The sequence below is a fragment of the Pangasianodon hypophthalmus genome, chromosome 5 (genome assembly GCF_027358585.1).
Source record: "Pangasianodon hypophthalmus isolate fPanHyp1 chromosome 5, fPanHyp1.pri, whole genome shotgun sequence".
In the NCBI taxonomy this organism is placed as follows: domain Eukaryota; kingdom Metazoa; phylum Chordata; class Actinopteri; order Siluriformes; family Pangasiidae; genus Pangasianodon; species Pangasianodon hypophthalmus.
This window is the reverse complement of record NC_069714.1, coordinates 4,888,132-5,014,611: the sequence shown is the minus strand read 5'-3', so window position 1 is coordinate 5,014,611 and position 126,480 is coordinate 4,888,132. Positions and strand designations below refer to the sequence as shown.

The 126,480-nt window shown below is 38.1% G+C and overlaps 4 protein-coding genes across 5 annotated transcripts; 1 reads left to right on the top strand and 3 right to left on the bottom strand.

Annotated features, from left to right (window-relative positions):
• Positions 1 to 7,101: 7,101 nt before the first annotated feature.
• acmsd (aminocarboxymuconate semialdehyde decarboxylase) lies at positions 7,102 to 18,226 on the bottom strand. Of its 2 annotated transcripts, XR_008301763.1 has the most exons (11): positions 18,087 to 18,226; positions 14,343 to 14,387; positions 13,079 to 13,175; positions 12,916 to 12,965; positions 11,695 to 11,931; positions 9,506 to 9,599; positions 9,149 to 9,244; positions 8,896 to 9,068; positions 8,201 to 8,299; positions 7,906 to 8,034; positions 7,102 to 7,269 (listed from the first exon to the last, which is right to left on the bottom strand). XR_008301763.1 is itself a non-coding variant. In XM_026927981.3 (10 exons), the coding sequence occupies exons 1-10, from the start codon at positions 18,141 to 18,143 to the stop codon at positions 7,972 to 7,974; spliced, it is 1,011 nt and encodes a 336-aa protein (XP_026783782.3). In that variant the 5' UTR covers positions 18,144 to 18,226; the 3' UTR covers positions 7,836 to 7,971. The 2 variants fall into 2 exon arrangements, 1 of the variants encoding a protein (XP_026783782.3); XM_026927981.3 differs by lacking the exon at positions 7,102 to 7,269 and having other exon boundaries at positions 7,836 to 8,034.
• Positions 18,227 to 20,733: 2,507 nt separating this feature from the next.
• On the top strand, positions 20,734 to 75,209 carry tmem163a (transmembrane protein 163a). Its single transcript, XM_026927891.3, has 8 exons — positions 20,734 to 21,547; positions 26,446 to 26,565; positions 50,985 to 51,028; positions 51,488 to 51,579; positions 52,315 to 52,411; positions 61,664 to 61,775; positions 68,760 to 68,901; positions 69,065 to 75,209. Exons 1-8 carry the CDS (start codon positions 21,424 to 21,426, stop codon positions 69,123 to 69,125), a joined length of 792 nt encoding a protein of 263 aa, XP_026783692.1. The 5' UTR covers positions 20,734 to 21,423; the 3' UTR covers positions 69,126 to 75,209.
• A 24,352-nt stretch (positions 75,210 to 99,561) lies between these two features.
• On the bottom strand, positions 99,562 to 101,515 carry LOC113535141 (piggyBac transposable element-derived protein 3-like). The gene is made up of 3 exons (XM_026928320.3): positions 100,965 to 101,515; positions 100,516 to 100,650; positions 99,562 to 100,386 (listed from the first exon to the last, which is right to left on the bottom strand). The coding sequence occupies exons 1-3, from the start codon at positions 101,123 to 101,125 to the stop codon at positions 99,882 to 99,884; spliced, it is 801 nt and encodes a 266-aa protein (XP_026784121.3). The 5' UTR covers positions 101,126 to 101,515; the 3' UTR covers positions 99,562 to 99,881.
• A 15,248-nt stretch (positions 101,516 to 116,763) lies between these two features.
• On the bottom strand, positions 116,764 to 118,603 carry arl4cb (ADP-ribosylation factor-like 4Cb). The gene has a single exon (XM_026928590.3). The coding sequence runs from the start codon at positions 118,108 to 118,110 to the stop codon at positions 117,532 to 117,534; it is 579 nt and encodes a 192-aa protein (XP_026784391.1). The 5' UTR covers positions 118,111 to 118,603; the 3' UTR covers positions 116,764 to 117,531.
• Positions 118,604 to 126,480: the final 7,877 nt, after the last annotated feature.

Here is a 126,480-nt window from a genome sequence, read left to right as displayed (position 1 = left end):
CGATACCACTTGAAGGCAGCATTAGGAGTCCCGTCAAGTCACGTGACACACACAATCCCTGTGAAATAATTGCAAGAAAGATACCTGGTATCTTTTAATAACTATTAAACAGTTATCATTTAGAGTTTCCACAGATTATGAATGACTGCCTATACAGAGTATAGAGTGTACTAGAGAATACAATAGATAGTACATAATAGTTTCTAGTTTTTTTTTTCAGCCATGGGCTCCTAGCATATGATTGATCCCCTATATAATGTGTACATATTAATATATAATTATAATGCATAATAACATGTATCAGTAATCCACACTACATGTTTTCATAATCCAACAAGTCTCAAATGTAATCAATTTTCAGTTCAGTATTAGATTTGATACAGTATTAGACACTGCCTGCTATTCACGCTGCTTTAACATTAACAGTGACATTCTTGTGCACTGACATTAACATTTCACATTACACACTGACAGACACATTTCATTTCACCTCATCAATGTTAAACCTGAAACTGAAGGTTCTGTAGCCGGGGGGAGCTACAATGTTCACACGTTTTTATTGATAACATTACACTGAATGATTTGATTATCATTTGATTATCACTCTGAATGATCATTTGTTTATTTAACCCATCAGTGTTGGACACAATGCAAATAAAGGGATAACAACGACACGGTGATCATCGATCACCCCAGAATGAGCAAGCATGACTGATATATAAAATATATTTTGAACATTTTAACAGAAATACCACTCATACATATTTTAAATAGTTTTAGAAACAATCCCACAGACCCCCTGTAATCATGTCACGGACCACTGACCCCTGGTTGAGAAGCGCTGTACTAAAGTGTATAGATTATAGCGTACATGTATACTAGACCAGTGGTTCTCTAAGTGGTCCACTGGGTCCATCAGGCATAGCCAGGGGGTCAGTGATTTTTATCTTTTGGTACATTTTGTTCTATTTAGAAATCACAACCAACATTATCAAAGTTATGATGTTAAGGGGGCCAAGCACCAAAGTCTACTCAGACCTAAGGTGCTCTATCAGTGGAAAGTTCAGGAATAGAAAGCACTATCGCTCCAAAACCTATTATTTGAAAAAATTTAATAATGTTCATGAAGTAAATTCATACTGATCAGGTCTGTGGAATTTTTGTAATTTTTTTTTTTTACTGTTAAAGTGGTCCATGCATGGCTACAAAAAGATTGAAAAGCACTGTACTAGACTGCTACTAGAGTATCATACTCCAGATATCTTTAAACATTAGCCTTTAACGTCTTTCATATTTTTTATAAAGTCTTGTAGAGTGCCTTTCTCTGCCTTTCCGACTCACAGCCAGTTTTTGCTTTCATCCCCCACTTGTCATTAACATTCATATAGCAGACGTGCAATGTTTATTCATTTTCATTAGCTTGCCTTCTCAGCAAAGTTATTGGTAAATTGTTGCTGTTACAAACTTGAGCAGAAATATATACTAATTTCTTGTTTTATTGTTTGAAAGCATGAGATAAATGAGCTGCATGTTCCCGTCCTGACTTGTGGGCTTTCATGCCACGATCCATTATACTCAAACAGTGTTTTTTTTTTTTTTATTTACTTTAGTACTTATTTACTTATTTATACAGAACCACAGAGAATGATGTTGTCCATACATTTCATATACATTTCTCCACATGGAATCCATGTAATAACATCAACTTAATGCATTTCTTTTAATGCAAATTTACCAAAACCACTCCTTTAACACTTTGCATTCAGGCACAGTACTGGAAAAAATCTTCCCAGATAAAACATTAAATAAAAATAAATACAACATTTTACATAATGTGTATTCTTTCCATCCTTTCTCTCAGTGCTATGAAGACTGTAAACAGAAGTAAAAACAGTGGTAAGCAGGACATTTCCTGAGACAGTGGCAGCATTACTTCATTAGGGTGACCCACAGTGGCCTGACGTTCTCAGCAGATTTGTCTCTCTCTGTTTTACTGGCAGTTGACAGACAATGTTTCTCCATTAGCCAGGACTGAATATAGAGATAAGGGTCAAACATCTTGAAGAGATCATTAATGTCAATGAAAAGTGCTGGAGAGGCTTCTGGCTCGAAAGCAATTCCTTGCATCTGTGGCAGTGGCATTGAGGGCAGAGAAGCCTCTTTCACACTCAGAAGAACTTGCCAGGTATGTCTTGCTGGCAATCAACAGCATTTTGAGGATCTTCCCATTCTGGTCATTGCTGAGCTTTCAATATCTGAAGTCCTCATCTGCCTCCCTAGTTGCTACTCCAAGCTTCTTTGCCAGGTAATGGATCTCTTTCTCTCCAAAGAGAACAAGAGACTCTGTGGATTTTGGCCAGTTGAGGGGGTTCAGTGGTGTTAGAATCTTCATGAGCTCAGTGTCAGGCATTCGTGAAGAGAGACTGTCAATGATAACTTGGAGGATCTGTAATCTATTTATATTTTCCTTGCTGAAATGCAAGGGCACTCGTTTGAATTCTGCTACTTTAAGACCTTCCTCTGCTTTCTCCATTATCTTCCCTGGGGTGATCTTAATAGCCTTCAACACCTCAATTTTCATATTTATTTCTCTTGTGGAATCCATAAGAAAAGTGTTTCTGTTCTGAAAAATAAGAAAACAACTCTGGAATATAATCATGTAATGAGCACCAGTTTCACAAATTCTTCCTCAATGTCATTTTCTTGTGCAGATTAAACTAGAAGAAAAACGTTGAACCTACCTGAAGTTTTAGAGACAGACTCTTAAGTTCATTTACCACATCTTTTATGGTTGCCAGGTCCTTAACAAAGCCAGTGCATGTGAAGCGCTTCAGCAGGCCATTGAATTTTTCTGCATCAGAATGTGATCCATTTTCAGCTGCTTTTTTCATTTGCTCAGGCAAAGCAGGGAAATCTCTCCAAACAGCTTGCTACTCGACGGATGGTAAAAACTTGACTGACGTTAACTTGAGAGGCCGCCTCTGTAAGTTGTCTGGGATTCTTTGATGACTGATGGTACAGTGTGTGTGTGCAGCTTTGAAATAAAAATCTCAAAGCAGTTGCAACCTGTGACTGACTTTTGTGCATCATATACTGACAACTCAAGCCTGTGAGCAAGGCAGTGGATACTCTCCAGTAAAAGTCTATTTTCAGCCTTGTGATAAGACCACTCTCTCTTCCAGTCTTCACAGATGCTCCATCTGTTGTTATGCAAATCAGCTGAGACTTGAGATATTCATCATCTAGGTCAGCTTCCAGGAGACTCTTTTTAAGAGTGTCATGCAGTTGTTCCTTCCTCCAGCTCAATCAAATCCAAAAATATGTTTACTATTTCAGGTTAACCTGTCACATCTCCTCTGAGGTACAGGAAGAAGTAGCTTCTCCCAAACACAGTGCTTTCATCCACTGTTAGACCAATCCAAGAACCAACATTTTTAATTGTTGAGACAATTTTTCTTCTCATTTTATTTTATGTGTTATTATATTATTATATTAAAGCAGGAGTGATCAGATCTGTGACAGGAGCCAGTTTTTACTCCATTCATTTTTGAGAACACTAACTTCTCCTTTGCAACAAAATATGCTGTTCTAAATGAATGCACTGTCTGTCTTTGACAGGACTTTAGCATTTAACATTTCTGTCAAAGTGGACAACACCTCTTTCTCTCTCTGCTGTTTAATTTCTGATGCCTTCTTGTGAAGCTGTTTCTATGTTTGTAGATTTTCTTTCTCATAGCCCTGATATCCTTTGCTAAGACCTCTCCAGAAGCCCACTCCTCTGCCACCTGTACTCCCTTCTAAGTTCCAAAAAAGGGGCTTGGCATCTTTGCAGAATGTGCATCTTAACTTATTTCCATTTAATTATAACCAAAGGGAGTAGTGCTGCGTCCATGCCTCGAGCTGTTGCTTGAGGAAGTGTCTTATCTGATCTGTACTAGTGATGTACATGGACTGCGCTGGATGTGCAGCCTCCCTACTTCCTGCGAAGGCTGAGGAAAGCACATCTCCTACTCCCCATCCTCACCATGTTCTACAGAGGGACTATCGAGAGCATCCTGAGCAGCTGCATCACTGCCTGGTTTGGGAATTTCACCGTCTCAGATTGCAAGACCCTCCAGCGGATAGTGAGGACAGCTGAGAAGATCATCTTGGTCTCTCTTTCCTCCATCACAGACATTTACACCTCACGCCGCATCCACAAAGCCACCAGCATTGTGGACGACCCCACACACCCCTCTCACACACTCTTCACCCTCCTGCCGCCTGGCAAACGGTACCGAAGCATTCGGGCCTCACGACCAGACTGTGCAACAGTTTCTTCCCCCAAGCCATCAGACTCCTCAGCACTCAGGGACTGGACTGAAAACACACACACACTCAACTGAGCATCACCCCATCCTCTTTGCAATATTTGCACACAACTGCATTCAATTTCTGCTGCTATAAATATTTATTATATACCATATATTTATACTCTCTACCTGGCTGCTATGTTTACATCAACACCTTATTTTGTCAATCTTTTGCACTACTGTTATAAGAGTCACTTTTTTTATTAGTACTGCGTGCTAGTCGGCGCTGCACTGTAACTTACTGTGCCCATTGTCTTGTTTTGATAGTTTTTGTACTGTCTTGTGCCGTCTGCACATGTTTGCATATGTAAATATATGTAATGTCTACTGTAGTTCTGTGTTTGCACCTTGCATGTAGCACCTTGGTCCTGGAGGAACGTTGTTTCGTTTCACTGGGTACTAACTAGCTGTATACGGTTGAAATGACAGTAAAGCCACTTGACTTGACTTGACTTGACGTGCACAGTGTGTTGTGGATGTGCTTGTGCTGATTAGTGTTGTCCTAGGCTGGTCTGTGTGTATTTTTTGTTACCTTAGGTCTACATGTAAGTGCTGTACTGTTTGAGTGTCCTGTTTTTGCGTTTTACTGATTCCTCTTAGGCTGGATGCTACCAGAAATAAACATTAGATACTAATCTACTGTTCCAAAGTGTTTTCCTTGTATACTTTTGCTTAAGAGTCTTAAACAGTCACTCTAAAGTGACTCAAAATAAAAATATATATATATGTTTAGGCTTACACTTCAAAAATATCAGTGATGGCTCTTCTCTTCTTTCCCTTTCTCTTGTCTATATCTGAGAAAATAATTCTATTTCAGTGAATCTGACAAGACCTGCACTACATAAGCTAAGTTTATGTACTAAATAAACATTTCTGTTTTTCAAAATCCTAAAGTCTATGTTCACTGTAACATGTTCTCCAAAAACAGTTAAAGTGGTTGTTGAATATTTAAAAATCTTGGTTAAAATCTCCCATTTTATTTTTTATTTTTCTCAGATTTATGTTAGATGGTTGGTTACAACTGTCTGAGCTAAAATAGTGTTAGAAGAAGAAAGACTACTTATATATTAAAATTATAACCTATCAATGATAAATGCTTATTCAATGTCAGTAAATTAGACAATCATAAAACAGAGAAGAATTGTATTTTAAATCACATCGTGAGGTGAAAATGAGGATCCACACTGCAAGTGCCACTCAGTCGCTGTCTGTAAATTCCTTCAGAAAACAGCGTGTGGCACACTTGAGCGTGTTTAGAGTTTTCAGATGAAAATAATCTAATTTGGATTACTTATGAAACTGGGACAAATAACAGACAATGCCACGTTGTGTCAGTGCAATAATTTGACCAAAAATCTAATTTTATGTTTCTAGTATTTGACAATTCAAACACTGTACTCGAAATTCGGAAAAGCCTGACCTCTGACATGGAAAAGTGTTCGAATTCCCAGTGGGCAACTCGGGCAATATTAACTTTCCTGAATTGTGACATTAACAAACCTGACGTCACATCAATATAGCATCTCACAGCAGTAAACAGGACTCCCTTTGCATTATTTTCTACTTGATAAAACTTAATTATACTTGATATGTAGCTTTTTTGTTGTGAAATCATTTTAACTGTTTTGTACATTTAGATAGTAATGTAGTTCCACTGATTTCAGACAAAATATACTAAATAAACACCGCCGTAAAAGATCAAGGCGAACAGGACAGTTAACCTACGTTATCTTATTTATATGTTTATCATATTCAGAGATGAGGCATACAAATATGACCTTGGTCTGGGCATTTATGTTTTTCCAAGGCGAAGCAGTGGAACGCTTTTTGATCAGAACTCAGGAAAACTGACTTGGAAGTTTCTGAGTTCTGAGTACAGTGGATTGCAGTATCAGTTCCACCCTTAATGCTGAATGCTGCATTCAACTTAACTTGGAAGTGTGAAGCTGGAACTCATGATGGAGCTCTGCACCTCTGTGCATTCGAGCTACAAAGTGGGGGAAACACACTGATGCCTCAATGGTCTTCTTTTGTAAGCAGTGATCTTGCTAGTGATGTATATTTTCTGTATAGTCAGTGTTATAGATTTAACAATCTAATATGTCCGTACGTTGATTGATCTAACACAAATACTAGCATGTCCTGTACATTATAACTCATTTAAAAGTAAAGAAGTGCTATGGTGTTTACTGTGGATGCTGTGAGCAGCCATGTTGATTTGATGTCACTTGCTGAACTCGGGGTTGAGGAGACTTTTTCGACTTTCCGAGGAATTCCGTATTGAGGGGGCGTTTTCTTTGGTTTTTCCTAGTCAGAGATCAAGTAACAAATTATAGTCGAATGCAGCGTAAGTTGTTGGAGGAGATGGGGAATCCCCAAAGACAAACCTTACCCAGAGATTACGAAGATATTTCAGATATCACTGAGATATCATTGTTCATTTTGAGTTCTTGTTATCACTCATGCTAGCTATGTACAGTTTTTCACGCTAAATCACACTAAATAGTATATAAAAACAGTTGGAGCAGCTTTCTACTTCGAATGATAGTATGTGGATTGGGATATAGCCTGTGTGGTGTGCTGTATGTTGAATGACCACCACTAGCCAATCAAATGAATCTCTCATGCAATGTAGGTTTATGATTTAAACAGGCATTTAGAAAGTTTTGTCACTGCTGAAGAAATTAGAGTAATGTTTTCCTATTGTTTCTTATAGACTAAAAATAACCAGACGGAACATGTCAGTTGTCACTGTTTAGGCCCATGGTGGCTCAGTGGTAAAGGCTCTGGGTTACTGATCAGAAGGTCAGGAGTTCAAGCCACCACCATTGGGCCCCTGAGCAAGGCCCTTAACCCTCTCTGCTCCAGGGCTGCTGTATCATGGCTGACCCTGCGCTCTGACCCCAGCTTCTGGGATCTGTGAAGAAAAGAGTTTCACTGTGCTGTAATGTATATGTGACAAATAAAGGCTACTGCTGCTTTAAATCAGGCATGTGAATGTACAAAGCATTAGAGCTAAATCTGTTCCAGCTCAAACACTTGTTTTATCTGAAAGCAGAAAGTATCCATATTTAGCCATCCACGAACCTAAAGCTGGGTCTCCAAGAATGATTATTACACTAAATTATACCTCAGCACTGTTGAATTCTTGATTTTGATTTGTCAAAATGGATTTATTTTATTACAGCACGGATTGGACAGTAGTTCCAGCTGCAAGGCAAATCACAGGTTTGTATTTTAACGTACTTGTTTTTAACATAGGGACTTGTATGGCAGATGTTCACATAAATAGATTTAAAAATGTGTGTAATTGCTGATGATGGTTGGTGTTGATAACTGATGGTAAGTTTTCTGAGAGGAAATGTTTCTTAAACATTTTTGGAAGGTCTCTTCAGTGACACTGAAAGCTGTAACTTTAGGTTTTTCGACATGGGAAAATTTTGCAGATGAGAAATTAATGAGTGACTGACCAAATCACACCACTGAAACTGCAAAAATATATTTTATTTGAAGGAGAAGGTCTCTCCAGAAATCTTTAAATGATCTGCTGCACCTTCACTTTGATATTCTGGCACCAGTCCTTTCCCCCCATGAGGCAGACAACTGAACTCTTAGCACGTCACTCAAACTGTTTCCTCTCAAGACCCAAAAATTCGAGAGCATTTCCTGCCAGGAGTTTATCCTGCAAATAAGTGAAAAAAAAAAAAAATACAACTCCAGCTGAGTTTTGACAAAGCATGATCAAATATCAAAATTTGAAATTCAAGTAGATCTGCACAAATGTTCTTATCAGCCAACTATCTAAGCATCATGGGAAGATTTAAATATCAGCATTAGGGACCTGGTACCTTTAGTGTGCCGTCAAATTCACGCATCGATTCTATCAATGTTCCCGGCTCCAGTTCTCCAAGAGGAAATGGGTAATCTGTTCCTAACATCACCTTATCCTGGAACAGAAGAGTGCACAGTGCTTATAAAGACAGACTCATTCAGACATGTTATGTCTGTAACACAAAAATATCACCTTGACACTGCAAGAAGGTCTTCAGGCATGTATACAAAAAACAGCGTGTTGATGTGGATCTCTGTTATATTATATACAGTATAGCCTATGAAATATTTAATGTAAAAGTCTTTTTTTCTTTCACAATCTTGTATGCTACGTGTCTTTAACCTGTACATGAATATCTTACTTTTGAATATGTGCCTGCGTTCCTTCTGAATGGTCACATGACCAGATATCCAGTGCCTCACACTGATGCTAAATGAGGCAATGAGTTCTTTGAAATTTAATATGAAATGAGTTCAAAGGTCACATCCGTAATGTGGAAATTATACAGAGAACTTGAGCTTATATTTTCTATCATGATGTGCATCTAATTGTGCAAAGTTTCGAAGTTGTAGGCTGTGACTTGGCATTTCTAAACACACTTGGATGCTGTATTAAGTAATCCAAAAGATTACTTAAAATAAGTTTATAGTACTGTATGTAGTACTAGATTCCAGATATGCAGTATTTCCTGAGATGAAAAAGAAATCTTACCTTCCCGATGACATCAATGAGTAACTGAAGAGCAAGCGGGTCATGGACCAGAGAGTCAGTATAAAACGATCCTAAGTATTTACGTGGATTGATCTTATTGTCTGTAGCACACAGGTCTGGCCGGACGTTGAATCCATGCTCGATTCGTCCAATTGTATAAGGAAAAGCGCCACCTTGAAGAGATGATGCGGCATTGATCATACAAAACGTTATCACCATCACATCTGAAAGTTTGAGGTGTTTCATAACCAACCTCCATGAGCAAAGCAGACCTTTAGCTTTGGGAATCTCTCAAAAATACCCCCAAAGATCATGGAGCAAATAGCCATTGTAGTTTCTGAAGGCATACCTGTAGGGAAGTGACCACATTCTGATGAACTTGAACTATTATCATGTTAATAATACTTCAAAATTTACGGTTTAAAATCATTTCTAAGCCTGAATAAACAATTGTCTTACTGAGGAAATTATTTGTGAAATGGTCACTAGCCATTTGATTCTACCATCAAGGTGCCCTGCGTACTGTACGCAAATAAGAACTGAATCTAATTCAAATAATCCAATAGAATTTGGTTTGAAATATTGTGTGACATCATTAATTCATACTCACCAACTAGCCATGGCAGCCAGTACTTGGCCATTCTCCCATCTGTCTGCATATCCCATGGATGCACAAATAATGCACAGTTTAGCTCCTCAGCAGCCTGAGAGATTCAGAAACACTATACATTAATTCATATTCATGTCTTTCTATCAACAGCCACTACAAGAGCCTTATTTTAATTGCAATATCCGATATACTGTACCATCACTGGACTTCCTGTAGACTTACAGCCATTCACATTCACATCACTGCAGTATATACATTATAATCCTAGTGCCAACTCATCAGCTAATTACCATTTACTCATTCTTTTGTATTAAACATTTGCAAAATACAGAAATATACAGGTAGTGAGCATTTCCTGCTTCACAGCTCCATGGTCTGGGACTCAAGTCTACAATCTGTCTTAGTGGAGTTTTGCATGTGTGTGTCTTTCTTCTAGGTATTGCATTTCTCTACAACATACCAAAAACATGCTGGCAGATGGAGTGTATGTTCTAGATCCACTGCATCCAGGTTAAAGTAGTTAATGAAGATAACTAATACTGAATATAAGCCCGAGTGGGGGCCCAGGTGTTCCAATAACGTGTATACTATAGGTGTATAATACTAAAATATATTGGTAATAAATAAATAAATGAATTAAAATGTTATACCATTAAAATGCTACCGATATAAAAATATTTATCTTTGGCTAGATTATCAGTGTAATTTTTATTTAACTTCTAAACTAGATCATCTCGATCTCCTCAGTTTACACACTGCCCACACACACACACTGCCCACACACACACACACACACACACACACCTGTCTGCACTGCTGGTAAGAAGCTTTTATTAATATTTTAATCAAATATATGGCACTGAGGCACTGCAGCAATAAACTGAACACACACAGAGTAAGATCAATGCTAAAGTCATTAAAGACTGGGATTGATTCTGAAGACTAGATTCACAAGAAACACAGAGTGCACAAGTATAGCATCTAACAAAAAATATATCAGAACCTTGTTTTGTAAAACATTACCAACTGTTTGTAGAAATAAATTATTTTTTAAAGCTAAATTAGCAAAGATGTTCTTAAATAATTAAAGTGCCAGCACCCTCACTTCTTGTTCCTGGATCTCTTTATTATCTTGGTCAGTGGTAACATAGGAACTTCAAAGTCTGCTCATCTGATCTCTTTCATTTTGCTTTTTGTATTTCCCTAAGCACACAGTCATACTTTTTCCTAAATAATAAATGGCCAAAGAGAGTTGAGTATAATGTTCTGCTAAACACTTTTAAACAAACTTCTTATAAGAAATTATAAGGGTTATTGCTTCAGAGTTTATGAAATAAACTGCTGAGCTTGCAGAGTGATTTTTTTTTTTTTTTAATATGGCACATGTTTAGAGTTCTATGAGACTGGTTCATACAGTACACTCTTATACATAAAGCCTCTGAGTCACCTTTTAGTGCAAAGCTTCATATAACAGATCGAGAGATTTAAATAAATTGTTGCACATATTAATGATTAGCGAATGCTGAGAGGGAGAATACCTTTCCAACATTTTAAGCAAAATTCATTGTTTGGAATCAATATGTTATAAATTCATAAGTTCATTCATCTTCAATCAGGGTCATCTTGGTCAAGGTCACACACACACTCACACTTAGGGCAATTTAGTGTAGCCAATCCACCTAAGTGGAATCCACTTAAACTAGAAAAGCTGGAGGAAAAGTGGACAAATGGAAAATATTCACAGAAACTTTGCACAGGCAGCAACCCAAGCTTTGGAACGAACCAGGGGGCATGGAGGAGAAGCGGCAATGCTACCTGCTGCGCCACAGTACCATCCATGCACACACACACACACTTAACCTTCACTTGTGTCTATTTATTTCAGATCCTGAGGATGTATCACATTAGTGAATAATTAGTGTAGCCTGATCTTCAGAAAGAGCTTCTTTATTTATTCACTGAAGTGGTTTGAAATCCACTATCCTCTTCTAAGGCTCGTTCTCAACCTCAGCTTTTAACATTTTCCTGGTTGGTTCTAGGTTCTATAGCTCCATCACACTCAATCACAGCTTATTATTTGAACAAGATATGGCAGTACCATCACTAAAAAGGACAAAAAACTAATCAAAGCCTCAGGTTGTGAAATGTTAATGATCGAATATTTTGTAGCTAAGGGTCACCTGACTTACAGCGTAAACAGGGTAAAGCTCAGGAGCATTGAGGTCCCAAGTGTTGATGTGTGAACCGATTTGCACTCCTGGGAAACCCAGCTCCTGCACACAGCGCCGCATTTCCTGTACAGCCAGCTCAGGGGCCTGCATGGGAAGGGTGCCGAGGCCTACAAAGCGTTTCGGGTATCGCCTCACAGTGGCTGCCAGGTCGTCATTAAGGATCCCACAAAGGTCCAGTGTGTCCTGAGGTTTTGCCTTTTTGGATGGACAAGTGGATATATAGATAAGATTTTGATCGACATGCAGTAATATATGATGGACACAATATTTGTTCTAAATTCAGCTTAGATCAAGTTAGTGGACAGGGAAATTCAAGGGTAGAGGGAGATACAGATAGCAGATCATGTGTTCCAATAGCTTATATTAAGTCACCACTTTAGAAAAAGAGAATAATGTAGTGGTTAGCTGATGAGATATAATGTTCTTGGCACACAGGAATAATATAGAAGTGCATTCTAGTGTTGTTTTTATAGCCATGCGGATGTTTTATGATACTAGCTAATGTGCTAACAACCCAGATGGCTGGCAGGATAAAGTAACTGAATGGAAACACAGCTAATCTAGTGTTTGATTATGTTTTTGAAAGATTTTATCCATGTGTATTATTAGCAGCTTGATTCTTTTCTGTTGGAACTGAAACTGCATCACATAGTAATACCTTACGATCAGATTCTCCAGTTGCTACGCTGAGGGGAAGTTAACAAGCGTGTGCTAAATTCTGAACAGGGACAAGGAAAGACTTTAGATATTTGTTTATTCATCTCCCTTAGTTTTGAGCAGTGGGTTATTCATTGTAATACAATGTCATTCTGACTTGTTTCTCATCTTCTTGTTCTCAATAATGTAAGATTAACTACTCTAATGTCATGGGGTCCCTGAAGGACTAATGGTTGAAGGACTAATGGCCTGGGTATGATTCCTGGCCTGGGTACGATTCCTGGCCAGGGAACACACAGGACTGCACACCCAGTGCCCGTCTCAAGCTCGGATAAAATTGGCATCCGGCCAAATCAAATATGAGGACCAATGATCCACTTTGGCAGCCGAAAGAACAACAGCAGCAACTTCTTTAATGCCATACAGAAAGAAAGGTATACTACCTGTATACTTCATACCTGTATGAGTTGTGTTTGACTTGATGCTAAATGCATGTAAGGTAGAATTTCAGGTGTTATTTACCCAGTAGCTGAACATTACAGGTACAGTAGACAAGGCCTGCACTGTGACACCTAAAAGAAATACAGTTAGATGATGTTAACTGATATCTTATTCAGATGGTACATTATTAATCAGCACTGATTTTGGAGGAAAATGTAATAAAGATTTAGTAAAACAGCTTTACCGTGCTTATCCATGTCCCGTATCCGAGCCTCAGCATCCCAGCAGTTCTCCTGAACTACACGGAACACTTTCCCATCCTTTATCATTTTGGCTTCTCCCTGGGAATACATGGATTCATGGACTTAAGTCCACAACCACAAGGCACGGAAAGAAAACAGCACATATCCCATTTGAATATAAACCACATGATTAATAGCTCAGAGAATAAAAAACCCCACAGTTGTGCTGAATTGTAATACTCAGGCTGCTTTTTGTACTTCCAACCACCAGAGAGCAGCTATAACCTTAAAGTGCCTCAACCTCTTTTCAATATATAAGTGAGTGAAAGGAGGACTGAGAGAATATACAGTATGAGACTATGTTTATAGTAATATAGTCTTTTAATTAAACTATCTGTGGCATAGATTTTGACATCTATCTTTCTTAAATGATGAAGTACCACTAGTGTTTGATAATGTGCCCTTTATACTATACCTCAAACAACCAGAATACACCAAAATCTAGTGTTCTGCCTCATTTTATACACATTAATCAATTAGATCAAACCCACAATGGGTTAAAGTCAGACTGGAAAGAGCAGGATAAATCTATAATCAAATGATGTGACCCTGAAGGACCCGAGTTCCTGAGGACTGTGGTTATCATGCTGTCTCATTAATATATCTTCTGCCTTCATCTGGCCCCATGTCCTAAATGGTAGCCTGTTCTTCCTGTGCTGCCCACTCATTCTTCATAGGGGTCTTAGTTAGCACAAGCCAACATACACACACAGTCCAGCTCCATAGCGAGCCAACCCTACTTTCATCCTGATCATTAGACTATTATACTGCAATGTGGTGCAGAGGAAGCAGAGTTGCTGATTTGTCTATATATATATACATATATATATATATACCACAAGACTGCAGTGTATGCTCATTTGCATACATTAAAACACATAGTCCTGGTAATAAAAAGTGCAATACTAGAAAACTTTTCCATCATAAAACTTTCTGTGCCTGGCTCATAAAAATGGCAAATTTATATTCAAGAAATCATCATTAGGTAGGACAAGATTGTTAAAAATTTGATTCTCTTGTAAAACTGAAACAATAACATCAATCTCGGTCCTTTTTCCTCCATCTATTATTTACGCTCTGACCTGTACACACACTTAAATCTCCAAACATATGTACAGTGAATATGTATTGGGTATTTTAAAATCAATCTTAAAGTTCTGCTGCTATAAAACCAATAAAATGTAGCCTGGGTGTCTTAGATCTTACCTTACAGTGGTGGCGGAGCTGGACAAATCCATCATATCCATATCTCTGGCAAATATAAGAAATTTATTTATTGTATGAAAAATGATTCTATTATAAAGACACAAACTAGTTATAGACAGTGTATACTCTATACACCTGTACTTTAGTTTCTAGTATTTCTTTTACTTGTATTTGTAATCTTATATTTTATTTATTACACGGTCATGTACATTGTTTAGCAGTATCCAAGTTTTCATAACATTCTTCCTAACTGTATATATTTTTAGCTTTGACCTCTGCCTGTCTCTCTTTTGGACTCTGAGTGTCATTTACTGTGCTGTGGTCTGCTGGGGGTGGCAGCATCAGTGCCAGGGATACCAGCAGGATTAACAAGCTTATTCGCAAGGCTGGATCTATCATTGGACACAAACTGGAGACGTTTGAGTCAGTGAGGAACAGGAGGTCACTGAACAAACTGCTCTCCATCATGGACAATCCGTCTCACCCACTCTACAACACACTACCGAGTCAGCGGAGCTCATTCTCAAATTCTCAAAGACTCATTCAAATTCGTTGTCACAGAGCACGTTACAGGAGTTCATTCTTACCATTCGCAATAACATTGTACAATAACAGCTCACCTGTGTGTGACAGATGATAACACTTTCACATTACACTACTACAAGAAAGCTATCATTTAGAAAGCTGTCATTATATTCTACATTCTCAAGGTTCTTCATATTCATTATTCACTGCCAGTTTTTCACAAGTGTACTGATGTAAATCTGGATGTAAATCTGGTTAAATCTACAACTGTGTTCCATATCTGCACTACTACATTTAATTTAACTTATTGTATTTTATATTTTATATTGTGTGTGTGTACGTGTTGTATCTTGCTACTGACCATGCTGCTGTAACACAAGAATTTCCCTCATGGGATCAATAAAGTATATCTATCTATCTATCTATCTATCTATCTCAGAATCAGAATCAGAATTAGCTTTATAAGCCAAGTATGCGCGCAGACACACAAGGAATTTGTTGTGGTTTTCTTTAAGGTGCTCTTGGTACATACATACATACATATCTTACATGAGAACAAAAAACATTTAAATAGTAAGACTTAACAATAAAAAAATAAAAATAAAAATAAAATAATAATAATAATGTTTATGAATCTGGAACAGAAGATTTATGTACAGATTTGTGCATTATTTACTCTATATACAGCTGTATAAATAAAGAGATATGCATATGTATTTACATAATACTTGAGAAAGAGGTAGTAATTAGTAATTATCTGATTATGGATTTATCCACCTGACCCCTGTGATTTACTCCTACAATAATTCTTAGGTAAATTTTATCTGGTGGACTCTGACTTCGCTTGTATATGATATACATAAATGATTTAGATTTGCTCAGTCATGGTTTACAGGAATTTCAGGAACACAGCATGAAAAAAACATAAATATCCAAAGCATAACCATGGGTTATCCTACTCATGATATTCACTCTTCTGATACTCATCTTGGTGGCAGAGACAGTTGCAGGTGAGGTTTATTAAAGTTTTGGATTGTTTTCAGAATTTTAAGCAAGAACGGGGTCAGAAACAGGCAGAGATCCAGGCGATCAGCAAACAACATTAACTGAGCAAATCCAAACTCATGAAAACAGGAATAAACAAAGTCATAAACCAGAACAGAGTCAACAATAAACAAAGGCTTGGTAAGTCAGGGAATGAAACAATGAGCATTACTAAGTGGTTGGAGTTGTCTGTGTGCTTATATAGTGTGTGGTGGTGATTGTGTCCAGGTGTTTGCAATCAGTAATTGCGCGACCATGAACGTGAGCGTGCTGGTGAGTGCTGGGAATCGTAGGCCATGTTTGTAGGCCACAAGGCATTCTGGGAACTGGAGTCTGGTGCCGAATCAGGTGCTGACATGACAATCATATGCTGGAACGCTATTGTTTTTTTTTTTTTTTTAGATTTTAATCCTTCTCTCCATTATTATTATTTTTTTTTTTTTAGATTTTAATCCTTCTCTCCATTATTATTTATTCATTTGCCATATGCCATATGCGAAACACACAATTGAGACAAGATACAATCCAAGCATACAGCTAAGTAGACGAGGGATAAAGGCTCTCCTCAGCACTCTATCACTGTCTCAGAACTTAAACAACTGAGACATCACTGACTTATTTACAGTCCATCCCTGCCTACAAATACTGGATAAAATAAAATAGAAGAGAATCTAACCAAAGACACACTTCTACACAGTGGAAATACTGATGAAGTTTTTAAATTTAGCTTCAAAGGTCAAAATGGGATCATGGTCTAGGGCATATGGAAGGTGTGATATATGCAGTTTCTCCTTGTAAGCTTTCAGACTAGAAATGAAGCTACAAATTAGCAACATAACTAGTCAGCTGTCTAGTATTGGGGTTTATGTACATATCTTTACATTGAATGAATTACGATAAATTTTACAATGTAGCAGAGACAGGGACCAGAAGTCTATTCTACTACTTGTGAAAAAATATTAATGTATATATTATATATATAAAATGAGTAGGGAAAAATAAATGATGTTCTGAGAAATTTAAGTTAAATACAGTGTGGATCTCACTGACTGAATACTAATGATAACATATAACGCATAGAGGATTATACTGAGTCAGTATAAAGTAGTGATTAAGGAAAATTAACCACCTTCTGACCAATCAGATTAGAGAATTCAACACGTCACACCACCTGCTGATTTTTTATCATTTTTCTGTAACAGCACAGCCTGTGTTTCATTCCTTACTTACTTACTTACTTACACACACACACACACTATGTATGTGTATATATATATATATATATATATATATATATATATATATATATATATATATATATATTGTGAACCCTTTGAGACAACGAAATGCAGTTAGCATCAAACCAGTACTGCAAATAACAAATAAATTAAAATGAGGTAACAAGGTTATGGTGCAAGAAGTTAACAGTGTACAGTGGGAAACAGTATGATACATACCAGTAATGCAAGTGGCAATTAAGTTAAATGGAATAAACAAGAATTATGGTGCAGTTAGTTGAGATAAACAGTATACAGGTAGAGGTAAGAAGCATGATGCATGCAGTACGATGCAGCGGATAAAAAAATGTAGATGTGCAAATAGCAATAATGTGCAAACAATAGTCACAGATAGTGCAGTGCAAGTACTTGCAAATAATATATATATACACACATACACACCAGTATATAGTTTTGAAAAATAACTAGAAATTTTATTATACTGGACTAAGAAATTTTGTATACCATCAAAACCATTCTGAAGCCTGACATGAAGATAGCGTTAGCATGTGAACATGAGAAATGATTACCTTTACTATGCTCTGTTGACACAAATTAGTGGGAAAGGCCAAGGTCCTGACTGATTAATATTTCACTAGAGCAGATTTCAAAAGCAAGTTTCAGATTATGTTTCTGCAGAGCTCACCATTAAGACAGACTATTTCATAAAATGTAAATCCTGAGAATGTAAATAAAGGCACAAAATAATGAGAATGCATAGGCTTACAGACAGAAAACCTGCTATTGCTGTTGATTTGTCCAAGCAAGCTGGTGTGTACAGACGGATCTTGCACAAAAAGTGATTTTTATGCAGTAATTACACTCACACTGCATATGTAGCTGCCATTATACAATTGCTCACTTTATAATCTATTTCTTGAGCTCTGAGCTTCCCTACCTCTCTTAGATCAGGCCATTCCTTGGGCAAAATATGGTTATGGATATCAATCTTCATCTTCTACGCAGTTAGAAGTCCTGAACACACAGAGTTTCAGAGTGGGAAAAGGGTCACAGCCAGCCCATGCACCTGAAGCTCAGCTCAACTCAAAGTCAACATATATCCCCTTCCCTGATCATACTGACCAATCAAAATCATTCACTCCATGCTCCCATTGGTGTCTAGCCATACTGACCAAACAAAGAGAAGAAGAATTACACCACTATATTATTTAAAAATATGTATTTTTGATTATACCACAGTTTACACAGGGTTGTGTTTTGTATACAACTGGCACAAGAACATTCATAACTGTACTGAAAAGACTAGCAATAACAAATAGAGCATGAAATCCTGCACCAATTCTGCCCCCTATTGGCTACTTTATGTAATGAGGGTATTAGTTTAAAAATATTACTGACTTACTCTTCATGAAAAAATATTAAACAAACAAACAAACAACAACAGAACAATCCTATCTATCATCCAATATATATATATATATATATATGTTTGCTTTGGGTTTGTCCCTCTACGTAAAACTGTACATGAGTGGGTTTCCCATCTATAATGAGTTCAGGTAGAGCTCCCCTTTACAGAGCTAGACAGGGTAACTATTGAAAGAACCCCTGGTCCCCCTTTTCATAAAGTATGGATGTAAAGTAATTGTTTTGAAGAATGTTGTAGATTCATTTGAATTAGCAGGACAAGGCACAATGTCCTTTTTGACAGCATAACAGCACTTCTACTCAGAGCCAGCCTGGACGTTGACTTGGGAGATCTGGAGAACGTGGAGAAAGGGGCAACATCACCATCATGGCAGCAGCTAGAAACAGAGATCACACGCATGCCCTGCTAGAGTGGCAACTGGGTATATACTCAGCACCTGGGAATTCTACAAGGCTCAATTGAACACAGTGGTGAGATTCGACAGATGGTCGGCAGAGGTGATGGGAACGCAGCTGAGCCTAGCTGCCGCAGGTACCGCTTGACGCCGCCCAGACAGGAGCAGCTGACCACACTCAAGACAGCTCTACGGTTCCAGCTCCTGGACACCAGCACTAGGCTACTGCTGAGGTGGTGGAGCGAGAGATGTTTGAGTTGAGTCTGTCCGGCAGCCCACAAGGTTGTTCGTATGTTGGAATTGCCACAAGAGAACTCATCACTGCCATGAGCCTGTGCCTGCACCAATGAGGAAACGAAAAGTGGCCCTCCCTGAAAGCAATGCGTGGCCTCCAGATCACCATCCATTCCACAAGAACTATAGTTGGCCGGTTAGGGTCCCAGCATGTTCATTGGATGCCATGCACATGCACATGCACATGACAGGGTCAGCTGCTATCCCGATAGACACTGGGTCCAGTGCTGGCGCAGTCCTTTCATGGGCCCGGGTGCAAGTGAAGACATAAGGGCCCCCCAAACCCCCAGATACCACTGCCAGCACACATACATTAACTAATAGCAGAATTAAATATTCTAACATATTAATATAGTATTATACTATATATTACATATTTCTTTAATAAAGACTATTCATTCTTTAAAGACAAAAAACATAGACTCACTTGGATTTTTTCTTGGCATATATTGTAATTATATAATCGAAATCCATCTGTCTTTGGTGATTGCATTGCCTTGAAACACATCGCAGATGTCCTGGTATCCTGATGAGCGTTGAGTTCAGTATGGGCAGGATCTGTAGAGCTGCAGGGGTCAGTGTTGTGGCCATGATGCGCCCCATTGGTGGATGTAATATTAGGTCTAATCGCTTTCTTGTGCTGATTTCCGGATAATTGATGTTGGCTCTTGGCAGTGCAGGGAGCTCGGTTCTGTACAATCATCTAACTGTTTCTGCACCATTTAGTATTTTCTAGTTTTCTATTTCTGTTTCTTCTATTTTCACTACACAATTTATTTTATTTGTCCATCATTTTAGCATTTAAGCACAATTTTCTGAACGAATGCATTTAGATTTAGAGGGTGCAATTGCGCCCCGGTGCACAGGGCCTGACCGGGTCGACCATCTCCATCCTCCAACCTGGAGCACTACCAGGCACCAACAGGAGACCAGCTTCAGCGGTTAGTTTTATGTTCACCATTGTTGTGTAGCCTGTTTTTGTTCTTCACCCCTGCCTGTTTTCCCCATGTTTGCAGTTCGGTGGCTAACCGCCAGGGCAGTCACACTGTTGTGCTGTAAGTGCGAGTTGCCAGTAAAAGTAGCAGACAAAGTCAAAGTCAAAGTTTGGTCAGACTAGGTGGTATGGATTTTGAGAAACTAAACAAAACTAGAAACCTACAATCACCCCAGGTGTCCCCCAAAGCACACAGCAACATTAGCCATGCTGCACAAACAACAAAACCAGTGAATACATTGAGTCTGGTTATGCTGCACAGTCATTATCTGCCTTTCAGCTGCCTAATGACTGACATTTCTGTCAGTGAGCAGTCAGAAACATGGTATTCTGCACCAAGAATGACTAATTCAGAAGCTACAGAGAAGACTGGTAAAAAATTACACTAATCAGACACTAATCAGATGTACATGGTGCGCGCGCGCGCTCACACACACACACACACACACACACGCGCGGTTCAAAACTGTTTACAATGTCCTCATGCGTTTCACGTTCTTTCAAACGCTCTAATGGAAATTTCAGTCATTTGACAACAACTTGGTCTGAAAGAAGGAGAAAAGAAACACGCCCTCGACTGTCAGAGTGACTGAACTCGGGGCAGATCGGAGAGATCCTGGACCACATCAGTGTGTCAGGGGGCAGATCGGTCAGATACCGGGGCAGATAAGGGGAGATTGGACTGATACCGGGGCAGATAAGGGCAGATTGGAGTGATACCGGGGCAGATAGGGGCAGATTGGACTGATACCGGGGCAGATAGGGGCAGATTGGAGTGATACCGGGGCAGATAGGGACAGATTGGACTGATACCGGGGCAGATAGGGACAGATTGGACTGATACCGGGGCAGATAGGGGCAGATAGGGGCAGATTGGACTGATATCGGGGCAGATAGGGGCAGATCGGACGGATACCGGGGCAGATAGGGGCAGATTGGACTGATACCGGGGCAGATAGGGGCAGATTGGACTGATACCGGGGCAGATAGGGGCAGATTGGACTGATACCGGCAGGAGTGTTGCGCTGCGGCTTGGACAGACAGACTCAGATCAGTGCGACAGATTGGACTGATAGCGGCTCGGGGTGTTGTGGTGCAGATTGGCATCGGATGTGCCTGGATGGTGTGAGACTGACTTCTCTAAGGGTCTTATTTCACACTGAATCATGGCCGATGTCTCGGCTCCGTGTCCCGTACCGGAATCGCTGGTGGTGGTGGTGGACCCGGCGGCGGGGAGCGGGACCGACACAGACCGGGAGATGAACATCACCGACAGCGTGGAGGGAGAAGGTAAATCCGTCTCTCTAACACTGCAGCTGTGTGTACTTTCAGGAATAATTAGGGTAAAGTCGGACCTCCAGATGCGTGAAGCATCACGCACACCCAAGCTGCCTTTACTAGCCTGTATAACGCACACTGTCTGGAGGTAAAGCCTCATGTAACCTTCATTACAGTGAACCTTTATTTAAATGACATAACAGCTCAATTAAGAACACACAGAACAGTGAGATTCACTGAAGTAGCTTATGAAGTGTGTGTGTGTGTGTGTTGAGAGAGAAAGAGATTTGCTCTTTAACTCTGCACCTAAAATGTCATCCAACATTAATCCCAAAAATTTTAGGAAACCTAGTATTTTAGTCCCCACTGAGGATGCCAGTCTTTACATGCCATTGATAAAAAAAAAAAAGGTAGTAGGTGCTATATTGAGCCAGAATATCTGTCTAAAAATAAACTCTCTCTCTCTCTCTTTTTATAAGGATCATTCCTTGTATGTGATGCCTTTTTGACACTGAAGGAGTAAAAAAAAACTTGTTATAAATACCTTTATGTTTCAGGCACTGAAACATACACACTGTAGGTATATACTGCATGCTCTATTCCCTAAAATAAATGACTGATTTACATGTTGCATGGTTACTCCACTCTGTTAGGAAGCACAAGCCGACATAACAGGGTGGAAATACCAAGGTAGCTATGGTATCAGCAAGTCACTGTCGCAGAGCAAGGGTCGATTCCTGTTTAATTTTCCCTAATGGTGGAATGTGTGAGAGTGAAACGTGCAGACTGGCATTAGAAAACATAAAAAAGGATAAAAAGGTTAAGGTATTAAGGCGTTATTAAGATATAATACGCACCAAATCTGATGTCTGTTCATTACAGTGCTGTGATTGGAGCCTGGATTAATTTTATAAAGTAAAAGTACTATATACTCACAGGTTAAAGAGGAATATTGGAGAAAGACCCAAAACCAATCATTCAACTGAATGGGGGAAAAAAAATTATTGAAGAGGCTAAAATTGTGAGATTGGGCTAATTCATATATTTATGTTTTTAAATATTGCACATTATAACAACATTCATTCATCTTAAGTAACTGCTTCAAGTTTCAATAAAGAAAGCATCATCGGGAGCACTGACAAACATATGCACTAAACACATTTAAAAAATGACAACAGTGCATAAAATACATTTTACATTATTTATATTGTAAACAACTAAATATATAGTAGAAATTAAATATTTTAAAGCAGTCTAAACCACATACAAAGAATGAACCATATCCAAAAATCTCTGGTACCTAACTGTCAGGAGTTCTTACATTTCAGGCAATGATAATCCAAGTTTAAACCCTTCAAGTTTCTAATCTTTGGTGTGAGCATATTTAAATCACTTTTGAATTCCCAGTAAGGTGTTATTTTTAAATTAATATACACATATGGCCAGAAGGCTGTGGACACCTGACCATCACACCCATATGTGGTTCTTCCCCAAACTGTAGCCACAAAGTCTGAAGCACACAATTGTATAAAATGTCTTTGTATGCTGTAGCTTTACAATTTCCCTTCACTGGAACTAAGAGGCTGAAACCTGTTCCAGCATGACAATGCCCCTGTGCACAAAGCGAGCTCCATGAAGACATGGTGTGTGAAGGTTGGAGTGGAAGAACTCGAGTGTCCTGCACAGAGCCCTGACCTCAACCCCACTGAACACCTTTGGGATGAACTGGAACACCGACTGAACCCCAGACCTCCTCACCAACATCAGTGCCTGATCTCACTAATGCTCTTGTAGCTGAATGATCACAAATCCCACAGCCACGCTCCAACATCTAGTGGAAAGCCTTCCCAGAAGAGTGGAGCTTATTATAACAGCATAAAGGGGAATAAATCTAGAATGGGATGTTCAACAAGCACATAAAGGAGTGATGATCAGGTGTCCACAAACTTTTGGCATTAAATTACTCACATGTAATCATAATTCACAGTTACCAGAGCAGATTCATACAGTATTCTTTTTGTCTAAACTGAGTCACAATCCATGACGTTCAGTTCTCCCATTCATACTCAAGGCCATGTTCTGAGTATGTCTGGCAACATTCCTACCTTGAGTTACTTGATTTGTCCCGGCTAATGTAATTTAGAGAGTCTTTGAATGTAGCATCAAAGGTACTGTATGACAGAGTCTGCTCTCCATAGCCTTATATTCTTAATGGCATTGCTGTCTCATTAGCATGGCTCTGTAGGCACTCGAGTCAGTCCGAGCCAGCCAAGAGGAAGACAAGAGGAAGATGAGAGTAGGACACAGCAGGAGTTCTGGCGTAAGAGACTGTAAGCCATTTAAATAGAATACTGCAGTGTACTCAGAAATAAGGTAAAGGCCAAGAGTGACATGTCCAAGACATCATTTACTGAGAACAGTGGATTCATTTCCTTTTTTATGACCAAAACTCATCAGAATGACTGGACTGATCTTTAAGCATCTCCGTTTTCTTAATGTGCAGCATATGCAGATAGAGTCACTTACTTATGCAGGGGGAGATCGTGATTCGTGAACACCACCCTAAGTGACCATCTCATCATCCTGCACAGCCTGCATTAGTATTCCTTAACCATGAACGCTGTGCCACAGTGTTGCTCTGTGGCACATGAAATCACCCCAAGCAATCAATTTGTGCCGCTGAATAATTTATAAGGGTTTTTCATTTGCTGCTGATGTCTGGGCTACATGCTTAGAGGCGTCAGAATGGTAACATGACTACCAGCCCTGTTGTTTGTTTATTTCAGGAGGGTGGCTGGTACAGGCAGGGGTGACTTGCTTGAGAAACAATGTTAAGTAGAAGTAATTGCAAATAAGACTTATAACAAAACTGGACTGTTCTGGAGATATACTTGTTTGTTCAACAGAGGAAAATGAATGCATCAGCAATCTGGAATCTGTTTTGTTTAGTTTTCTTTTCTTCAATGTCAAACCATATCAAGCTTAGGATAATTTAGAGGTGAATTAAATCATGTGAATGCCTTGAGCTTCTACCTGACTAACAAGCAGATCTGGCATAACAGGGTATAACTCTCAGGGTGTTTTCACACTGGGTCCAAATACGCAAGTCTGCTCCCAGGACCAATTCTGGGCTCATTCATTATCTCAGGTTTGCATTCACATTGAAGAATTCCTTCCTAACCGTAGATTCACTGTGCAATTCATCATATTCGTGCACACAGGTTTGTAAAATGGCACGAGATTCATCTGTATATTGTTTTATTCTTTTCATTTGGTCCTTTAGCGATGTTTTCAGACCACGAAAGTAGTTATCAATTGCTCAATCCTATGAGCGTGTGGTTTTATTGCTGATACTATTATTGATACATACTTGAGATACATCATTTCTAATGTTGAGTTTCCTGTCTTTCTCAACGAATCACATACTTTCTAATACTGTTGAGTTTTTCTTTTTTTAGCTCGACACTGGTCAACCTCTGAGGCCTTTGAGTTGAAGCTACTGTCATATATATATATATATATATATATATATAAAATTCAGAGTATTTATGAGTTGTGGCCCTTGTGGGGGCCAGGAATTGGTTCTTTGGACAGCTCCTAGGTTCAAAAACAGCTTTCACACTCCTCCATGGTCCCAGGTTCGAAAAAACCACACATGAGAAAATGACCTCAGATTTATACGCTGTCTATAAGAGTTTGCTAGTTAGTATTTTGTATAGGAGTGTTTCCATTTCCTTTGTCATCACTTGACTTGTTAGGGAAGAATAAGCATGTGCCTAGGGTCCAGACGAGTTAGATCATGTGAGATGGGGAAGGAAGAAGAGGGTAGCAAGAGAAGAGGAAAGATCACATTCCTGAGTTTTCTTTTTCCATTTCATTCATTTCAAAGTGCCAGCACTTTAGTGTCATACTAATCCCAAGCTCGCTTAAGCATGTGACCACTACGTGATGTATTTAGTGCAGCTATGGAGCAGAAATGTACAGCTACACAAATATTCATTAACAAAACTTCTCCTTGGACAAAGAAGAGGCTTTGCATAGATAGTGCGCAGTGTGTAGGTTGTTTTCTGTGGTATCATTGCTCCATAGCTTATTGGATCACGTCCCTTCGTTAATGTCTGTCTGGAGAAACAGAGTGGATTGTCCGGCATTTTGGGCATCATTTGTAAACCTGCATGTTGCCTCACAAAAGTTCCATTAGTTCATTTTGCGTGGAATTTTAAAATGTAATAAATTGACTTAATTCGTAGACTTGGAATTCGCATCTCTAGACATATTTTCCTATGATGGAATGACTTAGACTATGCTAAACAGATGGCAGGTTCTTCAATATGCCTGGGTTGTTGCTGTAAGTCAAATGTAAAGTCAAAAATGTTTCTTAACCTTTCTGTTCTGGTCTGGTAAAATTACCCAGTTTGAAGTTTTACTAAAAGTGGAGCTGTATTAGATGTATTACATTACTGCTAAACAACATTTCCATTGTTAAACTTTATGTGACTTTTGCATTTACACCAAATAGAGTCCATCTCATTTTATCTTAAGGGTAAGGAGGTAAAATTAAAATGAAAAATGTGTAAGAAATATAGAAAAAAAAGATGCTACCAAGGGGGATCCCCAAATATGTGCTACCTGGTTTCCCTTGCAGTATTTGCTTTGCAACAGAACAAATTTCTCTTTTAGGCACAAACACAAATCAACAAGCCTTAAATCTTGTAGCAGACCACACCATTCAACCGATTTAACAGATCCATTTTGCTCTTCCCCTCTGGATTCTTCACACTCCACTTTGCAGTAGTTTAGGCATACTTGGCTCAATCATGCACCAATGGATTGAGAATAAGCCCTAGTAATTTACTTCTGTTGAGAACAAAAAAGTTATTTTCAATGGATTTTTTCACCTCTTCTGACAGGTCTATTGGAGAGCAGCATGCGTCTAAAGCCCCACGAAGCTCAGAGTTACAGGAAGAAAGCATTATGGGTATCATGGCTCTCCATCGTGGTGACGCTCATCCTGGCAGTGGCAGCCTTCAGTAAGTTGTCACGTTTTGTTTCGTAATGGATATGCAAAGTTGCTTGGGCACTGAAGTCTGGTTTTAATGTTCCCCAGACCACGAATGGTAGTTTATTTGACAGTACCTGCTTGAGGAGGTATGAAATCATTGGACTTCATTTATCATGCTGGACGCAAATGAATTTATTAATAAATCATCATGTACATAAGAAATTCATATCCCACAAGACCTCCTGAGTAAAGTTATGCATAAAGAGGCTCACTCAGCTTCAAATCATATAATTGGTGTGAGGTGCTGCAATTTTATATACAGATTATATAAGTGTTGTAATAACTTGAAAGTAAGCAATCTGAAACAAATCCATAAATAAAGATGAATAAAGATGAGCTATTTAATTATGACAAAAATGATAGTGCTCTACAAAAGAAGGAAGAGATAATGTGTGTCTATGATAGACGATGTGCTGCAGTGGGTCGGCTGCATTATTGGAAGATTTATCATATTTTTTTTTTTCACCATTTAGTCATCATTTTGTCATTTTCAGCTCACTGTGAGCATTGCCTTTTATGGAGTTTTGTGGGTGTTTCTAAATGTAAATCAGTACCTTGAACACTCCTATAACTTTACGGATGATTGGCATTTACCAACATACGCATGTGAATATGACGAATATCTTCATATTCGAGTTAATTTGTAAATCTGGTGGGAATTTTTAGTTCAGTGTGGCCTTTGAAAACATTTACACACAACTTTACTGAAAGATTCATAAATGAGGCCCATTCATTGTGCCTTCTCTCAAGCATACATTTCATTTTAGAGAACTAGGGCAGATCATCTGTGCTGTCTTGAAAACAATCTGTGTTTCCTCAAGATTACATTTACATAATAGTTTAATAAATATGTTTTTGGAGATATATTGTTGTTCAGAAAGATAGAGATTATCTGAAGGAAGAAAAAAAAAAAAAAGAGACAGGATAGTAGTTGGGAAAGATGAAACTGGCTGTCCCATGAGACATAGGAAATCTTGTGGGTTTGGGACAATGTTCTTTATCTTGTTAGTCAAGGACACGCAAAATATTGAATGGAGGCTTCTCAGCTGCTGGAAATGAAGGGTCACACTGGTGCATTACCTCTCTCTTACTACAGGGCACATTGTTCCTTCCTAGACTGGCATAATCTTGAACTTTTCACCATAATATTGTTATTTAACCAGGGATGGCTCAAGGTTTGCAAAGCTGTAATCTGATGGACACACTGTTCTCATGTAGGAATTTCCTTATGTATTTGTTCAATACGTACATTTTACTTAAAACAAATAGTTAAAAAATAAATTGCTTCCCCAAACAAGTAGATTTCTGGTATGAAATGGAGGCGAAGACAGATGCAATTGCAGGTAAACAGCTTTTAATTGCACACAGGTCAACAAATCCAAACCGCGAGGCAGGTTCAATGTCAAAACAACGCAAAGGTCAAGCGATGAGCAAACAGGCTAAATCAGGCAAGGTAAAAACGTAAACAGTAATCTTAAAAGGGTCAGAATCACAAAGACAATCAATATAGAAAAGCTTGGTATCATCAGGTGCACAAAGGCAAAACTGAGCATATACTTTGCAATGTTTGTCACTGAAAGTCTCTTTTAAAGAGTCCTTATGTGTGTGTGAGTCCTTGTGTGTGTGTGTGTGTGTGTGAGGCTGATTGATCACAGGTGTGCTATGAATCAGAAGATCGGTGACTGTGAGAGGGGCAACATGTGTGTGTGTGTGATCTGGGGAATGTAGTCCCCAGATCACACACACACGCTGCCCCGCTCACAGGAATGGGGAATGTAGTCCCAAGCGGTTATGTTTGTAGGCCACAGTGTCTGCTGGGAACTGGAGTTTGTGGATTGATGTGGCCTGACAATTTCATTTAAAACCAAGGAGAAGCAGTGAGGTACTCAGCCTATTTGAGAACTTCTAGGTGAAGCTCCTCATGAATCTGGTAAACAAAATGAGAGTGTGAACTAAGAGGGAGCAAAGCTTCATCCATAATATTGTTAATACTGCTTAATATAAGATAGTTTTGATTTGTTCAATGCTTCTTTGTCACTATATAATTCCATATGTGTTACTGTCTTCATAATGATTATAAAATAGAAGAAAATAGTGCAAATGAAGAAAGCCCTTTATGTGCAGGTAATAATGATGACACTTATGAATGGCTGTGTACATAGATTTGATCATGAAGTTCATAGACAGAATTGTTTCTAAAAAGTTAAGATCTGGCCAGTCAATTGTAGTTAGCTAAATTAAGCCATTAAAGGGATTCCCCATAGCTTCCTATAGTGTTTGCATGCCAGAATTTCTTCTGTTCCCCACTCACAACTTTATTTTCTACCTTCAATTAGTTCCTATTTTCTGTTTTACCCACAAACTTGGAAGAAAAATGTATAATTGTGGTCTCATCTTATCCTAATGTACAAGCCTTATCTTTAACCCAACAGGACACAGTTGGGTTTCTGTGTGTAGAGTATTGTGACTCTGTGTTTAGCTGCTGGTGAGCAGGACGATGGGAAAGGGGAGGGGTGCGATCCCCCTGCTGCACAAACAATTCCCACCTCTCCACAATAACCTCAGTACAGAGATAAAATGGACAGCACAACTAAACCTAGTAGGCTAGGTAAAAAAGAAATACTTATGAAACATTGCAAATTCTTAAAGCCCTGAGTGTCTACTTTCATACCATGAACCATTAAGCACTACTGTGGAGTGTGACATCAAAAATAAATTCAATGCTGAACACGGGCATCTCCAAAACAGGTGGAAATTCCATTTTTTGGCCTAGATGCTAAGATCTGGTAAAAAGAGATAAATGTGTATAAAAGAAATCTTGGAAGGAAGTAGCAGAGATCATTGGTGGCTCTGGTGACTGTATACAGTGTACTTAACACATTCCTAAAGGTTTGTAGTTTTATAACCAATCGTAGATTTAAATTACATGAATTCTTATGAATTTACAGTCATAACTTGTTGACCTCAGAATTCTTCTGGATCGAATAAAATGTGCTGTAGGCATCTAGGGCACGACTTTAAAGTGATTTGCCTCCTACCTTAAAAACAGGACTTTCTCAGTTAATCCAGTTTTACACTGTGCGATTCCAGCGGTCTTTTACAAGTATTACTTGTCACACTGTAAGAGATGATCGTAATAAGAATTCTGTAACATACTGTGCAATAACTTATGTTCTTCATATCAAATTAAATGATGAAGATAGCCATACTGTTCTGCAGCGACTCAGCACAGGTTTCAAGCTCTTCACCTGGAAAGCATAAAAATAGTTTTACATTGTCGTCATAGTATATAAACTCAATGAACTTCAGCTTGTGCATGCTATTTAGCTAGCTACACACCCGAAAGCTGTAACTCATCCTCTGTTTCTTTACATTTCGCATCCTTTTTCATCCTATCGCGATATAACACTGATGAGACATTACAGAGACGTTGCTACCACAATTCCACATCTGCTACCACAATTCAACAAACTGCCCTTTTTTTAAATCCAATATGTTTTGTTTACATTTAGTCGTTGTCACTGCAGTGTTTGTAACTGTGAGTTTTGTGTAATCATATGCCGTCCTCCTATTGGTAGATTTTAGACGAGTGTCGTAGCAGCGTTCACACACTGAGATTTTAAGCAAAATTTGCTGACACTGCCAGAACTTTGCAATCGAATGACTTTGATTGCAGCTGCACCAAATCTGCCACTGGTGAGCATCACATTATTCGTTCTAAGACCACCAATCTCAACTCACAACCAAAGATTATCTTTTGCAATGTACGACTGTGTCTGCGACAGCAAACTCAGGCAGAGTATCGTACAGTGTAAACCCGGCTTTAGGATTGGTAACTTCTCCTCGTCTTTGGCTACTATTACCTCTGGGGCACCCCAGGGCTCTATCCTGTGCCCTATTTTGTTTTCTTCTATTTTGTATATGCTTCTGCTCTGGCCTGTGGTTCAGAAATATAACATCTCTTATCACTGCTATGCAGACAATCCATAGCAGTATCTTCAACTGAAACCAGGTGTCTCAGGGACATTACATGTTATATATCAAACAACTTTCTGCAATGTTCTTCAACTTTCTAACGTTATTATATTTGGTCATCCTGCTTCCACCACAGCTATAGCAAATAATCTGGGTCCATTATCAAGTAATATACACAGCTGTGTAAAAAATCTAGGCATCGTCTTTGATTCTGCCCTAAAATTTGACGAGAACATAAACTCACTTGTGAGAGGTAGCTTTTTTCCAACTTTTCTCCACTTGTTATTGATGATGGCCTTCACGGTGTTCAATGATACATTTAATGTTTTGGAGATTTTTTTTGTACCCCTCATCTGATTGATTCCTTTTGACAGAGAGACCCTGTAGAAGCTTTTTCAGCTCTTTGTGGACCATGGGTTCAGTAGTCAGTAGTCAGATGAAACCAAGAAGATGTGAAGAAAATCCTACATAAACAGCTGGTCCTTATTATTACTTTTGACCATGAGATTGAATGTGATTGGTTCATTCTGAACACAGCCACATCCCCAATTATAAAAGGGTGTGCACACTTGTGCAACAAGATTATTATAACTCTTTTATTTTTCCTATTTTTTCTGAAAATGTTTCTGATTGGTTTTCACTTCATTTTTATATGTTGTAATTTCACAGTGAGAGTGGAAAAAGTTCTGACATGATTTATCTTGGTTTCAATTTTTTCCATCACATAAACCTGCCATTTTAACAGGGGGGTGTAGACTTTTTATATCCACTGTATGAAGTGCTGTCTGTCTGTCTGTTCCTTATCTAACAATTGCTGATACAGCCAAGAGCTGCAAAAGATAAGACCTGACTCGAGAACATTCTCAAGTGACAAGTGAAGATTGAAGAAGAAAGCTGATCCAAACTGTGGTTCCCAAGATCTAAAATCTAAGATCCAATATCAGACAGTGCTTCTCACCAGTTTGTTTATTTATAGAAGTACATTTTTACATTAAAATCGAACACACCCATTCGCTGAGAAATCTAGGGAAGCTCAGTTGTCACATCCGTGTGAAATCTACATCAGTCAAACACCATCATGGCACAATGCCCAGGCATTTTACTGTGTTTTAGTGCTTAGTCATTCCTCAGCCGTAACGTCACATGAGCAGATGGTGGGGGCTTGTGACTCCTCACCCTTCCCTCCAGTCTCGAGACGATGAACACCCCGCTTTGTTCTCTCCTTGTCCGTGTTTCTACGCAAAGACTTTCATGAAGTTGTGAGTTTTGAGGAAGTCATGTGATAGGAACTGCATTATGGGCAGACGTGATGGGATTCAGACTCAAGTCTTGGGAAATCTGTTCTTTGTTGGTAACCCATGTGGAGGAGAAAACAACGAAGATGAAGTCAAAGAAAAACATTTTCGCAATCTTTCAATACTTTTATAGAAGCAGACAAGTGAGACACACAGGCCAAACTGCCATATGTCAACTGGATTTGTCAATGTAATGATTTCTGGATATTATATATATGACTTAGACATGAAAAACATAACATTGTAGTTATGTGTAAGTCCTAAAAAAATCATAGAATAGTTATTAGTTTAATCGTCATCATCATCATAATCTTCTTCTTCTTCTTCTACCATTTTCCCCTTCTGATTCCTGATCCTTAAGTGTTTGCCAATACCAAGTACTAATCTTTTTCTCACATTCGATATATGCCAAATCCTGGTAGTTATACCAATTAAGCTTTTATTTATTTATTTATTTGTTCATTTTTATTTACGTTTACATTTGAATTTGAATTTCTGAGCCATGGAAAATAATGACAAATAAAAATAGCTACAGTGTGCAAAGTAAATGATTGTACAGCATATTAACATTCGTGTGTTAAGTCCAAATTTAACTTCATGTAAAACACTCACACACACACATGCAGGACCAACAATACGTTTCTATACAGTCTTTACAAAGGTTTAGTGATTGTTTTTAAGAAGTTGCTTTCAGTATTAATGCATGGGCCACAGAGGAAGCAGGATTCCAGAGGAACAGATTACGTGATTGAACACACAGCACTCATACTTGTGTATCTGGATTCAGATTCAAATTCCCCCAAGATAGCTTATCTCTGTTTTTTCTGAATCATCACAGATTTATTTTAACCAGCTCAAATTGGACGATGGCAGGATATTAATCCTCTACCTTTTCAACCATTAGTGTCAGGATAATATATGCCTGTTGCAAAGTATCTTAGTTGTGAAGCATAAAAAATGAATAAAAACAAATAGATCTATGTTAGTATGCTATATATGTATGATAATAATGAATCATGACTCAAAGACTAAAGTAACTATATAAACCTAGGATTAAATTAATTAATACAGAAACAATGTGATGTTGAGCTGTGTAAATAAACTTAAAATATATATTTCCTTATTTGTAGAATTCTTAGAGGAAAAATAACCAGTTATTTCATTCCATGTTATAAACGTATAGACTTAAGTACCTTGAATAAAAATGAGTATCTGAGCCCATTAAACACTAACTAATAATTTGATTAATACTATGCCTACATATGTTGGTTAATTAATACTGCCCTGTCTTTACATCCTCATTAGAGATGCCTCAGCTGTGCATAATCTTCTCTTGATCAACATCTCTCTCATTAATAAGAAGGCGACTGAGAACAGCGAACCGTGGGCAGCCAAAAACCGAACGTCGTGAGTTAACTCCTCAAACAGCAGCAAAACAGAGAGGGTTTTCTCGATGTAGCCCTATTAATTTGCATATAACATGTCTGGCACATCATGGTCTGCTGCGTAAGCACACACAGGCCATTTCAGCTCAAGCTGACTTTCTATTATGTAAAATGTTCTGTTCCACCTGGTTTGCACATCCTGTAGTCACTTAACTGGCATTTTGAGGATTCGAATCCTTCATGGCTTTGTCTATATTCTGTGGTTCATCTCACAATACTACATGGACCACCTGGACATGGTTCTTTGGAAGTTTCCATTCTTTAAGCATGCATTCGAAAGTGGCCTCAGTAGCCTCTGCAGCACGTTTAGGAGGAACTCATCCTCATCTGAGGGACACCGGAGAGTGGGATTATAAATCAGCGCAGTTGTTGTGGAAGAGTTAAGACAAGTACTAAGTATGTTATAAGGATGGTAAGCATACAGTAATTAAGCCCTGGGATGAGCACAGGACAGTCTTTATGACTATAGCAGCAAGTCTGGTGAGATTATCCACTGAGGAAAGAGTGAAACTTGGGCATAAACTGGGAATGTGAGACCATTCAGAGCATGAGAAGGTGAGTCACAAGAAAGCTCCATGCAGGTCTATGAAATGGTTTAGCTTCCAATACTGAGCGTTTCAAAGAGAAATATTCATCCACATCCACATGTAGCAAATGTAATAGTGCTCTGGACACATAGCCAAACTCCAATATCCTTCAAGCACTCATTTATGTGTTTCCTACAGACTATACAGCTGAGGTAAAGCCATTTCAGAGACAGATGGCTTATCAAGGACAACAAGCCAGGTTTTAATAATAAATAGAGAAGGCAGTGTGAATCAGATCCTGAATAATTTTTAATTTTAGCCCTATAAAAATACTAGGTTGATACATGGATACTAAATACTAACACCATTTTTGGCCTATGAAGTACTAAAGCAACTGTGGAGGTATGTTCTTAACCAGCAAAGACTAGAAGAAACACCAAAGGCAAAAAAAAAAAAAAAAAAAAAAGTCCCTGAAACAAATAGGAATTAAAATGGCGTCAGTCCTGGCAGAGCCTCACCAGACAACGCACCCAACATCTGATCATTTTTATAAGCTGTTGTCTTCAGGTAGTCATTGATTAAGGATATAAAGCAAAATACTAAATTCACCACCTTATATAAGATGAGAATTTGCATACTAAGGTTTCCTGAAGTGAGATCCAGAGATCCAGGCACCAACATTAATCTGCATCATTCTGGATCTCTAGACAAACACTTCCTCTAAGACATGTAAAGAACTCATGCTTCATAAAACAGATGTCCTTTGAATAATAAGCAAGATTTACTAATAAGCTCATGTGTCATTATTTCCATCTAATTAATGTTTATGAATGATTTGTATTTCTAGCACCAGTAACACACCCATCAGCAAAAACCACAGGAGTTTCTGCCTACTGGTTCATTAATCAATGTCACCGTAACAGTGCTGTAGAGAGCATACAGTGTCATTACTCTCATTTGGGATACGTTTGTAATTGTGTTCTCAATCAGTTCATGTGTGTGCTATGTATGTATTAAATTCTACAATTTAATGCGTGCCATACGGTTTAAGCTGTAATGCCATATAATCAGTAAGCTCAGAAAATCTACCATAAGGATATTGAATAAGGTCTATAACCATAGGCTGTTTTTATTCTACTTATACACTAATGAACAGTATGACAGTTTTCTCAATAATAAATAACATTTTATTCTTATGCAAAAACGTGCTTAAGATATTTAGAGGTTAGACATGGATAAGCAGAAATGTGCCAATTACATGGCATTAATGTGTAAAACTAATTAAGTATAAGTTACAGATCTGTTTGTTTAATGCTTAAAGTGAGGCTGAAAAACATTAATTTACTTTTTTTTTTTTTTTAAATCAGTCAATCAGTATAAGGGGTTTATGGCATTATTACTGGTTACAGTAAAGTGTCTGTCTTTCTGTATCATGGAAGTCATAATTTTAATTAGAAAATGCAAAATAGGCTAGAATGTTTGCCTAGATAGATAATTCATGCTTATTAACAAGTCGGAATGGTTTCCATTTTTAATAAATGCTTTATTTTTCAATCAAATTTATTTAGTTTTCTGCTTGTAAGGCTCCCGTAAAGTTGACTGCACTGCGACAGACGGCAATCAAAAGCAAGTTCCCATTTTAATTTCTTTGCATTTTCATCTCAGTATTAAAAAAAAAAAAAAAAAGGATTAATGCTGGAATTTAACACCAATCTGGATACTGGCAAACAGATTGAAAGAGCCTGTGGTGTCTGTAGATTTCTAACGACCACAGCTTTGGTGTTTCTGGAGGCAAAAAAAAAAAAAAAAAAAAAACCCTGACAGGATTCCTCTCTTCTCCGAAAGAGCAACCTTTTAAATGAGCTCCCCTAGGAAATAGAAAGGGGAAAAAGCATGTCTGCCAAGCAGCCGATTGCTATACTGGGTAGATAAAACCATTTTGCTCATGGTGAAACATTATGATATTCATGTCTCTATGCTCATTTAAATCTGATGAATACACATCTAATTAAGTAAGCTAACTAGGTATCTTGCCATACTAGGATCAGGGAACGAAGAGTTTCTACTAGGGACTGAACTCTAGGGAATGAAAAAAATGAAAGAAACGAAAAAAGAAACATTTGACCAATGACCTTTTGTCCATAAATGCTAGTTCAGTGAGATGTACGGTAATATATTCAAGCCTTTAGGCAATATCCTCAGCATGGAAGCAGAAGTTGTGCTATAAAATGCAGCATGGAATATACAGTGTGTATATATCTCTGTATATGTTCTTGGCATATTTGTTATAAAGCCATTGTTTACAACTGACAATAGCATTATGCTAAGGGAGTCACCATACATATGAATTAAGGAAATCTGTTTGTTTTGGACAAAGCTAAGCTTCCATAATTCTTGGAGTATATAATTCTTCATTAATTATCAACTAAAACCATATTAAATGCATATCAATTAAATGGCAACCAAAAACAAGGCTGGTGGAAACTAGCTTATGTTAACTAGCTAGATGGAAATGGTTGGTGTTATCCTTGCTAGGAAGATAATAATCATTTGTGCTTGTGTGTGCAAATAAAAAGCTTAACTAGAAGGCTTGAAAAAGTTTTCTCTGTATAAATTCTCTGTATCCTACTGCTAGGAAAATCCTACTCTACACCCTGCTATGCTGTTAGAATGAAATCACTCATAGCTAGTGTACTCATGTTTGCAAGCGAAAGTGTTTCATGAGATGTGAAAAGAAAAGAAAATCAATACACGCTTTTGCACTTGGCAAACTGCAAATAGGAAAAATTCTACAATAGGGTCATCTACTTAGCTAGCTATTAGATATGCTATATTAGGGACTGATCCATATCTCTATGTTAAAATAAATACAAAAATAAGTAAACACAAGTTAAAAATTATTATAATTATGTATAAGTGATTAGTTTGAGAATAGCAACTGTCTTTATGGCAGCTGCGTAGTGAACTAGATATCATGCTGAAACTTGTAATATATCTGTTTCAACCATATTAACTCAGAGAAATCAGTTATCAGAGAAAAATGATTAGTAATTAATTGTATCTATAAGCAAAGGCTGCACCGTCAATTTGATCTCATGCATGTTATTTTACATTCATTGTCAGTACATGCAATAAGACAGACCATCATTTATTACTGCATCAAACAGCCTATTTGTCTTCCTGAAATAATAATTAAAGTGTGGTATAACTTAATCTAATAGAGGGAAATCATCCAAGCATATATAGAGTCCCAGTGCTACGAGGACCCCATTATGGATTGTGTGAATGGCAGTTGTTATGTCATTAATGTCACTTATTAAGGCAGATTTATTGAAGACCGTTTGCCTTGTTTGTTTACGCGTCATTAAACACGCACCATCCTCATTAACTTCATTGTCTAATCAGTTAACTTCATGATTTGCACTACAAGCTGTTTGCTTCACAGCACAACATACTGTGCCCATTCATGCACTTCTGACTGAAGGAAAGAAATAAATTGACCCCAAAAGCTCACAAGGATGACAAGGATCTTATATCAGTTTTAACCATGTGACCTACTGTTTAGAAATAGATTTATTGGCCCCTGAGTGGCGAAACATTATAAAATAAAAAGGTTCGCTCTATTGTCAGGAGAGCGTGAGTTTGAATCCCAGAAACACTAAAGCCATCTGTGGCCAGGAGACAAGCTGTGCTTGCTAGGTGGGAGTCGTGGAGTACTCTCTTTGCCCTGTCAATCACAGCTACATTAGCCAATCATGGTTGCCTGTGAGCTCATGTATGCGGAAGAGGGTAGATAGCACTTTCTTCCAAGTGTTTTATGAGGCCCCGTGATGCAGCATTAGCAGCAGTTTGAAAAGATGTGGTTGACTAGCTTCACGTGTCTCAGAGGAAGCATGTATTAGCCGTTATGCTTCCTGGATGGTAGCTGTCATGTCATAGGGGTGAGCTGGAAGGTGGGTTGGGATTGGCAGGTGACAAAATTGGAAAAAAATCTATTAAAAAAAAAAAAAAAAAAACTTGCTTATTATTATTAGTATATAGACTTTATTTCTGGTAAAATGCTTTGGCACAAATTCTACAGTGCACTTCAAAACTTCTATAAATATTCAAGAAAGAAGAAGATTCTCATTTAAATACAAAAATTATACCAAGGTGACTACATTATTATGCACTTTCTCTCCAGTGGTATAAACACATTTCATTTCATTTATTTTGCATCCCTTTTCATTCCTGTCAAATCAATACTTTTAAAACTATGCAACTTCTTGCCTGAAAGATTTCATTATAAAGCACTTTATTCCAATTCACGCCAGAACCTTAGACAAGTCCTCCTCTGAAACGCCACTGAGTTTTGCTCCTAATTACAAAGTGAAGTTAAGATTTGTCTTGTCTTGAATACAAGATTGAATTTGTCTTGACAGGTATCCTATGAGCTTTAATCTGTCTCTCAGTAGTAGTTGCTTGAAAGTCGAGGAGAAGCTCAATGTTACCTAAAGCTTCATTTGCCTCAATCCTAGCATGCTAACCCACTCAATATCTATGCATATAGCTGAGTAGCCTTGCTCAAGGGACCAATAGTGGAACCTTAACCAATAATCAACCACCAATTATACAAGTAAAACAATTTCTTTTTCTATCATGAGTACATACTGTTCCCCTACAGACTGCCAGAGGACAACCTCACTCATGTTTTGATTTTCTTCCTTTATTGCTTGTCTCACTTCCTGTGTTTATGGACACCTGTTTTGTGTCCCCGATTGGTTCCCCTATATAATTTCTAATTTTTGTCTCCTTAGCTGCTGAGTGTTGTCGTAATCGTGAACAGTTTTTGCATTTCTGTTACGTTTTCCTAGAATTGCCAACTCTTGCATTTGTCACGTTCTTTGTTTTTTTTTTTTTTTTTTTTCTATTTTTTTTTTATTTGGGCATTTCCCAGCCTTGTTTTAATAAAGAATCATGTGTATTTGCATTTTTCTCCTGGAAATGTTACAATATTCGAGGGAGGGTGCCCTCTGGTGTTCTGGAGGGGAAATAGTTTTGGAGGCTGGATGTTACAATTGCTTGTAAAAGCATCATTTTAACATTCACAACACACACAACAAACTCCTGAAACAAAATCACCTTTACAATGCCTGAATTGCATTAGGTCACTTCTGGCCTCTTTTAATTATTTATTTAAATATTTATTTGATTATTTATTTGTTTGTTTATTTGGACACATTTCTCATTGCACATACACGTCTTTGCAATCTTCCTTTGTTGCTTTTTTTCATATTGCATTTTTTAAAAGAAATAGAGTTTGTATTTATAAGTCATCACTGTACATATACATATACTTCAATTTGTACCTTATTCAAACTGTTCATATTTACACTGAACCCATTCACCACTGGATCAGTATATATTTATCTATTTATCTGCTTTCTCTACATGTTACTATCTGGTTTGAGACTAAACTGCATTTTGTTGTACAAGTACTTGTAGTCTAGTGCAGTAACAAAGCTGAATCTAATATAATCCATGAGCAGTGCCAATGCTGGTGCAAAACAATGCAAAACAATGCTGGACTAACCTGACTTGAGATTCATATAGTATATGGGCATGATTATGAAAAACTGTGTGATATTACTCTCTTGTTAGTCTCTATCTCACATTGTCCAGGACAGGTATAAATGAGAACTCTTCCAGCAATGAGAATCTCTCTCTCTCTCTCTCTCTCTCACACACACACACACACACACATATATATATATATGTATGTATGTTTCTGCTATCCCTGGGAACAACACAGCACCCAGAAAGCACCTCTCTTGGCAGAAAACTCTGAACATGTTTTGTGAATTAGCAAATAACCAATAGCTTACTTTCATAAAATGAATTGTCATCCACAGTAATGGAGATTTACTGTACAGTTGTAATTTTCTTTTTGTGTATCACTTTAATTTATACCCTCAGCAAGAGAGTCGTGAATGGTTCCCACCTTAAGCATTAACTTAGAGAGATAGCCATAGATGGATAGACAGATAGATAGAGAGATAGCCATAGATAGCCATAGATAGATAGATAGATAGATAGACAGATAGATAGATAGATAGATACTTTATTGTCATTGTTATTGCCTTTTGCTGTTCGCCAATTTGCCCACCAACCCATGGTGCCTTGTGAATAAATAGTGTTGATAAAGAGTATTAAATTCGTCATAAAATTTTATATTTATTTATTATAAATATAAATAGAATTATATATTATATTATATTATATTATATTATATTATATTATATTATATTATATTATATTATATTATTTATTCTACTATACAGATAAACAATGGTTTGCAAAGTGCTCTGCTACAAGAACATTAGAACCTTCTTATTTGAAAGAACATGACAGTCAGCGTAAGTAAGTATTCAGAGACAGAGTCTTTAGGCGAGCAAAAATGCTGTAAGTTAGATGCTGCAGAGACCATATTTAAGAAAAAAATGGCTAAGGTTTCATGTTAAATTTAATACGTGACATTAAGCTCAAATTCTTTAAATAAAAAGTTAGTAGTTTTGTGTATGATTTGTTTCTTTACATCGTGACATCTCTCAGTGACTTAACTCTGCAAAATGACAACCAAACAGCTTGATAGAAGTTACTGACTCTCCAGAGGTCTTCAGTGGCATCTTGAAATATCAGGATAGCAGAGTGAATATAGAGAGAAGAGAGCAGCATGTCACATGTAGGAGAGAAGAATTTGTTGCTCAGCTGAATCTAGTTTCCATCACTGTAGCAGATAACAGAAAGGTCACGGAGGCCAGTGCTTAGCAGTGAATGTGAACTTTTTTTTTTTTTTTTTACAGAATCCTTCAAAATATAAAGGAAATCAACAACAGTGCAGCACCAGTTAGTTAAAACTGCAGGGCAAAGCCGCTCCACACCTCTTAACATGATGAATAGAATAAATGAATATTTACTCTCTTGTAGCAGTCTGTATTATGAAGATATACCCTCACCAACCAGTATGTTAGGAGGCTGTTGTGTGATAACTGATGCAATTATTCAATTAGGCAGTCATGTGGCAGCAGTGCAATACATAAAATAAAGCAGAGAAGGGTCAAGAGCTTCAGTTAATGTTCACATAAAGTATCAGAATGGGGGAAATTGTGGACTGTGGGACTTTGACTGTGGCAGGGTTGTCGATGTCAGATGGGCTGGTTTGAGTATCTCATAAACTGCTGATCTCTTGGGACTATCATAGAAAACACTCTCAAGAGTTTAAACAGAATGGTGTGAATTACACCAATTACACCAAGACAGAAACACCTTGTTGATGACAGAGGTCAGATGAGAATTACCAGACTGGTTCAGCTAACTCCTGGTAACTCAACTAACCACTCTTTACAGCCATGGTGAGCAGAAAAGCATCTCAGAACAGAACATGTTGAACCTTGAGATGGATGGGCTACCACACAATACACAAATATAATAAAAAATAATAATGCTTTTACAGATACTGATTGCAACACGATGCTCCAGTGTAACACTGAATGATTGAGTTTGGGTTTTTCTGAGACATACAAATCCAAGGAGATTTAAAAAGTGAAGCAGCAGAGACATTCTAAGCACATTAGCAAATAATAATAATAATAATAATAATAATAATTACAATAATGTGGTTAAACGCTAATCCATTTAGCAAATCCTTACTACAGTCTTTAAAGCTGTATTACCATAACTACGGATGAAAATGAATTGCAAGAAAACATTTTAATACAATTATAAGAAATTAATTATGTTTCTCATTTTTGAGTGTACTTTATTTGAATATACCGTATTCAAATAAAGTATTTAAGTACAAGAGAAACACTTAGCTTGAAAATATGCTGTCTAAATAACTTCATAAAACACCTTCAAAACATTAGAACAAATACATTTTCACAGCACTTCCTTATATTCATTACTTTGGAGTCAGTTCTTTTCTTGAGTGACTTTTATTTGTGGTGCAGTATCAGCGTACACTGTCTCAAATCACATTTTACATTTTCTCATGAGTGAGAACGCTTCTATCAACGACTTGCATTTGGGACACTTTTTGAGCCAGAACCTCTTTTCCAACCTTTGAAGAAATTGGGTATCGCTCAGCAAAGTGGGTCGTAAGATCGTTTTTTTTTTCTGCATCTGTTGTTCTTCTTTCTTCAGTGGATTCTTTTTTTTATTTTTGTGGTGGAGAAACAAACCAGGAAGACTGTGTAACATAAAACACTCAACTAGGAAACTACTATAATCACAAAGCCAGAGGGATATCATTTTCTGCCAACTTTGGAGATAGACTACAACTGCAGGTGGATCCTGTTTCTGTTTGCTTCCTAGTCAAATATTACTATAAAACTGTTAGAGGATATCTGCTACAAATTGTTGAACAAAATACCTGCAGACCCTGAGAAATTATGAAATTTCTCATCAATATAGAAGCTCTTTCTCTTAATATTAATTATGTCCCCTAATTTTGTTTGTTTCATCTAACACTTTATGAATCCAAACACTGATAACCCTGTTTCAGCCTGTTCCTAATAAAGAATGATTGCCCTTGGAAGGTAGCGTGAGACGAGAAAGTGCTGCCTAAAATCCAATAGCATGTCCTCTTTGGCTGCAGGACATGTACTCTTGACCTCCATGCCTCAGAAAATACAACTGAAGCAGAATTCTTCTAAATGCTGTTTCGCACTTTCCATAAGGCATATGTTCTTTCAGCTTTTAAGTGATATCCGAAGCAAAGTTAAACAGTCCTGGGCTATTCACACATCTACATAGTGTCTGAATTAACCTGCTTTCTCAGGGTTCCATAGCCATTTCATGCATTTTTTTTCATACTACTTAGTACAGAAGTGTGCTTTTTGGACACAAACTGTGGTCCATGCCTGAGCCCTAATCCTTCTGATGAGCTCCAGACTTCATAAGGGCCTTTCGCACCGCTTTAGTTCCAGAACTAAATTTACAGTACTAAAGTACTGGGCGATTTTGGGTGAACTATTTCCCAGTACCGTTTAAAGGGTTGCATTCGCACCGACACTAGGAAGTGACGTAAGCCGGTCCACAGCGATGTCATTTGTGCGCGGTGTTCAACAACAGAAACAAAGAAGAATGACGTAAACAACCGGAGGATGGAGGATGCTGTGATCGGAGCTGTGTTTTTGTTGTGTCTCGCGGGTTTCACAATAATGGACATGGAATGTTGACGTATACATAAAGCGATTGAAAGAACGGAAAGGAGGACTAAGAATCTACAATGACAACTGGCAGTGCTACATTTCATTGAGGCTGATAGGGCGTTTTCGTACGCGTTTGGCCAATCAACGTCTACTTACGTCATGGATAGTACCAGTTGTGCTGGTTAGACCCTGCTCTGGAGTAGGAGCTAATTTGGTTCTCGAAAAAGGCAGTCCGGTACTAAAATCACACCCAGTTCTGGAGGTGCGAAAACGCCAAAAAGTGGGTAGTTCCACAATTTGTTCAGGTACTATGAAAAGGTTCCCGCGGTGTGAAAGGCCCTATAGTGAGGACTGAAGGGTCCCTTCTTTAAGGGGTCAAAGTAATGGCCATTTGGAATGTGTCTTAAGGTTATTTTACAATCTTATTGCCACACAAGTACTGACAGTGACGCAAGATAAGTATTGGCTTATGGACTAAGCAACAACAACGAAAATTTTATTTAGAAGCTGTTGTTCACTGATTTTGTAAAGAACTTATTTGTGTTGCAGTGCTTCTTGAAGCTGTTTCATGAATTTTGATTATAATTTCATATCACCCAATTAAATGTTTCTCTTTTAGACTTGGCATATTCATACATATACCTATATATATACATATATATATATATATATATATATATATATATATATATATATATATATGTGTGTGTGTGTGTGTGTGTATGTGTGTGTGTGTGTGTGTGTGTCAGTATATACACTCCTGACCAAGTCCAAAATGGATCTAATGGTAATCTAATGCAGGTTTTGTGTCTAGAAAGTGTGTTAAAAAGCCAGTGCTTTCTCGGAAAACCATCGAAGACAGAATGAAGTTTTTGGCAGAATATAGAAAGTTTGATTCAGAGTGGTTCAGCAGAGTTGTGTGGAGTGATGAATCATGATTTGATTTGCATGATGATGCTCCAGAGAGGTGTCTTCGAAGATCTGCTGAGAAATACAATAGTGAATGCATCTCTTTTACAGTTAAGAATGGAGGAAGAGGTGTCATGGTGTGGGGAGCCTTTTTAGCTGCTGGTACGGGTGAGCTGCTTCACTGTGAAAAGTCGAGTAATGTTTTGGAATACAGGAGAATATTGCAGACAAACTTGCGTCCCCTAATTGAAAAGTTGTTTTCTAAAGAGGAATGATCAGATGGTATTGTTCAACAAGACAATGGTCCTTTGCCCACACTGCAAAGACTACCAGAAAGTCCATCAGACTCATGCTTTGCCCAGGTCAGAGTCTAGATTTGTACCCTACAGAGAATATTTGGTCTTTCATTAAACACAAAATAACCAGAAACATTTTTCATCTGCTCATCAACATGTGATTCTGAATGCAACTATTTGTGCCAACTTACTTTTTTCTGAATATTCTGCCACTTTTCCAAATCGGTTAAAGCAAAGACATACACTATATAACCAAAGGTTTGTGAACACCTGACCATCACACCCATATGTGTGTGGGTCTTCCTTAAACTGTTACCACAAAGTTTGAAGCACACAATTATATAGAATGTCTCTGTATGCTGTAGCATTACAGTTTCCCTTCACTGGAACTAAGAGGCTCAAACCTGTTCCACATGCCCCTGTGCACAAAGCGAGCTCCATGAAGACATGGTGTGTGAAGGTTGGAGTGGAAGAACTGGAGTGTCCTGCACAGAGCCCTGACCTCAACCCCACTGAACACCTTTGGGATGAACTGGAACACCGACTGAACCCCAGACCTCCTCACCAACATTAATGTCTGATCTCACTAATGCTCTTGTAGCTGAATGAACACAAATCCCCACAGCCACGCTCCAACATCTGGTGGAAATCCTTCCCAGAAGAGTGGAGCTTACAATAACAGAAAAGTGGGAATAAATGTGGAATGTGATGTTCAACAAGCACATATGGGTGTGATGGTCATGTGTCCACAAACTTTTGGCCATATAGTGTATTTTGGGCATTATTTTGTTCATTAGGACATTTGCAGCGTGCAAAATAATGGAAATCACACTGTAGTGTCACTTCTCCTCAAACACAACTGGAGCTGCATGGGGAGACACAGACGGATGGAGAGGAAGCAGAGAACTGTATCCTACAGGGGAAGAAGCACTCAGTCAGAATGACCCAGCACTGTAGGTCCTGAATTATTAAAGATGACAGTGCGAGAGTGCTCACTCTTTCACTTGCCGCTTGCTGCAGATGCAGATTTGTCTGGCTGAGGTTCGGTGGGGAGTCTTAATGTGACAAGGATTTGGAAAGTGAATTGCTAAAGCTGGTAATTTTACTGATCTGGAGAGGGAGAGGCTTTTTCTCAAATAGTCAATGAAACTTCATGCATTTATTTACGGAGTCCAACCAAATCATTAAGAAGCATACATATTATCTGTGCAATCTGGCTGGACAGTTGGTTTCGAGATAACCTATTTTTGGTCAACTTACCAGTGTGCACACACAATAGACAACATGAATCAATGCTTCAGGTACCAGAAAACTTTTAAGGGATAGGGTGACTGATGATTTGGTGATTTTTAAAGGGATTTCCCCCATCACTAAATAAATGGCAGACTCTTACCCAATAAATATGACACATTAGCCCTAGGCAGTTTCTCACCCCAAGAAAATGAAATCATCTTTATCAAGGTTATCTGTGATTTATGCTCAAAAATCTACACAAGTCAGTGAAGCCTAAGGATTCAATTGAAATTCATTTCACACACCATGTTGTAATAGAAACTCCTCTCATCCCAGCCCTCTGCTGACACCGAGACTGAGGCTTGCACTCGTGGGCGACTTGAACTGTGGTCATTAGCAGTCTTCACACAGATGGAGTTCTCTCAGCATACACACACACACACACACTCACACACACACGATTGTTTTACTGTCCTTGTGAGGACCTTCTATTGGCATAATTATTAATGCAGCTACCTAAATGCTATGTCTACACCTAAATCTAACCGCAACCTTAATCTCAGTAAACAAAAGGAAAGTTTTTAAAATAAAAGCTGGAGCCCCATGTTTTTTCCTCATGAAGACCAGCTAAATGTCCCTGCAAGGTCAAAACTGTCAGATATTCCTATCCTTGTGAGGACATTTGTTCCCCACCAAGCTATACAAAGATCTAAATATTAATGAAAATACAAAGTAGATACAAAAAGATCTACTTTAATGATCAAAATCCCATTATCCAGTGTATCCACTGTAAGACTCTGGGTCTCCTTTCAGTCTGGTTCCTCTCAAGGTTTCTCTCTTATGACGTCTTTGGGAGTTTTTCCTGCTACTGTCGTATTTGGCGTGCTCATTAGGGATTTAGATTTGCATTTGAATTTCTAAAACCTTTGCTACAATGTCTTCTGTTAAAAATGCTGTACAACTAAAACTGGATTTATTTTCTTCTTTGTAAAGCGTCCTTGGGAGTTGAGAGTGTTGTTCTACAAATGCAAATGTTACAAATACAAATTTTCTATAAAGTTCTTCCTCTTCTGCTTTTCATTGTTTTTAAGTTTTGCATTGTGCAGAATTTTGGACAGACCCTAAGTCTTAAGTAACAGCAAAGTACGAATTACACAATGACCCCCTATAAAAAAATACAAAGTTGAATTATACATAATATATTACAGGCACAGGCACATTACTGAACATTACATTCACTAAATCTGATATTTGAACAAATAATCTTAATATTTGAACAACGCATGAGTATGAACTATATGCGTATGTCAGGAGCTGCTATGACATAATACTCAAGCAAAACTATCTCACTCTCACCATATACAGTAAACAGCACAATCCCATACCGGTATAAGACCAAAAACTATTAGCTTGAAAACTATTCGCTTAGGTACTATTAGCTACTATTATTATGCAATGCCATTAATGTGCAATATCATTATTGTTATTATTTATTACTTTTCAATATCACTGACAGTACATCTGTGAATAATAATGTGCAATACTGTTGGCATTATCATTTTTCTGCTATTCTACCATTTGAATTTGCAATATCATGTGCAATATAAAGTGCAATATTGTGTGTAATGTCACTTTCTACTTTTCACTCTACCTTTCTACTTCTCCACTTATTTTTTACTAAAGTATCTCACTTTCGTTGCTATTCTTTTACGTACTGTGGTTATTTTTTATTACTATATTGTCCTTCATTCCTACATTGTTGTGATATATCTGTTTGAGCAACCTCTGGCACAAGAATTTCCCTCAGGATGAATAAAGTTCTATCTTATCTCATCTTATTAGAGGATAGCATTATACTGTATATTAAAACACCAATCTACACAAGTAACCTAAATTACTTTAGCTGACTGGTATGTTTCCAGGTTTTTTTTTTTTTTTTTTTGCCTTTTTTACTTTCCAGGCTTTCAAAATTCTTCCTAAATTTAAAGGTCTTTACCTGTATCATGAAAAGAGAAAAAAATGAAATATGATATGCAATAAAGGTGCCTGAATAAGTGCAGCAAATAAAGGAATGCTTAAACACAACAGAGGCACCATTATTGGTTGTGAAACAAATTTGTGATGAATATGTGAAGGAAATGAAACCTACCCAAATTAGATATGAGGAAGTCAGTACATGGAACCTAATAAAACTGACATTTTGAGCAAATGAATGTGTTATTAGAGTTAAAGAAGCTGACAAAGCTTTCTTCAGTGTTTTCTTGCTACTCTAGGTGATTACTCTAGGTGTTTCATCTCACTATTTACTTGCAAAGGGAGAATTTAAAATAAAAAATAAAAATAAAAATATTCTTTTAGCTGTCCAGAGCTCTGTGTCCCAAAAGCTGTTCACACAAGCTTCTTTTTTTTAGTGCAATAGCAAATATTTCTGAACATGTCAAGAGATTTTAAGATTCTTACATCAGCTTTGCTGTACATGTAGCTGATGTTGTGAAGGGATCTCCGAACCAACACTCAAAAATCTATATTGGAAAGCCACCCACATATAAACTGACTGAAAGACTGGATGTCTTTTTCATTGATTCTCTAGCTATGGACATCCTCATTCATCTGAAGAAGCACTGTTTTGTAATGAGCCATGGCTAAAAGAACACCATCGGACTTATGCATGCACCAGCTTTGTCCATGCATCTACTGCCTAGATAAAAGACTCTTCTTCAGATACATTCAGAGGCTCATTTGTATTCCAGGGGATTTAAGAGCCAGTCAAGGTCACACGTTATACCATCAGTCAGGTTTTGGACAATGCAGAAAGGATGGAGCTGCTCTGGGGCTGCATGAGATGCCTGGCAGGTGTGTTGCTATGACTCATCGTGCTCTGGCTGTGGATTTAAAATTTACAGATCAATAGAACATGAAGCTTCTCTCCTCACAAGAGAAGACGGGAAACAAACAAGGCACTCAGAAGGAGACAGTTATGTCTATAGTAAGCCATGTTAAATAGAAAAACTGGTGGAAAAAGAAACAGGAGCAATTGATGGTCTGCTTGCTTGATTTGCCCTTTTATGGGCATAATTACTGTGCTATTTGCCTGCACTGATTCCTTTGAAACAATTAATATTGTACACATACTTCCCAGCACAATTACTGAGAGTTTCCCTTTCCACTTTTCTATGTAGTTTGCTTGTGCCAGTAAACTAGCATTTTTAGCCAGGCACCATAAAGTATTGCTATCATTCTGCATCTGACTGCATCTTTCCACTTCCACTAATATAATGGACCTTGTTTTGGTGAAGAACTTTGTTTGGTGAACGACATGCTAACTGGTTCACTATCACCAGGTTTCCCACTATGCTTCTCACAGGGGGACTGGTCTATTGCTTTTTAGATTTTGACATTACTTGATGTCTTATTCTCTGTCCACTGATTGAGTGACTCTAATGGGCCATTTCCACTCGAAACATGATTATTAGTGGAACAATAATCAGCAATCATAGTTAGAATCCGAAGGTGGGGTTAAAACCCAGGGAGATAAAAATCATTACAAAAGACCTTACAAGGGAGAAACTAAACCCAAGTTGCTAGGCATTTGTATCTTGATGCCATTCATGCATACAATACTTCACCCTGCAAACACTAAGGGTTTAAATACACAAAGAAGTAAGAAGTGTGACTAATGAACTGTGTCAGTAAAAGACAAGACCAGGAAACACTGACAACATAAGCAACATGTCAAATACCATTAAATAAAAGGCTTGGCTTATTGATTGATTGATTGATTGATTGATTGCGTTTTACATTATATTTGTCTCAGGTTGCTTGGTTTATTTTTTGTAATCATGCTTTGTGAAGACTTGGAGATCTGATACAAAATATGGAAAGACCACCATCACTAAACCAGAGGACACAGTTGACAGTTCTATTTGACCTCCTTGCTCACATTACGAAACTAAATCTCATGATGAACTAGAGCTCATTAACACTGAAAAGACGCCAAAAGAGTTAATCGTCATGAAGTTAGTTTTACTGAGAATGCTAGGAATCCTGTCACCCCAACATGTGATGGACATTATTGCATTCGCTAATTGGACTCAGCCTGGGCATTATGTGCTGTACTGGACCCTGCTGAGGATGCTAGGTGGTAGATGCTAGGTGATGGTAGCAGCAGCTGTAGTTTCCTTAGGCTTGCTGTAAACCAAGAAACTTTCATAAGTCAGCCTGTGACTGAACTCGAAATAAATTAGGCACAAATATGTCCTCATCTCAGTGAGAGGGGCACAGGCTCAAGCTTCCTGGTGATGCAAGTTCTTCCTAATGCAGTGCATCTGCTTGAGACTGGTGGCCTATTGGAAAGAAATACAAATGTCTCCCTCACAGGTGGTGTGAAGCCTCCAAGGTGTGAGATCAGAACATACAAATCAGTTGAAATTGAGGGTGGTCCATCTTGTCCCAGGATTTTTTTTCTCTGGTTCTGAGACTAACAAGTCTGCTTGGACACTGTTGTGACAGTCATCCACTTATCAAAACAATCAAGGCAACACAAGATAGGACTGCTTTCTTTGCCTTGGATAGAAGCTCTTCAGGTGGCCCCACCCATGGTTACCATCACCAAGAGTGATTTATCTACAATGGGACAAGTTTGGCAAGGCACAGATGGACCTTCTCACCAATTCTACGTCACCACATTGCCAATTTGATTATTCTTAGAGAGCCGCACAACCCATTGGAACAAGATGCACTGCCTCATGTCTGGCCCCACTATCTACTGTATACCTTTCCGCCTCAACCACTGATTCTTCCCACCTTGCACAGAATTCAGCAACTAGGCCTTGTGGGTCTGTGATGATACCTTGGCAGGTTCCTTCCTGAGTAGACCTGGAAAGTTTTGGCACTCTCTGCCAGATCTCCTGTGCCTGTCGATTTGGCTCTTTGGGATGAAGCACTGACTGAGGATTGTCACTTAACAATCAAGGAAAACACTGATAAATACAAACACTTTTAGTACAGACCTTGCATACCCTTACATGGAAGCTGCTAAACAACTCCTCATCAACATTAAAGGTGTATGAGTGGCCATTGCGGCACATCACATCACTGTTGATGGTATCTTTCTGGGGGTTCATAAACTTATTCTGACAAAGGGGTGACCTGCCTCCATCCACCATGATTCTTTGAGAGGGATATTCTGATTCCACCTGTTTAATCAGTCCATCTTTGCTATCAGTTGACTATCAGCTGTGGCTCCTGCTTGATTGGAATGAAAACCTGCATCTACACTGGCTCTTTGTGGATAAAACTGGACACCATTGGTTTATGATAAAATACCTTTAAGATACAATGTGTGCAAGAGAGTTTTTTTTTTATATCTGTAGTTCCTTTCTTCAAAAAAAAAAAAATTCCCAATTTCATCAAAACAAAGATAATGTTCCTAAAAATAGATGTAATATAGTCAGCACTAATGTGTTTACTTACTCTTTGGGTAATTATTAACTGTCTCTTTGTTCTCTCTTCTTTAGCCGTGTCCTTCATGCGACACAGTGCATCAGCCTTTGGATTTGCTGTAAGTTCTCATTAATATGCATTTAATATAACTAGTTAATTTTTTAACTTGTGATGGATGCAAATTTGCCATTGTGACTCATTTACTTTAATTACAACAGTGTCATGCTTGCACTGCTCATTTGTAAATTGTGTCAAGCAGGATTTTTGGAACTGTTTGATTTGATTAATGGATTTTAATAAGACAAATTCTTTTGTCACGGAAGTCGAAGAGTTTTATTTTTAAAGGGTAGTATTATTGTGGTGTGTGACATCAGGACATAAGCTCAGACTCTTTGAAATTTTAAAAAATGCTAGTTGTCCTATTTAGAGATCATGTTATCATAACAGTAATTTCAGTTAATGTCACTGATAAAATAGAAATATATAGCACACCATTTCAAAAGTGCTCCAGATTCTAGGTCAAAAATCCTATGTAAAGCCTATCTTCTTTACAAATGGCTGACCATTTGAATTTCAGTTTGATGCCACATTAGACGTGCTGTCATCCGTCATCGTGCTCTGGCGCTACAGCAACGCAGCTGCTGTGCATTCAGCCCACAGAGAGTACATGTAAGTACAAAAAGCTGAAATATTCCAGAAGTAAAATAAAGGAAAACCTTATGCAGATCTGCCTGTGTGCTGTAGGGAAATTTGAGAAATGTGTAACACTTGGGTAAAATGGATAGGATGGAAGTTTGAAATCAAAGTGACTTTGTTGCTTATGTAATAGCTTTAAAGTATTTAACAGGGATGTAGATGTTAAGTATCTTTATATCATGATGTCTTTATATCGTGATTTTTTTTCCTCAGGCATTTCTAATTACTGCTAAAATAGTTCTTTTTGCCCGTAATGACTTTAAGAGGTGTCGAGTATACAAGTGAAAGACAGAGAAAATGTCGTTTTCTCCCGAATGTGGCAGAGTGAGAGATTAATGGAGTCGTAATGGAGAAGAAATGGACGCCAGGCTTCATCCTGAATGCTGAACAATTGTTGCCCGGTGGCTGAATGTCACAGACAGGATATGTGCTTTTGGGCTGCTTATTATGAGCAGGATTGATAGATCTGTGTACAGCATATCCAGCTTTTTATCGTAGAGGCAAATGTTTGAGCAGTTATATTGTAGTTTTAGGAAAAATAAGAACAAAGCCAAGTAACGGAGATCCAAAAATAAGAAAATCTTTAAATGCAAGGGAAAATACTTTATGGCTTTAAGGCTAACCAGGCTAGTAGTTAGTAATGGTCTAATTGTCTAATTGTCCTGCTAGGATTCAGTCATTTTAAATGAATTTTGTCACCATCACTAGAGCCTGTGTGATACTGGGGGTCATTTTCATCCTGTCCTCCATGTGTATCCTGGGCAAAGCCATTCATGATCTGTCCACCAAGCTCCTGCCTGAAGTGGTGAGTGAATATCACATCACATTACATCACCTCACATGTCCTTCATTTTAAACCTGTATAAAATAGAATAATAATTAAAAACACTAAGGAAGCTATCTAAATAGGATGGAATATATTAAATGACTGTTGTGTGTGGAAAAAAAGCTACATAAATTATGTAGGATCTGGAGTTTGTTACATTTAGGTGATCGTTTATCAGTAACACTTTATTTATATACAATATAGTGCAAAAGTCTTAGGCACATGCAAAGAAATGAAATAATACTACTATAAAATACCTATAAAGCGCAGTAAACAGTAATAAATTAAACAAAGTCAATATTTAGTGCATAAAAATAAGTATTCTCAGGTACAATTTGGGCAGTTTTATAAGGAAATGAGCTAGTAAGTTTTTTTGAGCATCTTGGAGAATCTTCCACAGTTCTTCTGAAGAATTTCACTCTCACACTTGTTTCTTTTTTTAGCCTTCATTATGTTTTTTGTGGCCTGTTACGTAGTATATCACTTTATTTACTGACATACAAACATTGTTCTGCAACATATCTATCTATAAACAAATTTTGTATATATACAGACACACACACACACACACACACACATATATATATATATATATATATATATACATACAGAACATACATCAACAATTCTTTCTTCTGGTAACTTGTCAAAAGCATGTTTAGGTAGGAAGTTCACAATAATGTATTATTATTATTATTATTATTATTATTATTATTATTAATAATAAAAATGTATCCACACACTGAAGTGTAAATTGTTATGTGAGAGCCGTATTACACACATTCAACTCCAAACATCTTTAAACAATCTTTCGTGGTTGAATTAAAAAAAAAAAATAGCAGAACCTGCATTTGATGGGAAACTAAAAGGGTACAATAAAATAGCAGTGTTTTGTACTTTCATGTGACGAATTGTTTATTTCTGAGACTTTTGGGAGTTGTTCACTGTGGAGATTCGCTCAGACAGAATAATATGAAATTTAACCATCTTAACAACTGACCAATATTAATCAGTATAGATCAGCAGCCATGGAAAAACCAGGGCAACTTGCGATGTACAGTACATGAGATTCTAGATGGAAACTTTTTTTAACAGATGTGAATTATTATGTAAAGCATTTTATCAGAAAAAATGCTATTTAATAGAAACCTGTAGCATATTTGACGTATTTTAATTTTATCATTTGCACTGTCTGCATAAACTTGATGGACACTTAGCTGGCAACACCACTAGTCTTAAATACTATAACCTGTATATTATTTCACACAGAACACTTTCCACTTACTTGATGTCACCCTGTTGTAATTAGTGTATCTTAGTGTAACTAGTATAATTAGTGTAAATATATTGTGTTTGTTGCTAAAGTTTGTATAGTAAATTATTTGTGTTGCATCATATTTCTCTTCTTGGCAACCAGTATTTTGTGGTACTAATTGCCACCAGATGAACAAGACCTCATGTCTAGCTTCGAAGGTTTGGCATTTCTACAGTGTGCCTTAGCAACCCAACACCAGCTGCAGTTTTTATATGGTCTAAAGACATCCAATTAGTGATGCAGCACAACTCCAGGCCTCCGATTCAAAATTCACTCTCTGGTTAGTGTTAGAAGAGTCACAAAAATAGGCAGCATGGTATATGTGAGACAGAAAGCAACCAGAAGCTGTTCAGACCAAGCAAGAATATACATCAGAGTGTTCTTCTCCCACATTTGGATAATTTAAAGGCTCAGACTAAATATAGCAACAATACTTTACATTCTTTTTTTTTTCTGAGGTATGGGACACATTATTTTTTTCTGCACTCTCTTCATCTCCTCAGCCTATTAAATGGTAATGAGAATGAGATGCAGTGCTCTTGAGACAGAGAGACTTTGCTACAGCAGTGCAGATATCACAGGTCCATATTCATTATACAAAATGAATTCTTTACCTTATTAATTCATCAGACCATAGTCCCAAAGATCCTTGTTTCATCCTACAATGATAAATGAAGTTTCCACCATTTTGGTTTAGTTCTCTAGTTCTCTAGAGAAGACAGTGTTGTTTTTTTGAATTACTATTACATTGTATGCTATTTTCTAATATTTGGTCATCACAGACCAATTATAGATTATAAAATATTTCAGTATATCTCCAATGGAATATAATGAAGGCCATGTACAGAGTCACTCAATCATGCTCGGCTTAGTAAACTGTAAAGGTAAAAGTAAAGTTAATTAATTAATGTAATTGAAATGAATAAATTTAGGTCATTGCACACCGGATAACAGAGATCCTGTTTTACCTTTATAGACAATTGATTTGTTTTAGTACAGAGTTATTCACTCTTTTGTTAGATTTACATACAGGTGTTAAAACATCTCATTACAGGACTAATATTAATGGTGATGAAACAAGGGCAATAATGGCATGCATCCTTGAAAAACTGCTGGAGCGGTAGCATCATGTGTTATACCTATAGCACAGAGTTAATATGGTCATAGCTGGTAGAACATTTTCCAACTATGACAAAGTGTTACTTATAGCACTCAAAACAGCCACGAAAACTAGTCACATCAAATCAGTTATGTTTTTACTGAAGTCTAGCATTTGTGGTTAGCTATCCTATTTTGCTAGCATTATGGGCAAACTGTGCCATCATATATAATACAAAATTCTTTTGTATCATCTCTATGGCCTTTTAATTTTTTCATTGTAGTGTGGCTGGACAATTGCAAAGCCTTGATTGAAAAAAACAAAAAAAAAAATCAACATCCAATTTATTCTACCGGTATAGCTTACTGGCAAAGAATAGGAAAATTGAACTGTCTCTAGCAGTGCCCCAATTTTCCAATTTTTCATTCATCATAATGTACATATACACTATATGGCCAAAGGTTTGTGGACACCTGACCATCACACCCATATGTGAGCCTTCTCCAATCTGTGGCCACAAAGTTGGAAGAATTCAATTGCACAGAATATCTCTGTATGCTGTAGCATTACAATTTCCCTTCACTGGAACTAAGAGGCCCAAACCTGTTCCAGCATGACAATGCCCCTGTGCACAAAGCGAGCTCCATGAAGACATGGTGTGTGAAGGTTGGAGTGGAAGAACTTGAGTGTCCTGCACAGAGCCCTGACCTCAACCCCACTGAACACCTTTGGGATGAACTGGAACACCGACTGAACCCCAGACCTCCTCACCAACATCAGTGCCTAGTGGGGTCTAGTGGAAAGCCTTCGCAGAAGAGTGGAGCTTATTATAACAGCAAAGGGGGACTAAATCCGGGATGTTCAACAAGCACATATGAGTGTGATGGTCAGGTGTCCACAAACGATGATTTTTTTTTTCAAATTAAACTTTTTTTTATAGTAGAGTTTAGTTTACTGCATGCAAATTGCAGCAATTCCTGACCAGGCCTCTTATTCATAGAAGCTCCCATTAAATCACATTTACACATGATGCTCAGCATGATTGAGAGTCCTGCAGAATAGCTCCAACCTCAACAACTTCACATCTTCTCATCTGATTAGCCCAAAGTGCCTCTCTAATCAACACTGAACGTTTGGCTGACAGAATCAATGCATTACATATTGACCAACCTGTCAAAATGAATCTACTGAACGGCTATTCAAGACAATTAATCAAATTGCAGATTTATTTATTCAGACAAAGTCTTCTCAAGGAACCTGATTATGATGTCCTTACACACTTCTACTGCTGTGGCTCTTCTTGCCCTCTGGATATGCCTGATTCATCCTGATGCTTCTTCTGCTTGGAGCTTCTGCACTTGTGACACACTTTCATTTTACTTCTCTGGATGGTCTGACATGGATACACTACATATTCTCACTACCCAAAAAACATTTATTCCCAAGGCTCATCCTTGCTTCAGAGGATAATCTGAACTGGAAACCGCTGCTGTAATCATAAAGACGGTGGTACTTATACTGAACATCCTTTCAACACACTTAGTACTGTTTGGCTTTACTCTTCTACACTTGTATACTGTTTGGGGTCACCACAGCAGACCATTGGTCCACGTATTTGATTTGGCACAGGTTTTATGCTGGATGCCCTTCCTGTCACAACCTTCCCCAATTTTATCCAGCCCGGGAATGGCCAAACCTGGGCCATAGCGGTGAGAGCGCTGTGGCCTAACCACTAGTCCTCCAGGGACCCTACACCTCTATACTGTAATCGTTTATAATACCCCTATCTAGTGTCACCCAGAAGAGCATGATTTCCTTTTTGAGTCATGGTTCCTCTCAAGGTTTCTTCCCTATTTCTTCTCAGGGAGTTTTTCCTTGTCACTCTCGCCTCTGGCTTGTTCAATAGGGATCTAAATCTACATACATCCAGATTTCTGTGAAGCTATTTTGTGACATTGTCTATTGCTGAAAGTGCTATATGAATAAAATTGAATTGGATGATGTATTGAAATAATATAAAAACTAATAAAAGGGAAATGGCTGGCTTAGGAAACATTTAGATGTCCAAGAAGGAGCCTGAAGCGTGGGACTGATTTGTAATAGAGAGACCTCCAAAAAAAAAAAAAGATGTCTTGACATGACCGTTTGAGCTAAGCCTTTGTTCGGCTCGATGAAATTACTTTTTACCACAAACCCAAGTATGAAAGCCTGCCAGGCAAGACTCAGGCTTGGGGAACAACCTAGTGCAGATTAATAATGTAGGAGTGGAATAGGTTTCTTGGCTGTTGCGTGGGAGGGTGGTAGACACATTCGTTCAAGCCAGGAGAGACGAGAGTGGAAAACAGCTCGGTTTCCTCCCACAGGGACTGTGATTTCAGATTCTGATGGATGTGCTGTAGAGGTAAACCAAGTAGCTTTACTCAGCTGTGTTTAATTAGTGTTACTCTAGTTCAATCTGATGCATCATTGTCAACCATGGAGATTTTCACCTGTTAACACACACAATGCACTGATTCTTTTTCCTCCTGACCAAAGATCAGCCTTTATCACATCAAGGTTGTGTGCTTCTTGTTATGCTGTCTTTCTTCAACACCAGAGGATTCACACTGATAACAGCCTCTACTGTAAGTTCCGTATCATCTTTTGGCCTGTAGATTTACAGAGGTGTCGTGTATACAAGCGAAGGATGGAGAAAATGTGCTGTCCTTGTGTATGTGTCAGCGTGAGAGATAAATAGAGTTGTAATAGAAGAGAAAGCAATGCCGGGCTCTGTCCCAAATGGTAAACAATTGGTGGTTGCTAAAGAATAGATAGATGGATGTGGATCAGAAACAAACTACTACTTATACTGTTAGGATTCTTGTATATTGTCTCTTTCGTGACATATATTTTAACACATGCATTTAAGACAGTGTTTGACTGCAACTGTAACACCATTCTGATCTACGGAGACTCCACCTCCACCCAGGGATGGGAAGTGTACGTACAATACTGTGCAAAAGTCTTAAGCACTCTTTTTATTTTCACTGTGAATTTTGCTATGGATGTATATTTTTGACTTTTGCATTATTGATTCAGTACAAAAACTTTTTATATTTTTATTTGTATGCATTTTTATACATTACTTTTCTAAAAAAAAAATGTTGATTTTACTGAAAAATGTTTGTATGTCAATAAGGAAAGCAACATATTACGTATCAGAGCATTTTCAGTCAAAAAAACATAATGAAGGCTGCTGGGATTTGCTGCAAAATAAGAAGCAAGTCCAACTGTCAAAGTCTTTAGAAGAACTGTGGCTGGTTCAGCAAGATGCTAAGAAACACTTATCAGCTAATTTCCTTATAAAACTGCATAGGTTTTATAGTTTTATAGTACCTGAGACTACTGATGTTCTTTTAAAAAGGGTCGTCACATCAAATATTTTTTTAAATTTTATTATGGTTTACTGCTTTTTATAGTAATTTTTTAATGCAGAAACATTGAATTTCATTATTTTGAATCTTTGCTTTACAGCATTTCTTTGCATGTGCTTAAGACTTTTGCACAGTACTCTATATGAAATGCAAAATATTATCTTGCCATAAAAAATACCAGGATGTAATTTACTTTAAAATTTGCAGCTTTCTTTGTTTGTAAAATGCAGACAATATGGTGACATCATGAGACCTGCAGATCGTACAATTTTACAGCAGGCACTTGCACCAAATCTGCAGTATGGCTAGAAATTCTCTGCAGAACCACTGACTTATCAAAGCAGCACTTTCAGCTTTTAATTTGTCTCCATTTCCTCTCTAGCTGACTAATCTGGAAGGAAATGGAGACAAATGCAACAGCCAAATAATAAAACCAAACATTCAGAAGCCAAAGAGACAATATCATTCATTGACATTCATTGCTTAACCCACAAGTGAGGCTCCTTAAGAATACCTAATATTAACATTACCATCGAATTTTCCATCGAAATTTTAACATTATCAACTGAAATAGACGTTGATGCATATCATACATATAAAACATGTTATATAATACACCTGCGTATTATTTTGAAACATCATTAACAGTAACATTCAGTAACACATTTTTGTTCACAACCTTCACATATCGTTCATATTCAACAAGGTCCAAAAGTCTGAGACTACATTGATAATCTGGGATTTTTTTTTTTTTTAATTAAAATTGGAAATAAAGAGAAGGTTAGAATTTTGAAATATTTAAAACAAAGAAAGTAAATATTTAATATTCAACATGCTGCACTATTTCTAGGTCTCTATTTAAATGTAAGCAAATGTGTGATATTGACCCCATTACCTGCTTTGTACAAAAGGTCAGATTTTCCTCATGCCTAATCTCTTGTACTGAAGCATGTGTTCAGACGAAACTCAGATTTTAGATGGATTTGAACTAAAATGGATCATAAGATTTTGCACAAACTTATGGAGTCCATGCCAGCTCGAGTGCACAGTCATTAAAGCTTAAAGGGAACGTAACAAAAACTTAGAAACTCTGAAATTCATGTGATAGATTCTACTTTTCACTCAAATTGTCATCAGTAATATAATTTGTAATGAAAATTGTTGTATTAAATTAGAAAAGAATGCAAAATAGAAGCATTTTCATACTTTCGGACCCCAGTATATATATATATATATATATATACATATATATATATATATATATATATATATATATATATATATATATATATATATATATGTAGAGTACCAGTCAAAAGTTTGGACACACCTTCTCTTCAACATTGTACATTAATACTGTCTGCATCCAAACTACAAAAGAACACGTATGGAATTATGTAGTAGACAAAAAAGTGTTAAACAACCCAGAATGTGTTTTATATTTTAGATTGTCCAAAATAGCTACATTTAGCTTTGATGGCAGCTTGGCACTCTTATGGCATTCTCTCATCAGATTCATGAGGTAGTCACCTGGAATGGTTTTCAGTTCACAGGTGTGCCTTGCCAAGAGTTAGTTTGTGACATTTCTTGCCTTCTTAATGTGCTTTAGTCCATCAGTTGTCTTGTGCAGAGGAAGGATGGGTACAGAGTCAATAGCCCTATTAGTGCTACTACAACTACTGTACAAATCCATATTATGGCAAGAAACACTCAGTTAAGTAAAGAGAAAAAACAGTCCATCATTACTTTAAGAAATGAAGGTCAGTTAATCTGAAAAATCTCAAGAACTTTGAATGTATCCCCAAATGCAGTCGCCAAAACCATCAAACGCTATGATGAAACTGGCTCTCATGAGGACCGTCCCAGGAAAGGAAGACCAAGAGCTACCTCTGCTGCAGAGGATAAGTTTATTAGAATTACCAGCCTCAGAAACCGCCGATTTACAGCACCTCAGAATACAACCCACATAAATGCTTCTCGGAGATCAAGCGGCAGGCATATTTCAACATCCACTGTTCAGAGGAGACTGCGTGAGTCAGGCCTTCACGGTCGAATTGCAGCAAAGAAAGAACAACAAGCAGAAGAGACTTGCTTGGGCCAAGAAACACAAGGAATGGACATTAGATCAGTGGAAAACTGTTCTTTGGTCTGATGAGCCCAAATTTGAAATTTTTTGGTTCTAACCGCCATGTCTTTGTTAGACGTAGAGAGAGTAAACGGACGGTTCCTGAATGTGTGGTTCCCACTGTGAAGCGTGGAGGAGGAGGTGTGATGGTGTGGGGGTGCTTGACACTGTTGGTGACTGAGTCAAAATTGAGGGCACATTTACCAGCATGGCTACCACAGCATTTTGCAGAGACATGCCATGCCATCCCATCTGGTTTGCACATAGTGGGGCCATCATTTGTTTTCCAACAGGACAATGACCCCAAACACACCTCTAGGTTATGTAAGAGCTATTTGTCCAAAAGGTGGCTACTTTGAAGAATCGAAAATATAAAACATATTCTGAGTTATTTAACATGTTTTTGTTTACTACATAATTCCATACATGTTCTTTCATAGTTTGGATGTCTTCAGTATTAATATACAATGGTGAAAACAATAAAAATAAAGAAAAACCATTGAGTAAGGAGGTGTGTCCAAACTTTTGACTGGTAGTGTGTATATATATATATATATATACAGTATATGTATATATGCAGACATACACACACTAATCAGTTATTGATATCATTATTGTCCATTGTTTCATCAGTTTATCATATTTTATACCTGATATCAATGCTAGAGAGCCTAAGTGGTTATATTTTATCCTTAATATTATACATTTTGTTTCATTTTTTTCTCCTGTGCTAAATTGTCATCTGTGCCACTATTAAAGCACTATATACAGTAGATCAATAAATCTGTCTGTCTGTCATGGTTATTATGGTAAAAACACATAGTACTAAGTTTTAAAAAAAAAAAAGCAAACAAAACAAAACTGACAAAAGTGACTGCTCTCTTTTGTGACCTGTCTTTTCATGCTAACAGAGCGAACAGGAAACATTTACAGAAGACAGTGTTTTTAAACTCTTCTCAGCAGTGTCCTCTTTCTGTGCATTCCTTTTGTTCCTTCTGTATCTTCTCCAACACATGACTCAGTTCATTAGTCCATTAACCTCTTCATGAGGTTAAATGGGTGTGTTAGAGCAGGGAAAACTAATATGTGAAGCAAAGCAAGAAAGATCAAGTGGTGTGGAAAGCTTAAATGAAAATCCATTAGGCATCACACATTACATTAATATCCTGCAGCAACTGATATACATATGATGGTAGACCTTAATCATATAGACTTAAACACTGTTTTAGTGCTACATGAAAGTCAGTAAAAGACTAAATACATTTTTTTTTACTCTTAGGATGATTTCCTCTTCAGTGTATCTATTGTGAGTGGGATACTGTGTGTCATTCTGGCCATTGCCAAATTCATGCTGGGGAGGGTGTTGACCAGCAGAGCTCTGATCACTGACGGTAAGGCAAACAGACACACACACACACACACACACACACACACACGATAAACAGTAACCCTAAACCCTCAGGTTCTGCTCACTGATTAGCAACAGATAGCCCACTGATCTAAGCAATCTTTCTTTATTCTGCTACAACAACAGTTTTTGTACCTCATATTGATTGTATGTATTACCAATATCAAAATATTAATATAAATAGAAGCTTAAATGCATTTTCCATGTTCGGTGGATCTTCCTGATGGTAGGTGTGTATGCACAGCCAGTAATGTAAATAAGAAAAAGAGTAAGACACACCACTTTAGTTTATATTTACCAGTTATTTTAGTTTTTATTTATTTTTTAGTTTTTTACTTTTCATCTTGATGCATTAAAGTCGATATGATCAGAGCTTAATCTGGATGTCAGGACATCATTTTGAACAATAAAGGCCCACTTAGCTATCATCTTCTTCACTTTAAGAAACAGATGACATGACAGTGTTCTTAAAGTTCTATATGGGCAAATAGCAGCTTTGGTGTAGCAGAGCATCTTTATCGCATCTTTAACAACAGTGTTGTGGAGGAACATTTACCGATACTATGACAATACTGTGATTTTAAGGACAGTTTAAATAAAGGTTACCAGTAAACACTGTAAGTAGCACTGGTTGCTGATCAACTCGAGACTGGTATTCTGCTGATATCGGTCTGAAACCATCTGGACCTGCTTTGTTGGCTACACACCAACTATAGTTTTTTTTTTTTTTTTTTTTATTTGGTAAAAATGCATAGGATGGTAGAGATTTGGTTCTAATTTACTATTTACTATTAAGTTTAAGTTCCTTTTGCTAATTAACTAATTAAATTAAATAAATATTGAAACTAATCTTTTCTAAGAATTTTTTCATGTATTTTTCATGTAACAAATTGATTGATTGATTGATTGATTGATTGATAGATTAAGGTGTCTGTACCGTAGGTAAATAAGCAACTACAACTCCAGCACTCAAATGCGCAAGAGCAAGGAGTAAGAAATTTCTGACTGCATTGATTATGTCTCTCACAAACTTCTTCCTCACAAACCACCATCTCACAGTTAGCTGTACCCTCGAAAATTATCACCCTCTCTGTTCTGACACCCTCACTCCACTCCTGATCCTAGATTTCTCGCAAAATCTCAAGTACCCAGTTCTGGAAATGAATAGTTAACTCAGGGTTAAAGCAAGGGCTCTTGGTAATGAAGGCTGGTAACACTTTATTTTAAGAAACACGTATTAGAGGTTAATTAAACTCTGGTTCTTTGTTCAGTAATGCCTAATTTAGACACTTGTAAATGGTTGAATAAGTCACTAATACTATAATATGTGTTCTCTATACTAAAGCAGAGTTTTAGTTATCACTAATTAGAAGCTAAAAAGCATGAAACAAGTTTTCAATATGTCAAATGTATATGAACGCTAGAATACAGGACACATATTAGTAGTATTAGTGCCTTTAGAATACTGGAGATGGTTCCCGCCATCAAGAACATCCAGATGTAATATGTTGCCAATTATGCACTAATAAGATGTGAATTTAGATGATTAATCCATGCTCAATAAGTTGCATAATGAGGGCATTTTATAATTTATCCCAACTAATAATGCATTTACTAGTTATTTTCAATTCAATTCAATTTTATTTGTATAGCGCTTTTAACAATGGACATTGTCACAAAGCAGCTTTACAGAAATAAATTCAAATATTTACAATATATTTTTGTGAATCCATTTCAAACAACACATCCTCAATTATGAATCAATACAAGTGTTTATGAACAAAAGTCTAATTCATAAACCTATTACAAGTGTCTAATTTAGGTTTATTGAACAAAGAACAAGACCTTAATTAATCCTTATATGTGTTCCTTAAAAGAAAGTGTTATCTGAAGGCTTAGAAGATTTAGGATGAGTAACTGGAAGTATATGAATGTTTTAATTAGGCCAGATAAAGGGCCTGTTGGGAGTTTACAGAATAAACAGAAAAATAATAGGCAAAGATTGCTTTATGGCATTGGGGTACAACAGCATGGATATACAGCACATCAAACAAATCAGCAACTGTATAACTTTATTGATAGTTAAAATGACATGTCAAGTTATAACCTCTATAATTTTCTATAAGTTTCTATTCTTTCTCCATAAGATGACATTTTGTCAATCCCAGATGTGAAATTTTTGTGTTACACCAGCATAAAAATAATACAAGACAACAGGAGTCTAAATATAAAACTAAAATTTGCAAATACATACACATACATATACAGTATACTGATGTACAGTAGTACCTGAATAGCACCAGTGCAAAAGTGATGGTGCAACTATGGTGATATACATATGAATAGTTCAAAAGTATGGTAAATATAGCCTGGAGCCTATCCCAGGGGACTCGGGGGAACAAGAGGGGGGCACTCCATCGCAGGGCACAATCGCACACGCACACACACACACACACACACACACACACACACACACACACTGCCGACAATTTGGAAAATACCAGTGAGCCTACAACGCATGTCTTTGGACTGGGGGAGGAAACTGGAGTAAAGGGAGGAAACCCCCAAAGCACAGGGAGACATGCAAACTCCACGCACACAAGGTGGAGGATGGATTCAACTCCCCAACCCCGGAGGTGCAAGGCAACAGTGCAAACCACTAAGCCACCGTGCCCTGTAGTATATAATTAATAATTAAACTGTACATATTAAACAGTCTAAGAATTAGGTACAGGTGGATGACATTGTTGTACAGTCTAATGACTGCAGGGAGAGCAGTTCTGCAAAAGTGTGCCTGTGCTGAAGCAAGAATGGCTTGCTGTTCAGTGTGCTCTGCAACACACTTGTCTTATGGAGAGGATGGAAGTGGTGTTACATGATTGCTGAGAGCTTGGCCAGAACTCTATGCTCCACCACTATCTCTACTGTGTCCAGTCTGAGCCCAGGAGCTGAGCTAGCCCTCTTAATCACCTTATAGTGTCTGTTAGTGGCGTTTCTGGTGATGCTGCTGCTCCAGCACACAACTGCATAAAGATGGTACTCGACACAACAGAGTATGCACAGCAAGTTTCCCTATACACCAAAGAACCTCAGCTTCCGCGGAATATACAGTTGGCTCTGGCACTTCTTGTAGAGGCTGTCCACGATTACTTTCTATCCCAACTTGTCACTCATGGTCTGGATGGGGTTGAAGGAGTTTACTTCTTGCCCAACATCCCCTTCATCTTCCTGGAGTTGAAGTTGAAGATGGTTGCACTGACACGACTCCACAAGCTATCAATGAGGCTCCTGCACTGTACTTAGCTGATCAACCAGCAGCATGGGCTGGATGGTATTAAAAGCACATGAGAAGTAAAAGAACATGACTCTCATAGTGCTACCTGTTTTCTCTAGGTGAGTGTAAGCTCTGTCAGGGATCACGTATAAAACAAATTTAATAATACATTCAATTTAATAATACATACATTTAAATCAAACCCCAAACAACTCTATTTTTCATTTTTCACCATTTTCCCACCCACCAGCCATCTCTCTGCTATCATACAACAGCTACCAAGGGAGGGTTAAGACGAACATGTGCTCTCTCTGAGACACGTGAAGCTAGCCATCTCATTTTTTCAAACTGCTGTTCATGCTCAGTCACAAGGCAGTGTAACACACTCAGGGGAAACTGCTATCTACCCTCTTCCACATACATGAGCTCACAGATGCCCACAGTTGATTAGTGTGATTGACAGGGGAGAGAAAGTATGCCATGCCTCCTACATTGAGAGCATGACCAGTTTTGCTCCCTAGACTCCTGACCATGGATGGTTGCAGCATCATCAGGTTTCAAACTCGCGATCTCCGGATAATAGGAAAAACGCTTTTCTGTTATTCCACTCGGGAACAGAAGTGGTCTGAAAGCTATTTTCGTGCAAGTAATATGGTCATATGCTATAGCCCTACCTAAAGCTTTGATCATATTTAATGCAGTATTAAGAGAACTTGTGTTATTGAAAAGTGTGTATCTTTCTCAAGGACAGTAGTGAAGTTAGCAGACATTAGGACATGAAATTAAAAAAATTTACTCCGACATCTGAAAGAAGAAAGGCTCTTCAAAAAATGATCAAAAAGAGACACAGTCTTACTGTTTCAGAGCTTCTTTTGATGGATGAAGTTTGTAATGTGCACAACGTATCAAGACATCACTGTATGAAGGCAGCAGAATAAAAATAATAATACAAAAAAAAAAACCTTTTACAAATCCAAGGCCAAAACTGTTCAACATTGAAATACCATGAAGAAATGTCATCACCCTTTTCCCTGATGCACATCAACTATGAAAGTGCTGTAATTCCACAATGCTTCTCAAAAGAAGAATTAAACCAAATTTAAGGAGAAATAGAAAAAAACAAAGAAAGACATACTGTTTTCCAAAGCTTATAGCACTTCAACAAATGCAGAAATAAAAGAAGAATTTAGACAACATTGCAAACAACATAAGTGCCTACCCTGTCTTTAAAAGATCTGGCACTGAGGTAAGAAAAAATGGCATGACTTCTCCAGTCTGTCAAAAAGAAGGGGGGAAAGCTGAGGAAAGAGAGATCTAAGATTGGTGGAGGGCAGTTACTTACACCAGCCCTCACCCCAGAAGAGGAAAGAGTACTGGGGATACTAGGCTCCACCAAAACTGAATCTTTGGAGGTGTAGATGTGTGCTTAAATGAGTTCCCATCTACCCCACCACAACCTGCATCCCCTGAACATCCTTCCTCCTGCAACAGTCCTGGGTCATCTCCTGGGCCTTCCTATGCAGAGCCCAGTCGAAGGGCTCCAACTGAGCAGGCTACAACATTAAAAACCTGTGGGTGTCCTGAAAAAGAAAGCAGTAGAAAAGAGCAAGTCCAACTGAAACATGAAGAGCTACAACAGCGAGAGAGGGGGGACCATGAGGAGCTGGTTCAGTTGGAGAAGGCCAAACATCTTTCGCTGGTGGTGCTACAGTTTACCAGGCCTTCCATTTCAGTGCCAATTAATATTGCCTTCTGACCAGAAGAATTACAAGTAAATATTGCCTTCTGACCACTACTACAAGTAAATATTGCCTTCTGACCAGAAGAATTACAAGTAAAAATGGGAAAATTGAATAGTCTTTACTGATTTCTGTCTAAAGGATCTATAAAAAGCTTAACATTTTGAGGCTGTGTCATTAATTTTAGAAAATAAAGTTTCATTTGAGTAAAAACATGACTATACAGGAAATGGCATGGAGTGTATTTATGCAACAAAAGTCCAACAACCAACACAATTCACACATCACGAAAAAGAGTAGGCTACACAAATTAGGCATAAACATTTCTCCTGATATGCCCTCATGTTTCCAAGCCAGCCTGGTCAATTCCTTCTGTCCTCTCTCCTGGTAGTTCAATAGGAACATTTTATTCCTCAGTCTACTCATCTCCCTCCTTATCTTTCTCTTTGGGAAGGTGTATGCCAGCATGCACCGCAACGTTGTGTAGGATTGAGTAATGGCACAGCTAGGTTCAGATGAAAATCTAAGCACCCTTGATGATTTCTGTAAATGGAAGATTGGAAAATTTTCCACATGTCCAAAGCTCGCTCTACAACACTGCATGTCCTCCAGTGTGTGCTGTTGTATTGCTCTTCAGTGTCAGTTTGGGGATTCAAGACCAGAATCAGTAAATATGTACAGAGCAGAGACACGCTGTCACCCAGTATGGATCCACCAGCGAATGCTCCATCCTTTGCTATCTGACACATGCCAGAATTGGCCCAGATGAAAGACTCATGTGTATTCCCAGACCACTTGGCCACAGTGTCTGTAATGAGGCCTTGGTTGTTGCATATGACTTGCGCATTCAATGCTGAGAAGCCTTTATGGCAGATGTAGAAAGGGCTCAAGAGGCTGAGAGTATTTCTGGGGATAAGTGTACCATCCACTGCACCCACAATGTCAGGAATATTTCCAATATCATGAAAACCAATCAGCTTTATGCAGTGCATCCTAATTTTGTGGAAATATTATGTACCTGTATGCATAGTACAGCAGGGCTTTTGTGATTATGTGCAAAGATTTGGATACCGCAGCCTTGCTAAGCCCATGGCTTTAGTCTTGCAGTGGCAGTGACTTCATGCAGTGGCAGACTAGTGGCATAAAATCAGAGGGCTGTCAGTAGCTGCATGGTGGGGTTAAGAACAAGATTGTTCTTGGTTCACTTGACAGCTCCTCCTGCACACCAGGCCAAGATGGGGCATTATCTTACCGCTGAACAGCCAGTTAGAACGTCATCACTAAGATCAAGGGGGTTCATATTTAAACAGAGAGCAGCATTAAGAGAAACCACCCAAACCTGTGGATAATGTAGTCATATTAAACAACGTTTAACATCACACATGTATCACACATGTTTAACATTGTTCTGATTGGCCATTTAGTTAACCAATTTCTATTAGCTACAAAGAAATTACTGACAAAAAAGACAATTCTGTATTGCTGTTTGCTTGAGCTTCATAGCAAAATGCTATGAAGTTACACAGTGTGTTACATAGTATGTGATGAGGTATTTCTAACCAACCAGCACCAAATAGCGCTCCTAGCCCTTTTCCTGAGTATCAACTGGAACTTTCGGTACTGGAATCCTGGCTAATGGCACAGTTCCAGTTTTCTGCTTCAACAAATTATGATAGTGTGTGTAATCCAAATAAATTCATAGGGCCATAACAGTTGACACTGTATGTTAGGAGATAAATGTGTTTGAATGAAATGTAAGACAATTACAATTTTTAAAAAGATAGCAAAATACATACAAACAGGATAATCAAGTATTTAATTTCAGATTTATTATTTATAAAAGATTTGGTAGAATTTGCAGTTTTGACTGGGTTAGACTTTTGGACTATACTATAAATTTCAATAATGAAACATCTTGTTTAATATCTATGAGTTTTGTTTCCTATTTTTGTAGGTTTTAACTCCTTGGTTGGAGGCATCATGGGCTTCTCCATCCTAATCAGTGCTGAGGTATTTCGCCACGAGCCCACTGTCTGGTTTCTGGATGGCACCACTGGGGTTCTGATAGGCCTCATCATTCTAGCTTATGGAATAAAGTAAGTGCTTTAATTATTGCAGCAAGAGTATGCAGGAATTTAGAGCTTTTTTTTAATTAAGCTAAATTTTTAATTTGGCATATTTGTTCCTAATGAGGTAGAATGCTGTAAGACAATAAGGGGTGAATAAGCCGAATGGTGAACGCTATTGTTTTTGCCACAGGTTATTAATTGACATGGTACCACGAGTAAGACAAACCAGGAACTATGAGCGCTTTGAGTGAGCGACTCTGAGGAGAAAACAGCATACTCACACCTTCACTTCCAACACAGAAACATACCTATCTTCAAATACTCCAGGCAAGAATACAGATTGTGACACCATCTGCATTTTGGCTGCATTTACAGGACTAATTACCACCTCATTATCATCACCAATTTTCAAATTCAGTCTCTCAGCACAACACACCTCAAAGAGAGGAGAAGCAATGATGAAGACACAGCAGGAGATGGGTTCTGAGTTTGATCCAGGTAAAGGAAGCAAGGAACTCAAAGCCAGCAAATCCTGGTTGCTGGATCAAAGCCTTGGAAATACAAACTCCTAGATTTATGATAACCTCTACTGACAGGTGTGGTGTGTGTAATGAAGTACCTGAGATTATGATAGGTTTTTCTATGTCACCATTCACCAATTATCCATGAGAATAGATTCTTTGGACTGCTGTAGATTAGGGATGCATTAATACCAAAAACAAAAATAATTGCTCTTAAATAGTATGGTGCTCTTGATGATCAGCCATTATCAGTCCTTGACAATGAGGGATTTCAACACAGTGAAGACAATGAACTGTACTTTACAGCTGAACAGAAGCAATTTTCCAAAGTGAAGCAAAATCCGCAAAATCCAGAATCCACACCAAACCTACTTGATCCAAGTTGGAGCTAGCTAATGCACTTCATTTAATATAAACTCACTAACATTATAAAGAATGAGCCTGGAATCCTAAGGCATGAACATGTATGTGTGCACTTTTTCATACCTGCTATTTAAACTAGGGAATCAGATCTAAATAGAGTTAAATAACATGTTCCATGATGTCCCTGATTGATTAATGTCCTCATATTCAGTCTGAAAAATGGTATCAATGCATCCCTAGACTTGATAATCCCACCACACAGTTCCTATGTTGTAAAGGAGGTCATTCCACTGAAGGTCAAATGGGTGTCTAGCTGTATCTAACTTTTCTTTCTAACAAAGCCATGCTATATCAGAGAAATTATCATGTTAAAAATATCCATTCATCAAATAGTTTACATTCAGGAATCTGCATAGTAAATGAGAATAGAAACACTAGATAGCTTACCAAAATCCATCCAGGGTTCTTTCCAGTAAGAGGATAAAGGGACCAATATGTTCCTCATAAATACCGAGTTATGCTTTCTGTTATTTAAGAACCCATAACCCAAGGAAGTGTGATTTGTAGCAATGTTGGTAGCTCTAGCACCTATTGTGTTGTCAAGTTGTCAGATATCTTGCAGCATTATAACAGGAAGCCAAAGTCAACAAACAGTATGACATGATAAGTGAAAAGTAAGGGCAGATCTCTTTGTTTGCTGAATATGTATGGATGTATGTGTCATTACACTATATTTAGCAGTACCTACTCTTTCACTACCAACAATACAATATATAAATTCCATCTTTGGGCTATAGCCTCTGTAATTTGCATAGTAGGTATTGTTGTATCTGTTTTCCAGTTTCTTTTGGAGTCCCTGAACCCAGATACAGAGAGCCTAAAGAATCCACTGGTGCTGAAGTGACCATTTTTTGTAATATAATACTAATAAGACTAAAATTAAATACCAGAAATAATTGTCCAAGTGCTTGAATGGATGTTTCTTTAAATGTAGATAAGCGAGTTGCTGAAAGATTTTTAGTGGACATAAATAATTTGAATAATTGTGAAATAATTTACAGTTTGTGTTTAAAACACAACTTTCAGTATATTTTATGCCACTTTCTGCTATTTTTAATGAAGCACAACTCTCTGAAACCTCCTACTGCAGTATGGACATTTTCTCAGTGCCATGGAACCTATTAATCAGCCTGTTGTTAATTAATTAAAAGTTGTCCACATCACATGAGAACTTAATTTAGTGCTTACGAACTGATTTGTACAACCAGAAGATATTGACACTGGATAGCATTTCACCTCTAGGTTTCAGTTTTTTCATTTTTAAAATTGCATCTATATTACTTAGTTGCATTCTTAAAGGTTCCAGAAGAATACTGCATATCACATATATAAATACCACATACTGTATGTCATCACTAATTTTTATTATTATTATTATTTTTAAATGAGCACACTGCCTAAGCAAGCACACTGTCTTACTGAGGTTTTGCTGTATCAATATAACCTTAAATGAAGCACATGATGAGCCAAGAAGTTTATTTCAAGCCTCATTATTTCTATGTATACTAAAAATTACACACAACACACAAATGGTTATTATGGGAATCAGTAAGGCCATTAAGTTACATTAAGTTACATAAGGAACATTAAGTTACATGTTAAATCACAGTTACAGGGAAACTGTTTAGCTTTGCATAATATAGATATTGAATTCTATTTCACCCTTCCTAACAGCAAGGGGCACTGAGAATAACCTGGATTCCTTATTGTGCACATGCAAACATATGCCGAGACCTTCCACCAAAGTCACGTAGCAACACATGACCCAGTATTTGAAATAAATACCATTGTCATACTTTATGAGTGAGTTTTTTTTGTAGAACACTTCAAAACTTCAAGTATGCCTTCCCTTATCATTGCTACTCACTGTGCTGTTTGCAACAATCTATGAATTTGTACTATGTAGTTATTTTCTCTCCACTCACTAAGTGGCACTAATGCAGATGAGTGTTTTTTTCCTCTCTGTACAATGTACTATTCACTGCTAAGTCTTCAAACTTTGCTGGATTTCCAACTGGTTTTCCCTCCCTACAATGGAACCCTCTTCCGTTGTTCTATTCCCTTGGGTCAGATTTTCTCCTTTTTTCATGTTATGTCAAGTGGTTAGTCAAATGAGCCATGCCACAAGACTCTTGCTCAAGCAGCTGGTGTCAGTGCCTCAGCATTGACCATCTTAAGGATGCAGTTCCTAACTCAGACATCCTCTTTGCTGACTGCATGGTAATGCTGATACTGACGATTCGCTCAACTGACCCTCAGCCACAGGCTAAACTGTCACAAATGCCAAATCTGGTGATGGCTGATGAGCACAATCCCTAAGAAGCTCTCGTTCTTCTTCCAGGCCAATAATGACCTAACATTTGAGCTGCAGTGTTGAATTATTGCCTAAGAGGTGGGGGGAGGTGGATTTGGACAGCTGCTTACTCAAACTCAGTGGTGATAGTTCTAGCAAATATGGTAGACCATGAGCAGGTAGGACTGGGCCACATGCATTGCTGGTGGTCTCCCCAGACAAAGCAATATGCTCAGATTTGTGCTGTCAAAGCACTGAATGCAGACACTGATGACAACATTGGTCCAATACTAGTATTATAATAGCTGTGACATACCATCTCACCAATCTACAGAAGATCATTCACTCTTTAAAGGAGCTGAGTGACACCTTGCTCCCAGTGGTAAGATACACAATGACTCCACCAACCTGGTTTATGCAGGGCGTCAAGTGTGGTTAGCACAATCTGTTCTGGACATGTGCAACTTGACCCTGCAAACTCTGCCCTGCATGCCACCAAAGATGCCTTGGATATGAGAGCAAAGGTTTTAGGATCAACCTGGTAATGTGTTACAATGTCCACCAGGGTCTGGCCTGTTTTGCACAAGCTTTCAGCAGGGAGAATCATGCTCTCAAGACCCTAGCAGGCATCTTAGTGCTCCACCATCTATCTCATGGGGTGGACCATTAACACTACCCACCACTGAAGTACATCCATGAAGGATAGAGGCTGGCAAGAGGATATGTTACAGCTGAAACTCTGCAGCTGCATCAGGTCTGTGGGTCCTGATGATATCATCACAGCTATACAAACTTTAGTTGCACTGCTGGTACCCAACCTTCTCTGGATTCAGGCGCTTGTAGAAATCAGACCCCAAAAAAGTTGTTGCTCTGACCCAAGAAATTTGTTCTCTTCTAGACAGAGACACAATCAAAAAAGAAGACCCCACATTTCAATACAAGTTCAAGAGAAAGATGGTGGTTGAGAGGGTTTAGCAGTTCTTAAAGACCCTCCCTTTGTGGAATTTTTCAGACATAGTCCAAGTCATGAAAGCACAGGATTGGTTTACATTGGTAGATCAGTATGACACTTATTTTCAAGTCCCTATTGCCCCAGAACTCAGATTCTTTTTTAAGGTTTGCCTTCAAGACAGCCATTTCGATTTAAGCCCTACCCTTCAGCTTCTTCGGCCATGGGTATTTTTTCCAATGTATGCAAGCAGCCTTGTCTCCCCTGATTGCCAGTGGCATCAGGATACTGTCATACACAGACAACTGGCTCCTGTGTGCAATTCGGGACACATCCACACTCCTCGTACACTTTACAGCTCTTGGTCTCACGGTGACATCAGAAGGAGGCCATATAATTCATTGGCATGATATCGGCCATCCCTTCCTCAGACAAACTCTTCATCTGAAACAGAGGAAAGAGATGAAGGACTACCTTTTCTATGCAGAAGCTGGCCCACTGTGTGGTGGATGTCATTACATGTGCCAGACGCCCAGCTCATACTGTGACATGCCACTTTTCAAGGAGCATCTCCTCCTCTTTGGCATGATTTAAAGATTATCAAGAGGCATGCCACCCCAGGAACTCTGTGTTTCTGATACCTGGGCATCACTGCTAACATTAAGGGTTTGAGTGTGGAGGACATCTCTTAACACATTTCCATTAGTCCTAATGTGAGTCCTGTTCCTCATGATATTGTTGGCATATGATATCCAGGTGCTTCTTAACCAGGATAGTGGTTAGGAGGGGTGAAATAGAACAATATTTACATATGCAACTGTGGTTCTGTAAACGCTGGATAACCACCAGGGTTCCTTCATCATTTAGAACCAGTGTCGACCTAGCAAGAACTTTGTTTAATAGAACACACGAAGATTACCCAAGGTTCTTACAACCACAGTTACACATTTAATGCTTAATAATATGGTTTCCAGATAACAACAATGCACAATCCTATAAAAGTTTAAGTATTAACTGATATGATGTACATTTTCAAAACAATGTGGATGTATACATGTGTCTGTATGTTAATCAAGTAGATTTCACTCAGTAATCCAAGATGTTATTATATGATGTAACTTGAATTGAGTATGATCTGCGCACAGCTTGACATCTCAGCTCACCTACAGCACACTGATATGTAGCGCCACTACTGTTGGACGACAATCAAGGCCAGATCTTAACGGCTGATCGCTCACTGTAGCAAAGCTAGTTTTGTTTTTATGCAGTGTTGCGGTCATTAGCTCAGCGGCTTAATTGCATTTATTTATTTATTTATTTATATTGTTTGGGGGTTTTTGAGCTGCTGTTTATTTAAAGCCTCTGTCGTGACTAAATAGTCATCTCTGATCATTGACCTCAGCAATTTATTGTGTTTATTTTGAAAACAAAAGTGCTTATGGAATTAGTATTATCAAATAGGCTGCTGATGTGAAGTAATGTACTATAAAATGCACCATCAAAAGTCGTGGTGTTTACATCATTGCTGCTGATTAGCCCACCATCAATTCACTGAAAATTGTCGATGTAATCTTTTGTACTTCTATGATGGCTTGTGATCTCGGCTAGTAGAGATCCAGATTCCAACTTGTTTCTTGCATACTTTTCTTGTGTATTTTTTTGTTTTGTTTTTATTATTTCCCTTGTTAAATCAAAAGTAAGTAGCTTGGGTATACACCCCACTGGCACTTATGGACTACTGCTGCCTATAACCGCAATGAATGAGTGATTTGTGTAAATCATATAATAATTTTATTATTAAGTTTATGATGTTAACTTATTGAATTCTGCTTGTGGCTGTTATTGTAAAAAACTTATCCAGAACCTAAATATTTTGTTGTAACTTTGTCTAATATTACTCTATTTAAAGTAAAGCTAACATTAACACTGAACTTGAACACATGTTGTATGCTGTAGTGTTAGCCTTGGCTGGTTATTTAGCAATAGTCAATGCTTAGCTGAGCCATTTCCGCTTTGGCTTTGCATGGGAAACAAATGTCTGGTTGTAAAAATTTCAGTGGTACTGCTGAAAATGTGCTGTATATTAGAAATCAGTTGACATAGATAGCTTAGTTTTGACCAAAATTATTTATGGAAATAAAATCTGCATTAGTAACTATTGTCTCCTTGACTGATTCTTTAGGGTTATGTAAAAGTCAATATGAATCAAATCAAATAGTTACAGAGAAGCGGATGGATTGCCAAGTCAACTGTCATTTAAAAACGGCTCAAAAACTATGAGTAGCATTGAGTAGCATTGCAGAATGTATTGCAATATTTAGGAGTAAAATTGTTATTTGTAAAAAAAAAAAAAAAAAAAAAAAAAAAAAAGCATGAAGATTAATTGCATTTCCATTTCTTTGTATTTTGTGCAAAGAAATAATGACAAATTTAATTTTAATCAATATTACCCCTTTTTTGCCATATATCATATTTAAATGCACATTAAGTCTGCAGCTGCATCGTTATTTTGTAATGATTTGATTTGTTATCAAATTTTTACTCAATTTATTGCACAAGATCCCTAGCATCAAAAACAAAAATGAGATATTTCTTTGTTGTATAGCACAGTTCATTTGGATTTTGTTCATTACTCTGCAGTAAAAATGACTAATTCAATGGTTGAAATTAAGTTCAACTGGTGCAATTGGTACTCATAGGGCATACTGTCATAATTAAATAATAGATATAATAATATAATATTTTTTTTGAAGGAGAACGTGTTTTGATTATAAATGGGGAACCTTGGCTGGAAGCCAAAAGACGACTGGCAGATGAAATTTGACCGCCATCTACTGGACACACACACACACACACACACACACACACACACACACACACTTCGATAACCACCAAACTAAACCACACCGTAAAAGAAAAAAGTAAATAGAAATGAATATGCAAAATGAAGCGGAAAAGCTACTGATTAGAAGTAAAAATCAAGTGTAACTCAATATAAACACTGATTGGTTTTTTACTTACCAAATAACATCTTACTATATTTGAATTGTTAGAAAAACAATGCTCAAAGCATCCCTAATATCCTGCATCTATTTCTATGCTGCTAAGATCTGCATCAGTATCAGCAGTAATAAATGAAAAGATGTTCTGTTGACTATTTAACTGCACATGTGTTTTGTTTGTACAACTTTCCTTATGTTTTGAATGGTATAAGGGGTCGCTTAGGGCACAACTGCTCAGGCTCTTTTTATTTTGGAGAAGTTTTCCAGCTCTCAAAGCACACACGTGGAGGACATAATAAGGAAAACACTCATAATGTGGGTCCTGTACTCCTCTGGGCTACTTTTCTTCTTAACAACATAAATTACATTACTTCATTACATTATGTTCCAATTCTGTCCAAATGCCTAGAAAGAGAGATCGTCTCTCCACTACAAGACAAGACAACAATCTCTTTGAGCCTTTCTCTGTTCTCTACATAGCACGATACAGCTCTTCTGAGATTCACAAATGATCTTATTCTTTTCTGCTGATGCTGATGCCTTCAACATTTTTATTCTATTAGATCTTCAGTGCTACTTTTGACATGGTTAACTATGACATTCTGCTTTCCTGCCTTTCCACTCTTGGTATTTCGGACTTGACTTATACCTGGTTTGTATTTTATCTTTTAGATAGATACCATGTTATAACCATTGGAAAACGTAAATCCTCTACTGCCCCTGACACACAAGGTGTCCCTCAAGGGTCAGTCATTAGTCCCATTCTTTTCACTGTATATCTGCTTCCTCTGGTCGGCACAGCGGCTTAGTAGTTAGCACTGTTACCTTGTACTTCCGGGGTCTGCCCTGTGTGCTCAGAGTTTGCATGTTCTCCCTGTGGTTTCCTCCCCCAGTCCAAAGACATGCGTTGTAGGCTGATTGGCATTTCCAAATTGTCTGTAGTGTGAGAATGGGCCTGTGTGTGTGATTGTCCCCTGCGAAGCGTTGGCACCCCACCCAGGGTGTCCCCCACCTTTTGCCCTGAGCAACCCTGTGTAGGATAAGTGGTATGGAAAATGGATGGATCTGCTTCCCCTTGGCCAGTGGTTTCATGAAACCTGTCTTAGCTTCCACTGTTTTGCAGATGACACTTAGATTGATCTCAGTCTACTGCAGCTCTTCCCACATTATTACCTTAATGTATTCATGCTCTGAAATCATGGATGGACTCCAACTTTAAGGTAAACGCTGACAAATCGGATAGTGTACTTGCTGGCCCCAACACTCTTCTCTCTAAAATTACACCATTTTCAGTTAATATAGACTAGTAATATAGATAACATCATTGCTAAACCGTCTACAAATGTTCTCAATATTGATATAATTTTAGACATCTTCCTTTGAACTGAATATCAGTCACAAAAATGGCTTTTTATGCTCCCCAGCATTGCCCAGCCCTAAAACTTCGGCATGTCATCTGCCAGGACCTCTGTAACTGCACTTTCTTCTTTCATTTTAAGAGAACTTAAAACTTACTTTTTTCTCCAAACACTTTTTCCTACTAGTCTAGTATTTCCATTGTACAGTATCCTTTAATTTTAGAAAGGTGCTATATAAAAGAAGAACATTATTATAAGGGTGTAGTTCACTTTACTCACCACAAAATGGCACACTTTATACGCTTATAGTGGTGTAAAAGCAAAAACACAGTTGTGAACCTACAGGGTTCTTTCTTAGTCTAACTGTGTTGTAGGCAGCAGCTTTATGATCACTTTACGTAAGTGCAATTGTACCGATGGTTCTGATAATACCTTTACATTTTCACCTACAGTACTAATACAAGCTATATGAAGCACATGCAGTGAATCAGTTGCAAAGCAATAACATACTTAGTTGGAATAAATAGGTAGGACCGGATTGTATTTTTTTTAATGTATTACATTTATTTATTTATTTTTTGCAAAAGGATTGGTATAAATTTTTGTTAGTAATGTGACTTGAATCCTTTTTCATGCAAGTTTTAATGATTATATATGTATATATATAACCATATGTTTAAGCTATGGGTGTAAGATTCATACTCGGCTTGGTTCATACATTTAAAATGTTATATGTTCTTGACATGGGCTGCAGCTTCAAATCCCAAACAGGTTCAGCTGGTGTGTAAACTGAGAGCGAGTGTTTCATGCTGAGTCCATTCCAACATCTGTCACATGCCACATGCTTATCATCACAACATTTAAAAAATAGACGTGATATTTGAGTAATAAAAACAGACCTATTGAAAAAAAGCAGTCAGCAATGAAAAGCCTACATTTATTATTGCTTACTGGATATTTATTTAACTTCGGAGGAACTGCTTGCTACTCATTATTCTTTCATCCTACATTAATTATCTTTACAAAAGGCAAAGAAGTCAGAGTAACAAATTCATCACATTCATGAGTCCAAGTTGTGTTCCAGAGATGCAGGCAGAAAATACAGTCTCTGAAGAGTTTTGAGGATATATAACTTATGCTTTAATTAAAATAGCTTGGACCTCCAGAATGCAAATGGTCCAAAATTGGTCAGAAGTTCAGTGGTCAGAAGTTATTGATTCATTTTGCATTTCTAACAGCAGCTCTGGCAGAAGAGTCTCCAGTGTTAGCCCTTTGTAACAGATGTAAAGCTGCAACATTAAGTTTGCTGAAATGGGAAATTCTTCAGGATAGAAGGCTGTTGGTATGACTTGCTGTGGTATGAGGAATAAAACACTTTGGGACATACTAGTCTTGGAAAACTCCACTTTGTGTCAGGCTTCATCACACCATCCCATCGCTGATTATTTTCCTACACATCCTGTTACACGTTGTGTTTTACTCCTTACTTATGACAGATTTGACGTGAGGTTTCTGTGTTGATTCCTAATCAAAGAATATTGGCTTATTGGCTTATTAGCCTTCGAATTTTTTCATATTAGGAGATAACCATACAACTCATATGTTTTCCAGCATATGAGTAACTTTTTTCCAGCATCTTAACTTTATCAAAGCATTAAATGCCTTTTAAGATTGCAGCAGCAATTAATTTAGCTTATTTTTATGTTAATTTTAACCTTAACAATATACTTTTGTCCCAAAAGTCTCCATACCTAGGGGACTATGTTTGCCAGCACCATGTTGGTTGTGCCTTCGTCAGTGGATGTCCATGGATGTCCACTTCTCTGTTGGTCCTCAACACTTCCAGTATTTTTGAATTTGTTAATAAGTTTGGTAACAGTGTTGTATGTGATGTCCTTGCCATGTTTCCTCTTAAAGTCCATCACAACCTTGCGACAGCTTCCTGATCCAGCCATGAGACTGATTTCAATACATTCTTCTTTTGTCACAGGCATTCTTAAAGGCTATCTGAAAAAAAAAAATTATATATATATATATATATATATATATATATATATATATATATATATATATATATATATATATATAAACTAAGTATGAAAACATTTGGAAGACATTTTGCTAAAAAGTGTTAATTTCCCTTATGTATGGAGACTTTTGGGAGACCCTGTAAAATACCTAAACCTCCCTTAAGTAAAATGGATATAACCCATCTCTGGGCACTTAACATACTGTTTTTGTTGGTGTCACCCCAACTTGCCTTTAGGTAGCCAAACTATTTCAGATATCTTTACATTATGCTTTCATACCAGTATAGTATAATACTGTATATAGTACAATATATAAAAGTATAGTTGTTATAGCTTTGTTGCTGAAGATGTTTCTGAGCTGACTCAGTGTCTCTCCAAACCACTTGGTCAAGCAGCTAACTACAGTAGATCAGTGGATTACTTACAGATTGGAGACTTTTAACCTAAAAGCTGTTTTGCAAGTAAACCAGTTTTGTGTACTGCATCGGCAGAGGCTTCTGTGTAATTATGGCCCAGGCATTAGACTACTAATTGGAATGTTGTGAGTTCAAATCCCTGCCAAGCTGGTCCTGATGGGGCCTTGAGCAAGGCCCTTAAATCTCAACCCTCAGCTGTATGAGATAAATAAGATAAATGTGATTGAAATGTCCTTTCACACTTCTGTAAGTCGCTCTGTATAAGGACATCTGCCGAATCCCATAAATGTAAAAATGTTCTAAATTGTGGCTTAAATAATTCCAGACTTTTATAAAATGCAATTTAAACACCCTCAACCCAAACATAACCTTTCTAAAATTCATACAAATTGAGTTTTGGAAAGTCTTGAATGACAGCCATTTCTCTCTTTTACCAGTTCTTTATTATGTGTTTACTTGTTTTACTGGCTGTCAATCATTTATTTATAGCCAGATTTCTTTAGATTATCTAGAATGGACAATATTAGTCTTTAAAAAAAAACGCTTTCGGTTGACCACCTGTTCAAAATGCCTTGATAACCCTGAGAATTTGGGAGTACGTAACGTGCAGTTAGAACTGATTTTCCAGTTCATTGTTAAAATCCGTGGTTCCATGGCAACAGCAGTGCTATCCTAGCCCATGCAGTGGAGTTCAGAGAGAAGTTCTGACGAAGCTCCAAAGCCAAGGGGAATGGCTGGAATCCAGGGTTCACGGTGGTTCTCCTGGCCTCCCCCACAACATCAGGCCAAGTGTAAATCCTTTTCCGACATGCTTCACATGACTCACCCAGCTGCTCTGTGTTACTTACTCACAGTGTCTATAAGTGTAAGATGTGCACATTTTAAATATTCCCAACTTCTGCCATGCCATCGTTTGAAATGGGAACCAATTTCGCCCTACACTGAGAAGCAAGACGCTTTGTGTAACATTTCATAGCTTCATGTAACATTTCACATACAGTCAATATGGTTAAGGTGTTCAGTGACACTAACAACTAAATAGACTAAAGTAGTTATTCATACGTTGATGATGCGCCTCCCTATCATCTACAAATGTCTGGTCATGCTTCACAGACGTTAATCAGAATTAGTAGACTTTTTTATATTTTGTAGATAGCGCCAATCATAGCACACACTCTCAGAAATAAATGTACCAAACTACACATTTCATTGTTGTACATCGTTTGTACCTAGTATGTATAGGCACGTGGTCTTTTAATGAGTTTTTAACGGACTCATTGAACTCATTTCCTCAAAAGCTTTTTGATTAAAGCTTTAAAAGGTAGATCAGTGGTCCTTAACCTCTGGTTATGTTCATTAAAATACTTTAAAAGGTATACTTTATTCACTTTTCCAGGTCCCTGGAGGACCAGTGGTTAGGCCACGACACTCTCACGGTTCGACTCCCGGTCAGGTAACCAACCCCGGTCACTGAGGTCACAAAAGACAGTGCGCTCCCAGTGCCAGTGCTGGTCCCAAGCCCGGACAAAATTGGGGAGAGCTGAGTCAGGAAGGGCATCCAGGGTAAAAACTGTGCCAAATCAAATATGCGGACCAGTGATCCGCTGTGGCGACCCCTAACAGGAGCAGCTGAAAGAAGAACAACAACTTTATTCACTTTTCCAGATGAAAGATACATACTAAAGGTACAATAGATGTATTCTTGATGGTACTACACCAGCAACAAAGAACAGTGAAGTTTGGTAAGGAGAGTGCACTTGGTTTAAACAGAACACTAATATTTCATAATAAATAAGCTTTATGTTTAACTTTACAATAACAGTACCATAGAATTAGAGATATCTGCTCAGCTGATAATAGTAATAATAATAAAAAGATATACATTTGCAGTATTTTAATGGAAAAAACACTTACGTGCCCATTGGTCTAAAATGCAGAGCTGCTGTTAAAATGTGTGAGGCTCGTCAGCAGCATTTCTACTGCTACTTTCACTTTTCTTTGAAGAAATGGAAATATTTGACCACTAGAAACTACAGATATTATGCAAGTGTTGTCCACATTTCCTCAATGTTTGAACCACACATCAGCAGGGAAACTGAGGTTATCACAGAAAGCATAAATGACCTTAAATTAAAAGACTTTAAAATTCTTAAAAGCGAATTTTAGGAATTTTCACAGCGAAAACTTTGTGAAGCCGTTTGGACAAGCGTACAGGATCTGATTAATCAGTACTAGTTAATGGGTTCAAAGTGATTCACATTACAGGTCTCAATATGCTCCTCATGTGGAACAGCTAAAGTAACCCTAAACCTGTAAGACATTCTCTCTGAATGAGTAGCTTCTGAGAAAGAGAGACATGAAAGCAAAAGCTGAAGGGCAGCCAGAGGTGGGTCTTTGTTCACTGAAGGAAAAGGCATTCCTCCTCCATACAAGCGCATATGAGCTTTAACTCCCATCTGCAGATTTCCCATCTCACCTTGCCTGACCCTGGCCATGTAGCTGTAGTCATTAGGGAACAGAAAACAGGAACAGAAATTTGACTTTTGACTTTTTTGACAACTATTGACTTTTCAATTTTGTTTTCTTTAGGACATGTGTATTCCTATCCTTCCTGGTTTTTCTTTCCTATTACTTATACACATCACTCATGCACACAAAAAGCTTGGATTATGAATTGAACCAGGTGTGTTTGAGTAAGGAAAATAGTATGCATATGTGGTAGGGTGGCCATAGATGACTGAATTTGATGTAAAACCCAGATGTGTGACTTAAATGTGTGTCTTAAAATTGATTTTCTGTTTCTACATGGTCAGAGCCTGAAGAGGAACGTGATGGTTTGCGGTTTCAAGATACATTTTACCTTGACTTGATATACTCCGATATAAACCTTTGTCATACAGCTTTGAGTATTCAGATAAACACTACCATATGACATACTCGGATTCCAGCAGCGATCATGGGAACAGGATAAAAGAGAAGACAAGAACAGCTGCTCATCTCAATCAGCTATGAGAGAAGACACAGTAAAAGACAAAAGGGCTGTGGGTGTCGTTTCAAGGTCAACACTCGTCTCTAACATAAGACATATTTCTTTATTAAAGTGTAGATCTTTACTCAGCGATGAATAAGAAGTTAGTCACAGCATTTGCAAGGGGTTAGTTTGTGACTGATCTCTTTCTCTTTCTCTAGCTGACTGCAGGTCTTCATGTTTCTTCATGAATCTAAGAAAGTCCATTGAGTCCACTTGCTGAACAGCTGGTGTTTAACAAGCGAGTATCACTACACACGTCACATTTAGGGATTTTTCTTTCTTTCTTTCTCTGACTTCCCCAAACCATTTCTATTTCCACATTAATGTTCTGTTACTCATTATCTGGATAAATTATTCTTGCTAGATAAAATCAGCTTCACTGCAGACGTCACAGCATTGCTGGTACATTTCGAGCTGAGATGACACTGAATAAACAGTAAATAAAGCTATTTTTAAAGGTTATATTTTGAAAAACATGTCACTTTACTACATTCAAACAGGGTTTTATGGATGATGAATCAAACCAGGTGTGTTAAAGTTTACATACACGTGCTATCTACACATCTATACCAATCCAAACCAGCAGATCTATTTTACTGGCCAATCCTCCATATGTGCCTGGAGTGAGAACTTCAATAAATAACTTCACTGATAGCCACATGCTATGGAAAAGGGTTATGCTAACAAAGAACAGGTGTGTGTGGTTTTTGTTCACAACTAATTTCCAACTGCTCTCACACACACACACACACACACACCGCAGTGAGTTTGGCATTAGAATTAAAATGGTTTGTAGTTCACATCATAATGGAAGTATCGCTACGTTAGGTCACAGTAAGTCGTTAAACCTGACATTCATACGTTCATATTTGTGTGTCGGTTAAGTAGACAACACACTGGCGTGTATGTGAGGCCCTGAATGTCAGAATATCATGTCAAGCCATGCTAACATCTCTCTCTGTGGCTGTGTGTGTGTGTGTGTGTGTTCCTGGCAGCTGGCAGACTTGGCAAGATCAGCTTTGATTCAATTAGAGGTAGTGAAGACTTGGAAGATTGTTCTCACACACACACACACACACACACACACACACACACACACACACAGAGACTCATGAATATGCATATACACCACAAAGCATTTGTGTGCATTATTACATGGCTGATTAATTACTCTTTTTTGATTCTTACATGTTTTTTGTTGCGTTTTCTCCTCAGCCACAGGATACCTGGTAGGAGCAGGCACACACACACACGGGTGCCCACAGACCAATAATACCATTATATACACTTTTATTTTTTTGGCTGCACTGTATCATTATATCACATAAAATAAAACCATAAAAGACCCATAAATTTACAAAGTACTAACTGTGTGTGTGTGTGTGTTTTAATTAGTGTTTGCAGAAATCCCTCAAGAGGTGTCTTAACATTCTGATGTGTCATCTACGTTGTGCAGGTTGGCGCATGCACTGCAGTTTTTCAGAACACATGGTACACACACACCCACACACACATGCACCTACACACGCAGACAGACACACACCCTTAGGCTCAGAGCGGGAGTCCTGAGCCAAAGCCAAAGTAATTTGCTTGCTCTGGAGTTCGAGTAAGAGTTTCAGCCAATGAGGGATTGACTGGGAAGCCCTTGTTGCCATGGCAACAGTCCTAGGCTTGCCTTATGTAGGGGAGAGGATTAAAAAATGTGAACGTAAACAAACAGGAATCTAGATTTGACTCTCATGCAAGTGGATGGATGCAAGATATTGTACTTAAGTTTACTTTGTCATACGTTTGGCATAACATGAATCTATAATGCAAATCTTTGTCTTCTCATTTTAAGAAATATTATTAATATTAGAAACTTCTAATATAAACTATGGTATCCTTTTACAAGTCTTTTTGACTAATGTGAAGAATAAGGACTCTATCTGAAAGTCTCATGCCTTGAAGGCTAAACTTTAAAGAGAAATTTATTGGACAGCTTTATATTTCCTTGCAAAAGGTACACAATGTAATATCAAGAGCATGTTGCACGTGTTCGTCAGTGGCACCTAGAATAATTTCCCCTGGCACACAATAACACAATAAATCAAACATCAGTTTCCATAAGCATTTATGCTCTGCAAGTTCAAAAGATGGGGTTGATAAACTGGTCATTAATTCTAAATATGTCAGTTAACATGGCACCATTTCACAGTGACAAATCATTTGGCAAGTCTATGCTTTAAGATACCAAGAGAATATACTCACAACACAGATTTTTCTTGCTTTAGATAATTAACAACAGATTTCACCATTCATTAATCACTCCTTGCGTTTTTATGGCGTTCTCTTAAAATTCCACACATACAACAAAACCACCATCCGACATTATTGTATATCCATACGATAACTTATGATGGTCAGTGTTCTGTAGATTGCACTAACTTACGAAGTTAAGAGAGTAAAGATGATCATATACCAAGCGTTATATAGCATTATTTAAAAACAAATAAACAAACAAAACAAGGCAAACAAATCCTAAACCACTAGGCATATCAAAAAAGTTGCATGCCTGGTAATTTGCATTGTTAGCCAGTATTATCTTTGTGTATCTAGTCATACATTTTAATGTATGAACCCAATTTGTATCCAAACAGCCAGCTTACTAGCCCCATAACATTGATATAACTGTTTCTGTAATGTTGCATATATTTATATATGTTGTAAAATTAGCCTGTAAAACACAGCCTATTTTTATAAAGAGGCTAAACTCAGAGAAAACTATATTTCTACTTAATGAATAAGTCCATTTCATCACTATGATCAGTTTCTGTAAAGAATTATTGAACCCTTGTACTTCCTCTGTAGTGTTATATACTATTAAGTTGTGTTGTGAGTTCTGAGATGCTTTTCTGCTCACCATAGTTGTAAAGAGTGGGTATTTACATTACCATAGCCTTCCTGTCAGCTTGAACCAGTCTGGCTGTCATGTAAAAAGGGCAAAGGCAGATGCAAGTGCAGATTTGAGTTTTAATGAAAAACAAACTATACAGATAACATAGCTTAGATAACAAAACATGAACTAGAATCTCAAGGCAAAAACTTACATGGACTAAAGAACATAACACAAGCAACAACCAGCAACAGAAGACAAAAGCTAGACAAGAAGTGAGGTGCAAGACATGACTTATATACCAGTGCTCATTAAACCAAAACATGAATCAGGCGCGAACAGTCATGTGACATGACCTGGCGAGGTGCAGTGGCTGATGGGAGTGGTAGTCCCGTGCCGCAGTCGGCGTAACCATGACACTGGCCATTCTCCTCTGACCTCTCTCATCAACAAGCCACAGAGCCACTTCTCACTGGACGCTTTTTGTTTGTTGGTTTGTTTGTTTTTTCACACCATTCTGTTTGAACTCTAGAGATTGTTGTTTGTGAAGGTCTCAGCAGTTTCTGAAATACTCAAACAAGAATGTTTGGCACCAACAACCAGGTCACAGTCAAAGTCACTGAGGTCATGTTTTTCCCCATTCTGATCTTTGATGTGAACTTTAACTGAAGCTCTTGACCTGTATCTGCATGATTTTATGCACTGTGCTCTGGCCACATGATTGGCTGATTGGAGAATTGCATGAATGAGCAGGGGTACAGGTGTTGCTATTTAAAATGCGACATTGTAAGTAGATACTGTCGTACCTTTTATAGTTATTATAGTCTGAATTTTTCATATTGTTCCACATCTACATCATGCACACTGGCATTGATCAAGTTTCAGGTTTCAAGTTTATTGTCATGTGCATAAAGAGTGCTTTAGGCATCAATATACAGTGAAATTCTTGTGCTATAGTTGCACACTCCTACCCAGAACAGTGCAAAAATGATAATGAACTCTCACGTAGTATACAAAAGTACAGACAAAAGACCATGCAAATTAATAATGTGATCTAAGCAAGTGAAAATAATAATAAACTGTAAACATTGTAAACATTGCATGCAGTCAGAAAGTGACACAGTGGGAGATATTGCACATACAGTACAAGGACAGACAGAGTGTGATATCAGTCTATCCATCAGTCATCAGTCAGAAAACCAGTCCAACCTCCGATCAAAGTAGATTTCACTGGATTTCATACGAATTTACCATTTACCACCCGTAACGAATCCATATAGGTTGGTTCTGGCACTCCTTTGCACTCCTGAGACTGCTTTTATCGTATTATCTTCAAAACTGTGTTTACAGACGCAGAAACGAACAGGGGAAGGTGGGTTGATAATTAACCTGATGACATACCTCCAGGAATTCCAGTCTCTAAGTTCAGGTTAACAAAACAATTGTGCTGAAACTAAGTGGCATGGAAAGGTAAGGCAGGGTGTGCACATATTTAGCAAGAAAAGAATATTATTTATTTGCAGTACATAGTGCCTCAGCTGGAACAAAACCTGGAGGCTAAGAAGTGTTACGTTCACACTTGTACTCACACCCCTCCAGGAACGTAGACTGACTTGTACACACTCGTCATTACTTGTTTTTGCATCATTTACTCAGACACCCCCACAACCCCCACCCCATATCCTCTGGTTTCCATTTATTTTAAGGACTCTTTTTCTGCTGTTGCAAGACACCAAAGTCTCTGCCTTCGCGTTTTCCCATTCTTTATCCTCCTTAGCGTCAATCTTATTTCAACAAACATTATCAGCTCTGTTTCATTTCAGAATTCAGTTCGATTCAGTTGTATTTGTGTAGCACTGATAACAATGGCCATTGTCACAAAGCAGCTTTACAGGAATATATGAATTCCAGAAATAAATTTTAAAATGATAAATTTATCCCTAATGAGCAAGCCAGAGGTGATGGTGTTGAGGAAAAACTCCCTGAGATGATATGAGGAAGAAACCTTGAGAGGAACCAGACTCAAAAGGGAACCATCCTCATCTGGGTGATAACGAATAGTGCAATGATAAATAATTCCCTTCTATAACTGTGTACTACATGGACAAAAAGTGCAATTGTGTAAACAGGAAATTCGTTACAGTTACAGTCACATGAAGTCTGTTTTGTTATCAAGTGTTCACTGATGGAGACTTGAGTGCAAAACTGTTCGTGGCAAATTGCTGTCCTAAAGCTATCACAGCAATTGTAGTCCTAAGAGTTCTGTACAGACTATCCATGTTTATTTTTCAGTTTTGGACAATTTCTAACCCATAATCACTCTATTATATTATCACGTTCTTTAATATCATTAATATTGTGTATATACATTATGTGATGATTGGGCCTCATTTATCAATTGCTTCATGTGATATTGATTTTCACGTGCATATGCTGATAAATATCAATCACCTGTAAATTACAAAGTGTTTTCAAAGATGTAGCTAATTTACATTTATTGATGCCCACGAAACTCCATAAAAGGCAAAACGCTCACAGAATAAACGATGAAAGAGTGCTTCCTAACTGTGGTTTGTGCTACAGCTTCCAGTAATGCAGCCCATCAGCTACGAAAGACACACACTAATCCTTCCTCCTTTCACAGGGTGCCATTTCTTTTGTCCTCACTGAATTGAACTAGCCATTTATTTCATCTAAATTGATGGATTTGTTTTTATTTTCATTCAAGGCATTAATATGACTGAGAAATGACTGACTTTGACAAAATGTTCTTTCAACTTGTGTGTGTAATTGAAATAAATAAGATATAATAAATCATATAATATAATAATATACTGATAAAACTTGTAATAAAACAGATATCAAATTGCAGTAAGTTAGTTAAATTTAAACAAATTTACACAAATTCAGGAAATCTCAACCGTTTTTTGAAGTAATAGGATTTTCTTGAATACAAACTCACAATTTGAAGGAGTAAATGCTCCTGCAAATGATTTACAAATGAATAGATTTGTATCCAGATTGAGAAATTTGTCCTAATGTTTGTATTATTCCTGTTGGATCCCGAGCAGCACAACATTTCATACAAAGTAGCCTAGTTTAGTAAAACTAAAATATGTCCACAACTTTTTAAACACTGTGAATTCTTCTCAAGAATAGAATGAAAAAAAAAAAGGCTCTTCAGCGGTTCTTTGGGTGGTTAACGGTTCTAGCTTCCTAAACAGGTTCTACCTTTGAATACCTTTAAACCTCCATTGTAGGGTTCTAGATGGACAAACCGAAGAACATTTGGGGTGTTGGAAAGAATTTCCATCCTATGAAGAAAAGGCATTATTGGGAAATACTGTTTCCATAAATCTCCCATTAAAGCTTCTCCACTTTTGAGAAACTCAGCCCCTATTGTTCAAACACATATTTAGGACTTGGTGTAGCCTGTCATTACGAAGGTACTTCCTGCTTGCGTCATGTGATGATGAGTGAGCTACACCCAGTGGAATCCTGGCCAGCAGCTTCAAACTACAACTTAACCCCTAACCCTAACCCGAATGCCATGATACCTGCAAATCATCAAAATATTGTAACATCCAAGATGGTTAACTGATTAAATCATCCTTAAGCCCATGCATCACATTGATCCCATTGGACAAATTTGTGAAATATTGTTATACAGGAAGAAGTTTATACAGGAAGAACCTTAAAAGTGTGCATTACAAAATTGTCACCAGTTGTTTTAAGGTTTTTTTTAAATTTTCTTGAGTTATCATTTCCAGCTATCAAACATGTGACCGAAAAAAGGATCAGTTGCTTTAAATTATGTATTATTACTTTGGTATTTTGCCCAGAGCTTCCAGTCAAACCATGAAAACTAAAAAGCTGTAGCATAGCCTACATGATGATTTACTGCATTCAGACGCCCCAGTGCAGTTGCTGGGGTCGAGTGCACTGTTTTCTGGTAAAGGCCTAGGATTTAATTGAATTATGAAGTGATTTAGTGTAATTCCTGAATAACTCAGCCATAAATCTGACTGATAGGGCCAGAGAGTGTATCACAGATAAGTCAATGTAAGTTATGATGGTATTTTGTTGTGTGTTTTTTTTATTTTTTATTTATTTTTTATTTATTTAACCAAAACATTAAGATTACGTGGAGAAAGGATCTTATAAAATATTAGCATACTGGCACAAATAAAGATACAATTTTATTTTGTGCATTTATGTGTAAAGCTTTCTGCCCTGTTTCTGTCTTTTAGCCTTTGGGAGTTGAAACAAGTCTAAACCCATTGAAACGCACGCTAAAACACGTGCAAGGCCATGTTTTTCCCTCCTGTAATGAAAAACTGGAAATAGTGTTGCATTGCATAGTGCGGAAAAGATTTGCTGACATCTTAAAGAAAAGTGTTTTTATTTTAATTGCAAATCCTCTCCGCGCAAATGCTGACTGAGAAACACACCTTCGTTTATGTGCTGATAGGGATTGCTTAGTTTTGAAGAACACACTCTGGAACAACTGAGCATGCCAGAACACGTCCAAGAATTCGCCTAAATGTTCATACACACATAAACACACACCAACACCTGCAGTGTACTCTTCTATTTAATCACCTTGTTGCTTCCTGTAGTCTTCATTCACTGTAAACCAGGGCTCGGCTCCCTCCTGGTTTACCCTGTAATGAAAAACCAGATGAAAGAGCCGGAACCCATTATGAGGCACCATGAAACCTCATCATAACAGCTTCCCTTTTCTAAGTGCCCATCTAAAAAAAAATAAATAAATAAATAAATTCTGCTAATTCATGTTTGGCCGTATTGTCCATGCCACCATACACGTTAAATCACCATTATTAAAAACCAAAGACAATTGTTTCATTCCGATGAAAGCCAAATCACACAGTCATAAACAGCAACTTCTTCTTCACATGTAACTCCCTCGGGCTTTTAAGGCACTTTTAAAAAGTCTCTCGAGTAGGAAAACACAGGCCAAGTTCCACTAAAGCGCAAAGCCAGAGGGAGAAAAGCTCATTAATCGAGCAGCCATGAAAGCTTGCTTGGCCAGGATTTACGTTCTCCAGCTGGGGACCCCTGGCACTGACCTTCGACCTTTCAGCCCCACCCAACCCTGAGCGGGGGATCTGGAGCCTAAGCGTGTGTGTGCGTGTGTGTGTGTGTGTGTGTGTGTGTGGGAATCATTTCCTGAGAAAGCGAGAAAGAGCTCTTTGGTTGAGAAAGAGCGCAGACAAAGAGGTTTTTGTGCTGCCCATCTCGCCAGTCTTTTTTGTGAGATTGAGTTTCAGTGTCCGGTACACCTGAGAGGCCTCACTTCAACTGGTCATGGTAGTGAAACACATCAAATGAAACCCTTTCATGATTTGTCTTTGCGTAACACTAAATTTATCATGGGACCTACTAGATTTCTCAGGAGCTTTTCTCAACAGAAACTATTCGGACAGGATAAGATTACATACTGTATGTCTTTTAAGTAAAGACGATTCGCATAGTCAAGTGGAGTTTATTGTCATTTCAGCCATATACAAGTACATAGTGAAACGAAACAACGTTTCTCCAGGACCAAGGTGCTACATAGGATAATCACTCTCTATAAATCACAGAGATTCACCATGTACACATGGTTGTCACACTAAAACTTCCATGGGCATGTGGTGGAGCAAGATGCACTTAATCATGAGTCAGTCACATGACCATAACATGTATGGAGGCTATATGTGTTCTAGGAACTCAATAACTTAACTAAAACCCCCGGAAGCATTGCTTCTCTGACAAGTCTTTTTAAATGTCGTCTATGTTTATTGTTTTGCAGTTTAATCTTAAATACATGGTTTCGTTTTAGTTTTGGTGGAAGACGACAGAATGGACTGCTAACTAAAGTGTCTCCATGCTGAAAAAAAGCACAACACTTCCTTTCTCACAGAGTGCAATGGAATCTTTAGCATTCAGACAGGATATATATTACTTAGGGTTAATTCTCTTGGTCATTTTTTAGAAGGTAAAATACAGTGTAATCTTTCTAGAAGTGCACACACTCTTTTTTTTACACCCAGTCTGTAAAAAAAAATACTTCACGGCAGATTCAGACAGGACTAAAATCCCAGGTATACTCAGCTAATAATTACACTACCCCACCTACCCTGTGTAAAACTAAGCCAATCAATATAGAGCTTTCTGACATTTCTGCAGAATCACACATTCAGGTACAAATCAGAGAGTCGGACTGGAGTTGGGTGCAGTAAATCAAATCAGTTCACTTAACAGAGCCACTGATTTTTAAGGTATTACCTGCCGTGTCTGCCACATTATATTTGGATGAAAAAGGCAATGAATCAAGCATTGTATTAGACTCTTTCTTTCTCTCTCTCTCTCTCTCTCTCTGATAACGCTAAACAAAAGGTGTTTTGTGCGACACAAACACTGAGTGAATTTTTTGTGGTTGTTTGCATAAGAGGGCCTGTAAAAGGTAACCAGCCCTTTGTGTTATAGTCCCAGCCAAGCCTACAAATCCCCCTATGTAGGCCATTCTTTTGAGTTTGCCCCCCTCTAGATATATATTTGCTCTGGCTTCTGATTTGTCATATTCAGTCAACCTCAAAAGTTAAGGGCTGGTCTAGCAGGTTTGTGAGCATGTTCTCCAACAAAACTACTGGTTTTAAGAGACTAGAAAAGTGGTTGGCCTCAAAAAGAAAAAAAGAAGAACATGTGCGATATCTCAACTAAACAGCTGACCAAACACTACACACTCCCACCCAGAACACTGCTGCTAAAGTGTAAACCTTCATAATTGTTTTTCCAAGTAAGCCAGCTACAACACTGATGTGTATGTGTGAACACACGGCACAGGGCTTGGAGGCTCGGTCTAAAGTCACAGTGTCACTGAACCAACACCGAACACAGCAGACGTACTATGTAACATAGCATGGTCGATATTTTCTCTTCTTTCAGCACCCTTTTCACTATTATTGTGAAATATGGTCATTAACACAATGGACCTTAGATGGAAGAACATAAAGGCACTTGCACAAATGATAGATAGGTTTTAAAAAAAATAATAAAATAAAAAGTACTCAGTTTTACTCACAGCTCAGCTGGCTGAAGTTAAATAAGGCGTTAGAGTTCCAGTGAATAAATTCTTAGTCATTTGCAAGCTTTATAACCTATAAGTAGAGATTCTTGAAAATCATGAAAAGGCAGGAAGTGTAGTGATGTAGAAAGAGGATAAGATAGAGTTCTTTCTGTGTCAAAAATGCCATTTCATGTAGTATTCTACTTTATTATTCCCTGATAAGCCTCTCTGAAATTTGAAATGTTTATTTTATGCTACACTGGAATAAGATAATAAGGTAATAAATCAATAGAGACCTAGATTTTAAAGAACATACCAGAACACAATGAAAGAGAACTGTTTTTTTTTTTTTGATAAACTGAACAAATCTGTTTGGAAAAATATTCTAGCAGTTGAAATTGAAACTGTTGAAATTGAGCCCTTGTGTTGCTGCCACAATGTTACATGGCATTTAATGCCGTCCTCTTTAAAAAGAAAAAACAAGTTGTAAGCAGATACCTTAATACTATATTATTATACATTATACTGTGTTCTGCGAATTTTTATTGGTGTTCTAGTCCTGCATTAGAGAGATTAAAAGATTAGACAAAAGTTGAACAAAAATTGCTTAAGATTACTTCAGTCCATGACTAACACAAATGAAGAAACCAGAAAAGAGCTGGAGCCAAAGCCTTCTCTGAGGAGTGACCTCACTTATAACCACATGACCTTACAACATCAGGCATCAGCAAGTGAAGTACTGTTCATGCTCAGACAATTTAAAAATGGGGAAGCGGTCACTGCAGAGCCTTGCGGCAATGATGACTTCCTTTTACAGAAAAGAAAACTCAGTTTGTGACGAAAATGTGACGAATTTACGGAAACCACATTTAGAAAGCTAATGACGTTAGCAGAGTGATGATTACATCTCGCTCTTTGTTTGAGCTCCCTATTGATCTAACAAAGATAGATTTTATTGTAATGTAGGACTTGAATTATAGTAGATATACTGTATACCATATCTTTATAATATAAGTAGGCATTACTCACCAGTATGATATTCATATCTTTGCTGAACAGCCTGTAAAATTACACAGAACTACATGAATTTCAAGTGATATGTTTAATTAAATTGAGGCGTTAAGCTTGAATTTCCAGAGTGGTCATTCTAGCCCTCTAAATCTTCATCCATTAATCATGCTAGTTCAGCTAAGCAAATGATTCTTGGCCAAAGAGCCACTGCTGAGTCAAATCCAGAGTGTGGCTTTAATTAAACTCCTAATGAGCGTCTCCTCTGAGCTTAGGAGTTCAGATGAGGACAGCTACAGCTTTTCCAGCATCCATTTTATACAGAACAAGGCAATCCTTACAGTTAGCAAGCTAGCTGATATCTTTTTTATTTGAAGGATATTGTATGGGCTTGTTTTTATGATGTATTACACTACATTAACTACAAACATGAATAAATATATTTATAGTTAGAGCTCATTTGATAGTTAAAAATAAGTGTCAGGAAGGTGCTGTTGCTTCAGGAGTTGGCCTTAACAGACACAGACACAAAATTTCCTGCTGTTTTTTTTTTTTTTTTTAAGAAAGCAAATTCCAGTTCCATTCCCAAAGCAAGATCAAGCTGTGCAGACTCATTTCATACATTTTTATATTGTCTAAGAAGTGCTGGAAAGGGTTGTCTGGTTGGAGTCTGGATGGAGTATTGGACATTGCAGTGCTTTTCAGCATTAACTCAGAGAAGTCAAATAGTCTACCCTCTGTGAAACCCTTCAACCCCCTTGAGACAGCTGGACCATGACCAGATGGACTGGTTGCCTTGTCAACGTCGCCTTCTTTCACAAGAAAGAGACGACCAAAACCAAAGCCTTTGACTCACCACTCAGCCCCTTCTCTTTCTTTTTCTTCCCGTCACACTTTGTTTCACTGAATGTAGACTTGGGCTTAGGACAAAAGACTGTACAGACTTCGTAGTCCTTTCAGCTTCATTTTCCTCCGATTTTCCCACAGATTTATGAATTAACTTTGATTATTACAAACTTTCATCCTTGCAAAACACTGCAGTAGGTCAGAAACAGCAAGGCAATTCATATAATATGAAATAAAAGTCACTCACTTGCAAACAAAAGTGGCACAAATGTGTTTGTCTACTTACTACATTTTATGATTTATTTACCTAACCTACAATTCTTGCATTGACAGGAAGAATTCTAATAATTTGACATCAGTTTCTGTAATAGCATTTTAAAGTGTTTGTTATTCACAGACCTGATTGTTTATGCTGTTTCTAAGATACTGCCACAGATGACGTACAATTAAGTGGCCTTTTCACCCAAAAGTGACTAATTATCATAGTGGGAACTGATTCACATGACCTCGTATGTCCTAAAGTGACCCTAACCCGTGTTAAGCACAATGACACAATCGTATGTAGGAGGCACATTCGACCAGTCACCACTCTCACTTCTCTTCTTGCCTATAAATAGTTAATCTCAAGCAGAAAGTGATAACTGCTTCCTCTTCTTTCCTGCTTCCATTGTTGAAGGTGTGAAGACAGTCCTGTGGCCCGGGAGCTGTAGATTTTAACCCAAGTTTTTTTTTTTTTTTTCTCCCCACAGGAACTGCCTGCTGTCACTTTGAAATAAAGATTTAATAAATGCGGCGTAAAGCGTGGGCGATTAAAGAAACACGCGTACACTGCCAAACGTAGTTTCACCAGAAACAGGTTCACTCAATGCTACCACCACTAGCTTTTAAATGTATATTTAAAAAAAAAAAAAAAAATGCCCAGACTCCACATTAAAGGAAATTTGAAAGATTGCAGACCCAAAAGTCTTTCCTTTGGGCCTTTGTGCTCAATTTACACAACGGCATGGGGTCAAGTGGGGCATTTTTACAGAACTAGCAAGTTACAAAGATCACAGACTTGTCATCAATTATTTATCCGTTAGGAGGTGTGAAGCATCCTGAGTCTCTGGAATGCCCTGGAGCTTTGGAAGGAACAAATGCATTTCCACTATATTTATTCATTATGCCTCATTTGCAGTGGATTGCATCTGTTAATTTTTCCATTCACCTGCAAATTAAGTGCGAAGAGTAATTAAATTAAGCAAGCTTCAATATTTTCATTGACAATCAGTTGCTAGTTTAAACTCTTATTTTCATGCAAACATTGTTATATATTTTTTTTCACCATTTTTTTTTCCAAGTGAGGAAGCTACTGTGTTACTGTGTTTGCACGTCCTGATGTACGTGGGAGTACCAGATGGTGGTCTACCACAAAACTCTTTGGAAGGAAACTGTGTTTAGCCGTCTGGCTCTGTGTTACTAGCATTCCTTTTTCTTTCCTCCCCCCTTTTCTCTTGCACAGATGAAGCCAACGTTCCACTAGACCAAACAATGACTAGGATGTTTTTGTTGTCAAGTGTGTCTCATACTTCTAGCATAAACACAAATCCTGTCTCTGGACAGTTTTATAGCTTGCCATTTTAAAACACTGCTTCATTACTGTTTTATGTTGCATCCTCATGTAGAATGGCTTTACATGGAGTTTTTTTTTGTGACATGAAGCAAACCAAAAAAAAATGCATACTGCTAGAGAATATGGCTGATATTCATTCACCCTGATCAATGTATCTAAACGGTGGAATAATTAATTTTTACCGAAGAGCTTAGTCTTGATATGTTTTCTGATATCATTTGTTATTGCTGACACTGAAATAAAGATAAATGACTCTCACTGTTATGTCTAATACGTCTTAGGAAATATCTCATTTTCGTTTGGCACTTTATTACGGAGACTTTTTATGAAAGCTTCTACAGGTAATGCAAGGCCACAATCTCTAACTGCTTAATGCTCCAACTATTTGTATCTAAACCCAAAGTGGGCATGGCCTAAACCTATCTGTGATATTTGCTAAGAGATTTAGTTGGTTCTACTTACACACTAACACATACTATAAACACACACTACCAGCCAAATTAAAATCACTGTGACCCTGACCAGGCAGTTACTAAGGATGAATGAGTGAATGTTGTAAATGCATCGTTCACATTAATAAATGTGGTCTTTCTTTGTCCTGCCCTTAAACATATGTAAACCTTTCTGTCAAGCTTTCAATAAATAAATAAATAAAAAAAACTCCCAAACACAGAGTGCACCTCCTATTCATATCTGTATAGAATTATCCGTTCATGTATTTGTATTCAGTCACATCCCTACTCTGTAGCCTACTGTCTTTCAGTTGGTCTTTTTCCTGCCCAAAGCATGTTTGCTTGGCCGACCATGCATAGACTTTAACCTTTCACCTCTGACCACTCTAGCAGAGCCTTTCTGTGGCTAAACAAATAGTACCGCTTGATGAATTCTCTGGATCCCTAGTCTAGAACCAGCCTCTCTAACCCCGATCCTTACCTTTACCATATTCTGAGAACCTAAACCATTGATCTCAGATCAGTAACTCATTCCGGTATTGATTGCAGAGCTTTCCTGACCCCGTTTGAGCTAGAATACCATGTGCAATATTTAGCATGTGGCTCTGAAAGAACTTGAAGCTATGTTGGAGTGGACATGGGATCATCTTTGCTAACAGCTGTTACGTTACATAACTTTCTCATCCTGGTTTACAAAGTTAAAAATGAATGCATTCCTAGGCATGTGAGTGCAAGGATATCTGAAAAATGATCTTGTCAGGAGTCCTTCACAGTAAAACACAGATCTACCTAAACAAGTTCACTGAAAAAAGACAGATTTTTAACAATGACTTATACACCCTGATTGTAATATGTATTTCATATTTAAGAATGTTAAACACCTGATGAAGCTAATTCTTTGTTTAGCACATGACTCTTCATCTCCAGATTTCCATTCAGGATTTTCCCCAAAAGCACATAGACCTTTATTCTGTCATGCCCCAAAAAAAAAAAAAAAAAAAAAGCGGTGACCTTACTGAAACAAAGACAGACCAAACTAAACAAAACCACTGATATATGATCATCATGCATAACTGACTGACTCATCTTCCTTTCATCTTGTGTTGACTCCTCAACTTTCCTCTAGAGTTAACTGAAAGCAGACACCACAGAACCTCCATCATTAAACCAATAAACCCCATGGAGGAGGGGTTATTTGGCAAGTTTATCAGTTACCACTCACGTCTTTTAAGGTGTCTGTGAGTACAAGAGTACAAGGTGTGAAGCTTTCAATACCAATGAATTCTGTGGCAGTTCATCTGCTGATAGGTTTGTACCATCACACTCAAATGCGAATGGTTTCCAGTGAAAAAAAGCTCACACAGGTAAGTGTGAGAAGCTACAGTTACCTGATGGTTTTCACAAATGGTCTGTTTTCTTGCCATCTCACACACTGGGTTCCACTCAACTCCAAGGTTGTACGAAGGTTTAGAGCAAAATTAGTCTTTCCTGCTCTGAGCTAAGGTCGTCCTGAAATGTAACATTTTATTCCATGAAATTGTGAATTCTACTCCACCATATTTTCTTATATTAAAGATAATGGCTTTTTTTTTAGCTACTAATAAAAGGATCATTTAAAAGTCAGAATATTGCAGAATTAATGAATGATATCTTGTAAAAATGAGCATAAGAAGGCAGCCTGGCACTTTCTCCTCTATTTTACCGAATAAATCATTTAGTAATAGTACCAAGATAATATTAGTACCAAAAAATCTTCTTGGCTAGTATACACAAGTGAGCTGGAGTGATAAGTAATGAACTACATGTTACAGTACTTCAGTACTGCACTTTTGAGTATATCATAGTAGTTTTACCTGTCCAGGGTGTCCCCCACCTTGGATCCCGAGTCCCCTGGGATAAGCTCCAGGCGACACTGTAGGATAAGCCGTACAGAGAATGGATGGATGGATTCAGCTTCATTACACATATTGTGCACTGTTAGAGTTAAAAATAATAACGCATTTAACCCCAGAAGACTATAAGCCAATTGAAAGACAGTATACATATACGTGTATTTTAAATTATTCAATTTTGAACTATCAAAATAGGTGCTAATTGCTTTAGCTAGCAGCAGCAATGTCTGAGAGTGCAGATAGATGAGCACTGCTGGCCCAAATTATCAGGTATCTTCAGTTTTAACCCTCTGGGGTCTGAGGGTGTTTCGGGGCCCTGGAGATGTTTTGACATACCCTGACATTTGTGCATTTCTCATTTGCTTATAAAAATATAAATGGCTAAAGTCTGATTGCACTGTAATCAGCACAAACTGGGCTACAATAATATGTGAGCAGCATATATGTACAAGTTTGTATTTTGGAGAAAATAACAGTTATGCGTGGTTATTGAAAAAAACAACAACAAAAAATTACTGAAATAAGGCCATAAAACTCATTCAAAACATTTGTCCACAAGACTTTTGAGAACTTTTTCTCAAACTTTTGAGAGTTTTTGCTTCAAAATGATGTGAAAATCATCCTGCTCACTCATTCAGAGAAAACAATATATTGATTTAAATATTCTAAGACACTTTTTGTATAGAAAGTCCATATGCGAAGAGGCGTGAATGATCATGCATAATGCTGTGATTCACACCTGAGAAGACAAAGACTCGCCTAATGAGCTGCATAATGAGCCTTTCAGTCAGGTATGTGACTGAGAGGGAAGTGCTACAAGAAAGAATGTGAGGACAAAAGAAATATTTTTTGTTTGTAGTTTATTTAGAATATATTTAACCGTCAGGCAAAATAACTCGAGATTCACTTGTGAGTGCATGTAAAAAGTTTATTAGAAACAAACAAAAAAACAACACAAGAGTCAAGGCGTCATGGGTACAGATGACAAATCTGAAACTGGAAACAGCAGACACTGCACAAGAAAAAAAAAATGGACGTGAGCATAAAAAAAAAAAAGAAAGAAAAAAGAGGCCCACTCTTACACCCTATGCATAACCTACTCGCTCACAGTGCAGAGAAAATGTCCAGGATTTGTACTATACTTGAATTTACACATGAAACAGGAACAGTGTAAAGATAAAAAGGGTGTGAGGTTTGTAAAAGCCCACTCTTACACCCTATACACAATCACACATCTCTGTGCCACTCTTGAAAGCAGTTCCTTTTCAACTGAAGACATAGGTGCACATCGCATGCCTGGCATTTCCATGGTGTTTCTTGTTTCTTACCATGCACTGCTTTGCAATGCACACAGCTCTTGCGACCAGCAGTGGCAACATTCCTGGCATCTGAGGTCAGGTCAGTTCCTGGAACTGGGACATGGTCACCACTGGTCCGTTTTGGTGCTACTTTCTGCGAGACACCACAAAGCTCTGTGATAAGTTGTTCCATAAACTCTTTATGGGACAAGTTACCATACAGCTCTTTGTGCACAATGAAAGCATTGGTGGCAGCAATGTCCAAGAAGTGTAGAAAAATCTTTCTGTACCACTTCATTGTTTTGTGCTGTGCGGTGTTGTACTGTAACAGCTGATCAGACAGGTCAACGCCCCCCATGTGCTGGTTGTATGCAGTCACAGGTGCAGGACATGGAAATGTCTTTGTCCTCCATGTACGTTGTGATTTCACTCTCCTGTATAAGCAGAATGGATGGTAGAACAGACAGATACCTCTTGTGTGTCCATCCACTTCACAAATACAAGAGGCCCATCCCGATTCCACCTGATGGATCCCCTAGCAGACTTTTTAGAGAGTGAATTACCTGCATTCCGAGGGCAGTCCTTCCTGTTGTCTCTGTAAGTCCCACATGCACCAAACTTCATGGAAAGCAAGTCTTTTAGGAGCTTTGGACTTGTGTAGAAACTGTCCATGTACACATGGTACCCAGAGCCTAAAACTTTACAGTCCAAAAGAGATGTCACAGCATCATGACAGTTGTATAAAGCTGTATTTTTGAATGATATGCTAATGATATGCTAATGATATGGCTAACCAAAACTTCACTAAAGCTGAAATATATATTAGAAATACTAATGTTTAGAACGTACCACATTACAAAACTTTACACCTGAGCAGATATTTGCGTATATTTGTAACTGACATTGAAAGGCAATGTTTCATGTAAGCTGCCAAAAGCTAGCCAAAACAAAGTCTGAAATATAAAATAATCTCTCTCTTATATTATCAGAATAGGAATTATATAGGATTTACTCATCGTAACAATTTGCAGGAAAATCCTCGACTGGATCAATTCGCTCTTCAAAATGCAACCGTTCGTCGTCGGAGTCGCAATCTTCTTCTGAGGAAAAGGTCAATTCTTCCTCACTGTCCAAAATCATCTGAACACCTTCCTCGCCTGAATAGCGTGCCATCTTCCAAACGCGTAGGAAAGTCAAAAAAAGAGAAACTATGTGGAAACAGTGTTGCCAGCTGTTTTCAATGGAAAGTAGCTAAACCCTGCTTGAAAAGTAGCTAAACGTCGCTGAATGGCGCCATGCGTCATTAGCATATTAATGACGTCATCACGTCGTATTTGAATTCTGCGTAATGTCGGCACTTCATAACAGTTTTCTCCCCTAATCCGTGCTCACAGACTGTTTTAATATAAGTATATAGCCGAATGTCCAGTAAAGCTGTTCTCAATTACATATTTTGTGTCAATTAACGGAACAGAACTTACTACATGTTAACCTGAAGTTACTGCGCATGACAAGAATAAACGGTCACAATAATTTTTCAAATTTAACGCAAAGGAGAAGCTGGTCAGTGATTGGTCTGTGGCAACGCAGCCTGCACATGCGCAGTTCATTCAGGTGCATTATCAGATAATGAAGTGAGACGGAAAGACTGTCCTTCTCCTTGGTTTCATATGGATTACATAAACTGAGAATATTTGTTTTTAAAAGTAGACACCTCAAGCTTTCCATAGATATATTTCTCCTCTCTGTGTGTCAAGTATTCGCTGAGTTTCAGTTCATTTTAGTAACGCGTTTCAAACAGATACGCGCGGAGACTGAGACGGTTGAAAGCACACCCTGTATATTTTCTTTATTTTACAAAAGCACAATGATTTGTTGATATTGTGAGTGTACACAAATAAAAACAGACCCTTTACAGATTCAAACGATTTATGTCTCTTAGGATTTCATTAAAAACTGCAACTGGTGGCGCCACAAGTCGACCCCAGAGGTTAAATAAAGATATCACCATTTCACAGCTCAGTGTGTACAGCTAAGCCATTAGCTAGTTGAGTGAGCTAGCTAGATCTTTAGATGATTTATAGTATGAAAGCTCTGTCATTTTGATGTTCATTAAGGATTACCTGTTGTGATAAATATATCGAAATGCTGCTACAGCTTATAAGTAATGCTCAGGATAATGTGTAATGGGCATCTTTGCTAGATAGCTAACTATGTAGCTAGAAACATGTAAGACTTTACATGAGCTAACAGACATAGCAAACTAATGAAACCCCAACAGCATTTGGCCAAGTGTGCTAGCCAGCTATGATTACTTTTCTTTATATATACTTGGCTAGGTACATAACTGTTCGAAAACATATTCCTCAGATGTAGAACATATTTGCATTAGTTTTGTTACTTGCAGACATACAGTCATTCCATAAGGTAATTATTCACTCACTACTTTTACACAAGTGAATTATTAATACAGTAGCAGTGCTTTTTTGTGTCTTGTAGGCTTTCCACCACTGCAAGTTAGCACTGTGCCACATATTTGGGAAAGTTCACTAAATGAATTGCATCATTAGGAGTTTCCCAGGTTTGCAAGTTCCTTTTTTACTTTCAAATGTGCCCTGGAGCACTTGCTGCACACCTACACATGGTAAAGAGTTCACTTTCATTATTAACCTCTTCAAAGGTAGATTGATTCATGGTATAAAAAAAAAAAAAAAAATGAGAAGTGATGTATTAGGATAATGTGTCAATACAATGGATATTCAACATAAGGAACTGCTATTCTACTGTACATGTAAATGGGCTTCTTCTTAGGTTATTATAAAAAAGGGCTGCACCCGATTAGACCTTTTGAGAACTCTAGATAATACGGGAACAAATAAATAGGGAAGCAGAGTTTAAGAAATTTTGGGATTCCCACTATGGAAGTGCAAAAAAAAAAATTTATCATAAGAGAAGTAAACTTCAGTTTCGCCAGTGCACTCTCTACTGAGGTTCAGTGGTTCACGTGTAAACAAATGTCCTGCACTAGTGGAGATTAAGTGAATAGTGAAGGTGGAGGAGGGATAAAAACAACCAGCAGTGAAGCCTCATGGAGGGCGAGACAGAGACACAATGAATGACTATGAGTAATGGAAAGAGGAGGCAACAAAAAGTCTGCTTCATTTCCATGAGAAAGAAGCTCAGGAATAGAAGGAAGAAATAAGTCACGCCTTTGTTGCTGCCACTGGAAAAGTGGAATGGTGCTTTCTGGACAGATTTGAAACTGAATTCTCACAATTTTTACTAAATATAAAAGAAATCCATTAGAAATATGAATGAAGGTAAAAAAAAAAAATAGTAAGGTGCTACTAAGGAAATTGTAACGAAAGAATGCTCAACTCCAACTTGCTTTTCTTTAGTTAGCAAATGTCATTAATGTTAAAGTAAATAAAAAAAAAGCCAAACAAATTTCCCAAATTTCTTTTTTGGGGGTCAATAAAATCTATTTGTCCATCCATCCATCCATCCACCCACTGTATATCACTGCATGCAGCTCCTTATGTGCATGAGCAAACATTTAGTTTGTGATGTACATGTAAATGGAGAGATTTGGATATATACACTACATGGCCAAAAGTTTGTGTACACCTGACCCTCACACCCATACGTGCTTGCTGAACATCCCATTCCAGATTAATCCATCTTTGCTTTTATAGTAAGCTCCACTCTTCTGGGAAGGCTTTCCACTAGATGTTGGAGCGTGGCTGTGGGGATTTGTGATCATTCAGCTACAAGAGCATTAGTGAGATCAGGCACTGATGTTGGGCTTCAGTCGGTGTTCCAGTTCATCCCAAAGGTGTTCAGTGGGGTTGAGGTCAGGGCTCTGTGCAGGACACTCGAGTTCTTCCACTCCAACCTTCACACACCATGTCGCTTTGTGCAAAGGGGCATTGTTATGCTGGAACAGGTTTGAGCCTCTTAGTTCCAGTGAAGGGAAATTGTAACGCTACTGCATACAGAGACATTCTATACAACTGTGTGCCTCAGACTTTGTGGCAACAGTTTGGGGACGGAACACATATGAGTGTTAATTAGCACAAGTTTCTGGTGTAATCATGGTTAGAGAATTCAAGGAATGCATTGTGTTTCTGTTTTTGTGTACTATTTGCCTATCCATGCCCATTTTTATGCTTCATTTAAAGCATTCCAACCACTCCCCACTCCTAACAGGTTCCCATTAACTTCAACTTTCAGGTTCCTACACTAAACATTACAAACACCTTTATGTGTATGTGCAATGCTCAGGTTGCTACTGACAATTTTTTTTTAACCATTTGTGAAACACATGAGAATGATGTGATTAACCACACATTTCATGCAATTTGTTCTCACTCCCTCTAAAACCATATGGTGGAAGACTTCTATAATGAATTATGACCTACTATATTGTATGTAAGGAATAAAACATTTTGGGACATGTTGTTAAATAAAATCAATGAACAATAGTGAGGTATGGTGCGACTTTTCCAAGGTGTTACAGCTCTCTCAAAAGCACAGCAATATCAGTGATTATGCTTATTTATTAACTAAAAGACTTAATCTTAATTTTTATCCATTTATAGTTACATTAAATTAATGTCTACAAAACAAACTAGTTCCTTTTATCACTTAGGTTATAGCACATATAAACAGTTGCTTCATCAGCTTCTCTTTTTTATTTCTCTTGGAGTTAACAGGAAAAAATACACAGCTTGTCATGTTACCAAGAAGTCCTTTGACCTTAAGACTTGAGGAACAGCTTTACCTCTGACTGTTACAAAGCACGGACAGTGGAGACTCCAAATAAATGTCTTCTTATAGAAAACCTCACTATATCAACAATTACTCTACAATTACATAATCAGTTTATGTGGAGCATCCACAATACAAGTCCCTGTGTTAGTTGTTGCTATAGAAACAATAACGTATTAGAATATATATTACTTATTGTCAGCTCTACAATCAGAGCTTCTGCTATATAAAATTAATCAACACATTTTGACCAATAAGATTAAATAATTCAATAACACTGTGGTATAAAACAGTTTTGCCCAGTTGATGGTGAATAATATTGGCCAGTTTTGAAGTTGGTATCATATCAGCAGTAACATTTTAGCCTGTATGACTGTTGACTGCTGATAGACAACATGGAGGTACTGTTCTCTTTCTTCTCTTTCCTTCATCTTCTTCACTCCCTCTGTTCTTGTTTCAGAGCCTCTGTTTCCTCTCCCTGGCACTGCAGTGCTGCTCGTGTAGTCTGTGTTTGAAGGCACTTCCGTTATTGGATTAAATGCGAAATTCATCTTTCCACAAACGATGCTGATTTTGATCTTTTCTTGCCTTGTTCATTTCCCATAGATTAATTATGCTGTGTCTGTGAGAGTGGGAGGAGAGCGTGCTGCGGGGTGGAAGATGGATAGGCTCGAGTGGAATATTCCAGAAGCTTCCGTTTCTGTGTCTGGACTACAGTGAGCGGGAGAACAAATGCATTAATCAGACATGTCACTGATCCACCAGTGAGGGCTTGTTGAGAAAATGACACGCTTGCACACACACACACAGACAATATTGCTGAAATACAGATGAAAAACCATCATAAATTGTGTTCTTAATGTGTTGAGCCACCATGAGTCATCAAAACAGCTTCAATGAACCTTGGCACAGATTCTACGGATCTTTGTAACTGTACTGGAGTGATCATGAACATCGTTCTTCCAAAAGATATTCCCCCAAATCATATTTTGATAATGAGGATGGAGAGCATGGTCTAACATGTCACTCCAAAATCTCCCTATAGGTGTTCATTGGGGCTGGGATCTGGTTTCTGTGAAGGCCAGAGCATATGATTTACAACGTTTTCATCCTCATCAAACCATTCAGAGAGGCCTTGTGTCCTGCGAATGGGGGCGGGGCCATCCTGGAAGAGACCACTCCCATCGGCATAGAAATGTTTCTTTATAAGATACAGAAGAACTTTGTTTTGATTTGCAGTGATCCTCTATGGGGATAAGTGGAATCAAACAATGGCGGCAAGACACAGCAGCATAACAGAGCCACTGCTTTTTCATTTAATTTGTCACGTCTGTACTGTGTGTCACAGAATTATATAAATGTCCCAACATCACTCTCTCCAGCTTGCACACATGCTGTAATCACATAATCAGTCACCAAGATTAATCTGTTACAGGCTTACTTGATATTCCCCTTTCAGATTCTTCAAATGTCTTGTCCTAGTCCTTCAGCTGATCGCACCTAGAGCTGATCCTGGGCTAGCTTAGCTGTGTGCGCTGTCTTATGCTATTTAAAACCAGAATAAGCTTAAGTAAGGCTGATCTGGTCCTAGAACCGTAGATCTTTAGAGTCAAATGCAACAACCCTGAACTACCTACACCTCATCAACAGATTGTAAGATGCACATCCAAGCAGAGGTCATGCACAAATAGTGTCGCTGGAGAACTGCTGCCATTCTGTGCCTTGATGGATGATGTTTGCTCACTCCAAGCTCTCTGATCACCTCGGAGTGTTTAGACACGTGTCTGCACTGCATGCTAATTCCAACAAACGCCCATGTTGCTGCATAGTCACAGACTTAAAGCTAGCACTGGGAATCAAACACACTATTCCTCTGCTGTGTTGTGGATCAATAAGAGTTCAAATGTAAACCCAAAAGGCTGATTTATAATTCAGTAGAAAACAATGACATTGTGTTTTGGAGTATTTGTACCTAAAACCTAACACTAAGAGTAGATAAACGCTAGGTACATAACCTGGCTTGTTTTCTGGGTAAAGTAGTCCCTTAAGGCTAAAACAAATGTAAATCAGTGTAGTTTCCAAACCCTGAGGCAAACTCATGGATGATGTGGTTAAAAATTTTGTTAATCATCTAACACTCATTCATGTTCATAAGGCTGTATTCAGAGCCAGGAAGAATGAGTCATGTCCGAACCGAATGCTGCTGCCTGAGTAGGGGTTGCATGAATGCTAATTTTTTTTTTTTTTAATTGTCGATCAGTAATTTCAAAATAAGTAATCGACTAGTTATCTTTTCTGTAGTTAAAGTTTCAGGACATCGCTAGTTTTGCGCCAAGATCTCATAAAATTCCAGCTTCGGTGTTTGTTAAGAAACACTGCTAATGAAGAAAGTAAATAAATTGGTGAAATAAATGTGCAAATTAATACATTTGTGTGTCATATGAAATTATTTAAGGATATACCAATTGTAGAAATGCACTCATGTAAACGAGCTGCTCAGCTGAAATCGTTGACTCTGAAACTGACAGTGTACAGCACAGTACAAAAACTCCTTATAGCTTAACGATGGATAGAGGATGTGATGTCTCTACGAGCATCTGGGAGGTTTTTCAGCCATGTTCAACTCCAGCCTCAGTAGCTTCCGAAAACGAGTCTGGATTGGACTACTGGAGCTGCCGTGCTGAACGCTGCTGATCTAACTCTAAACTAGCTGAGTGCTTATGGATAGTGATGTGCAACCCGCGGCTCTGAAAGCACTCTTTCACACAACAGAATTCACTCAGCCACAGTGCAAGGATTTTTATCTGCATTGCATTTAGTTTTAAAGCACAACACATATAAATGGACTCCATCTAGTCTTTTCCTATATATATCTCATAATCCTGTGCAGCAGCCAGTCAATAGAAGAGTTATTTATACTGGGTTTTGACTGAAGATTTGATTTCTAGGTGGAAACGAGACGAGTAAATGTGATGCATAGCAATAATGCTGTATGTTTGCTAAACACCACTAAACGTTCTGAATGACAGAAAATGATTGAGGAAGGGAAAATGCATGCGAGGGCAAGATTATGTAGCAGTAGGTGTATGACTGCTAGTGAAGGGTTAAAATGGCATTTTTGAGCATGTGATGTTCCAATGTTCTGTTTAGCTCCTGAGTAAGCCGCTGTGGTGTGTATATGTGTGTGTGTGTGTGTGTGTGTGTTACTGTCTGGTTAACATGGAGTTATTTAAATCACCTGCAGCAGACACAGCACTGTTTCACTCCTGCAAAAGCAGAGAACGCCATTCACAGCCTTCCTCAATCATACAGCCATTTAGACTTCACAGCTGAGTTACTTCAGAATGTTCAAAATGTTACCCTGGCTTGCTGAATGAAGCTATAACAATCTGTACACTTAATCATCTTAATAGATATCAAAGTGTGGTCCTTGATTTTATTACGTTTTTAATAGGATGAAGATCAGAGTTCTTATCTGGACTGTTTTTTTTTTTTTTTCCTCACACTAATTGAATATGGCTCTTATAAGAAGTTGCTTATTTCCTAATCTAAGTGCAATTTTAATAAAACTAGGAAAAGCGCTACAACTAAATAAACAGAACATGAAGAGTGTTTTCACACCTATTAGCCTGTTTATTGAGTCTGAATCAGGGAGAAATTTATACTTTTGTTTCATTTGCTATTAATTTGTACACATAAACAACAATTATTAAAAAAAAAAAAAAAAAAAAAAAAAAAAAAAACATTGACTGAGGTACATGTAGAACTGAAAACATCTTGATTAAATTCTTTCATTCCTAGGTCAGAAAAAAAGGTGCAAATGTTTCCCAAGTGCAAAAATAACCCGAGCATGGAGAACACGAAGCAGGCACTCGATAAATTACTAGATAATTATATAAATAACTTGTTTGACATATTTTGTGCATCAAATTCAGCTTTTATTTCTCTTTCTGTTCATCAGTCCAAATATCCACAACACATGGAATTTCTGCAGCACTACAGCTCTGTCCTTTGGCTCAATTTGAATCTTGCGGCTCACACCTAACAAAAATGCAGCCCATAATCCAAAATATACAGTATGTTCAGTTCACTTCCTGCAGTTGGATCAGTTCCTGATTGAATCGCTTTCTCGCTGAAATCAAACTGCTCCGGGGTGATCGACCAAGATCACTTGGTTTTGACACTCACGGATCGGTTGTTTTGCTCCACGCCTGAGTGCGATTGCTGTGTTTTCACCTGCACAAATGAACCACACCAAAGAAGGCATATGTGACATCACCCTTAAACTCTAAAAGATATTCCTTAATGCTAAAAATCTGAGCGATTGAATTTGTATAAATGTGTGGGGGCCTAAAAGGCAGTTGACTTTTTTTTGATGTTTGTTCAGCACCTATGCCTGTGGCTCATTCGCTAAAGTCAAATTTTAACTGTAACATTTAAGTCATTCTGAGGCCACCATCTAGAGAAACTTGAGTCTCTGGCTCTCTCAGAAAGCCATTAGTGATTGTCTCGGGCTAGCGGAGGGTGGTGAATACTGATGAACAGATCAAATTGAGAGGAGGGAGTGAATGCATCACTCCCACAAGGGACTGTAAGATGGAGACTTCAGAGGGGAGGGGACTGATTCAAACTCGTTTACTGGAGATTTCGCTTCTCTATGTCCTATTCTCACCAAGAACCTCTGTGTGTCTGCTTACCTCGACCCCTACACACACACACACACACACACACACACACACACACACACACACACAATCCTTCCCCCATCCTACACTCTCTGGATCGAGTCACCCTTCCCCCTCTCAAGGGAAATGTAAACACACACACCCCATTTGCCCCCCCCCCCCCCCCCCCTCTCTCTCTCTCTCTCTCTCTCTCTCTCCCACACCATCAACACATTTGAATTAGCGGAGCTAGCAGAGGGCCAGAGGCCAAGAGTTGATTGACATGCAAGCTGCTTTCACCCCCCATTGGATCCTGAGATTAGATAATGTGCTCTTGCATGTATTTCCATTCCATTTTATACCTGTTAACATGAAAGAGCTTCATAACATTAACCATTACAGTTTAGAGAGAGAGCTGAACATACAGTCTATAAAGATGCCTTTGCTCGGAAAACACACACTTATACGGTACATACAGTAAGGGCTTGTATTTACATGACTACAAAGAACAGGACTGTTTTTGTGATTTGGAAAAGGGGGAGGAGAAGCAAACTCTCATACACAAAAGTATACACGCTGCTCTGTATATATTTGAAAGACCTGCAAAACAATGAGAGCTCTTTCAACCAACAAGAGGAGACAAAGTGGCAGAAAGGTTCATTGTGGACACACACACACACTCGTTTGACTTGTCCTTGTGAGGACCTTCCGCTGACATAATTATTAATATAGCTAATAAATGGTATGCACACACCTGAACTGAACTCGAACCTTAACCTCAGTAACCAAAAGGAAAGATTTTGCCTGTATTATTATTATTTTTTTTTTAAATAAAAGCTACAAAAAAGGCTGTTTTCCTTGTGGGGGACCAGCCAAATGTCCCCACATTTCAATTGGTCCCCACTGAGATATAAAAACATGCTGCACCTTTACACACACTGTGGAACACAAAGAGACCAGCTTAAAATGGAAACCATTCAGACAGCTTACCATGGATAATAAAAGGTGGTCTAACCTTTTAATTATTACCTGAGAGTCTTTTGTAGGCTTGTGATCTTAGCACGCAATGGGATGCTATCATTCTTTCTCATATTTGTGTCTGTAGTGGCTTATTACTGTCATTACTGTGGCTTATTACTGGCCTAAAACTACCTTAAACTCTTCACGAAGGACATACTGAGCTGTATGTCATACTTCATCTTTAGTAGCTTGAAACGTCAACATTGCGTAGACATGAGTGCAGGTTTGAGCACAGTGAATGGCGAACAAACAAATCTGGAATGGCTCCATGAAACCGTCGTACGATGTTCAAACAAGCAGGTGATGAATCAGTTTTAGACGCATGGAAACATGTCAATCATTTACTCGTCATATGCATACGACACAGTCCCACTTTACCCTCATATGCATCTAATTTACATGAAATACACCATAATTTATGCATGTGTTGCGATAGTGAGACAATAAAAGGAAAGAATTCAGCAAGCTACCAGTACTGGAGATCAGAGGAAAAGAAGTAAAAAGAGATGGGTGAAATTATATTTTGGTGAAGAAAAAAAAAATCAAAAGCCTGAAAAATGGCATAGATGGTGAGCACAAAATAAAAATTTGAAAATAAACTTAAATTACTGTTGCTAAATGGAGAGGATGGTCAAACAGTTTTTGAATATAGATAGTTATGTAAATGTGCTCTGTTTTTTAATAAGGTTGTGTAGGGTCAGGTGGTTATGTCAACTACATACTTAGATAGCTAGGCTTTTATTCAGTTTAGAGCTCAAATAGGTAAGATTTAACCAAATTTCCATTTTGAACACAACCATATCTTCAAGCAGCCCACCGTCCCGAAACTCTGCCTCTAGTTCAGAGCATCAGGGTACCTCTGATACTCCAGTGCACCCATTACTCAGTTAAAAGACTAATGAGATAATAAAGCTCCATGTCTGTGAATTCTGTATCACATTTACGAGATTCCATGTTGACACTAAGCCCCATTTCCTATATATTAGTTTGACATTTCCGCATATGCAATTATCAACTTTATTTTTATTCATTTTCAGCGAGTGTTCTATCCTGGGCAGGGTAGAGCCCGAGCCTATCCCATGGAAAACTGGGTGGGAGGCAGGAACACACCCTGGTTGGGACGGCAGTCCATTGCAGAGCACCATTTATACACACATTCACACCTAGTGCCATTTTAGTGTTCCCAACCGACTTACTGGCATGTATTTTGGGAGGAAACTGGAGAACCTGTGGAAACCCACAAGGACACGGAGAGAACATGCAGAGAAACTCCACAAAGATAGTAATCTGAGATCCGGATTAAACCGGAGACCCTGAAGCTGTGAGGCAGCAACGCCACCTTTATTTTTTTATTGTTATTTCTCATACTAAATATATCCCGTGAGTTTGATCATAGAGATATACCAGAGATGAAACTGATGAACAAGGAAACTGTCTGTGAAATCTGAGTATCAGATGAGAAATCAGATTTGTCCGTATGCAACTTAAATAAGTAAATAAGGGCCATTAATCTTAATAGGCTGTGCTGTCTAACACAGCACTTAATCACTCACACATGGCAAGTACAGGACAAAGAAAGCCAGAAAGAAGGATAGTAGTGGAGTCAGGAGTTTTTAACACGTCATAAACTCCACTGTGTCAGAGTTGTGCTAACACACATTGTCTGGCTAATAATAAACAACAGTTACACAATCGTCGCAGTTCAGAGAACGCTCGACTGAAAGATAACAGGAATTTTGTTAAGGGATGTTTTCTCCCATGCAATATTCACACATGTTTTTGTAAGCCACTATGCCTTTGTCAGCACAATGACCTTAGGTTAATTATATGACACAAAGGGAGTGTTAACGCTGTAAAATGGCCTGAGCTTAAAAAAAAGGCCACCTACATAAACCACAAAATGAACATGTTGGAAGGGTCATATTTTGCAGCAGCTACATTTCATTCAGAAATCCGTACACAGGTTTTGGATTATTTTTAAAGTTAAACTTTTAGACATTTTTACAACCAGTACTAATTTCTGAGTTTGTAAGGGAACATGATACATCAAATTATAAAAGACGATGAAACATTGTGTACCTAAATTGCAGCATTCGGAGCTGTTCATTTGTTAGGTTAGTTATCATTTGAAATTGTAGCTGTATCTATCATGCATGGGAAAAACAGCAAACGACTAGATAAACTACATATAAACACGAACAGCACTATAGCACAATGGTGAAACCACCATGGCCTAATTCCAACCAGAACTGTGCATCATTAAGATTGACCAAAGTACTACTATGCAAAATGATGCAATAAGAGAATGATTTTGAAGTACAAAGTATGAAAGCATCCATTATTTCTTAAAAAATCTGCATGCTCTTTTTTATTTTTAATGTCTGCTCTTTATTTAAAAAGGAATGAATAAGTATAGATTTTGTCGATATTAATAGTGAAATAATTATCCACTGGATCTGTATTCAGTTGAAGACCACAACTACATGAAAAAAAGCTAAAAGCTGATTATCACATGTGAAGCACTTGAGTCATATGCCATATCATTAGGTTCCCCAAATGAGTCATCTCCCAGAGGCGCCGAGGTGCCTTAGAATGGCTCTGAGACTGGCCATGTTTAGAGGATCGATCTTCATGAAAGTTTAATGCAGAGAGGGTCCCTCAACGTCTGCTTCTCGATCGTATCCCCCCTCTACCCCTCACAAAAACCTTCGCTAACAAATTAAGACGACAAACCGCTTCTCCCCAATTATCCTCCACTCATCAAAAAGTAATCCCCCCATTAACAGATGTTTTGCCACAGTTCACGGCTGCAGAAAGTCATTTCTTTGCTACTTAGCGCGACTTTGTTAATTAAGAAATTAGCTTGGCAGAGTGCCTGCAGGCAAATAATTAGTGACTGATCTGTTTTTTTTTTTTTTTTTTTTTTTAAGATTTATATGAGTGCTGGCGTGTGACGTGAAACCAGGGTTTGTACTTGAGGCCAGGCGTGACTGTGCAGGTATTTTAAATGCCAGTCTTTGCACAGTCAGGCCCCTTTCCTTTTTATAACACTGAAACCTAAGAATTACACAGAGACTGAAATGGACCTTTGTTCCTTTGGCAGTGTAGCGCTACAGATATCTGTCAAGCAAGACCACCAAATTGAATCTAATGGGAAGGCTGCAAATTATGGCAAATTAGGCTACAGAGACGAAAGAAACTCTCTCTCTCTCTCTCTCCCTCTCTCACACACACACACACACATATACATATAAAACATTAAAACCACTGATAGGTGAAGTGAATAACACTGATTATCTCATTACAATGGCACCTGTCCAGGGGTGGGATATATTAGGCAGCAAGTGAACAGTCAGTTCTTGATGTTGATTTGTTGGAAGCAGGAAAAATGGGCAAGCGTAAGGATCTGAGTGACTTTGACAAGTGTCAAATTGTGATGGCTTGACAACTGGGTCAATGTTCCCAGTATGCAATGATTAGTACCTACCAAAAGTGGTCCAAGGAAGGACAACCGGTGAACCGGCAACAGGGTCATGGGCACCCAAGGCTCACTGATGCGCATGGGGAGTGAAGGCTAGCCCGTCTGGTCCGATCAAACACAAGAGCTACTGTAGCACAGACTGCTGAAAAAGTTAATGCTGGCTCTGATAGAAAGGTGTCAGAACACACGGGGCTGCGTAGCCACAGACCGGTCAGAGTGCCCATGCTGACCCCTGTCCACTGCCGAAAGTGCCTACAATGGGCATGTGAGCATCAGAACTGGACCATGGAGTAGTGGAACAAGGTGGCCTGGTCTCATGAATCTCATTTTCTTTTACATCATGTGGATGGTCGGGTGCATGTGCGTTGCTTACCTGGGGAAGAGATGGAACCAGGATGCACTATGGGAAGAGGGCAAGGCGGTGGAGGCAGTGTGATGCTCTGGGCAATGTTCTGCTGGGAAACTTTGGGTCCTGGTATTCATGTAGATGTAGACACGTACCACCTACCTAAACATTGTTGCAGACCAAGTACACCCCATCATTTCAACGGCATTCCCTAATGGTATTGGCCTCTTACAGCAGGATAATGTGCCTTGCTACACTGCAAAAATTGTTCAGGAATGGTTTATGAACATGATGAAGAGTTCAAGGTGTTGACTTGGCCTCCAAATTCCCCAGATCTCAATCCGATCGAGCATCAGTGGGATGTGCTGGACAAACAAGTCTGATCCATGGAGGCCTAACCTTACAACTTACAGGTGTCAGGTACCACAGCACACCTTCAGAGGTCTTGTGGAGTCCATGTCTCGACGGGTCAGAGCTGTTTTGGTGGCACAAGCGGGACCTACACAATAAAAGGCAGGTGGTTTTAATATTATGGCTGATCGGTGTATATATACGTGTGCGTGTGTGTGTGAGAGAGAGAGACAGCCATAGAAATGCTTTTGTAAAGCTGATAAAGGATTTACATGCAAATCACTCTGTATTTTAAGAAACTATATACTAAACCTTTTATAGGTTGGAAAATAATTTGGTCACACTGCTATTGCATTTGAGAGGATGCTATAATTTAGTGATGGGACACTCAATACTGATGTTTCAAAGCCATCTCAAGCATTCAAAGAGCTGGTGTCTTGAAACATTTGAGGTGTGATTCACACTTTCATGTCATGTGATCATGATCAAGCAAGAGTTTGAAATGCTTCGGAGTTAACAGGCAGCTCGCGTTTTCATTGACACTGTTTCTGAATAAGTCAGCTGGTGCCAAATCAGTGTTTCCTGTAAAGTGCCAGAATGTTTAAAAGTGGTTCAGACGCATCCAAATTCGAGGGTGTTTGTGAGAAGAGAGAGATTGCAAGAGAGACAGCGTCTGTAAACCAATTGATATTCATGTAATATTATGGAAGGTGCACACAAAAGACAACACTCTATGGTGTGAACTTATAGTATTTCTACCTAGAGTCCCAATCTAAAGTGAAATGTACAATTTGAAATACATCTTCTATGCTTTTGCCATTTGAAGTTTTTGTTCAAAACATTAACATCATATTAATTGTCATCATGAGTGTCATCACACGGCATGATTTCATCATACGTTATTATTAATATTATTAGTACGAATGTCAGTATGCAGTGTTAAAAAATATGGCCAGAGGATGCCACTAGTGAGATGGGTGTCAAAACATTTCAAAACCTAGGAACAATTTCCAGTCCAAATTTGTCAAATGAATCAATGAGGCTTTGTTTTGCCTATCACTACTTTAATCGGTTGAGCGATTAATTGGATGAATACGAGACTAGTATAGGAATATGCAGTCAATTTTTTTTATAGTATTCTTTGAAGTGGCAAACATTAAAATTTGCCCAAATTTTTTAAAGCTATTGCTACCATATTGGGGGCCCATAACACTCTAAAATAAATAAATATTTGAGGGTCACTTTAAGGACTACTGAAACTACTAAGAACTGATGAGCTGAAACAACAACAACACTAACATTCCCCAAAGATAGACACCTACAGCCAACATTTCAGTTCCTAACATGTCTACACAGCTGGTAATGCTAACACCCAACACTTAACTCCCAAGCTCAGCAATGTCGGGAAGCTGCAATGGAACAAGAATGTAGACTAGCTGGTGGCCTTCAAGGACTCTGAACTCTTTTCAGATCAGGATCTGAAATAAATATGTGGTGTGGCGAGGAGCCTGGGAACCTGTGAGTGCAATTAGCTCTTTATGAATCTGTTTGGAAAAACCTAGCCATGATCAACATAGCTTTATTAAAAAAAAAAAAAAAAAAAAAAAAAAAAAAAAAAAAAAGATCATATCCACCCTATAAAAGTAGACCACGTGACGGTCATTACACAGGAGGTCATAGGAGGCTATTATGGGTTACATTGACGAAATAATGGCTGCAAGCACTAAATAGAGTTTAAACACCATGTTAGGTTGTCCCTGTTCACCATCCCCCATCAATCTACTGACCTCCGGTTTTTCCCCCCACCATCTGATCCCAATTGCTGCCATGAGCTGTAGTAAACTTCACAAAATTTAAGCCAATTTGCCAAAAGTCAGCAAAAGGAAAAGCGAATAGTTTGCACATTTTCATTAACTACTGTTGCAGGATTTTCCAGAAAGGGCAGGTCATGAACATAGTTCCTTCCTAGGTGATCATTCAGACTGGAGAAATCTGGAAAAATCTTTGCAGTATTTAGTTTTGAATTTTTTTTTCTACTTTTTGAGTTTTCTTCCAAAGTAATTCAAATTTGAAGGAACAAAATAAAATGGGTGGATGGAAACCAAATAAAAACCCAAAACAAAACAAAAACAAAAAATCTAAAATTACTCGAAACAGTAAAGACGGCAGATACAAAGCATTTTCTCTTAATATTTTAATTGAAAAATACTTCAGAATTCATCTTTTGACTGTGTAATACAATAATCTTGAGTTTTGCAATACAGTGTTGAACTCTACTGGTTTTGGTAAGGAAAAGTGCTAAGTGGTGGACCGAGGTTGCAAGCACATAAATGGTAAGCACCGTCCACCACACATCATGTTCTTTACTGTCTTCATAAGCCTGGAGGTGTACACCAAGTCCATGACTTTACGTACCAAACGTTATCTCTCTCTTATGCAGGCTTGAACGGTTAACCTTCAGCCTCACACGGTCAGAACCAATCCAAAATAGAGTTACTTGTAAAGGATTTAGGCAACATTATTATTGTGATACACACAGTAATGCTTCGAGCCGGTCGTCAGAGAGAAAAATCAAGCATTCCACGAACCAAAACGGTAGCGTAATTCTTCACAGTGCTAAAGTAGAGAGCTCCTTCAGTATGACGACGAGGCTACTTGCACAGTAAGTCAACAGCAGCAGAAAAGGGAACCAGCCCTTTTTCATTGTAATAAGTCAAGTCAATTTTCAAGTCTTTTTTTTTTCCTGTAAGTTCACTGTGGTTCGAAACCACCAAGCAAGCCATACAGTGTCTGCAAAAGTTCAACATAAATCCAACTGAAAGCAAACAAACTGCCCAAATCAATCAATAATCCAAGCGGTGCATCCTTGCGTTGGCACATGACGATGGGCCCCAGGCTTGCAGGAAGGCATGAATGAGGGGGAAAAGATCCTTGAAGCGAACATGGGTTATCGCTTCTTTTTCTGCTTTAGGGCTTTTCGTCTCTTCACGATCATCTCGTACAGTTTGTCCATACCTTCGTGAAGCCCTTCGCCGATGATGGCACAAGCCGGCTGAACGTGGTACGCGGTGGATGGGGTCAACTCATTGAGCGCCAGCTGCTTCTCTATATCAGCTACGGGCAGAGACCTGGGCAGGTCCTGCTTATTGGCGATGACCAGCAGCGGCGTTCCTTGGTTCTCAGCAAATTTGGTAACCTTGTGCAGCTCGGTCTTGGCCTCCTCGAGCCGGTCTACGTCCACCGAGTCCACCACGTAGATGATGCCGTCTGTGCAGCGGCTGTACGACTTCCAGAGTGGACGGAGCTTCTCTTGGCCACCGACATCCCAGAAATGGCAGCTGATGCCCTTCGCGGCACCGTTGCTCAGCTTGATCTTCTCGGTGTTGAAGCCGATCGTGGGTACAGTGTTCACAAACTCATTGAACTTCAGCCTGTAGAGGACAGTCGTCTTGCCTGCCGAGTCCAGCCCCAGCATCACAATGTGGAGGGACTGGAAGGCGGATATGTTGGAAAAGCTGTTCCCCATTTCTTTTGGCCGTCCTCTGATAGTACCTGGTGGGAATGGTTCAGTCGGAGCTGTTCAGCAGTAGCAGTAGTCTTAACAGCTTTCGACTCTGGATGTGGCGGTCATGAGAAGATGCTCAAGGCAGACGTGGTAGAAATGTTCTTATAAAGTCCGTAGTCCTCGGTTGCACACCTTTAATGTCCCGGTACAGAGATTGTTTCTTTTACATTTGCATTCTCCTCCATGCACAGGTTAAAACGCCATCTTTCCTCTTCCAGCCAGACCGGTTCCTGCTCTCAGTCACTCCATACTGCACATAAACTCGTCCTTTTTCCTAAACATGATGCCTGTCAAATAAAAAAATATCGTCCTTATGTGGACTAAATCCTTAAAAAACAAAAACAAAAACCCCAGTGGTCCCTGTAAACGAATATGTGAAGCACAAGGCAGATCAGTAGTCGGAGCACACAGCACGCCTCAGCACCTCCAGCAGTGAATGCTGAGAGGAACTGCATAGCGGCGAAAGGGCTTCCTGAGGCTCCGCCCACATGCGCCGCCGAACACACACACACGCGTGATTGACACTCCGAGATCGTCTCATGATTGGTCGAGACCAACCAAGAAACAACGCCCCTACGTCCCGCCCACTGCCGTCGCCTAGCTGCACCATTTCCTCTCGGTGTAACACACCACATAGCAAATAAACAGACGTTCACTGTGGATGAGTCAGGAGCTTTTCCGTTCCGTCTAAAAACAAATACCTTGTGAATGTTTATCTAGTGATAGTGTGTATCATATTTACACAATAAACCTTTTTTTTTGTCGTTTGTAGCCTGTCAGTGGGACATTCTGAGAGGCGAATCACTGTCAAACTAAACTATTTTCTTGATTAGCTTGCTAACACCAGAGGAAAACAATGCTAAACTACCAAGCTAACTCTACAACTCATATAAGTATAATAATTAAACACACTTTAATAAAGTTATCAGAATAGTATCAAGTGTAATTGTACAAGCCTGCAGCGCCACCTGCTGTCAGTGTTTAGAGTCACAGAGCAGTATTAACATTATACACTATAGGGACAAAAGTATGTGCACCCCTGACCATCACACCTAAATGTGTTCCTTCTCCACACTGTTTTCCACAAAGCCTAAAGCACACAATTGTATAGATTGTCTTTGTACGCTGTAGCATTACAACTTCCCTTCACTGGAAACAGTCTCTTCTCAGGGAAGTGCTACAGGATCCTGAGGACCAACACAGAGAGACTCAGGAGGAGTTTCTACCCTCAGGCAATCCGGCTACTGAGTGAGGACACTTGAGAAGTCTGCATACAACTACCTCGCACACAGACACACATACACAAACAGTTGCACTGTGGACGAACAAAAACTCTTGCACTCTTTTGCACACTACGTCCTCTAAAAGCTACTAAGATTCCCCCAAGCTGCTAAACATACTTTTACATATTTTTACATATAACATCTATATTTTGTCTAAGAGATTCTATTCTGTTCTATTTTTCTATTTTATTCATTATATTCTGAATTTATTATATTGGTTTTTAATTATATTCTATTTTATTATGTATCACTGTTGCACTGTGGGATGAGGCACTAAGGAAAAACATTTCACTACATTAATATATCACATGTATGTAATTTATGTGACAAATAAAGAACCTTGAACCTTGGAAACCTGTTCCACCCCGTGCACAAAGCGAGCTCCGTGAAGACATGGGGTGCGTCTCAATCAGCTCCCTACCTCCCTAGGTCATGAATCAGTATATCATGTACATGGGTTCTGGTAAGGACCCTGGCTCATTACATACTGGGACACTGATGACTCAATTTCCAGCAACAGGACTATGTATGCGCATTGTAAAATATCACCACTGGCATTTATCAACAACAGGAAGGATATCTTTCATGTCATATAAATTTGTTCGCTTGATCATACACGTTTCTGTCATGGTAGTTCAAGCAGGATCGTAGGCTAGCTAGTGGATTTTTTTAAAATCATTATACACTTAAAAGTCGTTAGACTCAAACAAACCGTATACAGAACGTCAAATAAAGTTAAAAATGTAACTTTATCTAATGTAAGTAATCATTTGAGAGCTACAACAACTATAACAAGCTACTTATATTTGTAGACGAAGCTGTCTGAGAGTTCGTCCACCATTTGTTCGAGCTGAGAGGCTTCAGAAAACACGATGTCACTTCCAGTAAGGGAACTTAGTGAGCATCGATGCTCCCTGGGTTTTGTGGTGCACTGTGGAATTTTTAGGGAGTGAAAATTCCAGTGCACTAGAAGGATTGTGTGATTGAGACAGCCCTTAAAATGGCACACCCAGGGTGTGTGAAGATTGGAGTGGAAGAACTCGAGTGTCCTGCACAGAGCCCTGACCTCAACCCCACTGAACACCTTTGGGATGAACTGGAACACCGACTGAACTCCAGACCTCCTCACCAACATCAGTGCCTGATCTCACTAATGCTCTTGTAGCTGAATGAGCACAAATCCCCACAGCCTCACTCCAGAATCTAGTGGGAAGCCTTCCCAGAAGAGTGGAGCTTATTATAACAGTAAAAAGGAGACTCAGTCTGGAATGAGATGTCTGTAAAGCACATATGGTTGTGATGGTGAGGTGTCCACATACTTTTGGCCATATGGTGTATTTTGAAATATTACGAAGCTGATTTTAGATAAGTGTTTGTGATCCAAGTTAAATCAGTATAGCTTAATTAATAGTGACTCCTTTTGAACTTATGATGCAGGTTGATTTTTTGGAATAGATTATGTAAGGAATAAAACACTTGTGCTGTTATAGGAAAATAATCAACAATGGCATGATGTGATGCAGACGTGGATAACAGTGCATGTTATCAAGTGTGTTTTTTCTCTTATACCACAGAGGTTTACTAATTATTACATTTTTTATTTATTAATGAACAACATGTCATGCTTTCAGCTATTTGTAGTCACACTGAATGTTGAGGAACATCTGCGAGACCAGTTAGTTCCTGTTATTACTTGGTTTATAGTATCTATAAACAGTAGTTCCTCACCAGGCTCTATTTTTTCTCTCTCTTGAAGTTAAAAAAGAAACACACACAGCTTGTCATGTTACCAAGTCCTCCATCCTGAAGAATTTCCTGCGTCGGAAAACTTACTGTTACAAAGCACTGACACCCGAGACTTCCGTAAACAGTAAACCAACATCTCCTTAGAGATTCACCAGATCAACAATTAGATGTTTTTCTTTATTAAAATTCTTTTTTTTTTTTTTTTTTTTTTTTGTCGAATGAATTGTTACTATGGAAACTATAAGGTATTATAATGAAAGCATTAATATAAACTTGATTTGCCAGATTTGCAGCCAGAACTACTGTCAGAGCTGCTGATATAGAAAATGAAAACAGGGAAAGGCACAGGCTATGTATGTTTTTTATATATGGTTATGATATGAGGTTTGTATGTATGATTATGATATGGAAGGGCTGATAGAGTTTCGGCGTAGGGGTTTTGATTGGCCATTGGGTTGCTTTTATCAAGCAGGTAACTCTGACCAAAACCTACACCTATAGTCACTGGTGCTAATTACCTTGATACTTAAACACCACCCACCACATTAGGAAGGACGAGAGTCACACGTACACCAGCACAAATCTACCCTGATAAATAACTCGCTTAATGTTCTACTACTTTTCACAAAATTTGCTTTGTTACAGACGTCATAAAGTTCTGCATATCTGGTGATGCAGAACTTTAAAAAAAAAAAAAAAAGAGTGGCTTGTTGATAATTAGATTGCATCTAACTGCTTAAACTCACTGGGATGTAAATGTCTGCGAGGAGACAGACTCAACAGACATAATCAGTATGGAAAAAGTCTGCTGTCTTACTGCAAGAGTGCTTCATGTTGGCACTTTAAACAAAATGTAATTCTGATGCAGGCTAAAAATAAACATATGCTACAGAAATGATCATGAACAATGATCTGCATGGAGCAAGCATGTTTCTGCTATTAATCTATTGACACTTACGAAATATAACCGTAAGGTAGCCTACTACTACTACTACTACTGCTAATAATAATAATAATAATAATACATTAGAGTAGATGCATTATTAAAGTGTAAGCTGCATGTTGAAATACATTTATGACATATTCATGTAATGTCAGAAAAAGACAAGCAAAATCTAGCATATTTGACTTCTTCTTCTAATACTACTACTATTATTATTATTATTATTATTATTATTATTATTATTATTATTACTCCTCATGGATTACTATATGTAATGTTTTTGCTCTTTGTCCACTAGGGGGCAGACTCTCACTAGCACTCAGTAGATGTTTCGGAAAATGTCTGCTGTCTTACTGTAAGGTCATGGCTCTAAACTAGGTAGTAGCAAAATAAACAAAAAATAGAAGAAGAGAGAAATTAATTACAATTCTGATAAGCTGAGTGTAATATTAAGCTGCTTACTGCCAGTACCAGCTTATTATGAATAAGCTGGTACTGAAATGAAATGAAATTATGAATTTATCATTCATCACTTTATAGATTATATTATTATTGTAATACTGAAGAATTTTTAAATATGTAAATACTCCCATTAACCGATGTGTTATTGTGTGTGAGAGATCTCCATGAACAATCTCACATGCTCCAGATGAGAGTCTTTTTGGGGGTGTTGATTTATACAATTCAAATTATTATGAATAATAATTCATAATTCATCACAACTGTGTATTTTCAAATAAAATATGCCAATCACTGTTTGTACAAGTATAAATGTGGAGTGTGGAGTAATGTGCATGCCTGATCTTTACACTGCCCTGATTCATATCTTCACTGTGCACAGGAATGCACTTTACTTTTAGGCCAGGCTGTACCAGTTACCACACACACACACACACACACACACACACACACACTTTGAATCTGCACCAGCGTACCTGTCATGCTCATTTAAAATGCCTCAACTTGAATAGAGATGCTCGTACTTGAGTCTAAGAGTTACAAGGAAGACACAACCTCTAAAATTAGCTTTCTGCCTTCTCACAAAGGATGAAAGATAGCTGATGTTCAGGTAGTTCGCTGGAAAATGCATGCTGGGATATAACTGCATTCCTGTATTATACTCAGCACACCTCTGTCGGCTTCCTCTCACCATTTCCCCTGTCTGACTCCCAGTTGCCATCTTAAGGGCCATTTCAGTGCTTTATTAGCTCGAGTGTAGTTTGTTAAATGACACCTTGGAGGCCTGTGAGACTGAGTTAACAATGCTTGCAGTTTAAACAGAATTTACCCAGAAAGCACTGGGACCTGATGCAATTTCTCTGTCAAAACAGCAAAAAAGGGGCATTTTATAACCGTAAACAGTAACAGTAAACTAGTATTTCACCATTTGATTTGCTGTAGCCAGTTACTCCATCTAAACACAACAGATGATTTCACTTTAAATTATTTTATTCTGCTAGCTGGGTAGTCAGGAATGTGCTCACTAGTTATTTAACAGAACTCAAGATAATTGATTTTCGGTTTTCAGGTTTATATTGTGCTGTTATACCCAAACCATGTCAACCTCCTCAGTGAACTATAACATTTAGATTTTAGAAAATCTGCCTTTTCAACCGGTCGCATTATAAACTACAACACTACGGCTAACAGCATGTACCTTCTACTATAATGACTTAATATAAAATAAAATGAAACATCTCTTTTATTTAACAGTATGACCCATGTGTGTTCATTCAGAGTGTGTGTAAAGCCAGTTTTCATGCGAGAGCTTTAATATTTGAATTGAAGATTGCATTTGAAGTGGAGAACAGAGTGGGTCAACTTTTAACAGACTGTGTGTGCGTGTGTGTGTGTTTAGATTGGCAACCATTCTGGCCAACAGGAACCATGAAGCACAGATAAGGCAGGAATGTACCATTAGCAAATGGATTACAAGGAGAACCTGGTGCAGGCTAAAACTTTTTAGCTTAAATGAAATGATATTAATTTAAAAAAAAAAAGAAAAAAAAAAGCAAACATACACAGATGTATGGATTGGGGATAAATACTAAATATTGACCAATTTACAGGAATATAACACAATCAAAAGGTTACGCATGAGTTAACTCCTGTGCATTAGGGTACCTACTGCAAAGTATGATGGGTAAGTATAATCTTTGTGCCACTGGAGGCTCTTGCATCTATTTTCCCATCAACATACTACTGTTTTAGGCCAATTTTTAAAAAGTAATAATAATAATCTGCTAATTATCTAACAGCAACTTGATCAATAAGTAATAATATAAAAAGCCATTAAGTTCAACATGGCTAAAGGAACATAGGCAAGTCTTTATATTAGCACCTGCCCACTTAATATCTGACATATAACTCTATATGACTCTAGGCCTGATGTACAGTAGCAGCATCCACAGGAGGAGAATTTATAGCATGATTGAAATAATGACACACAGTTGAGACAAACTACACACCGGTGTAAACAATATTCAGGGGCGTGCCATTGCAGAACTTTGGAAATCCAGGAAGAAACCCAAACAGGAAGTTTCATGTCAACAACAAAAGCATCCAAATCATCTTGATTTACAGAAGTTACACATCATTCCTATTCAACAGTAGTGAATACGTGTTTATTAGCCACTACAATTCCATATCTAACTTTAACACAAAAGTGTCTAACAGCCTTTTTAAAACAAGTAACATGCATTTATGTGATTTCTTGAAAATTTAATTTCTTGTCCCCATGCATAACACAGCACATGGAGAAAGATGTTTTTTTTTTCTCCCAAAAAACAAGACTGAATTATGTACGATCTACAAGAACATGCACTAGGGCATTTTGTTTTCTTGCTTATTTGACTTTAATTTAGCATTTAGCATTTCTACTGGTCTTACAAGGAATATTTGTGCTTTGATTAGCCTTTAAACTTAAAAACTGCAAAGTTCTGCCAGAGGTCTTGAATAATTTATTGGATGTTGGAGGAAGCCAGTGGAGGAAGGGAGTGAAAATGTTAGAGTCATGCTAATTGATTTTGAAGCTGTGCGCTATGTTACACTTTTTTAGGAAAAACCTGTACTCAGAAAACCTCCCAGGGCTTTAAGGTGTAACTACATTAATGTAGATGGAGATATAGCTGTTTTTCGATAGGCATCTACTGACGTTACATTTTGATCTTATGTAAATGAAATTTTTGATCATGGTTCAAAGTGTTATTACTGCTTGTTCACTGATTACCATTTTAACTGAAAAAGGAACCATTGTATAATGCCATGCATTCATGAAATGTCATTGTATGTTTTTACTTCTGCATCTGTACGAATTGTTTACTTCTCAGCTTTCTAAAATCTCTGCTCACCATTTCTAGCTGGCTAATTGTAGCTTGCATTAAGGTTAGCATAACAGGAATGACATCTAGTTACATTAAAAGAGTTTAAAAAATGACAGAATTTTAAACAGTCAATGAGAACAGTATTGTGTTAAATATAGGTGTGTATTGATCTGAAAATGAGTTTTGTTACAGAGCTTGATATATTTGTCTCAACTCTTGGATCTGCATGAAACTGGCTTTGTCAGATCCTCCTGTCTCATCCTCTGACATATTTCTTATATATTCCAGTGAGACATGCTGATTAACATGCCTCAGATGGACATGAGCACAACACATGATTTCTCTTCATGTCTCTAAGTTAGCAAGTCTTCCAAAACCTGGCTTTGTTACAGTGAGGATGGCAGCATTAGACCATTAACAGGTATCGACCGAAACTAGGAGTTTTGATATTATCCTGTCAAAAATGAAGAACAAGGGTCTGCGCAGTCTTAAATAAATGTAGTGGTGTATCTTCTAATTGATTATACATGCCAGATTTTTAAACATTAGTAAGAAAAGGAGGGAAGAGACTCGACCACCTCGGGATTTTTGCACCCAGCCAAGGCTCGGGTTGCCAAGTTTCGATCTGCCCCCCTCCCTTCCCCTTTCATCCTACACACACACACACACACACACAGAACAATCTGCTCTTTGTAATGTGCTTGTGATTCCTTCAGACTTACTCATGTGTGTGTGTCAGGGGTCGCATGGTGCCTTGGAAGAATTCTATAAACAGCGACACAAGATTGTACATTCAGAAGAAAAACAGGATCCAAAATATATTTTATGGTCATGGTTCATGTGGGGCAGCATTGCTGCCTCACATCTCCAGGGTCTTTGGTTTCTGTCTATGTGGAGTTTTAGCATGTTCTCTTATCGAAACCCATTCTCCGGATTCTTCCAGCTTCCTCCCATCTTCTTTAAACATGCCAGTAGGTGGACTGGCTAAGATAAACTGCCCTACAGTTAAATATATTTGTGTGTATGTATGTATGTG

Bases quoted from the DNA above. Each gene is read 5' to 3' on its own strand.
- acmsd (XM_026927981.3), bottom strand. From the start codon at position 18,143: ATGAAGATTGATATCCATAACCATATTTTGCCCAAGGAATGGCCTGAT. The intron at 9,245-9,505 runs GTGAGTATGAAT...ACTTCCCTACAG, and splicing joins CTGGCTGCCATGGCTAGTTG to GTATGCCTTCAGAAACTACA. The intron at 8,300-8,895 runs GTAAGATTTCTT...CTTCTGTTCCAG, and splicing joins TCATTGATGTCATCGGGAAG to GATAAGGTGATGTTAGGAAC.
- tmem163a (XM_026927891.3), top strand. From the start codon at position 21,424: ATGGCCGATGTCTCGGCTCCGTGTCCCGTACCGGAATCGCTGGTGGTG. The intron at 26,566-50,984 runs GTAAGTTGTCAC...TCTCTTCTTTAG, and splicing joins CCTGGCAGTGGCAGCCTTCA to CCGTGTCCTTCATGCGACAC. The intron at 61,776-68,759 runs GTAAGGCAAACA...CTATTTTTGTAG, and splicing joins CAGAGCTCTGATCACTGACG to GTTTTAACTCCTTGGTTGGA.
- arl4cb (XM_026928590.3), bottom strand. From the start codon at position 118,110: ATGGGGAACAGCTTTTCCAACATATCCGCCTTCCAGTCCCTCCACATT.
- LOC113535141 (XM_026928320.3), bottom strand. From the start codon at position 101,125: ATGGCACGCTATTCAGGCGAGGAAGGTGTTCAGATGATTTTGGACAGT. The intron at 100,651-100,964 runs GTAAATCCTATA...TGGACTGTAAAG, and splicing joins CCTGCAAATTGTTACGATGA to TTTTAGGCTCTGGGTACCAT. The intron at 100,387-100,515 runs GTAATTCACTCT...CTGCTTATACAG, and splicing joins GGACTGCCCTCGGAATGCAG to GAGAGTGAAATCACAACGTA.